The sequence below is a fragment of the Chelon labrosus genome (genome assembly GCF_963514085.1).
Source record: "Chelon labrosus genome assembly, chromosome: 3".
Taxonomy (NCBI): domain Eukaryota; kingdom Metazoa; phylum Chordata; class Actinopteri; order Mugiliformes; family Mugilidae; genus Chelon; species Chelon labrosus.
Window position 1 is genome coordinate 22511821 of NC_140339.1, and position 121466 is coordinate 22633286.

The window sequence follows — 121466 nt, forward strand, 5'->3', positions numbered from 1 at the left end:
CCAACTTAACATGAAACCTTGAGACGCATCAACGAGGATGTAACTTGTGATAGAGTGTTTCTGTTGTCTGAAATGTGGAGAAACTTTTGCAATTGCATTGCAAAGTTTGTTTGGGTTTAAAAAAACTACACTGACTTATTTCACATTTGATAGACCCTTCATTTGAACTGCAATGGCTAGTTTTAATAGTATATTACCATTATTTAATACGTTGACTTTACCGTATGTTTCACTGTTCTTGAAGACAAAAACAAAAGCACATCCAAAACCCCAAATAATAAAAAGGTTGACGTTTTAGGATGTGAGGATGATCCTGCGAACGTACTCCACAACTCGAAAACAATTCGCTCTGCTGCTGGCAGTGGTGCCACAGTTTTCTCATCAAGTTAAGCCCCAAACAGAGATGTGTTCGTGGTTTGTTTACTGCCCTTAAGACATCTGAATAGTCTCAGCGGGCACATTTCATGAATAAAATACAGAGTTCATGTAAATTATTGACCTAATAAGGGATTCTGCATCAGTATTCCCTTGTGTGTATGTGCAACAATGCAAACGCCTGCCTGATTGAGTTTTCCAAGAACAGCTCAGACGCACGCTTCACTATGAATATATCACTGTGGATTATCAGTGTGCACGGTAGTCATCCAGTTTGCGAGGTGCAAAGTGCATTTGGCAGATATTTGGCTTACAAAACAAATTTTGTAACTACCGATATGTTTAAATCAGCCAGAACCCAATGAAGAAACAAAATAAGTTTCCACCATCAAATTAAATATAACTGATGTAAAATTTGCTTAAATACTGTATAAGACTAATTAGAAACAACTAATTAAACATTAGGTTCCAGGCCCAGTCAAAATACATCTGATAGTATGTCAAAGAAAACAAAAGTCAGCAATTGGAGCGTTCAAGTTGTAGCTGTCATGCAGTTATTTAATGTGGTTTAATTTTACATTTTAATTATCTTTGTCTACCTATTTGATTTGGTCTGAAATGGGTCTTTCCCTGAAAAAAAAAAAATGCATATTCATATTTCACTGCATCATAAAAGACTCCAGTGGATTATGATGACCTCTTAATGCAGAACTGCTGCCTTGGGAATGGAAAGTGGGACTAACTGCAGATGAGTGCATGTAAGGCCTATAGCAGGGGTGCTGCAATGTGTTTGCATTAACAATGAGATGCTACAGATGCCTACTTTTAGAGTATGTCATAGTCACAGAAAAGCTGTTATTTATAACACAAGAAAGATAACTATGAGGGAAGATGCCTTTAAATCATTATTCCTTTCAGAGAACGGTATTAGGAGTTTTGCATCATGTCTATTGATCAAAACTTCAAAACCTCTCCTCCAAGAACTGTTCTTTTATACTCATGCCTGAGGTGTGTAAGTAGGTTTAAGGAAATACTGTTTGTCTTAAACTCAACAAGAACTGTGTTGTTGCTTGTTTTCCCGAATCATTTATCTCATTATTAAGAGGAGCACTTGTGTCTTAAGAACTGTAGTACATACAGTGGAACCTTTTTTTTTTTTGTTTGTTTTTTTGTGTATACCAGAAGTGAACACCTTTCCACATTCTCATGCTGGACAGCTGAGGAAACTTAGCGATATTAAATAAAAGGGATTTAGGGGATTTCTTGGTTCAAAAATATTTATTCTATAAAATGAAGTTCAAAGTGAGCAAAACATATTAAAAATCAATGTCTTTTTGTCTTCCTGACTGGTTTCCTCATTTCATTTTCATCTGCTTGATCTTGTTATATTTGATGTTCCTCAGAGACTGATCAAACAGAGAGGCAGAGAGAAAGCTGGAGACTTAAAGACGTATTTAGCCTACATGACTCAAATGAAATAAAGGATTTTACTAGAAGAAGCGGGTGAATCTTTGTCTCTTTTACTTTCTGCTGGTCAGTATTCCTAACGAGCAATATCAAAGGAAGACTCTATGCTTCAGGGGAAAGAGAAATGTAATGCCTGTTGTATGACACAACACAGAGATGACTGAGAATGCCCAAAGGAATACATTGACTATTGAAATATTACTGCTAATAATAATAATCAGCTTAATAAAATGTGCAGCCCATTGCTGTTACATTGGAACCAAGATGGTATGAAACTTTGACAACAAATTCCTTAATTATTAGCGCTCACAAGCATAGAGTAATGAATACGCATGTGCATTCACTGGCAGCAGTAGACCTTTTCCTCGGCTGACATTTTTACTTGTCACAGTATGGAGAGCACATGTGTATTAATGATGGCTGCATTCCACTTAGGGCAGGTCTTTTGTGCATGCTGTGTCCCTGTCATTGCTCACCGGGAAACTTAATGGTACTCAGCCCTCTGTAATTCCACCTCCTGCGTCGAGTCAAAATGTCTTGTGAAAAAAGTCTTTGCACTTAAAGCAGCTCGTCGGGAAGAAATTGTGCTCCAGCTCTGACTTAACAAGCTGTTCCAACTTCTAAGCTGTGTTGTCAGCTATTTTCCTAAGGTGAGTTCATATTTCCTGACAAATTTCAAAGTGAATTAAATACTGGATTTGTCTGAGCTCTTCAAGCCCTACAAGCCCTCACTGTGTACCTTTTCATTACAAATCACCTTAGTTGCCTGTTTAGTCCTGCACCTGCCATTTACTATTAAACTGAAAACCAAAGGCTAAAAGATAAATAATTTACATTTTAAATTTTTAGATGATTTTAAGTTTCTAGGTACGAAATGCATGTCATAGCTAAAATAAGGCAAGGCATACTGTAGGCTGACTTGTGTTATTCTCTTTTCCCTGGAGAGTCTAACTGACGTTGTTGCTGACTGACGCTTTGGTTTTGAACCTGTTCAGGTACTCACCCGCTGCTGAGCGTGTTGATTTACCTGACTTTACCTGGATCACAGCATCTCACATCCCTCTTGCCACACGTGTTGATGTAAGCTGATGTTTAAATATTTTACTTATTGTTATTCTTGCTTGAACATTACGGCAGACATCTGTCAACAAAGTTATTTTTTCTACTGTGAACTTGTGAAACGTCAGGCCAGGACTGAACAACAACCGTGTTCAAACCCAGTCTGCCACAGATGGCCTGCAGTAGACATCAACTCAAGCAAGAAAAAGTGGTGAGTAGTCTCTCTAGAGAGACTTGTGTTGTGGTTCCGTGAGACGTCAGCAAATTGTCGAGCAAGCATGATCTAGGTACTTATGCTTCCCGTGTAGAGCAAATCAGGACAAATGAAAGTGTCCATTGTGACACACATACAGAAAAAGTCTTCAGAAATTCATAGAGAGCTCAACACCCATCAGAGCAGCTATACGCACAGTGACGACTAAAGACATCATTACGACTCAGTTATGACAGGTACCAGTGCCAAAAAAAAAAAAAAAAAGTTGCTGTCACTTTGACTTAAGAGTCAAGTTTGCTTCACACATAGACACAGCATTTTCTATTTCTAACAGCTAAGTTGCAGTGAACCACATGACTCTGGCAAGCCAGATGGTTGTAATAATTGTGTGATTTATTTCCTTCTCATATGCAAAACTCTGTCTACATTTCTCCAGGATATTTGCAAAAAACAACAACAACAAAAAAAACATCCCAATTGAGGAACTCTATGGGACATGAACGCAAGATGAGCAATTTGACCAGCACTCTGCAGGATGTGGACCAGGCAATGGTTTTGCCGATAACCTGTCGTTTGCTGCTGCTGTGCTCTTCACTGGGTCATCTTTTGAGAGACTTTAATTATAAAGAATCTCTTCAACCTACTTATTCTTGAACAAACAAAAAATATATAAATTAAGGTAAAATCATCCAGGATTTTAATGGTATTTATTTGGTCTTTCTTTACTATAAGGAGGTTGCAGAAATTGGCAATTACTTTGCCTTACCAAATTTAAGAAATAGCTGCCATCAGAAAACCTAATTAAAATTGTGTCTAGATGTTTTAAACGCTTGCTTGACATTTTAACTGAAACCTGTTGTCATTATCCACGCAAAACCATGAGAAGAAAATGTGGTTGAAAAAGTAAAATCATTTAAATCATCTCTGACTTTCACACTTTTTTTATTAACTTAAACAAAACTATCCAGCCAGGTATGAAATAGTCTTATCTCTGTTGACACTCTGTATTACAGTGATAGTTGACATGTGATCCCCCACAAAAATTCTTTTGCATTCAATTTGTAATTATGTTCATGTTTTGAAAAGTGTCTCCTAATGTCAGTAAATCTGTAGTTCACCGTTTTTCCACTAGAGCTCAGCCTAAACCTGTGAAAACAAACGTCTTGCTCACTAAGCGAGGCCTGTTCTAATCTAAATGGCAAACTATCCAAGCCATAAGAAAAATGCCCTTCTCATTCACATAGAGAACGAACTGTGCATTCGCCGAGAGTACACTGTTAAATGAAATGTAAAATAACTGTATGATATAATTTAATACCGCAGCCTCCTTTACGAAGCTTATGATGTTTAAATTTTGATGTTTTGTTCACACAGCTTCAGATATTTTTGCTGGTGTTTATTGTGATGCTGTATCCACATACTGTACCTTACATGTATATTGAAGTGTATTACAGGAACGGTACACAAAAATACTGCAACCTTCTCTTCCTTCATCGGAGCAGACACTAAATATTTGGTTATGTATAGCTGTATAGACGATAGTATATTATATATACTATACAATACACCACATGTTGATGTTTTGACCAATATTACTAGACTGTAAATGTCCCTTTCCTCTCAAAACAATGTATGTTTGGAGTTTGATATAGAAAGCTGTTTTCATATTTATTTGCGGGAAGTCAAAAGTGTCTTTGCTACAATCTGATCATCCAATTAATTTAGAGACAGTTCTGGACCAATAAGCAGCTTACACACATGTGAAAGAAGTTCTGAATATTTTAATCAAAATAATGAATTCATTATCATAAGAGGCTAGCTAATTGCTGAATTAATGTGTGTAATAATTAGTAATACAGTATTACCAATTATTACACACATTCATTATTGTATTACTATCACCACTGCAGTGTTCTACAGCAAATACTTCCCAGAGTGGCTAAAAGCTGTTGCAGATGACCTTGTTAACTCATGATATCATCATAGATATTTTACATTAAAAGTTGGATCCATGTTGTAACACATGACTTTATGGATGTCTGGCGACATACAGGTTGCTGCGGGTTTTAATGGGAATGTCAAAACGGTTTAATCCCCTGTGGGAAACAGCCCCTTAATGTTGCAGTGTTGTGTTTGAGGCCATGCATTACACTGCTCAGCTTGTATCAACACTCCGTTTGATGCAGCTCTTGTATGAAGGCCTCATTTTAATTTAACAACATGCACAACACCTGTAAACTCTGGGTTTTGACGTCTTCTCTCCAAGGTGGAGCATAGATATAGTTAGAGCCTAATTTGGCAGCTGTAATTAAACGTGATCTAACGCTGAAGGTCCATTATCTTTAATAAAGACTGCTTAAGGTAATTATAATACAGCCTTCTGAGCAGACATCTGTACAGATATTGCATTATTGCCACAATGGTCTGTGCAAGGACAGGTCAAGAGAGAAAAACAGACTGGAAGTTAACTGAATGAACGCATCTTCTGTGACACTAAGAAGACATCATTTTGATACTCAGTTTGCACTTTCATCTTTCAAACTGTATTCAGACTAATATATTGCTAGATGCAAATGAGATTTGTGAAATGAAGCATAACTGTAGACTCTCTGGTAATACAATGTTGAATGAGTCAGAATGAGACAAATGATAAATCACTTCACTCTTCAATTATCAAATGACAATGAATCGCCAAATGATAACATTTTCTTCCTGTATCCATATCATTTGATACGGATTAAAATGACACATTGTTTTCCGCTGACTGAACTCTTCCCCAGTGGTGTAATTTTAATATGGTTGCTCAGTGGGTGGCGGATTGAAAGTCAGACTCAGAACCCGACTGACTGCGTCTCATTAACTGAGGAGCCTCTGAACTACACAATGCAATAAAACATAGAAATTATCTTAGTGCTTGTCGTACCTCTGGAACAGACGCTTTTATTTCGAATGAATCATGCCCGTGCAGTAAATAAAGCTGTGCAACTTTTTTTTTTCTGTGGCAGGTCAGTTGAGCTCTAAATAGACAAACCTTTAGGTATTTTTTTTTTTTTCTGTGTGCTTTCAGGCTGCCGTTTCATGTAATTCTATTGATTATTTCTCTGCCTACACCAGTCGGTACATCACAGCAAATTCCAGTGCACAAAAGTTGTTGAAAATGATCAGATCACTGTTTTAACCTGGTTACCGTCGGTATGAAAGTATGTGCAGAATCCTAGTGTTGGCATACTGTGTTCCCCTCTCAGTCCCTCTCTCCTCACACATTTGTTGCACTGGATGTTAAAAGGCAGTAAAGGCTGTCCAAGATATTCAACCGAGTAGATTCACCATCTAGACATCACTTTCAGCATCAGGTTCACCTTACTAGTGAAGAAAACACATTCGGCTGAAGTCTTTTTGCTAACAAGCCTGATAAGAGTATCTCACAAATACAAAGTAGGATATTTATGTTCTGCTCTGGTGAAGCTGTTGCTCATGCAACGTCAACTAATGTGATTTCTCTTCATGAGCTGCACCCCATCTGGCTTTTCTCATATCTCCAAAATGGCATCACATCTGAGTAAGAATCTTTGAACCAATTTTAATCCGCCACTATGTTAAATAAAGGAAGCGTATCATGGACGGTCTGTTCCTTGGGGTGATCAGGCGGCCTTTCTTTCACCACTGAAGGTGGCAGGGAAAGATCACATTCAACCACAGCTTGAGGTTTTCTGTCAGTGACTGTCACTGTTGTAGACATTCTGTCCTCATGCCTTTGAATAGAGTCAAATGAGCGTAAAGTCATGTTCTCACGAGTGCTGCTGGCCTGGCCTTTTGGTATATTAGATTCCAATATATATATATATATATATACTGTATATATAGATAGATAGCTGCTTTGAATGCAAATTCCCAAATCATGGACCCACATTAAGGCTGGACTCTGGCTTAGGTTACACTAACATGCACATACGTAACCTGTTTTTTGAAGTAGAAAAGTTGACTCTACATCCAAAGGTGCTAGACAGAAAATGGCAGCCATCTCCTGGTCAATGGTGCTATTGCTGCCTGAGTTGAACAATAAAAAACAATTATTCAGTGCAAAGTGAAAATGTGTAGCCCACTGTTAATTTACCCGTTGAACGGGTCACCTTCGCCATCACTGCAACAATTTCCCCCCCTAAGAGATTTGGCAGGAGCTGCCACTGCACCGTAGCATGTCATTTAAAAGACAGTCGGAAACAAAACCACCTACAGTAGCAGTCCGTCCTAGATTTTCTAATGAGCCCATCCTGTTTACAAAGGCTTGAAGTTGTAAGGTTTGTCCTTTCTTACTGAATAAAGGCTAAGTGAAGCTGATCAGTTTTTAATTATTATGCTCAGATGTTCCCACATACACACAGTGCTCTATCCTTCTGCCACTTCACAGCAGACTAAAGAGTGCTGACTCAGTCTTGTTCTTTCAAAACCCTTATGAAATAAAGAAACCAAATTTACAATTCTTCCTAATGCAAACTGCCCTCCCTGTCCACTCCCCTGTGCGGCCTCTGGGATGAGTGCCTCAAGTGTCTGATTTGGCTCAGTGGACAGTGAGACAGCTGTAGTGTATGGGCTCAGGTGTATAATAAAGCTCCTTCTGGTGAAGCTATTATGTCATGCTCATTTAATTCAGAAGCCTGCACCATTCTCTATCACATGACATCTGTATTAATGGCTTGTGCATTGCTATAATTTGTGCCTATAGGTGAGATTAGACACCAGTCTATAGGTCAGAGACCAGTGAATGTAAATTTCCCAATTGAATTCAGTGCTGAACAGTAGGCTGAGCTTCTCCTTTGCTTTGTAACTTGGCCATTAGATTACTTGGAATGGAAAGCATCTAGAAGGCTTTGGCTAAGGCAGGAGCAGAGAAATTGGCAAAGCTTATTTGGATTAATATCCACAGCACCTGTCTTTGGGGAAATTAGTGGGTGTTACTGTAAGCAGCTTTCTTTCTTCCTCAAACCTTTTCTGCTGATTTCTTACTTTCTTCACCCCTTTTTGCCAGCTCTTACTATATCTCTCTGTTGTCCTTCCCATATTTTCCCTCTGTAGATTAATTGCTCAGTGATAGCATATGTTAAAGACTACTGTGAGTTTCCCTGCCCAGCTGTTTGAAACAGGAGTAGTCAGCAGGTTTTGGCTGCTCGGTCCTCACTTGCCACTGCCTATACAGTCCCCCTTTCCTTATTCGCTCCTGCTTCAAGGCTCCTTCTCTTGTCCTTTACCCTTTTCACTCGTCTTGCTTCACACGCAATTTTCAGAATGTGGCCAGTTTTAGTTTGGTAATTACAATTCATGGTGCAGTTTTTAAAAGCTAACTGACATAAAAAGCCTTTACAAGATCACAGAAATAAAACAGACCATTTCTATAATTTCTTTACATAACAAAGTAACAAAGATCTTGTTATAAAAGTCGATTATGGTGTTGTTTGGTTCAAATTCAAATGGATTTTGGTGGGGTTATCCTTTGCAAGCAGTGCGTTTGAAGCTGTAAATCGATGCCTGCTTTATCTGAAGAGAACATTCTGGGTCACTTTTATCTGGTGTAAAAGCAAAGTAGACCAACAACAGAACGTCCAGATCATTCACGCCTGAATTCAAGAAGCTAAACTACTGAGTTATGTGTTTATAGGCAACTGATGTATTCCCATAACTCATTTGATGGCAGCTTGGATTTCCCCTTGATACATTAGAAACTAAAAATGACTTTCCCATTCCTGATATTCTCAGATTCTATCCTCTTTAAATGACAGGATTTACTGCTTCAGTATACTTTGTAGTACAGGCTGTCAGCCAAAACCAGACATGTAAAGACACCACATTCAAATTTGACACCTCACAGTCCTACAACAGACGTGTGCTGTGTTTGTGCTCTGTTTATTTTGGAAGTTCCACATTAAAATCACCACCACCATGTACTGTACGTACTATCCTTCGATTATGTTAATTGTGTGTTCGTCTGTTACTGCCTGTACATCATTACGACACGAGGGCAAGTTGACTAAGCTTGACTAATAATGTTCATAATGAGGTTTTACTTGAAGTCTTTGCAACTCCAGAGTGGATATCAGATTTAATAAAGGGCTGCGTGACTTTTATCAGTCACATGGATTTGATCTTCCTCAAGGGTGTTGCACCTGGTGATGCAGAAAACTATCCACAATGATGTACTGGCCTCACTAAACGTATGCGTATTTAGCTATCCAGCGCGTATAAACAGCCAGGTGAGGTGAACAAAGAAAAACGGATACTGCTTCATCCCGAGGTCTTTTTCTCCTCTCCTTTATTTTACACACAGCAGTGCAAAAAACAAGCTGTAAAACTGTAAACACAAACAAAAATAGCTTTTAGCTCATATCGTCTTTTTCAATAATTTCCAAATGCAACACATTCATTTCCTTCTTACACATCCCGATACTCTTAAGAAAACGTCTAATATAAAACATATTACACACAGCGTCACTCACCGGCATTGCCCCCGTGGGAAACACGACTGTGCGGAGTTTGAACGAAACTTGAAAGCAGACACGAAGCCCAGCTTGCTCTATAAAAGCCTTGAACTGACTGAACACAAATCTCGTTCCGCACGAGAATACAACGGGAAGTAGAAATCATATACCACACCTGCCGTTACCACAAGTGGCCAGTAGATGGCGTTAACGCACTGTAAATAACCAAAGAAACACAAAATGAATGAATGGTCATTAAGACCAACACACTCCCTGCCTGGTATCTTAAGGATACCACAAATATTACTTTTTAGATGCACACACTTAACTTAAACACAAGTAACATCCTGTTTAGGAGAGAAAAGTAAGACAAGTTCAGTTACTGGTCTTTTATACACTCTAGGAGTGCCTTGGCGAATCACTCTGATATCTACAGTCCTGACAATATTGTCTTTGCTGGGAAAAGTTTTGATGACCACTGCCATTGGCCAGTGGTTCCTTGGCACTGCATTGTCTTTCATCAAGATGATGTCTCCTTCCTGCAAGTTAGGCCTTTTGTCCTGCCACTTGGCCCGACTTTGCAGGGTGCTCAGGTATTCACGTTGCCATTTGTGCCAAAATGTCTCTGCGAGATGTTGTACCAGCTTCCACTGGTGACGGATGATCTCTGCCTTGCCAAAGTCAGGCGGAGGCGATGACGGGGCTCCTGTCTTTTGTGTCAGAAGCATGGAGGGGGTGAGTATGAGAGGGTTCTCGGGGTCAGTTGACACAGGCAGCAGGGGTCTCGCATTCATAATTGCACAAACCTCTGCCATGAGTGTGATGAGGACCTCGTGCGTCAATGAAGAGAAGCGTTGCTGCAGGAACATGGAGTCCAGAATGCGACGGGCCACCCCGATGAGTCGCTCCCAGGCCCCTCCCATATGGGAGGCGTGCGGGGGGTTGAAAATCCAGGTGCATTGCTGGTCTCGTAGGTAACATTGCATGTCTGTGTCGTCTTCCAGATTCAGTTCTTTTGAAGCACCAGTAAAGTTAGTGCCTCTGTCAGACCTAATCTGTGTAGCAGGGCCTCTGATGGAAAAGAATCTCCGTAGAGCATTTATGAAACTAGATGCACTCAGTGTCTCTATCACTTCAATGTGTACAGCACGCACACACAGACAGGTGAACATTACTGCCCACCTTTTGCTGTTTGCTTGTCCACCTCTCGTCCGACGGCTGATGACCTCCCATGGGCCAAACACGTCCAGGCCGACGTACGTGAACGGTGGGGCAGCCTGTAGCCGGTCTGCAGGCAGATCTGCCATCAGCTGATGCTCTTGCTTGCCACGCAGTCTCCTGCAGGTGACACACCGGGACAGGGTGCCTCTGATGCACCTCTTTCCGCCCACCAGCCACAGTCCGGCGTCCCTGATGGCCCCCTCTGTGAAGTGTCTGCCCTGGTGTTTTACCTGCTCATGGTGGTGGCGCACAAGGAGAGTCGTTAGGTGGTGCTGAGCTGGGATGATGAGGGGATTGGTGCGGTTTATCTCAAGGCCAGACTGTGTGATGCGTCCACCCACTCTGAGAAGTCCGGAGCTGTCAACCACTGGGCGCAGCTTTGCAATGTTGCTCTGTTTTGGAATGGCTGACTTTCTCTGAATGTTGCTGAATTCACTAGGATATCTTTCCTGTTGCATGTTCTTGATCAGTAGTTTCTTTGCTTTTTCCAGGTTCTCTGGTGTGATTGCTTTCTTACAGGTATGCCACCCTCTGCATATGTTGTCTTTGTCTGTTTGCCTGAAACACTGTGCTATGTGAATCAAGACCGCAAGTGCTCTTAACACAGATGTCCACTTTGAGAAGCGCTCGAAGCGCTCAGTTCCTAAGCTGGGCTGTGTGGTTTCAGTGACTAGTGCTGCGACCTGAGGTCTGATTTCAGAGTCTAACTCTGGGTCAACTAGATCAAACGGTGACTGATGATCAGCTGGAGGCTTACCAGACAGGAAGGCAGGTCCAGTCAGCCAGTTGGTGTCTCTCAATGATGCAGCAGCAACGGATCTGGAGCCATGGTCGGCCGGGTTGAGCTCTGAGGGGACATACTTCCACTGTTGGGGTGACGTTGCTTGTCTGATGCGTTGGACCCTATTGCTTACATAAACATAAAATCTTCTCTGCTCATTGTTAATATAACCTAACACAACTTTGCTGTCAGAATAGAAAGTGACAAAGTTCATGTGCAAGTCCATGCTACTCACAACAGTCTCAGCTATCTCAACAGCAAGGACTGCTGCACAGAGTTCGAGTCTGGGGATTGTGGTCTCTTTCACCGGTGCCAGCTTTGCTTTGCCAAGCACGAATCCGACTTTGGAGCGTCCATCTTCATCGGTCACCTTCAGGTAGGCAACCGCTGCAATTGCTTTGGTTGAAGCATCCGCAAACACACACAACTCTCTCACGCTTGCTGCAGAGGTGGAGAGAGATGTGTAGCAGCGGGGGATCTGTATGTCTTGAAGGCATTGTAGAGAGGACTTCCATCTCACCCACTCTGCTTGGAGGTGTCCAGGTAACGGCGAGTCCCACTCCCCGTTTTCCATGGTCAGCTCTCTCAGCAGCGATCTCCCCTGTATGGTGACAGGTGAGAGAAAGCCGAGTGGGTCGAAGATGCTGTTTATGGTTGAGAGCACGCCTCTGCGTGTGAAAGGCTTCTCGTCTCGCTGTACTTGAAAGGTGAATGTGTCTGTGACTATGTTCCAGCTGATACCCAGGCTACGCTGCATGGGGACGTTATCAGTGGCGAATTCCAGGTCTTTGATGCTGCTTGCACGATCTTCAGGGGGGAACTCAGCCATGACAGCTGCACTGTTTGACGTGATCTTGTGCAACCGGAGGCTGTTGTGGGAGAGCATCTCCTGTGCCCGCTTCACCACGCAGATGGCCTCAGACTCTGTTACAAACGACTTAAGAGCATCGTCAACGTAAAAGTCTCTTTCAATGAATGCTCTGACATCAGAGCCGAATTCAGATTCTGCTTCTTTCGCTGCTCTCCTGAGGCAGTAGATTGCTACAGCTGGAGAAGGTGTGTTGCCAAACACATGCACACGCATTCTGTAGTCCACAATGTCACTGTCCCAGTTGTTGTTGCGGAACCACAGAAACCTCAGGTAGTCTCTGTGCTCCTCCTTGACTACAAAGCAGTAAAACATGTGTTGAATATCTGCAGTCACAGCAAATTTCTCTTTTCTGAACCTGATGAGGACGCCTAACAGGTCATTGTTCAGATCTGGGCCTTTGAGCAGGACATTGTTCAGTGAAATCCCTTCATACTGTGCACTTGAATCGAACACTATTCGAATCTGTTCGGGTTTCTTGGGATGGTAGATGCCAAAGGATGGCAAATACCAGCTTTCTTGTCCTTCTTGGAGGACTGGGGCAATCTCTGCATGCTGACTGTCAATCATCTTTTGCATGAATTGCATGTAATGTTCTTTCATGGCAGGTTTCTTCTCTAGTGTGTGGCAGACTGACTTGAGTCTTTTCATGGCATAGTCTCTGTTGTTTGGCAGACGTTCTCTCGGAGTCCGAAAAGGTAGGGGTGCGACCCAGCTTTGAGTGCTATCTTGACATACCTCAGTATCCATGATCTTCAGGAAGTTGAGGTCATCGATGGACGGAGCAGGTTGGTGATCTTTGTCAGTGCAGAGGAAGACGGAGGACTCCAGGTCGTCCCCGTGCAGCAAAGGAGCAGTGTGGACAGCGGCTTGCTGAGATGGTGGATCATGAAGGACTGAGTGGCTGTGTGGAGGGTCTTTCACACGCAGGTGGCTGGAGCAGGGTGTGAGGTAGCTGGGGCGGCCATCTCCCAAGACACATGTTTTGAGGGAAGTGACTGAGGAGGGGCGGTGCGCTGTGCCGAGGCACACATCGCCGATCACCACCCAGCCTAGGTCTAGCTTTTGAGCGAATGGGGCATTGTCGGGGCCGTTGATCTGTTTTCTGATCTTGTGTATACTCAAAATGTCTCTCCCTAGCAAAAGCAGTATCTGGGCACTGGAATCTAAGGGGGGAATCTCACTGGCTATGCATCTCAGATGAGGGTGATGCAAAGCTGCACTGGGTGTTGGGATTTCAGACCTGTTGTCTGGGAGTTCATTGCATTCAATGAGAACGGGGAGAGGGACGCAGGTCTTCTCGTCCAGTGACTCCAGCATTTAGCCACAGGCTCTCCTTCCCAAAGTCTCTATGCTGCCCGCACACGTCTTGAGCGTGTACAAAGATGGAGTGCTATTGTCGCTGAATATCTCAAAGAATTCTGAACGTGCAAGGGACTTATTACTTTGCTCGTCAATGATAGCATATGCTCTGGTTGCTGCTTCTCTCTGACCTTGTGGGTAGACACTAACTAAGCATATTTTGGAGCAAGCTCTAGCACTCATCCCCTCACCGCATACCTCAGTGCACTTGGAGAAGACCGTCTCTGGAGGCTGCTGGTTCTCACTGCCCTCCCTGCCGTTCTCTGACGTAGGTGGGGGTGGCTTTGCTTTCCATGGTGATGGACCTGGGTGGAGGGCTTCGACGTGCTTGATGCTCTGACATTCTGCACATGTTATGGTTTTATCACAGTTCCTTGCAATGTGTGTGGTTGAAGCACAACAGCGGTAGCAGATGTAATTGTCTTTGAGATATTGCTTACGGTCAGCTAGCAGTTTGTCTCTAAAGCTCCTGCATGCTCCTAATGAATGAGGCTTTTTGTGGATTGGGCATTGCTTGGTGAGATCTAGAGAGTCAGCTTCAGGCTCACCTTTCTGACTGGACTCGGAGACTTGAGTCTTGTGGACTGCAACGGGCTGGTTGACTTTACTCTGGATGCTTTTGAGTTTGTCTCTGTTTGTGGCAGGCGGAGGTGGTATGGTGACTCTGAAACTGGGATCGTTTCTTGCTTTGGCTTGGTTCTGAATGAAATTCACGAACACGCTGAATGGGGGAAAGGGAATCTGTTGCTGTTGCTTTATCTGAGAGCCGTAGTACATCCACTTCTCCTGTAGATTATACGGGAGCTTTTCTACGATTGGGGCTACTCCCCTAGCAGTGTCCAGGTAAGTTAGTCCTGGAAGGAATCCATCCTGCTTTGCTGCGTACAGTTCCTGTAGCAGGTCGGCTAAGTCACGTAGCTTGGCTGGCTCTTTGTTGGAGATTTTCGGGAAGCTTTCCAGTCTGGCAAACAGCGCCCCTTCGATGGCTTCGGGGGTGCCATAGCACTCTTCAATGCGCTGCCAGATGGCTTGGAGGCCACCCTGGGGGTCTCTGATGAAGGCTGCTCTGAGCCTGCGTGCTTGCTCGGACGACTCTTTGCCGAGCCATTTAATCAGAAGGTCAGTCTCTTCTGCTACTGACAAGCCCATATTGTCTATGGCATTGCAGAATGAGGCTTTCCACGCCCAGTAATTCTCTGCCTTATCGTCGAACTTCATCAGCCCTGTAGAGACGATCTGGTTTCTAGCGATGAACTTCGCCAGGTCAGCTGTCGGGGAGCTGTGTCCATCTTGGGCAGGTGTGTGACGAGGCAAGGTAGGATGTGGGGCAGGACTGGGTAGCCCATAGTCTTTTCTTCCCTGCCATGCTTGGTTGCTGGCTTGGAGTGGTATGTAGGACGGACTTGTAGGCGACATGGATGGCTGCTGTGGCTGTAGTGCTACCTGTGACGGGGTTAGCAGCCGTCTTGGAGCTGGTGTCGGTCTCAGGGACTCTGCCGGTGGGTGTATCGGTAGCTGCGCAGGTGATATCACTGGATGCTGTGCTGGAGGACTTATGGCTGGCTGCGTTGGAGGACATGCTGGTGGAAGCAGGTGGCTGTGCAGGTTGGGCGAAGTGTTATAGCTTTCTTGCTTTATGTCTCTCTGCTGTGGCACGTTGCATGCAGTGAAATACCTTTGGTTCAGTTCTGACCCTGGTTCCCCGAGGCTGTTGTCGTCATCTAATTCTGCTTGAAGAACTGCTGCTTCAGCTATTGCAGCCTCCATTTCTTTTCTACACTGCAATGCCTCCAATTCAGCTTCTGCTTTGGCAGTTCGTAGTTCTGATTCAGCTTTCTGAAGTTTCAGTGCCATTTCCCTTTCAGAAAAGGCTGCTTTGGTTCTTGCTGCTTGAGCTTTGGCTTTAGCAGTCGCTAGCACGGTGCTCCTTCGAGAGCTGCATGATGATCCGTGTTGAGACAGCACTCGAACAGAGCCTGGTGCAAATAGCTCTGATCTCACCTCCCATTCACCGGCTTCAGCTTCAGTCACACCAGAGGGAAGTCGCATTTCGGTCGGAGAATCCATGTCTTATGGAGCAGGGGACAAGTCTTTGCAAGTTACGTGCAGGCTTGGTGAGCGCAGGTTAATGGCGTCGTCCTGACGAGCAACGTTGTTTTTTCTTGCTAGCAGTTGAAGTTCTGCCTTCTTCTTGACAGGTGAGGGTTTGCCGTTTTACTGTACTGGCCTCACTAAACGTATGCGTATTTAGCTATCCAGCGCGTATAAACAGCCAGGTGAGGTGAACAAAGAAAAACGGATACTGCTTCATCCCGAGGTCTTTTTCTCCTCTCCTTTATTTTACACACAGCAGTGCAAAAAACAAGCTGTAAAACTGTAAACACAAACAAAAATAGCTTTTAGCTCATATCGTCTTTTTCAATAATTTCCAAATGCAACACATTCATTTCCTTCTTACACATCCCGATACTCTTAAGAAAACGTCTAATATAAAACATATTACACACAGCGTCACTCACCGGCATTGCCCCCGTGGGAAACACGACTGTGCGGAGTTTGAACGAAACTTGAAAGCAGACACGAAGCCCAGCTTGCTCTATAAAAGCCTTGAACTGACTGAACACAAATCTCGTTCCGCACGAGAATACAACGGGAAGTAGAAATCATATACCACACCTGCCGTTACCACAAGTGGCCAGTAGATGGCGTTAACGCACTGTAAATAACCAAAGAAACACAAAATGAATGAATGGTCATTAAGACCAACACAAATGAATTAGCCTCGATTTAAATGGATTCATGATTTATAGCATTATAAATGTTTACAGTGTGTAACACTGAACAACACTTTAAGCAGCCCAAAGTAATCTGCTGCCTTAACTACTGATGAGGCAGCTTCTGTCTTTTAGTGTTTTCTATTTTGAGTCCTGCTAGTTGGTGACACTGCTGCTGTGCGGTCTTTTGATCGTTAGTTTTAAAGAACTTCCCGAAAGCTGGAGTTTTTTTACAGTGTGTTACTGGTACAAAGCAGCCAAAGCAAACTTCCATTACAGCAGGTTCATGTTGCAGTTGTACTCACACCTACCTAGGACATCTTGCTTGGTAAATTACACTTTCCATACTGTGACGTGTCGTAGTGCTGCTGTCAGGAATAAGGAAGTGAAATGAGGCAAAGGAGGGAATGAAAGCCAGAGAGCCTTATTGAATACATAAATCACTTCCTACATGGGGAGGGTATGTTTTTTCATTGCTAATGGATCTCTGCTGCTGCTCTCTAAATCACAGCACGTACAACCAGACATAGTACTACTCTGATTCAGGACTCTATAGGCAAAACGAGAAAGACGACATCATTCTGTAGCTTTCCATTTAGTTCCCCCTTTATTCCCTCCTTCCCCATCCCCTCTCACAGGGATTTTGGGTCCGCACAGAATTGCAAAACAAGCAGTATTTAGGCTGCTGCTCTCACTCATGCATCTCTCGGCTCTGTGTAAATGGGCACTTAGTCAGCTCAGTGGGGGTGGCATTAATCCCTGACACAGAGCAAAGTCACCAAAAGTTCATACCTGACCGACCGGGCAGTTATAATGCCTTGTGTATGATATCGTCAAGCTACTGGAAACAAGATTTAAATTCATGGTATTTTCAAAGAGAAACTTCATATATTCTTATCCCAAATAAATACTGTGTGTGTTTCTTTTCTGACTGAAGTCCAGATTGTTTCTTTTTTATGCTAATGTAATCAAACTCAAGATGTCACGTCGAAGTAACTGCACCTGGTTGCAAAGGGATGGTGGGGAGTATTGCAGTCTGTAGGCCAGTGCCAGTGGAGCTGAGGATCCAAGCACAACAAAAAAACAACGTGTAAGTTGGTCCTCTAAACTGAGCGCATATTTTGACAGACAACAGAACATTGCTACATGTTCCTCTGGGGAGCAGCTTTATATATGTTGAGCTTATTCAACACCATTTGTTGCGTAAGTGTGTGCAGGAAAGAATAATGTCATCATGAATTGGATTTAGCAAATCCAAGCTTTGAGCTTAGGGTTTTGGTCGGGTGATATGTTTAACTTTTCCATCCACTGTCAGTCCAACGACTGCCATGTGAAACATCACAGCCTGTAGGGTACTCTTCTTCGGTAAGTGTAATAAATCACCTTGAGATCTTTGATAAGCAATAAGCCGAGCTGCACAGGTGTTTGACACTATTCGAAAAAACCATGAGGAGGCATCAGCTGCACTACACTGTTCTTAGAGCCTTGAAATGAACAAACTGGATACCTCATGCTATTAAAAGCCAAGGGTGGTTTTAAGCACCAATCAGTCTGACATTAAAGATGGTTTAATTTTTTGTTAGTTCACAATTTGAATTGCAAGTTACAAGTTAATTATGTATCGAGTTAAAAAATATAAGTATTTATATATATATGCTTTACAACAAAATTGTCAAGATTTTCTCAGTGGGACATCGACAGATTGCTGCTAGTGCAAACCAAACATTTTTGACTGCGACAGCTTCACATTAAAAGCATCTAGCTGACAAACTTTTATTATGAAGAAGTCACAGAAAGTGCAGTGCATCTTGTCAGTTAGGTTACCACAAGAAGGAGTATTTGAAGAACAGCTGCAGCCTGTTGCCTACAGCTCTCCCAACTGATTAGTGAAGTAACCAACTCCCAATAATGAGTCAGATCCAATCAGACGTACACCTCCTTAAAGGCTGACAATGATACTGACCCAATCTGTCTACTCCACGTGTTCTTGCTTCACCAGCCTTACTGTGGCAATTGCACACCCTTCATTGGAAGGTAGACGTCAGTGCTGAACTCTGGCCCTGTGTCCACATCTGACATGTTTATTGCACTCCACACATTCACTGTAGAACCTTCTTTACCTTCAGACATCACTATTTCTTTCCTGTCTATAAACCCTAGCGACATGAGATGGTATGTCCTGAAATCAGTTTTCAAGGTCTTTCTTGGGTAGATAAAAAGGACAAAGTGACTGTTAATCTTGGCCTTTAGCTGCAAGACCATTAACGATGACTAAAGCTACCACCACAGTCTTCTGTGGAGAGTCATGTTTAATTTCCTTTAGAGAGCAGTTTCAGCTTTGGCAGAATTAGTCACGGGTTTTTGTCCATGACTATTTTCTAATCATATTAGTTTAGTGTAATCTTTTTTCTACAGGCCAAGGCAGGTAGCTGGGTTAAAATTCTTTCCCCTTAAATTACTCAATTCCTTCGTAATAATAGTTTGTGCGAAAATATTCACAAATTACTGGGGCTTTGTTGCTGAACTATTTGCTCTTCTTGTCACTGGAGATAGCTCTTTATGACTGGCAGAATCACTTTTGTCCAATTCCCCACATTAAAGTAAGCCAGTGATTTTACAAGGGAAAATGAGTTGTAAAAGCACAACCTTTTGCACCACTGAAGGGACATTGTCCACGGCCACAAATGAACAATTATGCTGCCAACTCTTGGAAAAACCTTTCTATTAAGCACCTCAATTTTGCAAAACCATTTTCTGCATTCTCTAACTTGAGGAGATGAACTAATGAATGGCGTTGGAGAGAGCAACACGGTGAGCCCTTCCTGTCCATCATGCCCCTTAATTAACAAGTGGATATTGTGAAAAAAAATGTAAAAATGTAAATGCAGTGGCTCTCAGCCCTTCTGACTAAAAAACATAGCTATGTACTATAAGCTGTCTGCCCATGGGGCTCTTAATCAATACATTTTAGCAACGCTGTTGCTCTTTCAAAACACGTTTGTATTTTTTGAAAGCCTGACATTCACTTTGCTCTTTAATTTATATAGACACAAAAGCATAAAAGAACTAATACCAGAGAACATCTGACATTTGAGGGTTGTCAGACTGTGAGTCTGATTAGTTCAGCCCTTTCAAGGATACAGCTCTTTTCAGGGTTCTCGTTTTGTTTTGAGTAGGTGGGTGCTCTTTAATGTTTGTGAAAGGCTGTTAAAGAGAAGAGGAGTTGCTCAAGAGAAAAATCTTATTTGCATTTTAATTAGCAGCGTTTTGTTTGCTCTTCTATTTTTTTTTTTTTTTTTTACAAGTGTACGAATTACAATGTTGTGTAGCATATGTATGATTATCATTTGTAACATGTCATATCAGTCTCATTTAGTTTAAGAAACAGTCATAAAACATGACTCTTTTTTTAATCAGGTTCATGAGTGAATATTCAATCATATGTCTACCCTTAAAAACTGATAATGATACTGTCTGTTCTTTGTACTCCTCCATTCCTGATTTCTGCTTTACCATCTTTACTGCAGCAATTGCACGAGTCCATCAGCCAGAAAAAGCTTCATTAGAAGGGAGAGATAGTTGGCGAACTCTGCCCCCATGTCCACATCTGACATGCTGCCTGCACTCCACACTTTCACTTCTTAGAACCCTCTTTACCTTTAGACATCACTATGTCTAAAGATCCCAGTCTTTCTGTAGACCATATCTAGGTATGAGATGGCACTCAATGAAATCAATTTCAAGGTCTTTTTTCAGGTAGAAAAAAGGAAAATGTGACAGTTAATCTTGGCCTTTAGCTGCAAGGCATGTGGCCATTAGGGATGTACGACTGAAGCTACCACCACATCCCTTTGCAGAGAGTCATTACAGTGTTTAATTTTCTTCAGTGAGCTGTTTCAGCTCTGGGGGAATAGGTGTAGTGTTTTGTGCATGGCTATTTTCTAACCACAATGAGTTGTATGAAGGTGCAGTATTGAGAGGTAGACACAATAAAACTACATTTAGTTAGGTTTGTGAAAAGATTATGGTTTCAGTCAAAAGCCACTGAAGTGAGACGTTTTCTTCCGGATATTAGGAAACAAATGTTCAACGCACAGATTTGTGATCGACTAATCCACCACGCCTCTCAGCATGTTTCACACATGTACACATTTCTGTTGGAGAGTAATAAACTAGAGTCTTTCCATTATATTTGCAACCACTTCAGTGATTTTAAAGTTTTAGTTGGAAGTCTACTGCCTGTAAAGCCACATATGTTTAGAGCTCAGTTTCTGAATTGGTCTGAATTAGTTTTAGTTAGTTAGAAAGTCAGCATTACAGCATGGTGTTGACTTGAAGAGAAACATGTGCTTAGTTATCCCTCATGTTGATGTCCTTGTGTTTTTTTGTGTGAAACAGGTGTATTAAAAAACAGTCTTCCTTGAAAAACAGTCAAACATCTGTGATCATTCTTATGTGTATAATTGTGTCACTTTTATTATTTTGTTTGTGAGGTGATTTGCCATCAAAGAGATGTGCTCCCATTGAAGTGGCAGTTCTACGCACGACTTCCAAATGCAACTTCCATCTTGCTAAAATGAAAAGACAGCTTTGATTCTTTACACACACTATTTGTCCTGCACTCTGATTCATTAATTTCTTTTTCTTCTCTTTGTGAAAAAAAAAGGTGCATTGTGTTCCTGTCTGAATACTTCCAAATTGTCCACCCTCTCTCGGAACAATTGCATTTCAGCTTGCCCGTGTTACACGAGGCAGTGATTTGTACAATAGGTGGCCTCTTTCCATAGGGGGAGGAATGATTTCTAATATCCAGAGAGCCTGCAGCTTGGAAATTGCAGTTCTATCACACCAACACACTCGCTGGAGAATCCTGACAAGCCTATATCTTACACTCAAACAAACTGACTTATAGCGGTATAGCGTAGAGAAGGAAGGATGTATGTGAGAGATTTGTTGTGCCCTGTTGTATCAAAGCAATGGGGGGACACTGCTGTGTCCTTGTGGTGCTCCTAAGAACTGCATATTAAATGTCATTGCCCCTTAATCACCCACTGTATCCTGGTGCAGGCTCTTTATGTGCTGTCACTTTCAATCCAGGGACAGTGGACTGTTTTAGAGTCTCCTTCAGCCGCTACACAAGCGTATGGTCCTAAACAACGAGACTTCAGACTGAACCAAAGCTGCTGCACATGGAGTCAGCACACAACACAGTAGTTGTTGATAAATGTACTTAAACATGCATGATTTCTTTCTCTAAATGTGCTTTCCCAGCAATGTAAAGCCTACATTTACTCTGTTAGAACAAATATGTAACGTATGTTGTCAGTGATCACTCAAACACATGCCCTGCATTGTTTGCATTGCAATAACAGCAAGCAGTTTGACCCATAGCCAGGTTTGTGTGTGTTTGTGCATGTGTGTGTTTTATATCAACAGCCAAAACCTAGCTGTATTTCTTTATGACATTTCTTGACCTATTTTACAAAAAAATCTTTATCTGTATCTGATTCAACAGTGTATCTTCTTCTAATAACGGCAATTTTGGCAGTAATAATGCAGCGATGTAATTGATCTGAAATATCTTCAGTACATTGTGATATTGTGTCCCTGTGGTAAGTATAAAATTGAATTCTGTGTGCTTTATATCAATTTTCCCCCAAACTTAGACTCTCATGGGATTTAGTACAGGAAAATCTGATCAAGTTGAGATTTGTGTTAATGAAATCTACAAGCTACTTGTCACTAACAACATCAAGCACCAATTGCACTGTCTGTATAGTGTTCCTGTTGGTCCGGATTGTACAAGATGAAGAAATGCTGATGCTTGTCATGTTTTAGAATAATTAAATACACCTAAAAAGAAAACTTTTTGTTTAAATATTTCTCCACTGTAGTGGATTGTCTTATAAATTACAGTGATACACTCTCTTTAGACTTAAATGTTGTTTAATCTATTAACAGTTAATGAAAATGTCCATTACAACTTCAAATCAAAAGTCCATAACCAAAGGATAATATATTCAGTTGACAGCAGTGACATGTGATACGGAAAAATAGCAAAACCCACTTGGAAATTTGGATAAAATCCTGTTTTTACACTTACACAAGTTGAGTGGTTGTGAAAATATTTGTCAATTACTTCTATCAGCTTTCCCTACTTGTTCTTATTAAACCTTGACAAGAATTACTTGGAATAGCTGGCATCACAGAGAAATCTTTCTTAAATTAAAAATTCTCTCTTGGCTTTATTCAAGGTCATTGCATGATTGGAATACACACCATGTTCTTTAAACAGGAAATCATACGTACAGGGTACCTGAGACATACAGTAAATAGATCCCTTGGTTAGTATGGAGCAGCTGGAGTCTTCGACTGCTTTGTCCTCTGAGCTAATTTACTCCTGAATCTAATTTAGTATTTCAGAATGGGAGGAAGCAAGTTGTAGATAACCTTCCATGGTTACTCTTTATTAGCTCTGGAATATATGTAAACAAGTGTAGTTTAACGTCTGTGGAGATACATTTTTTTCCTGGTAACAAGGATTCTCAGCAGTGACTGTTCCAACATTTTGCTCACAAGAAACTCATATAATACATTAGGTCATAGTTTTGACTTGGTCCAACTTGCGCCACTTTCTAACAAATGTTTACCCGAGAATAAAGGCCGGTGGTTTTGCTCCACCATGGTAGTTGAACCAAGCTCCTTCCCTACCTGTACATCGCTGTTTGGTTGCCATTAGTCACAGTCTACCTCTATAGAAGGAAATCTCTGTTGTGACTGACATGATTTGAAGATAGACTGCAGTACAATACTCTATTTGATAAACTTACCAGTGCCAGTTAAGTTGTGAACACAAACAAATAACAAGTTATAGCCAAAGTCAGAAGAAAAATCTTTTGATAGGGAACCTGCCAAACAAGTTCACATGATGCTGGTTAAGTCTATCAGCGGCAGTTAAATCTCTCTGTATTTCGCAGTAACATACTTTTAAATCTGGTGTCTGTGTTGAAATTCTTGCAGTGATTGGTTTTCCGGGGCTGAAGGGGGGAGCAGCTGTAGCAAAGGGAGACAGTGTCCAGATAAAAAAGAAACTATGCGTTCAGTCTAAGAAGAAACTGAATAATGGACAGAGTTGAAAAAAGAGAGGGGACTTGGGGACAATGTGACGTACACCATACGCCATCGTTGAAAATATTTCTCTAGCTATGCATCACATCCACTCTGTATAGGCACATGGAGATGTGCTTCATAGCCATGTGACAAACATTTAAAATGACTTTATATTATTATCAATTACAGATGGGGTAAATTAATCATTAGTGTTACTATATGGTGTAGATGTGCTTCAGACTCACTTTAGAGGTTACCAATGGAAGACGCAAGTAAAGACGCAAACTTTTGCCGTCAAGATGCTCTGTTAATTTTAATGTGGGTAATTTTCGAGAAACAAAAAATACAAAAATAAACTATTTTGCCAACTTCTTCACATGGTTTCGTGTAAACCAGATAGGACATTACATTTTGCTCCCTCCAGCTGCAGCCCACCTGATGTTTGAATGTGCTTTGCCAACTGCAAACCCAGCAGGAGCACCAAGCCCTGCATCAGAATGAGGCTCTGTAATGAGCACTTAGTACTCCGAAGCAACTTTGCAACTGCAGCAGCAAATAATTTAATAACAATTTTCCAAGTTCATGAAATTAATTTATGGATGCCCTGTTTTGTCCATTATGTTTAATGGCTAGTGTTTTAAGTTTGAAACATTACATAAATGTAAAACTATCAGATCTACCAGACGGCCATTAAGTAGCTGAATAGTCCAAACACCGTTGGTATTTGCTACCTACATTATCATGCAGTTCAGTTAGAGAAATAATAATAAGTGTCTGTTTTCATCCAAAATGACTTCACCAGGTGAAACTAGGTTTCTTTCCAGCCTCTGCATCCTTCCTTTGTCGGACAGACGTTGCACTTTTGGACCATATACATATGCATTTCCTCACCAGATGCATCCACAGCATAAATCGCATGAGAGTCCAGAACAGGGAACTGTGAGACAGCTTTTCATTGCTCTTGAATTCCTTGACTTTCTACTTTGCCTTTACACAGGTGTCATACTAGTAACTATTTTGTGCATGCTGCAGTCATATTCTGTTACATCTCCTTGTATGTTTTCTTTGTGGTTGCTGATAGTCAACTGGAGCACAGCGTCTATGCTATTTATACCCTATTTAGCAGTGGAGAACAATCTCTGTCTTCTAGCTGGAGATTGTTCTCCACTGCTAAATAGACCTCGTGTACTAGAAAACTTTGTATGCACTCTTAATAGCCCTGAGCACATTATCGTCACCCTTAATGAATAGATCCATTATTACTAAGTAGCACTGTGAACAATGTAAAGTATGTGCTGTCACAGGTCATGGTAAACTTAAAGCGCTCAATAATTCAGAAGCTGTTATTACTCTGAGGAATTATTCCACATGAATGCAGATAAGGGTAACTGGCTTGAAGGGTAGAGTAAGATAATGAAAGCAGGTCTACCCAGGCAGGTCAGAGTTTGTGCTCACGGCGGGAGTGCAGCGTCCAAAACAAAGGTACATTTAGAAAGAATGTCCAAGAAACTTTTGAAGTTGAGGGGAGTAGCCATTGTAGCTAATCCCCAAGCAGTTTTTGTCATTGAAGAAACACAACACTGTTTTTTTATACATAGTTTTCAAGTTCATACTTGTATTTGAAGCATTTGTCTTAAATGACAAGACATATATTAAGAATTATACAGAAAAAATTAACTTGTTTAGAAAATGTCTAAATAAATGTCTTAGCCCGTTACACTGTCAACGATTTCCTTGTATGTACCGAGGATGCACTGAATATGTTCCAGTGGATCTCATTAATGGATTGACCTCTATAACAAAGAGGTTATTGATCCCCTCAGTGTCAGTGTTCCTTCCACATGCTAGATTAAAGAGGGGGAAAGGTACCTTAAATGAAGCCCTGTAATTTATCTCATTACCACCTATCTCAAGTGTAAGGCAAGGGCCTTTGATGAAAGAGAGCGTTCAAATTAACTGGTTAAGGTGAGCCGAAGGACACAAACTTCCAGTAGGGAAATGAAGAAAAGGAATTTGGACATACTGGGGTGCCCCGTTTTCTTTCCCCCTGCTCTCAGTGATAATGAGCAAGATACTGACGAAAACTGGCAGCAATTTCCTAATTTATCTAACTTGTGCGATTATGTTTGGTCTTTAGTGTAGGTTTCTTTTTCTGTTTTCAAAAGTTATTTAATTATACTTATGATCCATAGCTTCACACGTGTCTTTTTGGTTCATGATTAATGCTCCATAAAACATTAATAACTAAAAAGCATTATTGCACTGAGGCATAATCTACAGGCTCATCCATTTTTAAATGTTGTTTTTTAACATTAAAATGGCAAAAACTAAGTATCATATTGCTGGAAAGACTGACTTGTATTCAGATACTATGTATGATACAGTGTGCCTTTGGCAGAGGGTCTGATTCTGTAACTTTTTGACTAATAATTTATGGGGTTTTTTGGGTTTTTTTTTGTTCAGTGTCATTTTTAATCACACCTGAATCTATACAAAAAGTTAGTAACGTCATATTTAAATATCATCAGACAGACTACTCAGGAATCTGTTGGTCACATCACCACAACAGAACTATATAGAACTATCAATAGGTCCCTATCTGTTTTTCATATGCTTTTCTTGCATTCAGTCTTGGTAGTGATCAGGATCAGTGAGAACTGTTTTTACAATGCAGTGGTAAAACAAAACAAAACAAAAAATCTTCAATGACTCCTTTTTTTTTTTCAGTATTTTGCCCTACAGACATCTGCCTCATTTCTGAGAAAATAGAGCATGCTGGAAATAATAAATGTGTATTTCAATGTTTCTGAGATGAAAGCATAAATATTGTTAATGGCTGGAGCTGCAGTGCAGATTGCTTGAAGGTACAAGGGAAATTATACCAGTTGACAACTGCAGAAGAAAGGCAACAACTCATTCCACACTGAATGAAATATTTCTTAAACTTCACGGAAGGGTCTAATGTCAATCAATTCAACCCCTTGGAGTACTGGCTATGCTTGAAATAAGACCAGAGGAGGAAAAACTTCAAATCTCATTGCATTCAGTCGGATGGCCAAAAGAGAGCACTGATGTCAAGCTGGGTTTCTTGCTCTTGATGGATGTCTTTGTAATGCATGCTCTGAAACGCATTAGTTCTCTTAAATGAGTTGCATGGTAACCCGGCTGAATTAGTTTAGAGTAATTAGCTTCACCTTAAATTATTCACCAGAGCCTTTCAGAAGGGAGAATTGTGAGCAGAGGCGAGTGTGTTCTGAGACTTCGTAATGCACCCTGCTTAAGTAGCACTTCGACGCTCAGGGTCTGGTTTTAGGGGCAGTGCACTGATGCACATAACACAGCAATGAGTGAGTTAATAAGGTGGTGCATGAAAAAGGTATTCTTTTAAATGTATGAAGTGTGAATTTAATGGTGAATTTCATTGTGGAAGTATTTATTTCTATTAGATGAATAGAGGCTTAAACATATATATAAAAAAGAAGGGATCAGTGTGAATATGTATTTATTTGTCTATTAATTTTTAATAGTACCATGTAAAAAGCAGTACACACAGGGTGCCCAGTCACATCTAATGCAGATTTGATTCTCTGTACTACACTGAATCCTGAATATTTAAATACAGAGTGACTCAAGCAACCTAGATTTACATGGCCTGTCTAATGGGATGAAAGTGTGTCAACACCGATATAAAAGTAAGAACAGCCTACAGAATGATCACTGAGTTTAACACCTGTTAAAAGCTACTAATTTACGGTTGCTAATTCAGTCAATATAGTGTGTACAAATTTAATAAGCTCTGAGCTGGTCCACATCTTTTTTTGTAGCAGAAAGTTGGTCTGGAGTCACTCCACTGGGAACTGATCATTCTTTGGCAAAGATCTGTTGGGCCAATTAAATCTTTTGGGTGAGCTATATGTGGTGATGGACAGAATGGTAATGGGGAGACACGTAACACCCGATTTGTTGTAGGATTATCCAGTTGCATCCAGAGGTATTTTTTTTCTCTGTATCGTTGAAACATGCCACATAATAAATAAAACCACACTTATTCACGAGTTTGACTATGCCAGGTACATGTCAGCGGCAACGCACGTGTCTGTATGTGTGTGTGCAGACCTGTACGTCCCAAACACACAGATGTGCACGTCTGAGTCTACCATGGCCGGCTTCTCAGCTGTTAACTCATAAAGTGACTGTTACACAATTTATTAAATGGAGCAATCACAGGTTAACATCTGAATTGGTTAAAACAGGTAAAATCCGAGTGGATTAAGCCAAAACAGCAGGTGTTGTTCCATAATACACTTGGTGTTATGCACCATCTGGGGGGCAGCTCACTGACTGACTGAGCACTGACTTTATTAGCTCCTGATTATAAAATTATATGGTAATACAGTTAAAGACTAAATGACTGTCTACAAAGTGCTCCGTGCTTTGAAGGTCTGAGCTGGACTTTGGTGCGTGCTCTGCTGAGGCAAATCTCTGCATGACCTCTGCAACTATTCCTATAGTACACTAAAAAAAAAAAAAAAAACGACCATTTTCATTATTTTTGATAGTGTTTTTTTGTTTTTTTAACAGTGCAATATACCGTGCAGTTTCATCACATTATGCAGTTGCATTGCCTATCCTTGTTATTAGTCATGGGATTATGTGTAATTATGTGTATTCTTTTTTTGAGTGAAATATTCATGTTAATCCAGGATACTCTTTTAACTGAATTTTGGAGAAGCTGGTCATGCAGTGCTCTCATAGGATGAGATATCGGTCATGATGTTTTCATGGTGAGGATTCCCTAATGATTGCAATTTGGCTACTTGTGTTTTAATAACTTTGCCAACAGCTCCTGGTAATTTACTATTTTGTCAAACTGCCAGTTGTTAGTTTATTCGTCCAGGTCTTTGCTAACAGCTCGTAGGTGTTCTTATTTTGACCCGTCTGTCTGTGCTTTCTAATTGCTGTTCACTATGCACATTTATGATGGAGGTTGCAACAAAAATGTAAATGGGATTTAAAAAAAAAAAAATCAACATTACATGTTGGTAAGCACAGAATGCAAATAACGGTGGATTAAACTTGCTGTAATGGAAAAAAATATATAAAATATTAAAATTATATATTTAGGGATAAAAGCCTATATTCTTGCATAAACATCTCAAGAATACTAACAATATACCAACCAGATCTTACAGCCATGACCTTTACTCTCTGTTCATTATCTCCATACTGTCTGACTAACAATAGAGATGGATGATTTTATTCATTACCTCCATGCTAAGCATACTTCACTACAGTGGAACTTTGCGTGGCACCTTGACACGTCGTTCTACACTATTCTGTTTCTCTAAGTTTGAAGGGGATAACAAGCCTTCAGCAGGGCAGAAAATTACATAATCCTTATCGAAGGACATGCTATTCTACCTGTGTTTGATGGGGAGTGATTTTGTCAGAGCTGATGAGCTACATTATTTGAAAGACGAGAGAGTGATGCAGCAGATTGGTGTAATTAAAATCACCTTTCCATTGGGATTTAATTTATCTTCCTTCTTTGTGGGTCGTTTATTGGGTAGACTGTGATGAAGCAGTTTTTTGTTATGAACGCAATTTAAATCTTGCAGAGTGTGCATGTAACTATCTTTGCTATCTTTGTGGTAGTTGCCAAAGTCAAATTCTTCTGGCTGGCTCTCACGTCTCTGAGGAACTGTTGTAGGGTAGGACTTAGATTCGTGTTAAACTTACGCGTATGGTGGGTGGCTGGGTTTGAACGTTGGAAACCTCATTCTCAAGATGATGAAAGTCTGTGTGCCTGCTAATATATATATGTGTTATATACCTTCTACTGCACTTAGTAGGGGAGTACTTTGAGGAAGCTGATCATTTTAATAATACCTTCTTGAAAAGGAGAGCTCATTTATCATGTGTAGCGGATAAGCGTCTGTCTCCTCACAGGGTGGTCTTACTGTGCAGCTCTTCCCTGCTGGGGTGTATCAGCTTCCACAGGTTTCGAATTGACCTTCTGTTCTGTGAAAGAAAGGTAATATTTTTAATTTAGTTTGAGTTGCTTTCTTTGTTTTGTAAGAAATTGCAGTATGTTGTGCAGACACTCGGCAATGCTACCTGGATTAATATTTAATAATATTTTTTATATGGATGAAGCACCTGCAAGAATCACAGGGGATGCTATGGGTGTATGGATTGCATACTAACTGGGAGAGACACTCTTGCAGAATTGTTATTAGGGATGCTTTACTTCTTCATGACTATTGTTACGTGCCAGGTATGGGATACTACCATACCATTAGTTACCAGTGTTTTGTATCCCCCTTAAAATTACACCAGCATCCGTAACTGCTCATGCATTCAAGACCATGCTGACTTCGCAGGACAACCTTAACAAATGTAATAACAACGCAGTTGCCGACAATTGATCTGTAGCATGACGTCTAAAACTGCATCGTAGTCCACCATCTCTTTTACTTCACAGAAATATAAAGGGTTGATGTTTAGATATGTGCAAAAATTCAAATGGAATATGGAATAAATAATTTACCATTCACAGGCTGAGCTTGACGTCCATAATATAGAAGATAATTATATATCCTGAGCTAATGGATCAAATGGATCAACATAAGTTGAAGTACTCGTATATCACAATAAATAGTTAAGTCTGTCATAAAGTCATGCAACTTTGAGAATCCAAGTATAGAACCTACAGTGCTACTACCAGCCCTATCTCTGGTGTACTTGTGCTTCTCAAGCCAAAATCTTGAAGGCTTATTTTCTCAGAAATTACTACTTTTTATAGAAGACAATATGGGCCTCTGTAAATATATATATATATTTGGTTCTGACTTTTTTCTCAGAATTCTGGCCCTAATCCTCTTCCATAACTTTTACATTAAGGTTTTGATACAAATGGAAAACTCCTTCAAGGACTGGAACGATTTTCAATTTGATGCCATGTCTTCGTAACGGCATTTTTAATATTAAGCTGATGCTTCCTTAAACTTTTCATACAGTTTGAATACCACAGTGTAAATATATGTTGCAAATATACCAGTTACTGTGGTGAGTCAATCCAAAAAACAAGCTGATGTGGGTACTGCAAGTAAATGCCGACAAAGTGGAGTTTTACAAAGATTGGTTTGGGGCTGTGTTTATAAATGAAAGCTGTAGAAGAGTGAGAAATTAAAGGGAAAAACCTAACGTTCCTTCACTGAGGGCATCCGGTGGCTCTGTTTTTTGTCAAATTGTCCCATTAGAAGGTCAGTGCAAATGACCACAAAATTGATCTAATTTTGAAACATTATCCTATAATGAAACGTTCCTGTGCACATGAAATTGGTCTCTTCCAGGATGACAATAAATGTGAAACTGAAACTAAAAGTAATAATAAAGAAAGGGGAATAATAATTATTCTAAAGGAAAAAGTAATGGTCCAACACAAAATAAGTGGATGGTAATACCGTCTGCAGCCATATGTCTTCTTGGGAGTCAATGGCAGTTGACCTACACTATATTACCAAAAGTATTCGCTCACCTGCCTTTACTCATTCTATGAACTGAAGTGCCATCCCATTCCTAACTCATAGAATTCAATATGATGTCGGTCCACCTTTTGCAGCTATTACAGCTTCAACTCTTCTGGGAAGACTGTCCACAAGGTTGAGGAGAGTGTTTATAGGAATTTTTGACCATTCTTCCAAAAGCGCATTGGTGAGGTCACACATGATGTTGGTCGAGAAGGCCTGGCTCTCAGTCTCCGCTCTAATTCATCCCAAAGGTGTTCTATCGGGTTCAGGTCAGGACTCTGTGCAGGCCAGTCAAGTTCATCCACACCAGACTCTGTCATCCACGTCTTTATGGACCTTGCTTTGTGCACTGGTGCACAGTCATGTTGGAAGAGGAAGGGGCCCGCTCCAAACTGTTCCCACAAGGTTGGGAGCATGGAATTGTCCAAAATGTTTTGGTATCCTGAAGCATTCAATGTTCCTTTCACTGGAACTAAGGGGCCAAGCCCAGCTCCTGAAAAACAACCCCATACCATAATTCCTCCTCCACCAAATTTCACAGTTGGCACAATGCAATCTGAAATGTACCGTTCTCCTGGCAACCTCCAAACCCAGACTCGTCCATCAGATTGCCAGATGGAAAAGCGTGATTCATCACTCCAGAGAACGCGTCTCCACTGCTCTAGAGGCCAGTGGCGGCGTGCTTTACACCATTGCATCCGACGCCTTGCATTGCACTTGGTGATGTGTGGCTTGGCTGCAGCTGCTCGGCCATGGAAACCCATTCCATGAAGCTCTCTGCGTACTGTACTTGGGCTAATCTGAAGGTCACATGAAGTTTGTAGCTCTGTAGCAATTGACTGTGCAGAAAGTCGGCGACCTCTTTGCACTATGCGCTTCAGCATCCGCTGACCCCTCTCCGTCACTTTACGTGGCCTACCACTTCGTGGCTGAGTTGCTGTTTTTCCCAAACGCTTCCATTTTGTTATAATAGAGCTGACAGTTGACTGTGGAATATTTAGGAGCGAGGAAATTTCACGACTGGATTTGTTGCACAAGTGGCATCCTATGACAGTTCCACGCTGGAATTCACTGAGCTCCTGAGAGCGGCCCATTCTTTCACAAATGTCTTGTTTCACAGTCTGCATGCCTGAGTGCTTGAATTTATACACCTGGGGCCAGGCCAAGTGATTAGAACACCTGATTCTGATCATTTGAATGGGTGAGCGAATACTTTTGGTAATATAGTGTATATTGTTGTTTATGCATGAGACGTGTTGGAGATTTTGGGCCAATGTGTTGGACAGCAATACCAACAACTGAGCATATTTTGGAGGACTAGTCTTCTTTCACTCCAGTGGAGTTCCAGACTGTGTAGAATCAATGTCATGAGGTGTTTTGGCAGCAAATGGTGTCCCAACACCTTTCTAAGACTCACTGACACACAGTCATTTTAATTTGTCACCTGTTTGTACTGTATTATTTATCATCCTTTAATTTGTTCAAATTAAAACTTGACAATAGGTCATATGGCATTGTAGTGGAAAATTGGGAACCCTTTGTGCAAACAACTGAAGACCGATGCCAGAATAGCATTGAAATTACCATTGTCTTTTATAACATACCATTTCACACAATCATCCATAGCCAATAAAAGCAGCATAACTCCTTCATTTAAAACCAAACTTTCAAGTCTTCCATTTACTCGCACATGACAACGACATTTTATGACATTTTAAATGTATTTTTCTTTTGTCTGACACTATTTCAGAAACAAAAGTATAACTATTAGTTGTACGGTTATGGGCAAACTCTTTCTCCTTATTGCCTTTTGTTCAAGCAGGAAACTACCATCACTAATCTTCCGAGATTTGATCTGCTCAATCAAACGTTGAGCATCAAACATACTCCAGGGTGCAGTGAGAGTGAGTGGGAGTCTGTGCGGCCAGCAGCTGACATCCACGTCAAAAGAACATGTTAAAAGAGATTCTACCATGTTTCTAAGCAACACACAGATGAACAAACGCGCATAGATATCACCAGGAGTGGGAGATATTTTTTTTGATAGCGTACTTCAGCCTCCTCTGATCCCTGATAGTTCTCCATTTTTCTGTTTCCAGTTACAAAACATCTCTTGTGCTCCCCACAGAGCCCTACGCCTCCAGTCTCGAGGGGATCAGCCAACCCTACACGCTTTCACTTCAAAATCCAGTACTTTTCAAATGCCCCTCTCTCTCTCTTATTTTTATTGCATCTCAAATAAAAAAAACATGAAGTCTAATTGCTTCTGGGGTAAGCAGAGGATCAAATGGTGTTCACTGAATTGCCAACTAATAAATAATTATGAAAATTAACACTAGGAGAAAGAGGGTTATGAATTACTGTATGAGCCAATCATAAAACTGCGTCACAATACAAGTAGGCCACAAACATGAACTACGAAATATTTCCAGATGATTATTTGCCATACAAACAATTACAATTAATTATCTTACACAAATCTTTACACCATTCCCTTAAATTATGTTTTTCAGTCATACCGAAGAGCTGCATTTCTTTGGTTATACTGTATCTCTTCACTATATTGGATGTTAAGATGTTAAATGTTGTGACTTGGTGGCATTAATTTTCCATTCCAGCTGCCACATAATCAATTACAACAAGTGGGTGCCATTATATGAGCACCAGTCGAACCTCAAAAGGTTAAAATGATGAGGAAATGTGACATTCCTGTTTCTTCCATCCATTTATTTATATGCAGGTGAATGGAAACAATTAACGATTATGTAAAATGGGCGCGGTCAGCTCAAATGATTGGAATCCGGTGATCGTGTAATAATGCTGAAATTCTCCACTTGCTACCCGCCACCGTTTCTCTCGCTGATCTTCTGCAGCCCAGTGTCAGACAGCCCTCTGCAAATCTCTATCCTAGACTAGACGAGTGCTTGACATTGTCTGCTCCATGCTGAAGTCAAAGTCAGGTTAAGATCACAAGCTCTTCATTAGTATTCAGGGGTAGGAGAGCACTCTGGAGCTGAGAGGGCCTCAACTTCGGCCAAAGCCCGGCTCAAACAATGAGCTATTTAGAACCGAGAAGCAACATGCATCTCAATTCATCTTTCACGTCAGTGCCTGTCTGCTTTTAGCTTTGAATCTTTGAAAATGGTGTTACTTTTAAAGTGCGTGGCGCTTTGACAGAATGCGCCATACTGTGTGTGCTGTAGCATTTAACTTTGGGCTCTAAAAACCATGACAGTTATGGGAATAAATGTGTGCTTATGGCATATTTGTTCACACTGACGTAGAGGGACATATTGTAGCACAGCAGAGCAAAGTATTTTTTGCCCAGTTTTTTTAAGCGTCAGATAATAATCGCTCATTGTCTCACCCCTAGCCATGTGGCCAGTTTTAGTCCAATATTTATCTTTTTTTTCTCCACTTGAAAGTATATCTTTCCACACTAGAAAAGCACACATGAACTTACATCCCTTTCTCAATATGTCTCTTGCCTTTATTGCTTTCTCTCTTTTCTCTCTATGATATAATCTGACTCTGACTGACATTTGGCCATGGAAACATGAATAACGAATGGCATTTATTTTCCTGTCATCCAGAATTACTCTTATGAATGACACACTGCAATTTCTGCTCTGACAAATTCCAGACATTGATGGCTGTTAATGTGATGGGAAGAATCTACTACAGCGTCTTATATTAGGATGAATGGAGTGACTTGTACCGTCTTTCTCATGTTGGTCATAAATGTAGCCCTCTCCCTCTCTCCCTTTGTATAACTGATGATCTAATCTTACATATCTTGGGGAACTCTTCTGAGTGTGATTGAAACATTACATCTTAGTTGGCAGTAATTTCTTTATGTATGCCTTTATGAACTTTCCCTTTACCAAACTGTCTGAACTATCATCAGTTTTTATTGTGTTTATGAAGTCAAGTGAAAAGCTACGAGGCTGCACACAGCTCAGAGCTGCTCAGAGCAACCATTCAATAGGCCATACAATCCCAATGCAGTTCACTGTCAGGGACAGACGCACACCGTGTGCATCTTTTGTCCATAGTCTACAGAAACACACCTCCCAACATGCTAAGGAAAATGAGCAATGCCTCAGGCAGAGAGTTCATTGGAAAAGAGAAAAAGGGGAAGAATGGTTTCATGTGAAGGCACTGCTATTCGGGGAAGTGGATGGTGTGATGGAGAGATAAAGCAGGATAATGCCCCGCTGTTGTGATGATCTGTGAGACTAAGAGCGATCCCCACGGATAATAGAACTTACAAGCTAGAGAGAAACACATCAGTTTATTGCCTGGAGGTTGGTGTGAAAGCCTGCGTGTTTGTTTGCGTGTGTGTGTGTGGGTTGACGGATGGGTGTGTGCTCATTCTCGGAGTGGAAAGCGGTTAGAACCCTGGAGCTTTTATGTTTATGACAATTTATATTGGAAATTGATTAGTGTGGGTGCTCTGTGGTGTGAAAAATGTTTGATTACGAGATGTAGTTAATGTTTACTATATATGAAGACAGACACGGAAGGAAGGTGGACCACGGGGACAAACTGGTTACATACAGTATATGGTATGGGCAGAAGCAGAAAGAGAAAGAGCCATGCAGAAAGAGAAAACATCAGGTGGAAATTGCTCGTACATTTAATGCTGTTAAGAGTTTTCAAAAGCCAATGCATTTATGCTGATTGAAAACATTTGGTTTCTAGAGTCACAGATTACACTAGCTGCAGGGTAGACTAGTTAATAGATGGTAGCACAGAAAGAGAAACTAGAGTCTGTAAACAGTTAAATCTCCATAACCCCACAACTTGGTTTACTTAACCATTGCTCTAGATGGAGGCAGGATGCTGATGTGGGCATACTGGTGGTTAGATGTTGACACCAGCATCAGAGGAAGTAGGCAACAGCACATCAGCTTTAATATAAATCGAGTGTGCTGCTGTGGGGTTGGCTCCAGTGTAATAAAAGAGTAGTTTTAGGCTCATTGGTTATAAAGAGCAAAGATGGATGGAGTTTTTCTTTCAAATTTTAAATATAAAGACGCAAGAAAACACCGAAAAATAAGGGAAGGCTTGTGATGAATGAGTAAAGGAGAAAGAGTTGAGTCATTTTCCACTGGTTTAATTAAATTCTCTTTCAGCAGAACTCCCTGTAAATCTTTGAGTCTTGATCTTATTAAAGATAACAAATGAGAATAAAATTGAAAACTAAAATTGAATCATACACATTAGTTTTGCGTTATGAGAAAACACTGTTTGCTATCACGTCACAGTCACATCAAGGAGAAGTATGATTTATCAGTCAGGTGCTTTAACTCACTGCAAATGAGTTTGCTCTTGTGCGCAATCTGGATTTAGTGAATCATTAATGACAGCCTTGTTTTTGCTGTATTTCAACTGATCCACTCGTATTTGAATTTCTTTTTACCTGCTCTTGTTCGCTTACACACAGTTTTTTTCTCTTGACTACTCAGTCTACTGAATGTGATGGAATGAGCATGTGTATCATAAATGGAAGTTTTCTTACCCCAGAGGAGAGAGGACAATTTCAAAGGCACTTCCCTTTGATACAAGCAATTATTTGGCTTTTAGTCCTCTTTCAAAACACTCTATTCCAAGAGTGAGATTTCAGAATCTGTTGAAATGGAAGAAAGACAGCAGGGGAATGTCATGCAGCAAAGGTCCAGCTGGCTCGGAGCTCAATCAGGGATTCAGCTGCTAAGGGCAGGATATGTCTGGTATATCCAGAGCAAATGTCTGCAAATATCCGCAAAGTACATAAATTTATTCCTTAAAATGTTAGCTAAACTGTTATTTCATCCATAGAAAAAAACAATTAGAACAATTTTTAATGAAATAAATCAAGTTACCACTTGAGAAAACATGTATTATTATCTCATTGGCTTTATACACTCTGGAGCCTGGGCTCTGCATAGTAAAAAAGTTATCTTCACAAATAGATAGACATGGTCCAAATGCATATGCTGAGGTGATGCATATAACATCTGCATACAATAAATAAATTGCACAATAAACTACAAATACACAACACAACTTTATTGTGCAATTGATGAATGCAGAGAAAATACCACCTCGTGAAACACAAATTGTCTGCAATTGTTCAGATAAGCACAAATCTTCTGCAGTTACTGTATGGTCAAATGGGATAGAGACAGTGTGACTGCAATTGTGAGTAAAATCCACAAAAACAGCCAAGAGCAGCAAGGATTGTTTCAGATATAAACAAGGATTACCAGATACAGTTCACAGACCATTCTGTGTGACCAAATAATATCAGTACCCATACATTTGGAGCGTCTAAATGATTAAAATAACATTCACAGAACAACAGAAGCCTTTGGAGATTAAAGCTATTTAGACATGATTCAACCACTGAAGTTTGTGTGGAGGAATCAAGGAAAAGAAATCTAACCAGACAGCCCCAAGGGTAAAGCATGGCGGTGGGAATGTGTGCGGCTGTTTTTCTCACAGTGGCGTTAGTGAACACGCATTCATGGGTGGATGCAATGGATGCAGACTTCAAGACATCATCAAAAATGATTTAAGTCTTAATATTGGATCTTTCGGCTGGATAATGATCCAAAACATTCCAGTATTTCAGCTACCTGCTGAGATAATGTTTTGCTCAGGCTTGTAAAGTTCAAATATCATTTCTGACTCTTTACAAATGATAGCAATGACACTCCTTGATGGCAGCAGCCATCCCCAGCAGGATGCAGCCTGACACAGGTACACACACAAAAACAGTTTAGGAACAACTAAAAAAAACATGAAGAGCAGCTCAAGGTGCTGACCTGGCCTCCAAATTCACTAGATCCCAAACTGATCAAGTATCTGTGGGATGATCCACAGAGACCCCTTCCCTCAACCCATAGGACCCAAAGGACCCTACTAGTATAAAGTACCAGTAATTATTAAGTAGTATTTAGTAGACTATAGTATATATAGACGGTAGCAAAAGAGATACTAAAACTAGTTTGAAGCTGGAAATGTTATTTGCATGCTAGATTTTTATTTGCATAGATGGATCTTCTAAAAATTATGTCCATCTTAACAGACCAAATATCGTCACTGGATCCAGTCCTTATTCATGAATAGCATTAACCTTGTGTACTGTCTCTTTTCTTTTCTTTTTTTTTTACCGTCAGGATGTTTGTATATCAGGTGGCCCATGATGCTGCATATCTTTTATTATTAATGTTGTTTAAACTGCAAAACTGCAGCTGCAAAAATGCAAATCAGAAGATTAAACATGTAATTCTGCTTGAATTATTTGAGTTACCTTTATATTTTCTTAATGCTTCTGAACATACAGCTTGCATTAATGTCTATTGAGATACAAGTTCATTTAGTACACTGAGCTGTCTGTATTTCTTTTGAATTGTTCTGATTTATTTTTAGGTCAAATCTGAACCTGCACCTCTTTTCTTATAATATAGGTTTGGGTTATTATAAACATATTCTATAACAGCTTTTTATGACCTTTTAAATTAGTTGGTTCTAATATAAGTGTCAACAGAGTGGGAAGTGTTTGGATAAGAGATACAGACCTGTAGTGCTTCCGGACATGACATTTGAGAAGAGAAAACATGAGCGTCTTCAGCTAACGTGCGTGGTTTCCTAGCCAAAGGTCAGATGCAAGTGGAGGGCTGAGATTGAGAAAAGGTCAAAGCCTCTTTGAAAATGCTGGTAACAAAATAGTCACAATCATAAACAAGTGGATGATGTTAGGTCCCTGAACTCATAATAATACAGACTGTATCATTGGTTTTATGAGAAAACATAATAGATTATGAATTGTGGTGATTCACTGACAGACTATTGTGCAGTGGGACAGAGATGTTGTGCCAGTGAGAGTCTGTTGCCCAGACCAACGTTGGAGAATGTCACAGCACTTATGGCGCAGACACCATGGATGTTAATGTGACATTTAAACCAGACCACACAGTTGGGTGTCTTGGCTTTCAACTTTATATCTATGCTGTGTCCTGCAGCCCCTCTGAAATATATGCACTGAATGTCTGCTGTCATATGCATGACCTCACAAGCCCGCCAAGTATTCACGTTCAGCTTTACATTTTGATTACTCTGTTTTAGAGGCATACGTCTATGAGTTTTATTGATTTATTATGATTGAATATACAAACTGGAAGACTGGAATGGTATAACAAAGTGCTCAAAGTCATCTGGAAAATGGTGAGTGATAAAATGGTGAAGGTATATAAGTTGGGGGACTAGAGAGGTCAAAGCAGACGATAAGAGGCTGGGAAGATACGAGCTGTCGAATAGTCAAAAAATTGCTCCCTAAGTCTTTTCCTGAACAGTTTCCTTGAGCTTGATGGAAAATGTCATGAGGTCAAGGAAAGATGATAAGGAGGATTCAAAAGAACTTAATAAAAGGTCATTGCGGCACTAAGAGAAACTAAATGCCCTTACTCTAGGCTGTGTCACAATAGGCTGATTTTACAGCTTTATCGTAACATTCATAATTCACCAATGTGCTGAAAATATTTTAAGCGGGTATGGCATGAGATGGAAAACATGACTCAGCCATGATGAGCATCAAGTTTTGCTGCCACAAGGAATTGTGAGACAGCATTAAGTTTTTTTCTTTCATTTCATGCATAGTGTATCCTATGCTACAGGAGACAAGTAAGCAAGCCTTAACCAAGCATTTAGAGAGTTTGACTAGCTCACTTAGATGTATACTCACTGCACAGATCATTTCACTCTGTTAGAGGTCTGCTGGAGCAAAAAAGACTACCTGACCCAAGAAATCATTCAACAGGAAAACAGTAGCTTGTGTTCCCCTTGCCACCCGTGATCGTTCACTGCTGCTGAACATGTAAAATGAACAAAAAAATACTTATTGAGTGAAAATAGGCTGTGTTTATCAGTGTGAGTTAGGAGCCCTGCATATAAGCATATGCAATTAAAAAAAAGTGTAAGTTGATTGTTTTGCGCTGGTGCTTGAGGCAGACAATGAACAATGGCAGTTCTTGGTGTGGTTAATTATTTATTGATTCGAAGCTATTGGAGGTAGATGAATTTAAAATGTTCTTCGCCCATTTGTGCGGTTATGCTTGCCAAATGGAGAACACACTGTTCACAGGTGGAGTGAGAGGATCATTCACATGAAAAGTCTGTATTTTCGTAGCTGTTGTCCTCGTCTGCTTTATAGCTTCTCCTTCAATTCATTAGAGCCATGCAGCCATCTGAAGACATGACAATACACACATTGATAAATCTGCCACATTTGATTTGAGATGTGCTGCACATAAGCACGGGGACCTATTTTCCAGTTTTCTTTGTCACCTTTTCAACATCTCATGTTATTTTGCATTATTTGCAATGTGACAGGTGTTGGAATTAAGACTGGAAAATCGATAAGATTGTCACAATGGGCTTTTTTTCTTATTTATTTATATCTCCACAGCACTAATATAATGTTAAAGTTTGGTCTTGCAAGGTCATATTATGTCACTCAACATTTTAATAAGATTTTAACATCAAGGTTGAGCGAGCACCCAAAGTCAAGGCTCAAGACTCTGAGGAGTAAATGCAAAAATTTAGCTTTACTTGAAAGAGCAGGTTCAAGGGTACAAAAAAAAAACAAGTTGGCAAAGAAATCTCAGGGAGCAGGCAGGAACTAATCGTCACAAATAGAAAGCTGGAAAAGTGAGGCACAAAGACACTCTCGCAGGTGGAGTAGTGCCAGGCTGGGAGGATATACACCGTCCAGCCACAACATTTAAATCACTTTCCTTCCTTCCACCGAATCAGAGAATGGACATGGGCCTTCTGAGGGTGTCCTGTGGTTTCTGGCAACAGAATGTTTGGGATTTAGGGAATTTGGACGCCAGGTCAACACCTTGTGCTGTTTTTCATGTTTTTTTGAGTTGTTCCTAAACACCCTGCTGGGGATGGCTGCTGCCATCAAGGAGTGTCATTGCTATTGGATGGCGGTGCCTGGTCTGGTCTGGTGGGTGGTACATGTCTAAGTAACATCCACATGAATGCCAGGTCCAAAAGTTTCCCAGCTGAATCGTCACAAGACGGTCAATGTTATTCACTTTTAATGTTGTGGCTGATTGGTTTATACTGCAGGCAAGACTGGCTGAGTGAAATCAGCTGAGCGGACAAGAAGGGCAGGTCAGGTGATAGTTAGATTAGTGGAAAAGGCCAGGCAGGTGGAAGTGGCAAGGTTTAAAATGAAAACCGAAAATAAATGACTGGCTGAATAAAAGAATGAAAGCCCCAAACCGTGACCATTCAGGTGATTGGTATGTGTTTGTGTCAATTCAGGTTTTATATATGTATATATACATATAAATAAAAGACGCACGTTAGGAGAGAATTGTCAGTCTCTGATCATTTATCATTTCTAACGGGTTATGCAGTCATGACGCGTTTGAGGTACACAAGACTCATGATGAGATGATCTTATCTTTGTGATGCTTTGGGGAAATAAAGCCCTGGTACTTCAGTGCGTCATTGCTGAGTGTTGGTTTTAGTCAGCATACTGATTCCACCAAATGTTGCTTTATTTTTTGTAGTGAAGTGCAGTGAGATAGCTCATAATAGCTGTTTGAATGAAGTCTGTGTCAGTGAATGTCTAATTGTTCGAATATGCCTCTATTTTTTTGTGGCAGTATTTTTCTGCTTGACGTACTAACTAAGGAACTGAATATACAGTAACTTGGAGATACATGTTATACCAGTTTTGGGATATTAGAATGCACACTTAATAGATTGTCTGGATATTATATTATGATGCGCAGATATTGCAGATTACTGTCCGCACACATACATGCAAAGACCTTTCCAGTCATATTGTGCCACTCAGCACAATATTTTACCTCCCATAAACTGGTGGAAAACTTTAGCTGGGGCCGTCTTGTTTCTGAGTCAGAAAGCTAATGGTTTCTGACAGGGTGTGTGATTTCCTCAAAGCCATTTGGATATGGCCTGGGTCTCCTTAGAGCTAAAGACAGGATTCAATAAGTAATGCCTCAGCAGGCCGCAGCACCTGGCGGTCCCCGTCACCCTCTGGCTGACTGTAATCATTTGTGATAGCCCCCGTACGCTTTCTGGCCTCCCAACAGCACATGTTTCACTCAGGTTTTTAGATGGACATCAAAATGCATTACCTCCGGAGCAGTGGATGGGGGACTGAACGCGTGAAGCCTGTGAGGAAATAAAGACATTAACTCTATCTGCAGACCAAGCCTGCTGAACTGTACTGACAGACTGTTGAAGGGCCATTAAAGTCAGACATTGTTACATGCAAGTTTCAGCCTGCCATTCTGAAATACTGTATATATGTCCGAAATGTAAAACCGACACAGTACTTCAATAAAATGAAAGGATTAAAACTTATCCTGACAGGAGTCAAATAAGTTTCCCCCTCTCCATTTTCTGTCAACGTCCTCTAACTGCTACGGGCTCTCCTTCAAATTAAGTGGAAACAACGTGGTGAATCTTCTCAGGCTTTCTTAACGTAGTGCTATTGCATGGTAAATATGGCCTTAATGACTCGGCAGCGGGGGGCTCGGCTATTTAATGAGCAGGCTCTCCTGCTCCACCGCGATCAAATGAGAGCCTAATTTGATTTTCCCTCTTGACCTCTATTCCTCTAAGAAATCAACAAAGCACGGGGGATTTTTCAAAGGTTTGTGCTGCAGTAGAGAAATTCCGAGATGTGTGGAGTAAGAGAGGATAATGATGGTGTTTTGCACATGATGATATAAGGTAGCCTATAGCATACTTGCGCAGCACTTAGATGCGGTATATAATGGGCACATATGGTAGGTTGTATCACATGCATGCACAAACAGGTGTCAAGTGCAAGGCAAACAATTATGCTTGAAGGAACAGAGTACTGTCATTTTGAAAAAATGGTTTGCTTTGGCAGCGAATGGCGTTGGTCCATTAAATACACTCTCTTTCCTTATGGCTTCTATATTTTCCCACGCTGTCAAAATCAGTCCGTCCAGTCTTCACCTGCTTGATCTCTCCTTATTGAAATGCTAGAACCCTTCCGTCCAATATATTTGGTCAATACAACAGAAGGACAGAGGAAGCAATAACTGCAAGTGGTGTGGCCTTGTGGCTATGTGTGATAGGGAGGGTGATGGGCCACAGGCGAGACCGACCGAAACTCAGTAGGGCTTGAGAAGCAACTGTCAGATTCTCTGTGTGTGCATTGCAAAGACAGTCTGGTGGTGTTTTACATTCATTAGAAGCACATTTACATTCAAAATTCAATTTTATTTAATTTTTTTCCCACAGATTTCACAAACAAGATAAAACATGCTAATTAGTACACATCTAGATGTGCATGGAGAATTTATTTTTTTATTACCTAAGTCACCGTGCTTAGTCTTCATCATTAGCTTAGCAAACCATCTGTGGTCTTATATTTCAAGTCGTTATCATTTCTCTCATGTAATCCTCAGCACATGAATAGGCATAGCATAGCTGTTTCCCAGATCTGGTTGACATTTTGTTGAAGCATAACAAGCACAGCACAAAAATGACTGTGTAAAAAAAATATAAAGAAAATTAGATAAACCAAAATGGAAAATTTAAACAGCATCTGAATCTCAGTTTTTCAGTGGTTCTGTCTTTCACGACTGCTGTTCAAAAACTGTCCTGTGATTGAGTCCCTTAGATGTGGCATTAGAAGAGACCACTTCAGAAGCAACCAAACGACCATGGCGTCACCATAGAGGAAAACACACAGTGGGTGTCTAGACCAACAGCGAAAACCTCGCGTGCTGATAGCGCCACATCCGCAGACCACATGTGTCCTGTCCAACAGAAGAATGATACTGTTTTTTTGGGGTTTTTTTTAACTCCAGACATGAATCCTTAGAGATCATGCTCCCTGAGGGTGTATTATTTACAACATTTCTTGTTTATCTGCTCATACTCCATCATTTCCTTTCTGCATAAATGTCAGTCTTTACCCATCTTACCCCTTGCCAACAAAATCATGAAGCCTGAAGCGGTTGGGTTTTACGTTTATGCTTCACGGTTGTATGAAATGCAGTGCTTTGTTCCCTTGAGGTGCAAAATCAATTGTGTTTTGTGGAAAATCTAGTGACTGAAGTCAAAAGTAGGGGCATTATGTCATTATAGAGTTCTCTCTTTCCAGCATACAAACCAGAACCCTGTGTAACCCTGTTTTTAAATTTTACTTTTATCATCTACCAGAACAGAAATGCCTTTGATAACTTTTATTTGTGCTGAGGGGTCAGCTAAAAGTGAGGGCTATTTTTAGCGTGGCTGAATTTGACACGCCTAGCTGCACACAAGCATACCAGTTAGTGATGAAGCACATTCACCCCTCTTCTACTGTTGCCTCTGAGCAGATCACCTGTGAGGCTAAGTGCCCCCCACCCCAACACCCCACACTCAAGGGCAACTCAAGAATAGTTGTTGAGGGAATGACAGCTCACAACTCATTCAGCTTCACATTTGACATGAGAAATCAAATCAGAAAATCCCTTCTCAAAAGCTACTTTTCTAACAATCGAACAAGGAAACTAAATAAATTGCCACCTCTTCAGGCTAATAAAATAAAATGAGTTTTAATTAATAATAGTGAATCCAGAGTCTTTTACACAGACTTTTTGCATTCATGAATGTTGCATTTGTAAATGCAAGTGGCACCTTATAGCGCTAGAAGTACGTTGAAGATTTTGCTCTAGAGTACATTTTATTTTGTTAAAGGCAAGGATGAACCTGGACACTGAAGGTGGTGAAGAGATTCAGCTCAGCAGGGCAGTGAGACAAAATGCTTTCATGACACCTGCTGGTGTAGCGTTCTGCTGTGCAGACTCTGTTCCTTTTCTCTCCCATCATCCATCCATCAGCCTAACGGTAGAAGCACAGAGCATAGCCACTCTCCATTTGTCAGTGCCCATCAGAGGTGGTTGCATTCCCATTACATGCCTGCTGACCCTTCTGAGAGCTAAAATAAGCTCTGGGGGTGTTGCAAGAAAATGTCACAAAGGATAAAATATAGGGTACCTGCTGAGCAAGATTGAAGAAGTAAAGCAACAGAGAGATTACATCAACACTTGTGTTGATGTCGTATAACGTGTCATGCTTTTATTCTAGTGGCTGCGGGCCCCGTGGTGAAACAACAGACAACTGTCAAAGCTTATGTGCTCTGGAAGAAAATAAGGATGTGAGAGAGAAAAGACGGAGAGGAAGGTGAGAAAAATAACAAGAGATGGAGGTGGCAAACCACGAGGAGAGAAAGAAAATTCTTGGCCCGTTAATGAGACACAGAAGGTTAAAATAAAGCGACACCATGGGATAAATTAAAATGGGATTAGATTCTTGTCAGCCAGTTTTTCTACCATGGTTTGGTATGTTGTCCAGAATAGTGGTAATTTCATGTATGTAAATGAAAATAACATCTCGACAGTGCATAAATGGCTTCACTGCATGAATCAAAAACACTCAAGCGTTCATCATCATTTAGTAAATTATATCGTAACTGGACACAAAGGGCACTTTCCCTGATGGAGAGCACTTGGTCACAGTCATGAGTGGTTGAACTCTATTGACATTTGGATTCTAATTAAAACAAAGTCTAAATGTGAGCAGACGAACATGTGTGCACATATGTTAAGAAGAAAGAGGCAAAGCAGCGAGGTAGAATAATGAGTTTCTCCAAGAATCACAGAAAACCAGTTCGAGCAGGCTTTTGTCGTTTAACATGTATGTACTACATCTACATGTGTGTTGGCTGTAAAAACCAGGGGATAGGTTTCACCAGGAAACACAGTTATGAACAAAATAGTGTAATCAAAGTCAGCAGGATGAGCACCAGGAAAGGTAGCAAATGTTGTTGTCAGAAAATTTAAATGCAAAAAGGTCAGTTTCCTAGTAGATCAACAGTCAGGGGATCCAGTCATGAAGGGTTTGTTCAGTAAGGAAGATCCGTTTCATCGTGCTCTGTGGAGAATATGGACTATTCTGCAATGAACTTGCGTATAAATAGCACGGCACTTCTGGCACACCTTGGATGTCACAACGACACACTGAAGCATTTTATGGCATGCAAGATGTTTAAGGACAGAGCTGTGGACAGGATTGGCCGACCCTTCATTAAGATTCCACAGTGCCATTCTGTGTACTGACTAGCCTGTACTGTATGTGCTCTTAGTAACTTCTGCATTCCTGTCAAAAGCTTTATTTCAGAGTCACAACTCTTGTCTAATGATTTATTTGAACACATTCTCCCAACCAATCAGACCCAAGTCTCCCATTTTTTGTAATGTTGTTGCACTGTCTATCTGACGTCTATCATGCAGCTACTCTCCTTTGCCCATTCCCCATCTTATCCTGCTTGTCCAGGAGGTCTCAACTCTGTGGGACCACCACCTGCGTCTAGACTCCAGGGATCCTGTCCCTATCTCCTCCTTTCCACTGCCACTCAGCTGTTTGAGGTCACTTCTAATCAGAGTCTAACCAAAATATTTTTTATTTTAATTGCTCTTGTAACTCCAAAAAACAACATGGCTTTTGGTAAGTGTCACTGAGTGGGATCAATGTTCTAAGAGGTCCTTAGAATACTGAAAAATATCCATCTCAATCTCGGTCCTCGTGTCGACTGCACAGCATTTTATTGTAATCCCAGGCATTTGAAAACACACACTGATATTGACATTGCATCCCTTAACTTTTGTGCACCAAGGAAATTGGGAGCAAAGCCATTGTTGGCAAGCCAATGTCACGAAAGACTTGTTTAATTAGTCACCCTGACAACTGTGTAGTGGGCTTTATTAATTCCTTTGTGTGTGTCTGTGTGTTGAGTCACTTGAGGGATGACACACAGGCACACACACACACATATTGTGAGTTCAGTCCCAGGCATCTGCGTACTCATTGATAACAGTGGTTGTCTGCGTTTTTCTGTTGGTTTAAATTTGTAAATAACTGTGGTCTTGGCTTGGCTATTACCCAGGACCCATGCTATCCTGTTCACTCTAACCAGCTGCACGCAGCTTGCTGTTCTTGTACAGCTCATCCCAGTCAGTCCTCCTCCTCCTCCTCCTCCTCTCTCTCATTCACACCAGGATGGATCTGCCCTCCTTGCACAGCAGAAGTCTACTTCAGCAGTTGGCAAGTTGGGTTCTCATCCAGGAGTGAACGGCCGCTGACACAAACGTACTTTCTCCATCCGACAAGATTTCTTTAATTCCCGCGCATTAACTTGATTGTGGGAAAGCTACATGATGACAGTAACCGGACTGCATCCACGCGTTATTCTCCTGCTCTGCTTCATCTCCACCGCGGCGTGCAATACGTTTGCATTTACCGAGGAGCCCTCTGACAGAGTCGGCAAGGGGGACGGGTATTGTAGTCGGATATTAAGGGCTCAGCGCAATCAGAAGGAGATCAACAGCGAATTTCGGCTCCGCGTTGAGGGAGACCCGGACAGCTATCAGCCAGGCAGCACATACAAAGGTTGGTGTCCGCGAGATACGCGCCGTACGTTGGTTGGCACAAATACTCGCATTGGCAATAAACACTAATCCTCAGCCAGAAAAATGTGGAAACTTGAAATGACTTCCCACAGTGTCTACTTTTAATGCGTTTCAAGCATCTGTACTCTAAAAAGTTAACTAAAATGAGTGAATAAAGAGATGATCCTGCATCACAATAAGGGAATTTACTGTGACATCTCGGCGCTTCAGCGTAATCTGACCCCCCATGAGAAAATTGTAGCAATTTATCCTTCACATTATCAGAATTGTAGAGGTTTTTATGAAGCCAGATCCCTTTGTGAACTATTGTTTGCTTTTGTTGTCATTTCTCCTTGTTAAAATTGATTTCCAGTTCCATTGTTTTTGTCTGAAGTGAAAGTTGCTGGGTGCAGTGAATATGCCATCTGCTCTGTGTGAACCTCAAGACTCATGCCCTTCTGGTCCTCACAGTGTGTTACACTGCAGTTGGATCGTTTTTGAAATTTTAAACAGATCTGTGCAATCAAGATAAAAACGTAATCTGCTGGAGTTGTGATGGACATGACATATATACGGTCAATTAGTAATTTTGAAGCCTAAAAGTGATACACGAAGAAGCTGCTTAGGTTGTCAAGTACACCAAATAAAATGATTCCCCAGAGTAAATGAACGTTGTTTGAGGTCTCACTGCAAAGTCCACAAAAAAATCCATCTTCAGGATCTTGTGGAGCTGCTGCCAGGCTGAGGCTGACAGCCTCTAGACCACAGTTACGAGCTGTGTTAGAATATCTGTCACTTACGGTGTTGCTGCTAAATGTAATACTACTCAGGTAGCTCTTTAACTCACTTTAGTCTTGTGTGCGGCAAGATAATTATAGTTCACCTTTTGACTTTGTCGTTTAACGTTTGCTGTCATTTGCTTCCATCCAGTGACTCTGACTGCAACCAGCCCCTCCTACTTCAGAGGGTTCACCCTTATCGCCCTGAAAGAGGGCACAGAGGGAGACAGGGACGAGGACTACGCTGGAAATTTCCAAGTAAGATAGCGGCTAAAGATATCATGTCAACATTTGTATGTCTTTTCCTTAGTACACAGAGCGCTCTGCTGTACACGATAAATAATTTTAAATTGATCTTCCCTTCCTGTCACGCCGTAGTTAAACCCTTGCATGTTATATTCATCCTTCATATAAGTTATATTGTTTTCATTTCAGAAGTCACAAATAGTCACTGCTATTTGCCTTAACTGTACTGTCATTCTCCCTCTGGAATCAAGCAGAGCGCATGACATGCGTGAGCAGAACAAGATTCTCATTGCACAGCATCCCTGTCTTCACATGTCAAAGTGTGATAATTCTCACCTCACCTTCCCTTGTAGGCTTGGTATGGCATATGAAGAGAGCCTGCTCTTGGCTCGGCTCCACATAGCTGGCTGCTACATGTGTGTGGAGTTTAAGAAGGATACAGTCCTTGCGCTATGTGTAGGAACTGTACAGTGGGAGTAGTTGAAAGGCTAATTAGCATTTTATACAGGCAGGTCCAGCTGGAGTACTGTAGGGAGGAGCGAGAGAACAGAGAGGGGCCAAGAGTGTGAAAGGAAAATAGAGAAGGCAAGGAAAACTGGTGCTGCTAAGCACATGTGATGATGGCCAAATATGTGAGCACTTAGTAATTATCATGCAGTGTTAAGACTTCGGTGGCAGAGAGAAGGTAGAGAGAAGAAGATTGGTTGGTGTGTTAAGTGTACGTGAGTTTAGAGAGCGGAAGGATAATAAACATAATAGAATGATGGATGATACATAATTTTATTTCTAGTGTATGTTTTATACATACAGTTTAATGCTAATATAGCATCATTTAGTGTCTGTAGAACACCAATACATTTGCAATGTGGAACCACACCGTAATCATAACCTCTTAAATCATAATTCTTTACTGGCTCTTACTTGTGGTGATTTTGGGTTTTCAGTGTTCTGTCAGTGTAAGTTCATTTCTCCTAAGTCAAGGCTGCAGTTCCAAGAAAGTACAGCTCATAAGATGGCTTCCTGTTTTTTCAAAGGATTAGTGAGGAATTGGTTTTGACTTTATCAATAGGAAAGTGTTAGAGAAATCCTGCAGTATAGTTAACAAGAGTAAAGAAAACAAAGTCTCTACCTAAGCCAAATCCCCGTCCCTGGTCAGAACTTAAAATCATGTGTTTCCTCGGAGTGCTTTTCTTGGAGCGGACCCTGTAAAAGAAGCAGTAGTGAAATGGGTTTAACGACATGATGTTCTCTTTTTCAGACTCTTGTGAACATGTCAGTTTCGGTTGCTCTCCGCAAAAACCTGTTATTTTACGGAGCCCTTAGTACAATTCACGGGGAGGTTAGCGTGGCACTCCTACTGCTCCTCTGATCACACTTACTACCACAATGAGGCACTCACTGTGAACCTGTGCCTTGAGCACGGCGGCACGTAAAAAGCATTTTACTGTTGTCCTGTGTGCACCTCACATCTCATTAGTCAGCGGTAACAGCAGCAAGGTTTGTTTTATGTTTCATTCGCTTTGAAATTGATTATATGCTATTGTTATTTAATGCCAGCCTTAAGCATGCCTCAGCCATATGGCAGTGTGGTTTGGTGTGACAGGGCGCTAAACATCAAGAGTAAAGAGGGGAAACACAGCATCACTGAATCACATTCAGCCACAGTGCTGAATGACAGATAAAATTAATAGATGTGTGACCATAGCCTTTCAGATGTTGGCATCAAAAGTAAAAAAATAATGAATATGTCATTACTAGGACCTGGCTTTGATTAGACTCCCGCCAGGTTTTTTAGAAGTTGAAGGTTTCTGTCACAGCTGCAGATGATCACCTGTCTCCATGAATGTACCTTGTGACAGAGCAGTATAAATAAACTGCTGTCCAAAGTAGTATCTGTCTGCCATCACCTGCTCAGTTAGTCTTTCATGTTTTACATCTCTTAGTATGTCAAAAAAAGCACACACACATACACACACACAGACACGCCATTCCTCCGTTCTGAAAGAGCCCTGGGTGGACCGGCCTCCAGGCACTGAAAGAAAAGAAAGGGAAAAAGGAGCTGCAACAGAAGACGTCAGGCTTTATTTAACATACAGCTCATTTGAAATCTGCTGGTGTGCCCCATCTCAGCCGTCTCAGGACAGCTCCCGACTTGATGAAAAGCACTTTTATTGAGCTCTCCTGGGAGGTCAGCTGCCACTGTGTGTGTGTGTGTTTTGGCATGAGTGTAAACCAGCAGGGAATTCTGCCGATATCTGATGAGACACTACTTCTCAGCAGGTTGAGATGATAGGGCAAGAGAAAGCGAGTTGTCATGTGGGTGTATGTGGGATGAAGACATCAGGGTGATGTGATTTTAGGGTAAAAAAAAAGAATGTTTTGACACTTCTGTGGAAATTGTACCATTTACAGTCATTTTTTTAAAGGCTCCATGCTATTTTAGATTGGCGCTGATTATCATTGTGTGGGACTAAACCCAGAGACACAACACAAGTTTTCCAGTAGTGTGCGTCATTTGTTTCTGTTTTCCTAACAGCCATTGTCGGTCCGTAGCAGAAGATTTGAAACTAGGTATTAGAAGGAGCAGGTCACAGGTCATTTTGCAGCAGATCGGTTGCTTGTGTTTTGCAGATGCTGTTCAATGCGTTCCCATGAGACTTCACTGGTTTTAACATGTGTTGCAGGCCAACCCAGGATGCCTGTTAGAAACCATGGGAACATAGAGGGGGGTATAATCCGCCAGACCGGTAGGCTGCATACACATGAACTGCATTCACACACAAACCGCTCCCAGGCTCCCCTTCTCACTCAACGTTGCTGACTGACTCTAACTAACACATACACTTTCAAAGGAAACTCATTCATAACGTGGCATGACAAAGGAAATTCTCTGCTGACAGCTTTATGGAGGGAGAAAGTTCCCTGTCTTTACTGCCCTGATGTCACTTCCTATCAAACAGATCCTTGGTCTCTGGGCAGGGAATATTACCTCGCTGGCTGTGCTCCCTCATGCAGCCAACTCGACTAATTTTCTTTCCAGTTAAAATCAATGAGATGCTTAGTATCTCCGGTGTGCAGCCGAGTAGGGAGGACAGCACGCATTTGGACTCTGTAGTTTGACCCAAGCAAAGTCGGGGCTGTCATGACCGATCATCCTGAAATTCACTTTCTGATCGGTCTCAATGTGTTCCCAGAAATTACATTGTGCAATAGGTCTTTCCATGTGTACGATGAGAGTGAAACTATATCAGCAGGTGCAAATGTTAGAGCTAATGTTAATTTTCTTTTCGTAATTTATATTCACTATCAGAATAAGACTATGCGGACACTATCTGTCACTTGTTCCAGCAGTGGAGGTAATTTCACTGCTAGCACACTCGCCCTGACAGAGTTACGCAAGCGCAAACTATCTTCATAACAAACAATAGGTGGCTGGGGGCTCACTCAATGAGGTCACTTTTCAGAGGCAACCGAACACTCCAGACTGAAGCCAGGAAGAGTATACGGCGACATGTTCCTTTGTGGGTTGCCTGTGAATTGTTAAACGTAAACAGCCTTTATGAACAGAGGGAGCTAGGAGTAGTTTAGAATGGGAAGAAAATGAAAACGATTGGGGAAGCACGGGTTGACAATGGTTCGACAAGTCTGTTTTATCTAGATAGATGGGGTGTCACACCGAGATGATTCCCACTGGGAAACGTCCCAATGTATTATCACAGACCAAGGCATTCATTGTAACCCAGCATATTTTAGGTCTGTAAGTAAGTGCACTCTCGCAAAAACTGTGTCCTCTGATTGATTTCCCCACGTTTCCAAGTGAATGACAGCTCAGTTCAAGGTAGACGACAACTTCTGTTCACCAGACAGTCATACAATATATCAAGTGGAAGACCAAGGCGATGTGTCACTCAGTCTCCAGACTGGATTAATCACTTTGCTGTTTGGTGTCAAATCTCTGATGATCTTTATTGAACTGTGCTGCGAAGACCTTTCTCTTTTCAACACAGTGACAATGACATGTCACAAAGGTTTGGACAATAAAAACATCAACTGCACTTTCACTCTGTTTCTGACAGTGTGTTCCCAACCTTTTCCCCTTGCGTGTCTTCTTATGTCTCTATCAAAGAACACATAGAGTGTATCTATGAGTTGGGAGCAGTTCTACCTCTTAACATTGTTTCATTTTAACCAAACTAGAAAAGGTGAACTATCCCATATATCCAAAACTGTACAGCTATGCTTTACGAAGCAGAGTGTTTTTTGTGTTCTTTTCTATCCCATAAATGTTACCAATCAGATTCATTTTGTGGCTTATATGAGGGGACCTGATCCCTAGAATGAGACCCACTCCTTTAGGACACAAAATTACACCCAGTCGCTGACGTTTGAACTGATTCAGGTAATCTATGAAACAATTTTCCAAGTCATGAGGTTTTGTTAAACCCACATATGGTACACATCGAACAGCAGATAACCACCAATGTTTCAAGCCTATCATGGTTCCATTGATGTGTGCTGAAATGTGTAATTAATCTCTGTTTCAACTGCTAATTATTTTTTATAAGCACTTGCGCTGACAGTGAGGGAGGAAGTGATCCATCACCCGAAGAACAAAGTCACATGTTTCAAGTACTTTTTAGGCTTTAAGTCTTGTCTGAGGGCTGTTTTGTGTTGTATCGCTGATCTTTTCATGTGTGTGTTTTACAGATAATTGATGAGGAGGAAACGCAGTATATGACCAACTGCCCCCCAGCGGTGACGGAGAGCACTCCACGCAGGCGAACCAGTATCCAAGTGTTCTGGACTGCCCCCCCTAGTGGCTCCGGCTGTGTTGCTCTCAAGTATGTATACAGCAACGGAGGCTGAGCCTGTCTAGCAGAGGCAAGTCCTCAGCTCAAGATACACAGATACACTACATCTGACTGCTGGAGGATTAACCGATAGGATGTGTATTTTATTTTGAATAAACTTAACTGTTTCACCCTGCATCAATGGCTTCAATGGCTGATACAAATTTCAGACATGTTGTGCAAGTATGTTGTATCTAGGTTGACTCATTCCAGCCATTTTCAAAGCATTCATATTTTTTTTTTTTAAATTGAGCCATCATCATGTCTTCTTGTCATTTTGGCGGTGAATGACTATCTAAATGAATGTACATTTGATAGCGGACACTATTTCGAGTTTGTTAAAGCGCTTGTTGCCGGTGATGCAGAAAACATACCTAGCATTTTACAAACCTGTGAAGGTCTGCATAAATACAGTGGTCCGAAATAGAGAAAGCCAGTCTTTTAGGTCATTCGGTTTTATACGGAGCTTCTCTGGCAGAACAAAAATTGCCATGTAGAAATTCAGCGAGTGATGTGTGTGACTGTCTGTGCTTATTGCGCTTTGTTTGTAACTTCAGTGCAGCTGCAGTAACTGTGTTCTGATACTCAGTAGATACAGTGTTCTGCTGCAGTCGCTGTCGTGTTATATCTGAATTTCAGGTTTCACAATAACGTTTCACAAATAATTTTAATGAAAACATAGCAAATTCAGCCACTAGTTAGTGAGCAGTTCATTGATATTCTGTTGGCAGATGGACATTTTAAAACACTGACTGTGTTTACATGCACCCTGCATCGTGGCTGTGGCGCTAATCTAGGCTTGGATAATATTAGGAAATGGCGTGTGGATGGAATACAGAAAAATCTAGTTATTCATACATATCCCTGTCTTCATGAAAAATACTGGTACTTAAAACTGTGCGATGTTTGAACTGACGGCTGATTTATAGGCTGGCTAACGTTGCCTGGATTTGATGTGTTACCGTGTGAAGGCTCAGCAACCACTGCACAAGAGAAGCCATTGTCAAAACCACAGTAATCCATAGAGTGATGCGATCCAAAATGTCCACTGCACTCCAAAACCAGTGTCCTGTAGCTTGATAAATACAGACTTGAATAGATCAGCATCTGAATTACTTTGTCATTAAAACAGTCAGGTATATTCACATTTTTCATTACTGAAAGACAATATTGTGTTTCTTGGTGCTCCATAAACTAGACACACTGTTACCTCACTTTATTTTTCTTATGTCACTTGGCATAAGAAACCATCAAACCATGCCAATCAGCACAAGATATATGTAGTTTGCCGGTTTCATTCCTAGTACTCCAGATAGCATAACTGATTTGTAAAATCCAGGAGAAGGGCTAATCCAGGCTCCTGAAATATGTTGAAATAGTTCTTGAACATGCACCTGCTCATTTCATATACTAATTTTATTTTTTTTTTGATTCATGCTAATATTTGAGAATGATTATCGGTGGTAATAGGTTTGATTAGGAAAACAGTTTGACATATCAGGATGATTTAAGCATTTAGTTTTCAACTTTTTAACGGCATCTGAAGAGCAGTTCATGGCCCAGTTTTAATCATTATAACTCTTAGGGATTGTGAGCGCTGCAATAACACTTTTTTTTTTTTTTTTTCCCATATACTTCCCCCCAGGCTAAGCGCACTGAAATTCAGAATGTTTTATGAAATTTCCATTAAACTATACATTAGTTATACAGCTGATCGACACCAATCACTTAGGCTGTTGGAAGTCTTCTGGGCTGGCTTCTGGATTCAGAAGGGTAGTCATGTTAGGTTGACGACAGATCATGACAGAAATCCATTTATTAATTCTGTACCGCACTGCAGGGAAATAATGAGCTTACACGAGGTGAAATGACACAGAGGGACAGTAGCTCACCAGCACATCTGATCAATTCACTATTTAACTGTGTGTGTACTCTGTTTCTCTGCTGCACGGTCTACAGCTCTGCACTTCTTATGTACAAAAGGATGATAAAAAGTTTGAATTTCTCAGTTGATGCTACAGTGTGATGAGATTCCTCTTTCAGCGTCTCTGTTGTTTCCGTTTCCCTTGTTCTTTTCTTCTTCATGGCCCGCCCTCTCATTAACCTCTGCGCTTTCCTGTACTCTGTCTGTCATTCTTGTTTTTTTGCCTCTCCTTGCTCTCCTCCTCTCCTTTTATCCATTTCCTCTTTGTTTTCATCTTCACTGCATAGTTTTATTATAGTTTTCTCGCAGCAGGTTGTGTTCTGTGGTACACACAATATCCTCGTGTAGAAGATGGCAGAACTGTATTCAAAGAACAACGATATGAGGGAAGGTTGAAAGTGTGGCAGAGCTCGCAACCCAGAACGAGATTCTTGAAAGTGCAGAGACGTGGCTGTAATACCAGCTCTCAGACGTTGGGGCACAGAGAGAGTGAGAAGCTTACAGTTCAAAAGAGATGCCTGTGAAAATTATGACTAGAGACTGGCAGTGGGTATTAGTCTCTGCTCTTCACCCTACCTGCAAGGCTGCGATGATGATGAGAAGATTTGTGTATGTCTGTGTGCTGCAACAAAAGTTCTAATAGAGTCTTTGTGATAGAAAAAGTACGACTCTTGCAACTAACTGAGAAGTGCGGGGCTTTTTATATGAAAAAAAAAGTGCCCGATAAACTCTTCTTCACCGGCTGTACTGTATCATCAGCCTACGAACAGGGAAACATTGATACAAAAATAGACATATAGTGTACAATCAAACAAATACGCACAGGAGGAGCCAACATGAAAATGTGAAACACTTGCTTATGGATTAGTTCAGAATAGACAATTTCATTGCTACCAAAGCAAGCAAAGGCAGGCAAATGTTTGTTTTTAATTTCACATAATATCCCAGGAGTGCTCTGTCAACGTCTGTCGGTATGCCCGCCTGTAAAATATCATGGTTATTGGAAGAAAAAAAAAAAGACGTGGTTTTGAAATTACAAGTGTGTGTGTGTGTGTGTGTTAGAAAGCTCCTGTGAGTCATACGTTGCCCCAGGAGTCTTGGTCCCTGTGAGTGGTTTGCAACAGTATAATTGACGGGCAATTGCTGTCTTTTAGATGGAAAGACTAGGCTCAGTGGTTTGGTTTTGTCAAAGGTTGGTCCATGATGACAGGGTCAGGCAAGGGTGCTCATTCAACCTCCTGGACTCGGAGCACTGACTTTAAAAGCCTTGCGATCTATTTTCAGCTTTCTTAAATGCTAGAATCAAATCACGCCAAGATTTTCCTCACAGTGTCTCTGTTGCTGGTATCTTGTGAAAAAATATGCTGTAGAACGAAGGTTTACTGGGTGTGGTGAGACTGACCCCTGACTACTAACATTTTGTTTCTGCTCACTCTCAGCAGTTTCAATTTTTCACCTTTCTGCATGTGAATACAGGTTGTTTTTCACAAGCTATTTTCTTCATATAGAAATATGCATGGTTTACACCTTGCTGGTTTTGTTGATCAAGAAACACACAGTACACACTATAATTGTCTTTTCACTTACAATGTTCAGTACCAGCTTGCAGAGAACACTTAGAGAACTGGTTGGTTTATTAGTTGCTGCTAATGACTAACAGTGACGTGGTCATTTCAACAGGTGAATGTGACATCAGCGCTAAAAATAAGAAGCTGCTACGCGACTGCTCTGCTCTCACAAAAGCAAGGGGAGATGAACAGTCAATAAGACATTTGTCTGTGTTTGCCTCTGAACTTAATTAGTATTATGGATATACAGTATATCTGGAAACTGATCTAAGATGGAAATGGCTATCGGGACCCAACCCTAATGAGACACAGTAATTATAAACATTTCCAGCCCGCCGAAATCAGTGATTTATCGAGTTATTTTTAATTATTACCCCCTTCTACACCTATGGCAAAGCCTACAGCTGGAGCCATTATGTTTTTGTGTTTTGTACGTACTGTATGTACATCCCATTGTAGGGAAGGGATTATGCCATGCATTTATTTGGCACAGACACTGTATTCACTTGGACTCAAAGAGGAACATGTTAGAAATTGGTGGTCAGTGGTCGCTAATTCTGACATGAGTCTTGTCACATGTCACGTCTAATGGGATCACGCGATGACATATTATATCCACAAGGTCAAAGGTCAGTTTTCTGTGACATAATAATCGTCTGCAACAAGACTTTAAATTCCACCAGATGCTTCACTATATCATACAAGTCTGGACAAAAATAGACAGTGGAAGCTGTCTATCCTCCTTGTGAGGAGGTCCTTCTTGTTATAAATCTTACCGTCTCTGATCTCATTTTTATCCATTCCACAAAGTTAGATCTAACTAAAACTCCCCACAAAGCAAGTTTTAGCAAAGGGGGACATTTGTATCTATCCTTGCTCTCGCTGGTGGCCTCTGATGAATCCCTCAGGTGGGACACTGCCATCATGGCTAAGATGACCAGTTCAGTGAAGACATTTTCAGCGGCTTAACTAGACATTGTCACAATTTTATTCCTAAACTATAAAAGTGTAGTGTTATGAGTTTTGCTCAGTGTTGGGCACGTTACTTTTAAAAAGTAATTAATTATAGTTATTAGTTACTTCTCCCAAAAATTAACCGAGTTAGTAACTGATTTACTCCACTATAAAAGTAACTAGTTACCAGGGAAAGTAACTATTGTTGTTTAAATACGTCTAAGAATTAGAAAAAAACACCTTTGCAGCTCCTGTGGCTGGCTGACAGCACAACGTAATGCACCACATTTCAGTGTCGGTAACGGTAACGGCGTTGTAACGGAGAAAATAATAATTAATTAGATTACTTGTTATTGAAAAAAATAAAGCCGTTAATAACGCGTTTATTTTAACGCTGTTATTCCCATCACTGGTTTTGCTGTATGATGAATAGACACAGTGATCATTAGGACCTTTTGGATAGAAAGGCAACGACTTTATTATTAATGAAAAATTAATTACATTACTCGCTTATATGAAAATTGTGTACGCCTGTCTTTCAAAGCAGTAAAATGATCAGTTACCCTGTCACTGAGGTTAAATTTGGTAGAAAAAAACTCCCTTTCTTTCCCTCTTCATCATGTTGCCAGATTACCCCAATGGAGAAACACCCAATCTTTAATTTAACATTGTTTTGAATCAGATGTTTAGCATTATATCTAATATCTATATATCTATATCCATATGTAAATATTGAAAACAGCTGGCTTCCATTCTGTTTATCAGGTGCAACTTAAATTAAACCTGACCTCCAGCAGCCCAAGGACAAAAAGCACAAGTGCAGTCAAGACATATTATCACAGCTCAGTCCTCATAGTTAATTGGATCCTTGTTCCACAGAGCCAGAGTAAATCAAATCGAAACCTAAGTTGCCACTGTCTTGTATTTTTCCATTTGTAGGTGGGAAACAATTTATTTGTCATTTCCCGTGCAATATGGAGGGTAGTGTGATGTCTTTTGATGGACTGTCTGAGTGTATCAGTGATCAGGTGAACCACATTCAGCCATCAGAGCCTGTTTATCTTCTACAGTCACAGCAATTAAATGAAAAGTTGCATTTGTGCTGTGGATTCGTGTTCCGCTTGTAGTTGAGCAAATGGAATAATATGTATTAATTTAATCTCCAGCTGTTGAGGGAGCAGATGGAGAAAAATGAAAATGATTTAATCTTTGAAGGTAGCAGGAGCAGATACGACTAAATGAAAATTTATTTTTTCTTTGGCACGTAGCCACAGAAAGAGGCGGATTTTTTGCCTTGCCCTTTTCCTTATTCCCTCGTTCTCGCTCTTCTCTCTGTTCGTGGAGTTCTCTCACACATGCGTGTGCTCATCGACGCACGCTCTCTCACACACACATTCAAAGCAGTGCACTTTTGGGGTGATTGGGATCGGCGGTGGTGTGGATCCAGCAAAGTGAGATAGAATTTAAATTGGATGTTAAATAAGCATTACTTCGCCTGATTGTCTGGCCAGCCCAGGAAAGTGGGCAAGCAGTGAAGCAGTGTGCTCCTCTCTCTGGGGGAGATATGCGAAATTGGGGTGAGATTGAATTAAAGCGTGAACAATTAGAGATGTGCCCGTGGTGTCACTTACTTTGAATCATTTCATCCATGTTATGAGAGGTCATATTGGCCATAAGTCATAGTCTTAGTGTATATATGCGGCAATATACATTCCATAGTAGTGGGCGTGAGACACGATTGTGGTGCGTATGAGGAAAAGAAAGTGTAGCGATGGTGAACTGTAAGTGAAAGTATGATTAAGTGTGAGTGAGAGTACAACGGCACGTGAGATGGAATGACACTGTATGTGGTGGAGATTACAAACATGACTTTAATTAAAATATATTTTGACTGAAATAGAAGGTCTTTGCGGTTAACAGCCTCTTCAAATCAAAGCCTGAGTCTGCTCAGATAATAATATGCTAAAAACAAAGCTAAATGGAGTAGCATTTAACTCAAGGGTAACTTTAAGTACTACAATTTTGTGAACATGAGAGGAAGATCACCATTTTTTAGCTTCTTTTTTTCTTGAAAATGAAACTGTAATATTGTGTTTTGCTTAATTCAAACTGACTTACACTCAAAACTTATTAATCACAGCTGTTAATCACATAAACTGTCACTCGCAGTGATATAATCTTTCTCTGATAAACACAGAGTTTGTCTAAAAAGTGCATTTAAACTGTGTGTGTTAAAACAGGATTCAGTTGTGTGGATGATTCCCAGGAGAACTGATGTTTGCTCAGAGGCAGACGTGCCGCCCTACACTCACATCCATCACGTTCTTCCAGCCACTGTGCAGGAAATGAGTACTGGGCTTAAGTTTTGCCGGGATTACTTCTTGCTTCTCCAGTTTTGTAAAAGAGGGATATTTTGCTTTGTGACGAGCCTGATTATTTCTTCTGTTCACGCACTCATGTTACATATCAAAGAGACTGAGCAAATCCCCAAATCAACTGTGCATCATAATAGTTGTTATTTCTTCAGGATCAGTCCCTGCGCCAAACACTGTAACGTCACATACTAGGCAACGTTGTCATGCTACCTGCACAACTCTCCTGATCTCCAACTACCTCATGTCTATGTTACCTAATATGATAGATATTGTTAAAAATGACTGCAGGCTGACTGCATTAAATGGAGATCTTTGGTGTGCATTTATTCTGGTTTAGTCTTTGGTTCCATTTTGTGAGCATCATGTTAATTTAATTAAACAAAATGCTCACAAAATGGTTAATTAGCATTGTGTTTTGCACATTATGTTAATAATCAATTTTCTGGGATAAGAATACAAAAACATTCTTGCATTGGCTGGTTAATGAAAACGTGTACCGATGCAAACTTAAAGTAATTAACTGATAGCATCCTCATTTACACTGTACTATCTTTAGAAAGGTAGCTTAAATAGGTGTTTAGGGTCCATTTGTTCGACTGTTGAAGTCAAATGAAGTGTGCTGGATGTGTGGGTTTAAAAACAAACACAAAAATCTACTTTCTCTAATCTTCTAGGTTAATGTGCGTTTTCTGCAAGGTTCTGCAATCAGCTCAAAAGAGTGTCTCAAATCTGACGCTCCAGAATAAATAGCATCCAAACTGTCCAGCTGGACAGGGCCCACCTGGATTAAACGTTACCCAAGCACCTCCATCCAGCACGTCACTGTTGGGGTTTATCGCCATGGAAACATTCCTTCAGCCACGGCCGATGTAAAAGGCTTGTGTTTGTGAGGAAGTTAGGTCTCTGGAGGCTTGTTTTCTGTTGTTGTTTTCTCAAGTCTGCTGGTTTCTGAAAAGGTTTGTTTGCGGCTGATTTACATGTCAAGGCCCCTCTCAGACCTATGTTCCCCCACCACCCATTGGAACAAGCCTTTAAGACAGCTCAATCTAAAAAAAATCTCCCCTCCGCCAGGCCTCACATTTAATCACTTCTTATCAACACAGTGCATAGCCCTTTATTCTATGTGCGTTTCTGTGAATCGCTTTAAGGACTTTCTTCAGTGAAAAAATCAAAACAAACTCTTTTACTTGCAGTCCTTCTTTTTCAGTTTCTCCCAATATCATACCTTAATGCTGATGCTGGCTTTCTCTTGATACCTTAATGCTGATGCTGGCTTTTTGTGGTCTTTGTCTGTATAAAAGAGTTTGATCCTGAAGCCTGATTCAGAATATTCTCTTTGGTTTCTCATAGCTGCTTTTAGGAGTACACTGCAAAACAGGAAGGTGGATATGAATAAATCTGCACTTGTTACATTTGCCACAATCCAAGTTCATAATCTTAACACAAAATTTCCACACTTGTCTTGTTTCTTCTCTTACTTTCTGTTTTGTTTTTTGTTTTTATTCCTGGTTTGGTTTCCATGCAATTCACACTCATTTCTGCCCTTTATGTTTTCTCTGCTGCCATCAACAAACTTTGCTCATCACTGCCTCCCTCTCTTCATGTCTCCCTTTGTAGGGCTAGCATTGTGCAGAAGAGGATAATCTTTTTCCAAGATGAAGGCTCACTCACCAAGCGAATGTGTGAGAAAGGTAGGCTTATTTTATTGACTTGGAATAAAGAATTTAGAATGAATTTCCTGTTCACTCGATCTCCCTGCCGGTACTCCATTCCACTCCCCACAGAGAGTCTGTCTCTCTTTCACTCTATTTTTCATTTTTGATTTTGATGCAGGGACATTCCTCTCTGCTGTTATGCTGTGGCATGTGAATGATTGTAAATGAGTGTGACTCCCTGACTGTGCATGACATCGGATGCCACATTGAGCAACAGATCAAAAGGGCCGTGCTGCACATCTCCCCCTTTTCTCAAGCCCATCTTCTCTTCCTCCCCTTGGCTCTCCACTCTCTTAACCACCCATCTCCCGTATGATAAGCACCACTCTCGTCTGCCCCTCATACTAATCACCAATCTCTCTGTATGTCATGGTCCTGCAAACTTTTCTCTCTGGCTTGTTTACATTTTTTACTCCTCTATCCTCATTTATTTACAGAATCGCTGTACGGGGATGCTACAGATAGACCTCTGCTCGAGTGCTGTGCCTGTGGAACAGCAAAATACAGAGTCACCTTCTATGGGAACTGGTCAGAGAAGATTCACCCAAAAGACTATCCTCGTAAGCACAGCTGCTCTGCTCATGTTTTCATATCACCTCAGCTGTGTCGTACATGCATTTATTTGATTTCTGTCAGAAATTAACATGAAAAGACCTAAATTAATAGTGAACTGATCTTGCTACCAAGTGCAACTTGTGTTGTCAAAGCTGTGGTAATTTCTAAGGAAAGGAAACACATCTGAGAGCAACACCTTTGTTCTGGCTGAAATGTTGCTTAATTATGATGAAAATGGTCATTGTGCTTGATTTTCAAGTGATTTTAGGTGAATCCACGTCCACTGTCCTGCTGTTCACTATATGCTCAGAATACTGGCAACGTTTGTCCTTAAATCTTGACTATAACCATATTACCATGACAAGCTAGGATGTGGTTTAATTTTGCCGGGCGCGTGGCTCTCAGCAGGGATGTGGGTGGCACGCTATTGTACAATTGCCGGTTGTGATGTGAATATAACCTTGAGCCACACTATAAGGATGTGAATGGACTTAAGGATTACACCGCCTCTCTTGCCTGAATCAGGCTCTCGCCAGTCAGATCAATATACTGATTAGAGTGGAATAAGATAAACCCTGAGATTGAAAGGAGCCCTAATTCACTGTCTTATGGAGGGAGTACCTGGGTTGTAACTCACTCTCACACACACTGTATAGGCAAACACTCAGACCTTGCAGACAGATCAACTTAAAAGAGGATAGGGCAAGCCGTGTGGCTTCAGTTTCATCCCCAGTGTCGGGATACTACAGATTGATTTCACCTTGCACAAAGTCATTTCCTCTGTAACTAGTTATTATAACACTGCACATATTGTGCAGGAGAAAAATATCCACCAACTACAATAAACAAACACACGAAAGTCTGTCCTTATTGCCTTTGTTCTCTTGCGCTTGCCTTTTTGTGCAAGCAGTACTAACACATTTTTTACTACCTGAGATTCCAAGTTTTGTCACATGCCGTCCTTCTATTTTTAACATGTGTCCTTTAGGTGCATGAGCCACTCTGGTGACACATATTCTCAGACCAAATTTCACTATAAAACAGGCCAAACTGACTTTTTTTTTTTTTTTTTTAAGCTGCTGACATGATAACCTTGACAGTTCTACTTTCTTTCTCCCCTTTGTCCCTGTTGTAAGTCATGCAACAGTGCGTAGCTTCTCAGTCCAAGCAATGGGAGCTCGCTTGGACACAGAAAAGATACTGGCCTGGTTGTCAACATGTATTTTTTATGGGATTAGAGAGAGAAGGAGAGAGAGAGCAAAAAAATTATTTTCCTTTACTAACCCAATAATACCTCATCAAACTTACATTTCCAGTATATTGAAGTCAAGTATACATTAAAACAACAGCTGACATTTATCTTTTGTCTGTGTAGCAAACACCATCTTTCTCCTGGACTAAATATAAACTGGGTTGTGTGCATTTATAACCTGACGCGCCAGATTGTTTATTATGCAGAACCATCTGAGAAGTCATCCTCGGAAATGATTTGGAAAAGGTCAGGAACCAAGAAGTAAAAGGAAAGAATAAAAATCTTGCCAGGTGATTGGATGAACCAACTACTGTGGAATAAATTAAAGGATTATCCCATTTTATCTTATCTTATGTCTATCGCCGTCTGTCACGAGGAACTATAACCAACCAGATCAATAAACTACATTATGTTGTAGCAGGAGAGCACCACGGAGGAATACTAACAGAACGATGTCTGAGCAGCTTTGAAAGCTAGCAATAGCTACATAGTTTTGTAGTTAGCATGTTAGTAGATGTTTTGTTTCCTTCTCTGTAAGGGGAAATTACACATAAAATGCATACACCAAAGTTGTTTTTGAAGTAACTGTATCAGTCATCACACGTCAAACATGCATATATTGTAGCTGCCACCAGTTCTTCACAGGACACTGAAGCAGTTTGACCATAGTACATAGCATGAAGCTCGGCAGGGTGGATTGCAGTATGATCTTGCAAGGATGCAGACACTTTGCAATGTAAGAGCATTCAGAACCACAAAGAAATTTGCCCTCACTTTGCAGCAAGCAAACTTTTACTATTACTATGGTCAAAAATAAGCACCTGCCAATCACTCAGCTAGTGTATCTGATGCCATTGGCTAATACTATGTTAACTAATGAAGAACAAAACAGTTCCCTTGAGTCACAAAATTCTTAACCAGATGCTGTATTTCAATATTATGGGACAGCTGATAAGACCTGCCTCTATTTTTGTCCAGACAAATAACAATTTTCTGTTCAGAACTGAACACCTGGAGTGCAGAAGCATTCAACCTCTGCTAGCAATAAGAAAATGGCACCTTTCATTGTTAAAACGCATTCAGCTTAGGTCAAGAGTTAATACAGACACTGTATTAAATTAAAGTAATTTAGGAAAATTATGGTCACAAATGGAAGAGTTAGACTGTTCCATTTCCAGTTCCAGTTCCGGACAGATTGAATCTAGTTTAATTAGTTTACTTGACTGGTTGGAGGTGTGTAATCACTCTAAGAATAAAAAAGGATATCTTCCAACATGGCTTCATCCGAGTATTTTAATGAAGAAGACTAACACAATAAGCACTGGGGCACTGCATCCAAGCAAGAGGTGTTAAGAGTCAAACTAATTTAAGGACAATAGACAGGTCCAGTGCAGTGTTGAAACTGATACTTGTTAGCAGAACATGACTCATGGTCTATGGTTTATTAAATGTCAGTCTGTAAAACCATCATTATGGTCACTGGTTGATGTAGCTGGATGACATTCCAGGCCATGTATGATAACATACTAAGGAGGGGTATAATATGACAGCATGTGGCATAATAAAAGAATCTGGGACAACCATCACCCTGGCTGTTGAGTCAGGCATGTTGGTAGAATTGAGGGCCCTCAGTGAGATGGTATACAACAAAATGACCTTTAAACACCAACAGGGAGCCTATCAGTCCTAGATGGACCGCTGTACTCCATGCCTTATTATGCCTTATCCGACAGTGGAGCATACAGCAGGGCTTGAGCTTCCACTGCCTCTAAAGTTAATTGTGTCACCTCAGTGACTGAATCATTATAGATACTTCTACAGCTTCACTCTCCATATGCTTGCAGGTATATAGGACAGATAGTGAGCTTCACTATGGGGCCCACACACTTTTGTCCTGGGCAAGAGAGATAGAGAGCGAAGGGATTACAAGAGAGCATAAAATTTGAGTAATATACTGTAGGTGGTTTACAGCAATAATGAACAATTTTTAGACTGAAACAAATCAGTGTTTTTCGATGAATTTGTTGCACCAAAAGAGGTCTGTCAATAAACAGTTCCATTACTGAGTCTCTAGAGTGACAAAAAAAAATAGTTTAGGAGAATATTTGAGATGTCCACCTTACAAGATGTTTAATTGTCTGACTTCGCAGGTCGCGCCAATCATTGGTCAGCCATCATTGGAGCATCCCACTCTAAAAATTATGTGCTGTGGGAATACGGTGGCTTTGCCAGTGAAGGAGTTAAACAGGTAGCTGAGCTGGGTTCCCCGGTCAAAATGGAGGAGGAGATCAGACAGAAGGTAAGTTTCTCCAATGCTTGGAGATATCTGATGTGCTTTACATGTGTACAAGTAGAATGGGGACAAAAAATGGGGATTAAAAAAAATGCACAAATTCCCAAAACAGGTTAATATATACATTTTTGCAATTAACAAACAGTTCATTAATACAAATATTTAGCTTTCTTCCTTACCGTTACGAAAACTGGTAAGAAATGAGTTGTATAACACCACAGGGGCCTCAGAGGATGTTCCAGGGTGTACACACCTGAATCCAGAGTGCGATGAATTGCTTTGACACTGTTGTCCAGATTGATTAGTGCTTTCAAGCATCTATGTTATTCTTAGCCTGCCTCCGCAGCTAGGTACGCTTAACAAATACAGAGGGTCTAGGGGAGGATTTCAGTTGGACCTGGTTTAGATGTTAAACGAAGACGTTAGAGGGAATTTTCTCAGGTCATGAAATTAGGCCAATTACACCTCTAAAAGGTGCTATAAAAACTCTTGCAGATCGGTTCATCTTTGATCACAACATGTGGTTTGACATGACTACAGAGGTGCTTTGAAGGTAAAAGGAGCTAGCTGTTATTTCCGTCATCAACTCAGTTAATTAGTAGTTGATTTAAAATAGGTTGAATTATTTCTCCCCTAGAGTGCCTAAAGGAAATTTCCTTTAGTTTCACCTTTGAACAGCTTTTTACAGCTTCCATCGTCCTTTTATACACAGAATTATAATTTTTATATAATCCTTGCACTTCTCATATTCTTCCACTCTCGTTTGCCTCTCCTCTCTTTATTATTTCCACAAATAGCATGGTATATCTTTCTTCTTTCCTTCTTCTCCATGGCTGTCTCTCTGAGTCTTAAAATAACTCGTGCTGGCAGAGCAGATGGTCCTGCAGAGTGCTTATTGTTGGCTAATATTGAAGACCTGGAGTCGCAGCAGATAATGAGAGCATAGTGTGAGCAATGGGGTCTCCATGTCATTGCTACCTTCCCACAGCTATTACAGCTCACTCTTTTATTTTGTATTATGCTTGTCTCTCAGCCCGGATCATTAGATGAGTTTCTTCTAAGCTTAGAGGCGAATGTGAAATAGAATTAGGTTTGATCGACTAGTGCAGGAAGAATGCTGATCAATTTGATCAGTTACTCATGAATAAATGTTATGTCCCAACCTGTACATTCAGTAGTGCCTTTTTTGTTCGTGATGTTTGAACTGCATGCAGTTTGCAGTTTGATGGTGCTTTACATGGGTGTCAGTTTGCCACCCAACACATTGGTTCTCGCTGCTTGACATTCTTTGATAACAAGAATCCAAAAAGAAATGTTTTGTTTCCTCAGACAACCACCTCACACGCTCACTGTTTCCACTTTTCTACAACTCAACAGAGAGTCTGTCGATGCCCTTGAGGTAATGAGGCTGGGTGAAGGAGGCTCCCTCCTTTGAGGCATGCAGCGCTTCTTGGTAAACGCTGACACAAACAGAAAGCTGATTCGCTTTTGTGTCAGGTGAAGCGTCAGGGGGAGCAGCGAGCGATGAATGCAAAATTGATATTCATAGCCAGGCTTTACTTCAGCCAAGGGGTGCACTGATCAGAGTGTTCATACAAAAGTTTCATTTGCAGAACCAAGCAGGCATGCAGAACACGCAAACATGCACACACACACACAAGCAGCATTTGGTTTTTATCCTGCTTATGTCAATTCGGTGTATGACAGCTTTATTTTGTTTTTTTTATTTTAGTAGTTTATCATCCTTTCGAGCTGGGACTAGGGTGTGCTGTGCAATCTGTCTTGCTATAATCAGATGTGTGGTGGGAAAAAAAGACTGCACTTGTCCTCTCCTCTGAGATCTGAGATCTTTAGAAGTGGTGTTGTATTAAACTGTAAAGCTGACTCAAGCACTAGTGTTTTGTATGTTATTTGTATCTTATTGGAGTTTCCCTAAGAAAAATAGCTATTGCATATCCCATTTGAGAATGCTTCTTGACTCTCTCACTTCAGTCCTTTTCTAGTGATTGTCTGGTAGTAAAAAGTTATTGTTGCACATCTGAGCTTATTAATCTCAGCATCTCGTGTGTGTCATGGCATCCTGCATGGGGGGTAAAGGGGAGCACTTTTTTTTGTTGCCTTCAGAGATTATAAACAGATGTGCAATACTTCCCCATTTGCCAAGCACAAATGGTCTTATCACAAGACTTGGCAGCAGAAGGATACAGCCTGGGTTTGTTTTTGTTGTCCCTTCTTTCATGATGTGATTTGTATATGCATTCAGTCATTACAGAAGCTCTGTGTGTCACTAATGAGAAGTTTAATGAGACTTCCTCCATGGACCAGCAACCAGGGCCAGGGCCTCAGACGGATTATGAAATCTCCTATTTCCTCTCGCAGCATGGGGTGTTTTTCCAATATTGCACAGTGCAGACGCGTACGGAATCCTGTATTATCGTGGCCTCCACAGCTGTGCCGCATAGCAAGGACAATACCAGCCATTATAGATTAATGAGAGGAAATACACATCTGTGTCACCGGATACCTCCTCAGATGCCTTTAAATATCATCTGAATGGAAGAAGTTAAGTGTTTCTGAAGGGAATTCTTCTAATAGTTAGTAAAGGCTTTGGGTTCTTACATTCCAATTGCCTGGCTGATGGAAGCAGAAAGCAGCATTAGAGCTTACGAGCAGAACAACAGGTATTATGATGGAATAAAATATGAGCTCGTGGTTAATTCTTTTCTCCTTCACCTCCTCTTTCTGTCCATCTAACAAGAATTCAAATGATGTTTTTGTTCAGTTCAGTTTTTTTGTGAGAACAGAAAGGTCTGCCATCTGTAAGTGGGAGGCCTGCAGTTAGGAGCGTGGGTAGAAAATAATAGATATGCAGGTTCCTTTGGGTCCTTGACTCTGACTGAATGAGCAGGTGTGTATGTGTGTTGTCAATTGTACACAGAGAATTACTTAACAATCACTTTTCACCGCTTCGAAAAGTTTATTCCCCATATGTCTTTTGGTGTACTTTAATTAGCCACTTTGGAAGTCATGACCCTTCAGAAACTGTATCCGGACAATTGATATTTAATATTTTTTTTAGATGCTCACCGACAACAACTGCTTGTTATGTTATCTATATTCTTATCATTTGAGATCAGCTGGTTCATAAGAAGGATAACATTGTTTTATGTTATTTAATCATACCAGTCAACTATCCGTGTTGTGCACCGATTATATTTGAGGAATGAGACCCAGGGTGCTTTGAGGAGGTTCAAAGCTGGATTTCCTTCTTGTCATTGTTGAACTGATGGCGCACTCAATGCAATGCATCCTTTCTGTTCATGTGGTAGGCACACACATTTCACTCCATTAATTCCAGTGAGTGCACAGTATAAAATGCGTGTCATGAGCATTATTCAAACAAGCATAACAAAAGCGTACTCTGACCTAAGTAAACACAGGTCGACATTTTGATTGACAGTTCGATAATGAGCGAGTGCACCGAGACCTACATGAGGCAGATTTAAAAAGACTAAATGACTTAGACTCAGTAATTTTCTTGCATCATTAACTTTTGTAATGTCTTTTTAAGATCCAGTCTCGCATCAAACATTGAGAGCTCGAGCTCTTCGTCACCATGATGTCATTCACAACTGGTGTTTCAACCAGTCATGACTCCCACATTTTAATTCATTCCCAATCATTTTGTGCCTTGGTTTCTAGGAGAATATTTGGTGGTGCCTGCTGAGTGCAAGCATGCATGATACAGCAATGGAACTGTGTACTTTACTATTACTCATATTACACATTTGCCTTTTGATGACAGTTCACCTGATTATAACTGTAGAAAGAGACACATACAGCAGGTATTGTGCTGTATTATCTATTGTATGAAGTCATTGACACAGAAAGACAAGTGCCTTGTTAAAAGGGGTCAAGTTGTGTAGGGGCTGGGGGTTTAAATGCTGTTTGGATTCACGGCAGTTGAGATTTTTACTCTTGAGTGCCTCTGGGCTAAAACCTTTCTCGGCCATGTTATAACATAATGAAGCACTGAGAGGGGGAACTAACCCATTAAATGCTCTTAAACCATTCACTAAATCTTTGCCAGAGGAGGCTATTTAATTTTTAACATGGATTAAAAGGTGTAATACATGTTGAAATGTGTATGTTGTTTACCATTTGGCATGGATATTCCAGAAAAAATTGAGATTTGTTTGATAAATGACACATCTAAGGGCCAAGTAAAACTGTCTCTTTTCTCAGAGTGCAATGGTGATTTTGCGAGGTAACTCTCTTCAGAATGCTACCAAGTCCTACCCTCTGGATATAACACAGCTGGATGCACTAGATGCTAACATGATGATTCCCACATTAACTGGAGGCTTCTTTTCTTTCTCTCACAGTTAATATCCTCCCTTTCTTCTCACTCAGAACACCGTTTATGATGTCCTGTCTAATTTTTCTGTAAATTGCTGTGTGCCTTATGCTGCATGTTGTCAGGTTTGCCACGCTGGGATAACAATTAGCTCTAAAGGGCCCTCCCAGAGGGTGAAGTCTTGACCCCAGAGCTTCATCCAAACTTGCCAAGCCACGGTGAACCATGCCAAAGCCCAGTGGGTGTAAGAGCATGCAGAAATTCCTAGCTCTACACCACCAAACCCCCTTGGCCACTTCTACATGGCTACACTACTATTGTGTTAGCTGAACGTTTTGTTTTCTGGGTATCTTCTTAGCTGTCTATTTCTTTTTCTTTTTTTTTCTTTTTTTTTAAGAAAACACTCTAGTTGAGGAAGGAATCATTCTTTAATTTCAGCTGGCAACTGCCTCTTGGTCTGTCAAGTCAGCTTTATGAGCCCAACTGAGATATTCCTGTTTGGAAAAACAAAGCTCTCAAAACCCTTAATGCCTGCCTTGGCTCCCAGGACTGTTATTATGATTGTCGAAATCGAACAGTACAGAGGGAGGAAAGCACATTTTGGGATGCAGTGGGGTAGATTAAGACACACACACACACACACACTTTTCATCCAAGTGTGTTGTATCCAGATGGTATGTACTTTGTGTATGTAGTTGAGTGTGCACATGCATGTACTTTCATGTGATGTGCTTCTGGTTACTGTGTATGATTTGACACAGATTCATTTATGTGTGTTGTGTGTGTGTGTGTGTCTAATGCTGACTTAACTGGTGAAGGGGCTACATTCACAATCACAGGGATAAAAACTAGATTATTCTGGAATCTCAGGCATCTTGACCAGAGGCCAATTTGATAAATCCCAGTGTCCAGAGAACTGAATGTGAGAAGACACTAAGCAGAGTAGCATGCAAAGGAGAGAGGACTGGATGCGCCTCTGGTGCCTCTTGTTAGTGCATCATGACATTCAAAGATGAGACATTTGTCTTGTTCTTCTAATTTGGATGTGCCGTAACTTTTCTGTGAATATTTCTGTGTTCCTGTGAGTGTAAGATGACACGGTTTAGGGAAATTAAAATTAAAATTTATGCTAAACATTGGAATGTTTTCACAGCACTGCATCTGTAGTCTCCAAGGGTCCTCCTTTTTATCAGTTTTTAAACAAGGCTATTAATACCTCTCTGGTGGTGTTTCGTCTGTTTATCTACTCATAGATTTAGTGATGTTGAGTTTATTTCTTAGTTTAATGTTATATTTCCTATTTGATGTGTCACTCTCTGTTTGCGTTGTTGTATTGTGATTGTTTTGTTGTTCAGTGCTGGGAGTATTGGATAGAGAAAACTAATTAAGAGAAAGTGTTTCAAATGAACACATATTGTGTAGCAATTGGATACATAGTTAAAAAGACATATGCCCGGCTCCATATGTCTTTCACATGCTGACTCACATGCTCACTAAACTGTAAATGGCCTTTTCAAGCCATCTGCCAGCAAAAAACTAGAGCCAGTCTAATTTTCCGTACATTAATATGGTTAACATTTGGTGTGGCTGATTGCAATTTGCATAATGAAATAATTTCCTTAAACCCCGTGGCAGAGGCAAATCAAGGTGATACAATGAGAGGTCACAGCACAGCCTATATAGTTATCACGTTGAAAAGGTGTATTGTCCTGAATGAACTTTTGGAACATGGAACTGAGGCGTCTATTATTTTTAGATCTTCATAGGACCTAGGCCAACTAAACGCAATAAACCATCAACCGTTACAAATCGGTGTGATCTTTTATTCATGAGGAGGCATCAACAAATCTGTTTTCAGTAATGGTTCTACCTGTTATGTTGTCCCTATGTAAATGAGACCAAGGCTCTGAGGCTCCCCCATTCACTGCAATCTCCATATCATTTGGTAGGTTGGGGACATAAAGTCTGTCTTCAGAACCGTGGGTCACACAGATGAAGGAGACAGATACTGATTGACAGTTAAGGACACCGTATACGATACATACACACTTTCCTGACACACAAATCGATACTTGAATACAGCAATACAGATCCATATTTGGTACTGTTTACCTTAGTAATGTAGTATTATATATGATACCTGAAGTGTGATATATGATGATTATATAAGCACAGTCTAATCCATGTTACGATTATCTATTATCTGTGGTATAGGGATTAAACAATACATACTGGGAAACCAACACCAGGGAAGATTCATCTGTTTCAATCAACAGATTTGAACCGGATGCTATGAAAAAATATTTTTAATCAGTATGAAGCAGTGTCTAATCATGTGCCATCAGAACGAGTCACAGAAGATGCCTCGTGTAACCACCTCAGTCAGAACTGACTGGCCTGACTGGAGGGAATCGGGCTGAAAGGGGGTGGAGAAACCCCTTGGATAAATACATAACATCTACCCATGTGGCGTAAACATCAGGTGATCAATGTGGGCAACCCCTCGGACATATTTTTCTATTGAATAACTTCTGTGCTGTCAGTGGAGTTAAAAAACAAATCCTTGTTCTTCTTCTTTTGTTATATTACTGGCAGATTTGACTACTGTATCTGCCAATGTACAGTATATACAATGTCGTATCATTTAACGTTCACGTAAAATTTCGAATCAGAATGATTTCAATCAGGTTGAAGAAATATTGGTGCAAAGACACAAAATACTACAATCGTTGCATTAATGGGTTCAGTCATGGTAGTGTTGCCTCATTTGGTAAAAGACTTTCAATTAAACGAAGACCTTTGAGATTGCCACGTTGAAAAATGCAAGACTCTTCTGCAACCGAGGTACCGATGTAGTGCCTGGTGGTATTCAGTAAGAAAAGAAAGCTCTAACAAATGAAGTGGTAAGTCACACTGTACAGGTTTATCTATAGACCATGTGTTGAGATACACACCCTTATCTGTTATCACTGCTGTTATTAGTCCAAAACAGCTATTTATAAAAGTTGTAGTGATTCATTATCCAGAGACGCTGTTTTGGTACCGCTACAGCTTGCTCCGATTCCAGGTTATTACTTATTCTGTTACTTTCTGTGCGGTGCATCTTTCATTTCTAATGAATTATTTTGCCTCAAATGCAATAAAAAGCTCATTAATTCTCAGCCTGTAGGGAGAACTAACAGATATGAAACACATACACAAATATCTGTTATCTGCTTTGGCAGGCTTCTTATTAGACGGAATAGTTAAATGGCAGTGAGACTGGCCCAAAATATCTTATTCCTACGTTTTTGCTTTGACACGGCCTCTGTTCAATTACTTTTCCACATTGCATACCTGTTAGAATTTCTTAAGATTGCTGAAATCCACTGTGTTTATTTTGGCTTTCTGACGTGGTTTATGTAAGTCTGTAATTCTGCTTATAAATAGACTACCGTATGTGTTCCCTTACAGATGGACGCACACATGATTATTGTGCATAGAGACCTAGCTCTGACAGTTGCTGTACATACTGTGTGTCTGCTGTATGTAAGTAATGTTTAGACTTCACCGTGTTTTTGTTTGTTGTTGTTTTCCCCCTTTGGTGGTAATGCACGGTTAATATCTCTTGTGAGTTTTGGCCTGAATCACGTATTCTGGTCCATAGCTGTTTGGGATACAAGGCTTCACTGAGGATGTGAAAGTATCTCTCTGTGTGGTGCAGGAATGGATGGATTATATCTGGTTTTAAATGTGCTTTTCTAGGAGTGGCGGACACACTACTGCAGTGCAGTACAACTTACCACAGCGGCCACTGACCTCTTTATGGTGCAAAAATTCTGAAAGTAAGAATGAAAGTTAGTAAAACGGAAGAAAAGCTTAGAGAGCGACAGACACACTGAACTGGGTCATCAAAGGCAGTTACCTCAATTCATCTCTAATAATATCCCCTAGCCCTGGGCCCAGGTCTGCTGGAGTTGCCTGCATGATGGCTCAGGCTGCTTGATGAATGAGTGTGCCAGGCAGCACTATAGCCTTCCAGACTGTGCTGCAAGGCTCAGAGATTGCCACCGAGGACAACCACGGTCAGCAAATCAATTCACAGCTCTCTGGAGAAGTAGTCAGCGCTTGCAAACTCATCTGCCTTTAGCATGGACGATTCTCTTGTTACCGCGTTTTTTTCCCCCCCAGCCTCTGGGATGTTCTCCTGTCCTGTTTTGAGCAAGATTGGTGTGACTGAAGTGACTTCACCTGTGCAATATCTGAACTGCAGCCTATTCTACAAGGCAGGATATGGGAATGTCAGTGGAGATTTAATTAACACCTGAAGGCTGTGTAAGCCTTTACGCTATGTGCTGATAACAGCCAGCTTGCATCCCATTGGGATTTCGAAGCAGTTTTTTTATGACTATTAATAGTTTGGAGAACGTGCTGGGACAGAGCAGATCAGAGATTCCTGAGCATAACTTTGATTACAACATCAGAGGAGCTCCTATCTCACCCAGGGAAATGAAGTGGGGCTTTGGCTTGCAGGCAGAAAACAGCTCTTAATTTCACATAATTGTGCTGTCCCAGGGAATAGTTTGACCAGTCTGAATACAGAATGAAGTATTCTGCCATCTTTAAGCTGAGTGGAGTCTTACAGATCACAACTGAATACAAACATGATGCAACAAGTTTCTTCTTATTATTCTTCCTCTTTTTTTCCTTGTTGTTGTTGTTAATATTATGCATTAATGTGCTTACACTGCATGTCTGCATAGTTCTGCACAAACAAGAAATAGGCTTTGCTGGTAATATTAATGAAGTGAAAATAATACCAGAAGTATTTGCATGATAATTAACACTAATGATCATTTTCCATTATGATTACACGTGTATGTGCTGTGGCTGATATTCCAGGGATCTGAACAAAGCTCCAGCTTCTACCGCTTCATTGGTATCTTCCCGCTTTTACAGTGAGAGAGGATGTCACCCCCGCCATGTTAGAAAAGCCACCAGGAACTGGCAGTAGCCATTAGTATAATTTTATTTTTTTTTTTGCAGAAACTGTGTGAATAATATGGGCAATTTTCATAGCAGTCTCCCCTCTGCTTTTGCTTCAGTGACTGACTGCCTGTGCTGGCGTGAAAGATGCTAATGGGGTTTTATTTGCATTGGGAACCTGGTCATCTGCACTGCCTCATCTGTTTTCTGGAGGAACTCTCAGGGAAATGGAAAGTCTATGTAATGAAAACTCAACCCTAAAGAGTCTGTTTAAAATAAATCTTTCATGAAAAGAAGACGCAAACCAGGGTATGTTGATTAATTCAAAATTTAAATGCACAGATGTTCCACCCACTAACAAACACTCGCAAAGTATCAGTCACAAATGTTCAGCTCTTGCTTTTGGTGCACAGCCACTGCATAATTTCAACATGCTGGGCTGTTTTTTATTTAGTCATAGCAGGTATGTAACCTGATTTTAAACAATGTGCAAATCAGTATAATTGAAAAGGTCTATTTTCAGTCGTGTGTAACCTGGTCTAATATATACACATATATTAATGTGCAAGTGAAAGACATGCGACGTAACAGCGAGGCAATAAACGTAGAATAACAATGACTTATAAGTGGTTATTCACAATTTAACAGGTGGATAGCTGTAAGAATAAGTGATGTGACAGCTCTTTCAGTTTTCCACGGTGAAAGCTAATAGTGGCACTGGATGGTGCATTCACTGTGGAAGGGGTGAGATGGATCCACAATGCTTTCCTTTCACCACGAAACCTGTGTGATACAGTTTATTGAGCACCTGTATTGTTCTGCTAAATTATAGAGATTAACCTTCACAGGATCTGAACTGTGGATTATAGATCGTCTGCAGTTTTTATTTGAATCTTTTGTCTTTCCAACCAGTGCTGCACATTCGAGCATTGAGTGTAGAAGTGAGTGTACTTCGCACAAGAATGACAGCATCACTTGCGTCAGAAGCTTACAACATGTTCAAGTGAGAAACACCTCTTACGGCTATAGCAGTTTTGACAGGAGGAACTAGGAAGTCAGGTTACTTTGTTTTAATATCTGTATCACGTAAGTGCCTGAGGAATGTTTGTACCGTTTAGGAAACTAGTCGCAGGTCCTGAGTCCATTCAGTCCATTGGGAGAATGGACATGAGTGCAGAGTCTGACTAATTCTTTAGCCAAAATAAGGGTAGATTCCTCAACTACCTCTCTTGAAAGCCCCGGCTAACTAATTTTCCAACACTTCCAGCAATGGCAGTTTAGGAGACAGGACGTTAATACCATTTCACATCATGAGTGCAGCTTGTAGTGTTTTGTGTTAGAGCAGAGAGGAGCACGGGGTGGACAGATGGGTCGAAAGACACTCGGACATCAATAATTGTTTCTTGATTTCAACCATCGGTCTGTTTTACAATATGTGTCTTATTACCATGCAGGTTGGATTGGAACCACTGCAAAAGAACATTAAAGCAGTGTTAGTAATTTGGATATGCCAATCAAACAAAATTAACGTCTATGATAGAAATGTTGCTTTCAGCACAAATACAGGGGAGATATAAAACAGCTGACTGACTGTAACAGGTTTTTGTTGGCAAGTGTGCAACGTGAAAGCTCATACTGAAGTGCTGCCTTCCCAGCCATCTTCATATTAAACCATTACAAATGTCAGTGGAGCAAGCAGGCAATATTAAACCATATTAACACTGTGACTCTGTTCCTAACCATTTCTTATTTGCAATGATGCCAGTTTAAATGCTGTTCCTTGCCTAACAGGGAATTACAAATGCTAAATCAAGCGTCACAAATGAAGGTTCACTGCGCTTGTCAGGACTAGATGGAAATTATTCATGCAATATGAATCTTTTCCCTCCAAGATGAGAGAGTATGTCATCCGCACTGCATGATGTGTCTTCTCTAATGGACACAAGCAGCTCTCTGTTCTGGAAATGACTCCACTGAGCTTTTGTTATGTTTTCTCATGACATAATCCAGTTTGTTGTGTGCGCAAATCATATTTTAAAAGCGAGATAGACAGCTACCTACTAATAATGACTTTTTACACTCACAGTTTATGTGTGTGTTTCCAATTTTCCCATTTTAGAGAAGAAAGCACAGGTATATATATATATATATATATATATATATATATGTAGTCTTTTGGATTCACAGAATTGGCTTTCTACCTTTTTAGACTTTGATTTGTGCTTTGTCTAGACACATACATTCTCATCAAATTGGGAATACAGAAAGCAGACAGCCACCCCTAGAAGTGACAAGCCACTGTGTTTTAATACATGTCAGGACTCTTTTTGTACATTTTAGAATGAACAAAACATGCTCCTCACACTGCTGCTTTTCATTTGTGTTCTGTTCTGCTAGACCTCTCTGCTTTATTTGATGAGTTGACTGGCCACCATTTTATTTAATGCGTGTTGGTCATCGATGTGCACTCTTACACGTTTGAAATGGTTTTTGAATTGATTTTATATCTGAAGAGTTATTAACACTTTCACTTTGCTGTGATATTATTCAGATCTGAAAATTTTCATCTCTGGTTTGTCCACAGTTCTGTAGTCAGTTTAATTCTCATTGTAACTTTTATGGTTGAGGTTTCTAGGGGTCATAAGTCAGATTAATGTATGACTGGGTTCAAGGCACAATTCTCCATGAGGCCTCGTTCTTATTTTGAACTTTTATTGCATTTTTTTTTTTTGTCTTGTACCTCATATGTTACTTTAATATTCATGCTCAGTCTGCTTTTCTAATTTCTGCCAACTGTTAAAGCACTAAAAAACTAAAAAAACATTCCAAGGCTTGCCTATGGACCAATATCTAGTATGAATGTTGGAGAGGAAGCAGAGCGAGCTTTAAAAAATGGGCTCACCTGTTGAATAATTTTGTGGAGCAAGTTAAAACGGCAGTTAATGACAAATAATGGTGTAACAGCACTTTTTATGTAGCTATGCACAGTAGATTTTTTGCAAATCTCATTTGGACGAATGTAAATCGAAAAAAAACACACACAAAATCAATGATGATCTTTTCCTCAATATTTCTCTCCTCTGCCTCCTCTTCACTGGCACTGCTCATCTAACATATACTGTATATAGGAAGAGGAAAAGGGGATTAATGCTGTGATTCATTATCACTCCTGAGATTTTTTTTTCCAGAGGGGGGAAAACTGCATTCACCAATACCAATTATCATCTCTGGTAATGACTTTCAAGTAAGAAAGCGTGAAAGTAAACTGTCATTTACTGATGCCTACGGTATTCATTTCTTTAATGATCCAGTCTTTTCTTGTCTCTGTCTCTGCTTTCTTATCTAAACGCCCATTGCACATCGCAATCAACTTCAGAGCCATAAGGAAAAGACATGTGGCTATTTGGCAGCTTTCAAAATGTATGTCTCTCATTTTTACCTCTAACTTGGAAATACACACGTATTTTATATCTTTAAGGTCTTGGATTGACAGCTCATTCTCCATAAATATCCATATTCTTCAATATAGTTCAACTACCAGCAACTCAAAACAACCATATAAAGCAAACTAAAATGTTCAAGTCTTCTCTTTCTCTCTCTCTTTCTCACTCTCTCTCTCTCTCTCTCTCTCTCTCTCTCTCTCTCTCTCTCTCTCACACACACACACACACACACACACACACACTTGGACTACTGACTGTATGACTGGTTGACATTAATGCATAAGCAGGCATGTAATCACACCAGATGTCAATAAAAGGCTCAGGCTGAGCACATATCGACATGCAGAGAGACACATAACGCACATATAGGAATGCACAAACAAGAATGTATTCTTCAGCTATATAGCTTTCTGTCCTCCAGTGACCACCTGAGAGACCGTATTAATGTCTCCTTCAGGGACTACTAACAAGCAGCTTCGTATTCACAAGCAGTCACTGTAATATCTCATATACTGTCAACAGTATCTTTTTTCAAATAACAGACTTCCAGTGGGTTTTCTTGCTTATCTTTACAACTGTTTTTAATCATATCTCTCTGAAATGGTTCAAACCTTTTTTTTTTTTTTCGCACACGGCTTTAAATCGAGTCCCCTGATGATTGATGAAAGTGTATCTCAAGGATCAATATTTCTTAACTCCATAAAAGTATGTATTTCACTCCCATTGTTCTTCCCAGTCCCGTCCACGTTGTAAGCGGAGAATCAATCAATACAGTACAGTATTATAAATACTTCTATTGTTGAATTCTTATACTGAACAGAGATTCTCCTGTCTACACTGGATCATTGAGATTGACAATGGGCTAACTATCCTATGCTATATCAGTGAATGGGCATACAGACACTACAAGTATGTCAAAGGGAACTTCACCACAGTTTCACTATCACATCCCAACGAGACTAGGTACCCATAAGTAAAATTAAACAACACAAAATACTGCAAGAGCCAGATCAGAGAGTCAAAGATAGACCATGCAAAAGGAGAAAAAGATATTGCACTTAAATATGTCCTGTAAGGATTCCAAATTGAGATGTTTCAATTCATAATGTTGAATAAAGATATAGTCTTAAATGTACAAATAGCCATCCCAGGCCCACTGGGATGTCCATCCTGCACATACCCTGGTAATGTAGGGAAAGGAAAAGACGTGAGGGTCGCTAAAGTCTTCTGGGCCAATGGGAGAACCACGTACCACTCTGGTACCTCACTGAGGCAATATTTAAAGACTATACCCTGAACTCGCTGTGAGCCAATTTCATGGCTGATCTCCTCAGTGTGAGAGAGTGCGACAGGTCAATTCCACCACAGTAGGAAATACTTGGCCTTGCGGGTTCAGAGGACCCAGACAATGGGCTCACTTCCAGGACATGGTGTTGTTCTTGAAGAGGAGCAAGATCAAAAATTAAAGAGGAAGTCTAATTATGAAGTAGTCTTTCAACATTATTGCATTGTTTGTATTGCTGGAATCATGATAGTTATATGTTATACTTTTTTTATTTTTATTTTTTATCAATACACAAAGGAGAATCGACGCCCAGAGACATTACTCTTGGTCACACAGAAGGGCATGATTGCATCTTTAGTCAGTTGACCACAATCTGCCACCATAAACTGTGATAATATCTGGCTGCTGCTTCATAGCATCTGCCCTTGGGCTAGGTCCTTGCCAGGTGTAACAGAAACACCATGCCATTTAGCAATTTCGGAGTTGCAAATGTGAACGTATTGTGGTCATTAGATTCAACATGGCCTACAAGAAAAGGACCCACAGGGTACGTCCTAAATTCTTAAATCGCATCAATGTTTTCCTCACTTGCGTCTTTTTACTTGCATCTCAGTCCCTCCCACTGAATGATAAGGCTTTATAGAAATAATTTAATGAGCTTAATATTTGAAAAAAACAAAACAAAAAAAAAACTCAGTTAATGTACAAAAAATGTCAGATTTACATGTGGCTAAGGAGAAATTATGGCAAGCACTTACATATGTTTATTGCTGATAGATAAAATCTAAGACTTGGGAGCCTACTGTATATTTGTTTCCTGATTCACTATCTGGTTAAATATATTCACATGTAGGTATCATTAACTAAAGAAATATTCAAGATCAAATAATTCCTGCAGTTGCTTCTGTGATTTTTGTAACCACTCTAGTAAAAATTGCAGTTTTGTCGTGTGTTTTCTGAACACTCAGATCAGTTTCGGCCTCCTAACAGTACCTGATTTCCAATAACAGGGTGTGCAAATACACAAAGGCAGCTCCCATGTATTCAAGTCTCCTGAGAGACTCTGCTTGATTCTTGCTCCACAGAGCAGAAATAAGAACATTGGAATGGCATTCATGAAGGAGGGCCAAACAATTTTCATTTTCAAGCGAGGGGAAATGAACGTTCAAGTAAAAAAACAGAGGTGTGCCCATACACAAAGTGTTGGTTGTGAGGCAGTGGATCTTTTGCTATAGCTCAAAATGCAAACAAATTGAAGCTGGATATATATGAAACACCTCTGAGCTTTTCAGGTATTCGGTATCTGTTAAAGTTTTAAGTCTCAGTCAAAAACAGGACAAACATTAACCAGTTTTAGAAAACATTGTTGACTGATGAATTTATTTGCAATGTATTTGCTGGAGACCACTAAACGGCATGATACAACATTCATCGGTGATATGCAATACTATTGCTTGCATTTTACTCTATAACTACTGGGTTATGAATTATAAGCTTGTAGTTCTTGGCCATGTGATAGGAAATTTGGTTTAAAAACAATTTTCATTCTTTTGAATATTTTTAGGGAAAGTGTTTGGGGCCATAAACACAGGAAGCAACTAGCAGTGATGTGGTGACAAGAGACCATTGGTCAATGACATTCAGTGATAATAGGTGAAAAAACACCATACAGGCAACACCCAATGGAAGCAACTGATATGGTTGCCTGACATACCATGCAAATACCAAGTTTCCCAAATGTTTACTGCAAAGAGCCACTTTGGTTCCACCACCAAATTCAACATGCTAAAAAGTAGGTCAGGTGAACAGTATATGGATTAATTTATAGCTGATGGCTTTCCGTACTAAAGCTTATACACTGAGTCCATTCTTACGAGTTCCTGAGAAGCTTCCCCTTGCTGCAATCCTTCAGAATGTGAGAGTTTGCTTTTGCTCAATATTAAATTAGCAGAAGAAAATGACAGATTCTTTGAAAGCCTAACTACTATATGTATTTGCAGGGGAAGGAAGAGACCGGTTACATTGCTAAGGGGGTTCAGCTTTAGATATCCCCGTCATTAGCGGGAAATATATAACCAATTTGAGCAGGAGAAGGTCCACTTACATGTAGCCTTGGAAATTCTATCCCTCTATAGCTACATTTGGCATATATGAGGAGAAGCAGGGAGTGGATTTCGAAGTAATTCTGCCAGGGATGACTTTAATTAGCGGTATAAGTTGACCAATTAACAACTAACCAGTAGATCCTTCAGCTACCATTCTAAAAACTCAAAAGTACGATGGCCTTATATGCAAAAACCTCAAAGTTCAAATAATAGAAAAGCAACATAGAACAGACTCATAAAATCAAATGATAAAACTGAAATTACCATAAAACAAGATGACAACTAAAAACAGCCTTTAGCCTCTATGAAGCTGAAATGAAATTGTGCTTCTAGTCTTGCTTTTATCGCAGCATATGTTCTCATAATAGATGCCATGGATGGTTGAACAGGAGAAAGCAAGATGGACAATAAATAAATAAGTAAATAATAAAAATCCACATGCGATCACCGTTGTACTTGGTAACTGAGAAATTAATTCAAAGTCTGGGGATTTTGCACCAAGGTAATGATCTGTTGCCCGATTTGTCATTAAGCCAATACATCTCTGTGGTACCAGTCATTAAGCCTAACAGCAAAGTTGTGTGAAGCAGTAAAAGTGAGTTTCATTTATTTATTTATTTTATGGCACCTAATATATATAAAAAATATTTCTCTCCAATAAATGAGCAAAACGAAAGAGTACTGCTCACTCTCTGAAGTCCAAAAAAGTGAGCTTTACAGTTGCTTACATGTGCGAGAAGAAAGAATAGCACCAACTTAAACCTCCATGTAAGTCAAACTGCATCGTAGTAACGCTTAGACTTTAGGCTCATGCATTGGTTTTGTTTTCTAGATGTCTTTTTTTTTTTTCAATAGAACAAGAATGGAAGAATATCAGAAGATTTGTATCATACTAAGAGCAATTCATACCAATGTCAAAATCAGTCCAAAAGGGTTTAAGGGTCCCTGACTTGGCACATTAATATTCTAGTTGGGGCTTGCAAGTTGTGCTTTTGATTTTGAAGGAGGCTATTTGCTTGTATAATGTTCTTGACTTTCTCTGTGACTAAGATGAAAACTCAGGGGTGCTCAACTCAAGCATCATAGGTGTAAAACAACTAGAAGGAAATTTAATGCAAATTAAAATAGTTCTGGGTTCGGGGAAAGATGTGCCTGGGGCTACTGCATAGCTTGCTGACTCATGTAATTGATCATGACACTTTCCATCAAAGTGTCTAGGGAGTTACTAAGTGATGGTTTCTGGTAATTAGCAAGTAATTCTCTGTATTGTTGCTACAAAGACTTTCTTCAGGCACCTACGGACGCAAGGCTGCAGAGACTGACATTCACCATTCAGATGAGCAAGTGAGCAAAAAAAAAAAAAAAGTTGGCGCCATATAGATCATACACAGATACATCATCAAGGTTTCTACATTTCTAGGTGCTTACTTGGAAGCCAGACGAACTTCCCTGCACACATGTTTTTGTTTTGTTGTGGAAAGTTGGTCCGGAACCCCTCTGTTGGGAAATGATTAAGCTCCAGCAAAGACCTGCAAGGCCATTTAAATCATTTGGGCAGTTTTATGCAGTGATGGACAGAAGAGTAACAGCATCTTAGTCTTCCACGAGATTCAGTCAAATTTGTTTACAACAATATATCCTCTTGTATCCTCTTGAATTTTCATAGTCTTGATAAACAAATATTGGCTTGTGAATGAGCAGAATTTGTAGGCAGGCAGCAAGGTTTTGGTACCGGAAGACTGACTGAGTGGGCTTTGATTCCATGAGGTGTTCAACAGTGGTGGTATACCCTGTTGTAGCCTACAGACAAGCAATGTAACAAGTTCTGTTTGTCATGAAAAAATATCTTAATAAATCTGTAGTGGTTCTAAAAATGTAAAGTGTCTGACTGTAGACTAATCCAACTCCATTCTTGCGTCTTGGCCAGGATATGCCCTGTTATTTGGATGGCTTAACAGTATGCACCGAAACACTGGTGATTGGTATTTTCAAGGGCTGTCAGTCGAAAATATTTAATTGCAATTAACATATGTTTGTCCGTAGTTAATGCGCAATTAATCACACTTTTGAACATTTTGATTCTAAAAGGTTCATGGGCATGGACAAATATTCCTACATGTATTTTATCATTATTGCAACAATCCGCGACAATGAGAAATGGTCAGAGGACATGCTGCGTCTGTGTTGTCCGCCGTGGTCTGCCTGTGGCGATGAGGAGGGGGGCTCTGTCAGTCATGTGCTAGCGGGTGGTGTTTAGGACTCAACATGCTCCAGTGGTGGCTTGGTTCACTTCAACAGTAAACGTAGGTGGCTTTGTTTCTGTCAGCAGAGCCGTCTGGTGGGGCTTTGGAGCTGAGCTCGCCATTTGGAGGACCCTTTTCTTTGTCTTTCTCTGCTTTCTCTGCTTGCCATTTTTTTCTGATTTCACAAACTACGGGTTGTGACAAATCCCAGAACGTATGTGCATTAGTCACACATGAATTCATGAATTTTTTTTTTTTTACAGTATATATTTTTTTGCAGCACATATATATGACCGTTTAAGCATAGTTATTTTAGGACAGATAGCAATAGACTGTTGAAAGATACACTGACAAAACTGTTATGATGTTCCTCGGGTTGCAGGTTCAGGACATGAAATATGCCCTTTCCAGCAGTTATGAGTCACAGTGACAGTTCAATTTGTTCTGCAGAAGGCTGCTAAAAGACCAAATTGTGGGCAAAGGTCTTTTTTGGCCCGTTCAATAGAGATCCTTGTCACCGTCTTGGTCTTGGTTGTGAGATATCAGTTTCACTAAAGGTCTTATTTATTTGCTTTCTCTGTTCAAAACGAGCCTGGTATTTTCAGACTCCTTTCTTTTCATCTTCTGCCAGAGGAAAAACCTGTCCTCGATCGCATATCAGATGGCGATGGCTTGATGAAAACAAAATAAGCGAGACAACATTTTTTTTTTCTCTATGCATATTCACCTCTATCAACTTAAGACGATACTGCCACAGCTCAAACAACACTGGTGTATCACCAAAGATGTCGTCCTTGTGAATTCTTTCACTGCATGAATTCACCTGAGAACCTGAACCAAAAGTGGCACCTTGACTTTTTACATTTTTCGCACTTGTCAACTGCTATTCAATTTGAGTTTGCAAGTGTCTCACTGGATATGATTTTGAACTGACTAAAGCGTTTACTGTAAATCTTCCTACATACAATACTGTGTCAGACTGTGGAAACATGAGTATATAATATGTGAACCCTTAGCACGGACACAGCCGATCAGTAAAATCCTTGAGACTGCAATAGGATTAGCCGGCTCTGCTTATTATCAGCCTGTCAGATTTGTCGCAATGGAATTCAGAAGCACAAAGAAAAAGACGGGGATGCTGGCATTTTGGTTGATGGAACAAAAATTATTTTCTGAACATATAGTGCCACACGAATCAGCATTACTCCCATCGTTGCAACATGTAAGAAATTTCTGCACACATTTACATACATTATTTAATCAGAAGTAATCCTTTGGGTCTCAAGTAATCACTTTTCATCTGTTTCACATTGTCTGATCAGAGCATTTGTAACAGTGTCTTCTAAAGGCTTCTGGGGGAGGCAACGAGCTTTTGATTGTGAGAATAAAACTTGGATCATACTTGCACTGGTGGTAATAAATTTTACCGTCACAGATTCTCATTCATCCAGGTCTCTCAAGTCTAAACATGCATGTACATACTTATGCATACCTATATACAGTACATATAGGTTTTGGTTTAGGGAAACCTTATTTTTTTTGCAGTCTGATCTTTCACAGCACTGGTCAAAAAGTGTGCAAGACTAGAAACTGTATAGTCGGCAAGAGGAAAAGAGACTGTTACATATAAACAGCTGAAACCAGTCAAAATTAATTACAAAAAAAAGGATTGTATGTGCATATTTTTTATATCTTTTCTATGTACAAAGTTGTGCTTTTAGCTGATTTAACATCACAGTGGGCTGACACAGAATTTAAATGCCTTTTTATCCGTCTCTTTTCTGTAGGGTGATGAGGTCCTGACAGTCATCAAAATGAAGGCACAGTGGCCAGCCTGGCAGCCACTAAATGTGTAAGTAATATATATAAGTATTATAATGCCTACCACACCTCTGATAATGAATATACTGGATATATATATATATATATACATATATATACTGTATATATAGGGTCTTCCTATACTATTGTGACATTATAGAATAAACAGTCAGACATGTCAGTACTGGTTGTGTATATAACTTTAAAGTCCCCATGAAATTGCTAGGAGTGAAATTGAGTGAGATGCGGGGTACACTCTGGACAGGTCTTCAGTCTGTCACAGGGCTAATACACCGATTGGCACACATTCACACTCACATGCACATCTACAGCCAATTTAGAATCACCAATTAACCTAACCAGCATGTCTTTGGACAGTGGGAGGAAGCTGACGTAAATAGCTAGAATTTGGGGTTACAATGGTATGCGATTTTTGGAAGTTAGGAAATTTCTAGTGTTTGTCTCAATCCTGCAGTCAGTTTGTGGTCAGTTTATGGACTTTCTGTGAAAGGATCCACAGTTTGAAGCTGTTTAAGGCTGAAGTTAGCGCTCTAATGTTGGACTTAGAGCTTGCTGATTTGTGAAAACCAACTCAGCGAAGCCCTAAAACTGCCACATACACCATCTTACAAGTGTGCACATTTATTTACTCCTAACTTCATTTAATTTCTTATTCATGAGAAAAACAAGAACCTCCTTGGCTCAGCTTGTAGGGAAGAACGTCGGTGGTAAAAGCTGTGCTGTGTTTTTGTAGGGCCTCAGCAAGGGCCATGCGATTAGTCTCCAAAGGGAAGAACACAGCCAGGAATAGAAGCAGTGATATCCACCAGGGCTAATTAGCTCACTCTTTGCTGTATGTGCAACCAATTAATTGTTTCACACAGTGATTGTGTACAGCACACGCAAGAGTGTGTCAGATCAATTACATCCATAAAAAGACGTTTTGTATTAACAACTACATGGAATTACCTGCATCGAAGTAATCGAAAGAAAGTTACAGTAAATATACATTTTACTAAACCAGTGAAAAATGCTGTGTTATGTGTACAGTGTGAGAGAGTTAATTAGCTTTACATATATGCCTCATGAAAAATGCATATATGCATATTAATGTCAGCAAGTTCCATAATGTGATGTGTGTTTTAGTGTGTGATAAAACATGATTGTTGCGTTTCCATGTTTGTGATTCCTCAGGTGCATGTATATACTGTATCCTCAGGTGTCATATATTAATTTTATTTATTTGACATAACAGAAGCATTAGAACTGCAACTTACTATCATGTGCAAGCACCATATGCACTGTATTTAGTGTCTATAGTGAAACACTGATATTAACGTATTAAAAGTTTGCCTTTCTGAAGATTCACGATCAGCCAAGACATTAAAGCCACTGACAAGAGAAGTACATAACATTGAACATCTTGTGACAATACAATGTTCTGCTGGGGAACCTTAGGACCTGGCATTTATGTGGATGTTACTTAGGCGTGTACCAACCACCTAGACCAGACCTGGTACCCCCACCCCATAACAAAGACACTCCTTGATGGCAACAGCCATCCCCAGCAGGATGCAGCCTGACACAGACACACACACACACAAATGGTTTAGGAACAACTCAAAAAAACATGAAAAACAAGGTGTTGACCTGGCCTCCAAATTCACCAGATCCTAAACTGATCAAGTATCTGTGGGATGATCCACAGAGGCCCCTCCCCTCAACTCACAGGATCCAAAGGCCCCCACTAACAACATTCTGTTGCCACCACACAGACACCACAGGACACCCTCAGAAGGCCCATGCCCATTCTCTGATGACTCACAACTGTTTTGGAGGCACAAGGGAGACATACACAATATTAGGAAGGTGGTCATAATGTTATGCCTGATCATCAGTGTATTCAGGCAATATTACTTTATATTTTAAAACTGTTGCAGATGTAAACTTCATTAACACTCATCAGAGCCTTAGCCAGCCTCAAGTTTCCATTTGAGGAAATGCAGTTATTGGCACATCAGTGCTGACTTTTTTCAGCCCCCGTGGTTGGTGCTTGCTTTGGCTCCATTCTCCAAAGTTATGCTTGTAGAGAAACGAGCAGAAATATATTTTTTTTACGAACTGATACAAAGATGTACAGATACAGACAAGAACTGAATCCACTAAATATCAAATCTGGATGCAAATGTCATGCAATCAGCCAGCAGGGCCAAAAACTGAGAAGAGACTGGCTTCTGTGTGATTGAAACTACAGTGAGCATCACAAAGAAATGCCGGAGCATTTGGAACGGCCCTCTCAATCCCCTGATGTGATGGTTTCTGAAAATCTGGGGTTAGACCTTAACCACGCTCTGTGTGCCAGACAAAAAAAATAAAAATATCTCAGAATTTGAAGTGATCTGCAAGGAAGAGTGGGCGAAAATTCCCAAACCAAGAATAGAAAGAGTTTTAGCTTGCTACAAAAAATGTTTTCAAGCTGTGGTGACTGTCAATGAGAAATTATTATGAACTCACTTAGTTGGGTGCCCAAACTGTCAAAAACATGCCACAGTTACCGTGCCTTTTTTCTGTTTATAGAAGTTTGCAAAATAAACATTATTTCATAACATACACTACTCGTGTATTCTATAAAATCGCACGCCTTCACTTAAACTGTGCACTCGTTCATATTGACGATAAAGAGTAAGATGACTGCATAGTGGTTAGAGAAGCAGCTTTGTGGTAGCTTTGTAGCAGCTTTGTAGCCGTAAAGTTGTAGGTTCACCTAAACTTTGCCAAGGACCTAACCCCCAAACTGCTCCTAGTCAAACGGGTGGCAGGGAAAATAGTTTCCAGAAAAATAGTGCATAAAGCAGACCGCGGAAATTTATCAATGTTAATTGGAATTTGGCAAATAGAGCACAAGAGAGTAGAATTCAGTGTTTATGTAATTACATAATGAGAACATAATACTACAAGAACATAATGCTGCAATAAACAATGATACATAATAACAGCTATTTCTATGGCTGACCAAACTGGCAATATTCACTGCAACCACTTTGGTACAACACACATATTGACAAGGAAATCACCATTCTTCTGTTAAGCAAGCATGTCCCATACTGTGTTTAGGTCTCATGTGTTGACTTGGTAGCATTCTGTTGTCAATATACGTGAGCAGTTTCTTAAAAAATTTAAAAGTTTCCCATCTGCTCTCTGTCAACCCATATACATGAGACAGTTTGTGTCACTGATCCTAAAATACTGTTGGTGAGTCAAAAAGCAAATGTCATAATCTGTCACAGCCTCCGGGCCACCCAGGTGTCTGAGGCAGTTATTGTTCCCATCTATCTGAAAATATTGCAAAATGATGATGGTAACATCTGTGGGAACCGCTACGATCGAAGATGAAACTCTTGAAATTCTTCACTTCAGCCCTGCCTGGTGTCTTGTAATAGCCCATCACCCAGATAATGTCAGTACGCTTTCTGTGGTTTTGGTGTGTTATTTCACTCTGTGTAATCTTGATGGACAACCGCCTACTCCTGTCCTTAGCCCTAAACCCATGGTTATTTAAAATGACATGAAAAGCTTAAAGCGTGACCATGAAATGTGCCAGACTTAACTTGTATTTATATGCAATTCCACGATACCACACAGAAACACCTGTCACTTTTCCAGCACTTAGTAAAGCTTTTATACTGATGTCCCGCAGTCGCTTTAATAAACATACCAAATGTGAAACTGTGATAATGAATACCACAATGAAGTGTTATATGGCCTCTCTCGATAGGTCCGTACCACTGGAGATTAGGCAGAGATTGATTTATTTTTCCATCCGATAAACACAGAAGGGGTGGGAGAATTAAAGTAGCACAACTGGACCTGGTTTTGATGAAACATGTAATTTAAATAGTTAGTTCTGTTGCTGACTGAAAAACACAGAAAAAGCTTGAGTCTGTCAGTTGGCAGACATTCAGGTAGAAGGTACATACAGATAATGCCAGCGCAGCTGCTTCAGAATGGGATCTGGCTGTATTCTGTCACTACTTGCAGATACTTTGCATGTCTGCCCAATGCTATATTTTAAGCAAATGTTCCCAAGTCACAACTTTGACTTCAGTTGAATTATGTGAACATCTCCACACCAGTTATCCTGTTATATTTTCTCTTAGACCTAAAAGTAATAGATTATTTGGAAGCCCGGACTCTGATGAAAAAAATAAAATAAAAAATAAATCTACGTCTGACTCTCTTTGTTACACTGTATCCTCCCACATGACACAAGTTCCTCACTAAACTTCTTTTCATTAGTCCACCCCCTCTCTCTGCCACTTTCCCCCTTTTATACTGGATTAAAATGGTTGCCTGACAACTTCAGTACCTCCGTGACACTCTGGCTTGTTGTTGTCTCCCCACTCCCACTCTCTTGTCAGGCGTCTTCCTAACAACCAGAGGACTGCTTTGGTGTTAAGGGGGATATATTTGATTAGCAGCTAAAGGAGAAGCTAGTTGTGTCACTTTGGGAGGTTTTGAAGACAAGAATGTAGCTGTTAATGAGCTGCCTTCTACATTTTGGCCTTTACGATTGTATAGCAATGGTTTATGTGTTAAAAGACTAGAATATTGGCGTGTCAAGCCTTGACACACTTCCGGGATAGTTTCTGTTCTATTATCTGCTGTGCAGCCACGTAAATCTGCACACAAATAATAATAATAATCATTATTGGAGAGCCACACCAGTTGCATCAAAAGAAGAAGCATCAAAATAATTTCTTGGATGCTTCCTAGGTTCTATTTCATCCTTCTTGGCTGATAAAAAAGAATCTGAGTGGCATTTGTTAAACTCATTTCTCTGCTATAGGCTCCTCCTCTGAAGGCTACTCCGTCCCCATTTCCACAGACGGCTCCCTCTTCAGCTCTGGCTAACCACTCTTTGCTGGCTGCCATAAAAAAGTGCAGGAATGACAACAGATTGAAAGCTCCAGTATAGTACAATATACTACAGCTAATTTCTAATTTTGTAGTTTTGGACCCCTTTCTGGCCATTTCTTTCACTGGCTGTCGTAGATGTTTTGTGACAGGGATAATAATGTATTTAAACCAGTCAGAATCTGGTGGCCTTAAACTATTCTATGTGAATGTTTGCTTAGCTTGAAGGCAGTGTGTCTTTGAGCTTCTCCAAGTAGTTTATGTCTTCTGTGCCGTCATAAAACAGAAGTCCACACAAGTCATTTTTGGAACCGTCTAACGCAAGGAAAGGAGAGGACTCATTAATACCAAATATCCATGTAGCAACAGCATGACACCTACTAACATTCATAACAACACCTCTCCAAAAAATACGCCTGCTCACATTTATAAACTAGAAACATTTTGGAATTAGTGAAGCCTTTCACTGGGGTTATCTTGGGTGATTAAACCCTTGCTCATTTGCTACCAGCCTTGCTCTGTCTCTCCTTTTCTGTCAATTACACTTTGGCTTTCTCTAGAGCCCAGGTGGCTGACTGAGATAAACCTCCGACTTGCAGTACTCACTGAGCAGAGGCCCAGGAGAGTTGAGTCAAGTTGTGTGTTCCCAAGGGATAAGGACATTTCACACCCTCGGAGGCCATCATTAGCAGAGTGTGCAAGGGCAGGACTGAGTTGGCTGAAGTCAAATGGATTTATATGGGCATGATGACAAGTGAAGAGGAATCACTGGGTAATTGTCTATGTTACAACAAGAAGCTTCCCTCTCCTAATTAATCTTGTATTGGCTGGGAAAATTCTTGTAATTAGTTTAGCTGTCAATCACTGGTCGAGATGGTCAGTGTGTGTGCTTGTGCGCGTGTGGTGTAGAGACAGATGTGGTATGGCAATGTGAGTCAACAATATGTTGGTTAACTCGATTTGTAAGCCTTGTATGCGTCTTCCCTTCCCCTCCCTCTAAAGAAGAGTCAAAGTTCCCCAGTTTGCTTTCTGATTTTCAAATTCATTGATCACGCTAAAAGTATGAAAACTTGAAATGCGAAGCTGTAGCTCCCGCGAGTCATTGACATACAGTAGGCTTAGGAGGTCTAAGCCCCATGAATCTGTTGAATCCTGACAGGGATGATAAGGATGATAAACGATAAGGTGTTGTAAGCCGACTCTAGGGAGTTCTGACACCTAGAAACGCTTGAATTGAACTCTGGCACTAATGGATGTGTTTCAGCTATTTCAGTACTTTCATTCTCCTCCTCCATCGTTGATTTGATGCCAGTAACTAAAAGCTTATGGAGTTAACAGTTTTGATGAAGGACCTGCAGTATTAAGTAATAGTAAGTTGTGCTAAATTTATTAGCAAAAAAATAAAAATAAAAATGCTGCTGAATACTAAGATTTGAAAAGATTCCATTCAGGTTGGAGTGAGTTTTACCTTATCTTATTATTGAGTTGTAGCTTGAATGTGCACAGCAAGCAGTAAGTATTGGATTGGATTGGGTGTCAGCCCAATATTAAAACACCTTGGGATTGCATCCAAAAAATGTTTTATCAGGAAATCCCCTGTGTTTACTCTGATGGAATTTGAGACTGGCCATTTATTTAGGCTCTGAATGGGACACTTGTTCATTTTGCATGCTCTTTTTTAGTATCCTAACGCCAGTCCCTCTCTCCCTTACCCAAGACTTACTAAGTGCTTTAATTCAGTCAGCGCTCATGTTAACTCTCTTCCTCAGACGGGCCGCCCCCTCAGCTGAATTCTCAGTGGACCGGTCCCGTCACCTCATGTCCTTCCTGACCATGTTGGGGCCCAGTCCAGACTGGAATGTGGGTCTGTCTGCAGAGGACCTGTGTACCAAGGAGTGTGGTTGGGCCCAGAAGGTGTACCAAGACCTGATTCCATGGGATGCAGGTACTGATAGTGGAGTGTCATACGAGGTCAGTACAATCGCATTCTGGTGTAAATTACAAAAATAAAGCATTGTGTCACCCATATATTGGCCCAGACATTCACACGGAAACACAAAATTTAGGACCGTTTCATTTGTCTCCTCCACCGTGTGTTTAGGAATACTTTTTTACAGTGTTTATCATGCTATTGAGAAAACTAAAGTAGAGTTAGAGGACAATAGGTTTTATTTATTAAAATTCACATTTTACACATTACTTGTCAGTCATAAAATATTTTGTGGATTTTAAAATGTAAAAACTAAATAATTTTGAAATTAAACTAGGGTAAAAGGAAATTCTTCTTCTTTAGTATCATAATGCAGTGAAAACAGCCATGTTCCACATATAGACACTCAATTCAAATTGTTATTCCCTATACCTTTTACCCCCTAGATAACCTTCCTCCTCGCTCTCATCACCAGCTGAGGCTTTCCTTCACACACGCACACACACACACACACCCGCACACACACACACACACACACACACACACACACACACTTTGACCTTGTCATTATACCGACCTCTTCATCTGCCTGCCTGCCCACATTCACAATCATTCCCTCTCTCACTTCTTCACATGCTGCCAGGCTTCAACAATTCAAGTGTCATCACCCATCCAATCCTCCTTTAACAGCCTTGAACAAAGGTCCCTCCCCCCAGCCCTCACTCTGAGACGTTGTCTGATGCGTGCTCAGTGTCTCCACTCAGCAATAACAGATTAGACTTTATGTTTGACCAAATTCTGCGGACACATGTGAAACCTGTGGCTGATCCCTGGGAGTTCACAGATGAACCCACTGAACTGTACTTTTCTTTTTTTCTTTTTTCTTTTTTGTCCAGGCGCACTTATGAAATTATAACTGTCCAGACATAATTTCACTCTTCTGCCTCTCTGTCTCTGTCTCTCTCTTTCTCTTTCACACACACACACACAAAGTAAAAAAAGAAAAAAAGAAAGAAAGAAAAGTTAAACCCATTTGGCTATCAACACAATCAGCAGTTGTAGCCACAGCAGTGGCCATGGCAGGCAGCTCATATAGGCCCTCACACCGTGACTTCCTGAGTGCCTCAATTCCCTGAGTCTTTACTCAACCAGATCTGAACACACATACACGATGCACATGTTTTTAGATTCAGATACCAGTTTCCAATGATTTGATCCCATATCATGTCCGCCGCGAATAAAAGTGCAGCTTGTCAACAGGCAAGACAAGGAATGGCTAAGGGCCCAAGGCCAGTAGGGGGCCCCACGTGGAGAAACTGTTGAACTACAGCAGGAACAGTGTGCTTAGTTTTCAGTGATAGTAGGAGATGTCCCTAAGGGGACCCGACCTGACTCTGCTACATGTCATGTTCATGACTCTTTAAAGTTGTTAGGTATGACCAAGGAAAAGGAGAAAAGAAAGCAAGACAGTGGTAAGTAAATTAGATAATGACAATTAATAGTAATACTAAATAGCTAACTGAATGCTGCTAGTCTAATTATAACCAGTTACTACTGCATCACATTATTTCGTTTGCTCTTTCATTGGTAGTTAACATTAGCTAACTAAGCTAGCAGAGCAGTGTGTCCAGCTCTGTTGTCCGTGACTAAGTCTAGTGTGGAAACTTTTGATCCTATACGCCAATATACTCATAGGATCACCTCTGAAATGAGCCTAGTAATTATAAATAAAACATCCTTGCTTTGACTTAACAATCTGCATAGAAGAATTCCAGAATACAACCATGTGAAATTCAACAAAATGAAGAGACTCCCATGAGGTCTATTCTGCTAAAATCCCAAGGATATTAAGTGCCAACAAAATAAATACGGCCATATCTTCCCTATCTATCAAACTGTGCTATCTTTGTAGCAGAAAACAGAGGAAAAATACACTGTGCAGCAGAGGTTAGTGAAACTGTGGCCACTCTGAAGTGGGGTGTGATGAAGTTGTTAAAGGCACAACCCTGTAGTAGATTAATGAGATTCATCCTTTGTGCCATTACTTTCACTGTATCTTTTAATTAGTGGCTACTCATTACCCTTCTTCCTATTTCCCTTTCTCTCACAAACACAAAGTCTACTGCTCTTTGTCTGTTTTTTCCTGGGTGGCCTCAGTGGGGGGGTGAAGGATGAGCTGGTCTTCTGCCTCCAGACTGCCTCTGGCAGTAGTACTTCTATCAGCCCCATGCTGGCAGACCTTTACTGTTGACTAATAAGAGCATCTCCCATATAAACTACTGTGCTCCTCCACAGCTGCTCTCCGACTTTGAAACTTGTCCTTTGTTTGACTCTTGCGTTGGGTAACTTTGAGTGACTTTGGGCTCATTGTGCTTGTGCAAATGTATTTTTCAAAGAAATCCTGACAGTGTGTTATTTTTGAAATCCCAAAGATCCACAGCTTTTTTTTTCTTCTTCTGTCTTTGTCTGTGGTTCTTTTAGTCTCCCAACAAGCCCACAACGCCACCGGACAAGATCCGTCCTCTAACCAGCCTGGATCATCCACAAAGCCCTTTTTATGATCCTGAGGGGGGAGCCATCACTCCGGTAGCCAGGATGGTGGTGGAGCGCATTGCCAGAAAGGTCTGACTGTTTTCCCACCTGAAAGGTCTTGGTGAAATACAAATAATTTGTTTTTCTGGTGGGACTGTGAGATAAAAGGTTTGTAGGCCATTACATTACCACATAGAGTGGAGGAAGCCTTTCATTCCTCTTTATCACTGCTCACCTCACAATGCTGTGGTCAGCCCTGTCTACTGATCATTGTTGGATGCACCTTGTGTGTGCATGGTAGGATTGTTGTTTCAAAGGATTAAAATATCTTCACATTCGGGATGTCAACAAGTTATCTGATATCCAAATCATATTATATTTATTATTGTATGCAATATAATGTATTTAATATCATTGAATATTGTTTAGCACTATGACAAATCATCCACTGTGTCAGAGATAACATACAGTATTCTCCAAAAATATGTTTGAAATATGACCATTGGACATTAATACACAAATGAGATATAAACTTAAACACATGTCTACTTTTATCTCAAATTCAAATGCTTAACGTAGCAATAATATCCATTTCCTTCTGTTGATATACTATTGGAGGACACTGTACATCAAGAATAGTAAATTACATAACAACTACAATGCATTGCAACTCCTGAAGGGACACATGGCTATGAAATACGTTCCCTGGAAACTTTAGCTGCAAACCAGAGAGCAGTCCTTCAGTGGCATCTAGAGGCAGCTGTGGGAATTTTAAATATTCCGTGACTCTGATCCAACGTACGCTCAGCTTACATATGTAGAAGGCAAACTTATGCTATGTATTCTTAGCGTTCTCTGTATTGTGTACCCGCAATCCAGGGAGAGCTTTTTAAGCCTATGTGGTCAGCATTCGACTGACTCTTTTAGAGTGATGGATGATTACAGTAATATCACTGTCTTCTTTGTCCACAGGGCGAACAGTGCAATATTGTGCCGGACAATGTTGATGACATTGTAGCAGATATTGCCCAGGAGGAGAAAGAGGAAGGTTTGAACCATTTCTCTCTGCCACACACACAAGAAGATGAAAGCCATACTTAACAGTGGCGGGCTATTACAGCATGTCAGTTCCAATTTCCATCTTGCAGATGATACTCCTGAGACATGTATCTACTCCAACTGGTCTCCATGGTCCGCCTGCAGCTCGGCCACGTGTGAAAAGGGCAAGCGAATGAGGCAGAGGATGCTGAAGGCCCAGCTGGACCTTAGCGTTCCCTGCCCACACACTCAGGATTTTGAGCCTTGCATGGGGCCTGGATGCAGTGATGAAGGTGTGTATATAGCTAAAGACTGAAGGTCACAAAAAAACAACAACATACAAATGGTAGATGATGGAAAAACATCAATTGAATCAATTAGAGTTTTCTGAAGACTCAGCATACACTAAGTGCCTTTATGAGCATTTCTAATCTCTGTGATAATTATCAGATCCATTAATGTTTGACAGTCTAAAAGGTGAGGGCATGTTTTGAAAACCCATTTTTGCTAGAGCTGATCCTTCAACAATACCCAAGGTGCTATTCTACAGCAGCAATTAAGAGCAGAACGAATTGAGAACAGAAAGAAAGGTGAGGAAGATCGTTTTGTTTATATGGCAGGCTTTTACATTTTATAGCAACATCATGAACCAGAAGAGCCCATTCAAATATTAAGTTTGGCGTGCAGAGTAATTCACTCAAGAAATGATGTCTGCTGGTTGTTCATGGTTAATCTATGTGTCTTCACGGCAGCCATGACTGGAGGCATGGTGTTTTGGGGTTGTTTGTCCTTCTGTCCTACTATTGTGAATGCAGTTTCTCAGGAATGCCCGAAAGGAATTTCTTCAAATTTAGCACGAACTGGACTCAAGGAAAAACGGATTTTGATGGTTAAAGGCCACTATGAAGCTCACAAAACACAATTTTGTCTGTAACTCAAAAATTCCTACGTTAATTACGACAAAATTTCAGTGTCTAATATGAGTTCACCCTCTTCACTTCCCTTCCAAACCTTGGACAAAGGGCTTCCTGTTGCACTTGTAGTCCATCACAACATGCTTATTAGGTGATTGTCCTCTCTAGTGGGGCATACAAGCTTTAGGCTTTCATTTTTACTATTATGATCCATCATCATGATCGTCATCATAATATCATCCATTATTTAGAACGGCTGCACTGGACAGTCCTCCGGTCTATCACAGGGCTAACAAAGAGACAAACAACCATTCACACTCATGCGCACACATTTAGATCACAGGTTAACCTAACATTCACGGCTTTGGACTGTGGGAGGAAGCTGGAGCACCTGGAAAAACCCATCCAGGCAGAGGGAGAGCAGAGAACATGCAAACTCAGCACGGAAAAGCCTCGGCTGGCTGGCTGGCAAGTCCGGACCCAGGGGTTTCTGGCTGTGAGGCAGCCGCTCTAACCACTACGCCCCCATGCACCGCGCCATCTATCATCATCTCCTCTCTTTATGGATGATTTTGTTTTCCGACTTACAATCTGGTCTAATGGAACGCCTAACAAAATATAATGACTTTGATGAGCACCATAACATCAGAGTTCTTTGACCAGCATGTTGATGAAAAACATTTGTATTATCATGTAAAGTAGATCATTAAATAATGTTATTAAGAATTCAGAATTGCCCGCCAAAGCTGACAAATACATTGGATTTTCTGATCAGATCACAGAGAGATGCCATTTATTGACGGCTAAATGGCTTTTGATTGTGCCATACTTGACACCTTGAATGGGGAATAAGCAAAAAATATTAAGACACATACTTTATTATAATGCTAATCTGTATTCATAAGCCACTATATAAATAACTAAGTTACAAAGTGTTTTAAAGGGGAAGAAAATAAAAAGACTATGAATAGAATTTGGCAAATACAAGAATGAATGAAAATGAAGTAATAATAAATGACACCACAATACAGCAGAGAAAAAATGACATGAGGGAAATTAGTTTTTAACTAGCAATAGATTCAGCTTCATATAGTCAGACAATGAATGTGTTTTTCCCTGTGCCCCTGACCCTAATGCATTGCCTGTTTATTTAACACTTAAATATGCTGTGTAAGTAACCGTCCATTTCTCCTGGTGATGTCAATAACACATTCAGAATGTGACCTTCTGCAGCGTGACCTGCCTACATCAAGTGACACAAAAGCAACATCTTGACATAACTACATAACATTGATTTAAAATGTAATTACTACATGGTATATCGGATCTGATCTGTGAACTCCCTCGAACTTCCAGTGTGGTGAAGCCAAAACAAACATTAGAACTGACCTAATATTGAGTTATTGTTACCAGTTGTCCACGTAATCATGTATTTTTTAGTTAGTTAACAGCAGAGTTATAGGTGAATCAGGAGATAGTGGTAGACAGTGGATGACACGTATTCTTTGTTTCCCATCATAATCTGATCTGTCAACCCAGCGCCGGTATCCAGACCAAGGCGTATTTTTACTTCCAGTTCCATGTCATCGTAATTGTCCATTCTGTCCATGTGTAGTGACAGGTTTATTTCTGCACAGAGACAGACAGCATGTGGGTGTAGTGTGCACAACATTGTCTAGATTATTTATGGAGGAAATGTGTTGATAGTAAATTAGTGGCAACTGCCGCTGTTGGATGTACAAGTGCACAGTTGTCAGTTATAACATAGATGTAAAATATGCTAGTAAGCCATCTGCGGCGCACCACCGCCGACATCGTTTGTTTATCAAAACCGTGTTGGTTATGACAAGCAAAAGATGTAAAATGTAAAAAGCAATGTCGGATTTTGTATGCAGCCTGTTCTACTTCATCCCAACTGAATTAAACATGAGATATTACATAATCCTGGATTTAACGAGGTTAAATTGCACAGCAGTAGATAACTGCATGACATAGCCATTTTACCTTTTTATTCTTTAGTCTGTAGACTCGTCATTACTTGATGTTTTATGGATGGATGATTCCCTCAGGCTACTGCAGATATATTTATCACTAACTTCTCTTACTCTAACAGTCTTTACAGCCAGAAGAAAATGGTATCCTGCATTTGTTCATCTACTGGCATGAAAGGAGATACATCTGATGGTCTCCTGCCCAAAAGCTGGTCAGATTAGACCGATATTTTTTAGTACTTAAACCACTTTGCTTACGTGAACGTGAAACCACCCGATCTGACATCACGTCTAAGAACCTAGATGTTTTGTAATGAACCTGCACTGAAACCGTCCCTACCTCCAAGACGCTATGTGGGTTGTGTCTATTATGGTCAAATATACTGTATAATGATAAGAAGATTGTAAAAACAATATTTACAAAGCATCGTCTATATCTTACGTCTTCAGCAGACATTGCTTTACACTGACAGAAAATAACAATTGGAGAGAGGATTCTTGAGCAGACTATGATCCATACACCTGCAGTGTGAAACTTTCATCTTACTTTTAATCTGCAAAAGTTATTTCTGATGAAGAGAGCACTGTTGTTTTTCTAATATTTTCTGGAGCCAGAAGCTTCCCAAAGGCAACTTCACTGTAGGTCTCTGTCTTACTTTTAGGTACAATAAACTGTAAAGGGAAAAATCTGAGAGCTCCTCAGCGGTGTAGTCAGGGGGCGAGTCTGTGAAGCATTCACAAGCATCTCTGTTTCAGGCAGTAGTGGTTATTCTCTGTTTATGAATGACTGAAAAGCATTTTAGTGCTCCTTGTGTGCAAATGGAAAGTTAGTTGAGAAGTGACACATACTGTAGGACAGCACTTAAACTTTCTTATTTGCCTCTAATTTCTTTCTTCTTTTATTAATTTCTAATTTGCTGAGACAGTGTAGGTAATTGTAATGCTTATTCTATTCTTTTCTATCCTTTTACACCTAATCTACACATTGTGTTTTCAGTTTAATTGCTAATTTATTTAGCATTTTCCTCTGTCTAAGCTGAATGTATTGTTTTGTGCAGTAATGGATTACCCATCACGAATAATTAAACAACAAGTCTCTTTTCATTTACGCATGCAACATTTGCATACTGTAAATAATGCGCTTAATCTCTTGCTTGCTCAAACATTTGTTCATGGAGGTCTCAGTTCAAATGCTGTCGTGTGTTTTGACTGAGACTTGCATAATTATATTAGAACCATAAAAAGGAAAGCAAGTTGCAGTAAATGACATAGAAAAAGAACTATAAAAATGATAAAAACTGAACAGTTTTTATCATTCATTCATTCATCTTCTGTAACCACGTGTCCTCTGGAGGGTCGCGAGAGGCGGGGTACACCATGGACAGGTCGCCAGTCTATCGCAGGGCTAACACTCACATGTGAAGAGTTTATATCTTTGGTTTAAATTAGTTAAATACCGTGTAGTTGATGATAATGTCTTTGGTAAACAAAACCATCAGTTATCAGGGCTTACTGACATCTCTGTATTTGTTCTTTTACAATTTAGATGCCTCCACCTGTATGATGTCAGAGTGGATCACCTGGTCCCCGTGCAGTGTGTCCTGTGGGACAGGCACCCGTTCCCGAGAGCGTTATGTTAAACAGTTTCCTGATGATGGCTCTGTCTGCACTCTGCCCACTGAGGAGACTGACATATGTGTGGTTAATGAAGAATGCTGTGAGTTTTCTGCTCCATCTGTCAAACTTCTCTATCAGTACATACTGTAGTCCATACTATAGATCTAGTGTAAGTAACACGGGTGTTTGCTGTATCTTGGCCTCAGCTCCCAGCAGTTGCCTGGTTACAGAGTGGGGTGAATGGGATGTCTGCAGTGCTACTTGTGGTCTTGGCATGAAGAGGAGAGAGCGCATGGTGAAGATGCCTCCTGCAGATGGCTCCATTTGTGGGGCAGAGGTTCTGGAAGTGGAGAAGTGTATGATGCCAGAATGTCGTAAGTAGCAACATTTTCAGGACCCGACACCTCCTACACGTCAAATCTGGTCGACATTGTCCCAGCTAGCAGTAGCAGCTAGCTTCACCAAATGGTTTTCCTGTAGTAACTGTCAACTCAAATCAAAAACATAAAGTCAGAAGAAATACCAAAAAATGTGATCGCTTTTTGTTCCTTCCAGACAAAATTCCTAGATTGCATTTAAAAAAAAAAAAAAAATAATTCTATTGTTTTTAAAAGGCTGCATTTTCGTTAAAATATGTTGCATGTGTTGCAGAATATATTTGATGTATGTCTTACTGTGCCATTCCTGTCATGTATAGATACAATCCCCTGCATGCTGACTCCATGGTCAGACTGGAGTGACTGCAGTGTGACTTGTGGGAAGGGTCTGAGGACACGACAGCGCATGCTCAAGTCGCCCGTGGAACTTGGAGAGTGTACAGAAGAGTTAGAACAGGTGGAGAAGTGCATGCTACCTGAGTGTCGTAAGTAATAAACGCCCTTGTCTTCACGACCACATGCTGAACATTTACATTTACACGCCTTACTTAATGGAGGTGTCTCAATGCAGTACACCAAAAAGGCAGTGGTTTAGGACAAAAACCTTCGAGCTCCAAGAAACAGGTTGGCTCCATCGTACATTTAAGAACTCATGGCACAGCAGCAAACCTTCCTGGGTGTGGAAGAAAAAGCAAAGTTTTTTCAAGGGGACTCAGACACATTCTATTTGTGTGAATGATTCAATATAGTTAACCGTGGTTCCTTCTTCTCATCAATTACACATATCTTCCCTATCTCTTTCTGTCCATGTCTGTCTCCACAGCCATAGACTGTGCCATGTCAGAGTGGACAGAGTGGTCAGAGTGCAATAAGTCCTGTGGGAAGGGTCATATGATCCGGACACGCAAGGTGATGCTGGAGCCCCAGTTTGGCGGAGACCCCTGTCTCGAAACCATCCAGAGGAAGAAGTGTAAGATCAGGAAGTGCAACCGGGGACAAGGCAACAGTGATGAGAAGAAACGACGCAAGGAACAGCGTGAAAAGCGGAGGAGCAAAGGCAGAGTTGAGGGCGCCACTGAACATCCAGGTTTGTATCAACCGTCTTCTGTTAATTCAGAACCACACACATAATAAAGCATAAGAAAAAAGTGTAGCATGTATCCTTCTGACAGTTCCACATTTTGTTTTGTTTTTTTGCGATTCCTATTTTTAAGGGTGTAGAATGAAACCATGGTCGAACTGGACGGAATGTACCAAGCTCTGCGGTGGAGGTATTCAAGAACGACACATGACAGTGAAGCAGAGGTTTAAGACGGTCCAGCTGTCCAGCTGCAAGGACAGGAAGGAGATCAGGGCTTGTAATGTGCAGCCCTGCTAGGGAGGAGTAAGGGAACAGGGGTGGAGTGGACGGGCGAAGGGGTGGAGTGGGATGACAGTGGTGCTGGGAAAAGGACAGGGCACACTGTCGCACAATGATCCGATGCACTCTGTTTAGGGCTGAAATTACACATTTTTGAATCCGTATTGGTTAAATCCAGAGCTCAGGTCAGTTAGCGTTGAGAGAAGATGAACTTAAATGTCTCTCTGCAGCACTCTGGATTTAAACTTGGCTGATTCTTCTGTGCTTTCAAACTAGCTCTGATACACATATGATTCTTTTGCAACGTTACTGTAAACCTGTTGTGGTATAATATATCTTGAAAATATAATTATGAACTATGAATTGATTTAATAATAAGATAAAGAACTGTTATATCTTGTGGTTTCCTTAAGTAGTACAGTATATTCCACACTTCAAAGCACAGGTGCCCAGCCATTCCAGTGTTTTATATGCCTTCAACTGTTCAGTTGTTTCTAGGACGCAAAATGCCCAGTTGACTTTTTACCCAGCTATATTGTCGTACATGTAGATGCGCCACAACTGACATCTATATGATTTGAAACATTATTAGAAAATGTTGTTATTTTTTTGCAGTGGAAATTTTTTGATAAGAATGTGTCCCAAGATTCTTACCAAAGTCTTGTGTAGATGTTTTCTAGGTGTGTGTTCCCTCTGTTTCTTTATCTCTGTTCCTCTAACATATTAATATTTTGGAATAATATCACCTTTACAATAAAAGTGAATGTGACAGCTTGTCACATGGATCCGTCTTTTTATTCACGGGATTCAGATTTAATGTGGGTGGTTATTGGTTTACACGTGTGCTGCCACTAGATGGCGACGTCGAGCTTAAACTCGTGCCTTTTCAACATCACCACTGCACCAACCCACTTATTCCTCTCATGATGGATTAACCACAAGGGGGCAGTGCAATGAATGGAGGATAAATTCGTGCACAGATATTGCATTCATTATTATTTTATTTATTTTTTGGTGATTTGGTTTGCAAATGATACTTGAAAACTGCCTGAAACTGATTAGGATAATTTGCAGCACATTATCAACTTAGGCAATCCAGCTAGAAAATTATTTTACAGGACTGGCCTGCTAGACACAAACTGAATTGCTCTTTAGTCTACACAGCGATCCACTCTCACTTTAAAGGCTCATGGAATGGATGTTGGAAAGCACTGAGGGTTTTTTTTTTTTTTTAATGTACATGAGCTTGCTGGGATCTTGAAAGAATAGCCCCCCTCCTCCCTTCCCTTGTGTAATAGGTGGGGGGAGGGGATGGCGTCAGGCTTTCCTCACTGTGGAACTCCGGGGACAGGGGTGAAAAATTCAATACACACATTGCAATGCCATTCCTGTTTCCATGCCAACACAACCACACAAGGGGGAAGCCTACACACTTTCCCGATGGCGGCGATGGAAACGCGAAGGGGGGATTATTTAAAGACGTGACTGAAATGTTACAACAGAAACTGCTGTGTGATGCATGGGTTAAAATGAAAATGCTCGTGCTTAATCTGGTTGGAAACCCTTCTAGACCTTATCCGGTGTAGGGCACAGCTGAGATCAGAAATCAACTCCGAGATGTCGTTAGACCTTCCATGTCTCTGTGATATTATAATGAGTTTCCTCTGTCTGTGGACACATTGATGAATATTTATATTCTGGGGGCTGGCCACACTGCTGACATAAAAACTGAACTTGCCATCCTCTTCCTCATTTAGACTGTTTCTCCCCGAGCTTCAAAGGTTTCACCAGAAATTCAGGTCCAGGGCCTCACTGGCTTGATTTTTGGAAGGCGACATTTGTGTAGGTTACTGTAACACCTGTCCTTATTTCAAAATAGCCTCAGGCGCAACACTGTGGTGGAAGCACTGTAAAGTAGGTGTTTGCATCAGAGGTTTTACAGTATGTATAAAACTGAACAAGAGAACATGGTACATCAGTCTACATTTGAAAACTTTTGAACAGTGTATAGACATTTTAAATGTTGTATCTTGATCAAATCATGGCCTGTGGGTCACAAGTTATTTCTCATAAACCAAAGTATTGGAAAAAAACATCATATAAATATGCATAAAAGTCTTTGTTTCAGAAACAACGTGGATGCGCCACCTGCAATAAAAATCAGAGTACTGTGCTGGAGGAGGCTCCAGTCTCAGATACTAATGTGCATCAAATACACCGTCAGGCAGATGTTATCCCTCGAGTCAGATGAGGATAGAAACAGTATGCGCATGGATTAATATTGAGCACACAGCCTATCTTCAAAATTGGATTGTAAAACATTGTTAATCTTATGTCTCATGACTTTAGAATATTGTCTTTTAGGCTAAGATTATTATTTTTGCGTGGAGAAACTTACAGTGATTGATGTCAGCCCTTTTATTTGCAGTCTCTCTGTCTGGTGTCCTCTCAGTGCCCAAGGCCCGATAAAATGCACTCACGGTTACAGGTGTCTATTGAAATTCCTGATCAGTTTAGGAGGTTGTAGAGTGGTGTGGTCGTGCAGAGTGTTATATTGAACCTTCTCCACTGTTGAAGTTTCAAGCTTTCTTCTCCACCACACACACTTGCGGATGTCATCCGTTATTTTACTCATGCCTCTAATGCACCCAGATGCAGGGAAAAAGGTCTCATTTCGGTTTCATTTCCTACTATCTAGTTATTTGTGTATCTAGTTAATATTTAAGAATTTAAGCTCTTTACTTTAAAAGATACTATAACTACTGAAAATCACATACTGTACATGCAAAACATTTTCATAAAGTATAGCCATTTTTTATTGGGCTCTCCGGTAGTTCCTCAGCTTGAATAGAGAGAGATGGAGGAAATATAGGATTTCATAAACTAATAAACCACAGAGGCAAAATCAATAAGGCTCCAAGCTGCGCAAATGCTCTTTTCACCAAACGTATATACAACTGCAACAATCAACGTCCAGCAGTTTCTAATCTACTTTGACTCGGAACAGGAGGAACCGATTAAATGTCAGTTGGCATTACGGCACATTTAGAATATTTAGTTGAATAAACAATTATGGTCAATGAGGCAAGGCCAAGGTCTTTCTGTGAAAGGTTTGCAGCCCCAGGTTGTACAAAGTCTCCCTAAGGGTATGGCTCATTATCTGGCTTCAGTGTTATGCATGTTTAATTTCATAACTGAAATAGCTATTCTGCTTATCGTCCTGCTCATTTTTTTCTTTCATTTGCCCCCCACCCCCACCCCCACCCCTTTGTAATGCTAACAGAGGCTAGAAAAACCTTTTTACAGTGATAGCACAAGATGATTTCACTGTCATGTTATCTTCCTGTTGCTGGGGAAACTAATTTTGCAGGGATCCACAGAGCGGCAATCTGAAATTGACTGGCATTCCACAGCAAGGCTATGGTAGAGGCTCACGACGAGACTTCTGTAGCGTCTGATTGTCATTTTAAATTAAAGCTTGAGAAGGTGACAACACACATGAAATCCAGAACACTGAATAATACATGCTGATTGTCGGTCATGCTAAGTAGTTTAGGTATTGTAATCCAAAATGATTACTTGGATTTACGTTAATACTTATCTTACAAATAAAGATCTGGGATGAACTCTATTTTCAGCTACCTTTAATGTCCCATCAGGCATGCTGAAAATAGGTAGGTGGATAGTTTTTCACTTTTTTCATGCCAGAATTTCTAATAGCATGAGGGCGTAGTGTGGTGAATTGTCAGACTTCTTTCACACTGATGGGAATCTTGTACTTTGTCCAAATATGGCTTCTTATGATTCACCATGCAGAAGGTCTGACATGACTAATATACCAATAATGAAATTATGAAGTGTTGACTAATTCTTTTTTAATTCTCCTCTGAAAACCAATTAATCACATAACAAGAAGACAGACTTACAACCGCGTATTCAGTACAGAGCGTATTTGCACTCCTGCACGGCCCCATGTGTCAATATTTAGCACACATAACGTTAAACTTCTGCTTTAGTTTCTAACTGTAACCATGACGACCAAATCAAACTCTAATACAAATCTTAAATTACCATATGATCTTTAAAAAGACAAGGCACACATTACTCAGTGATTAAAGTTGCATTTCATCAGCAGAACAGAACGCTGCTGGTGGATGACTTAAAATCTCATTGGGGCTGAATGCTAGGTTTGTTGTTAGTCAGTGCTGTTTAACATTTCAACGACTACTGAATAATATACGACAGTCGACACCAAAACTATGTCGGTAACTACAACTGTAAATTTCACTTCCAAGTGTTTGCACGTTGCCCCAAACCACATTCAACTTGTGAAGAAAGTTGTGGACATATTCACTCATATGAGCCTCAGCTCATTGTGTAATATTAGGTTTATTAACTATGATACCAACATGTATCATTACATCACTAATTAAGTCTTTGTTTAATTAGACATTGCTGTGGATTATAGAATTGTCTGTTCAGACGTTGCTCTCACAGCAGCTTCTGAATGAAGAAAACTGCTGTTTGTTGTTGGGTCCATATGTAGCTGTTTATAAAGTATGTTTCTTTGGCTACATCCTAAGGGAACATGAGCCTCCCTCCCTCAGCAGAGCTGTTGATTCCTTCACTCCATCCAGACTGATCTGGGTCACAATGAATCAGAGGGAGACACAGAGAAAACCAGCATCACACATCCATCTGTTCTCATCTCTTTTCTTATTGTTGTTATTAGAAAACAAAATTGCGTAATTTATAAAAATACGTGCGGCAGAGTGGTGCGGTGGTCAGCACTGACGCCTCACAGCAAGAAGGCTCCGGGTTCGAATCCAGGCTGACTGGGGCCTCTCTGCGAGTTTGCATGTTCTCCCTGTGTCTCCGGGTGCTCCCGCTTCCTCCCACTGTCCAAAGACATGCTCGTTAGGTTAACTGGTGGTGCCCTGTCCACGGTGTACCCCGCCTCTCACCCAGTGACAGCTGGGATAGGTCCTAGCCCCCCTGCGACCCTCCAGAGGACAAGTGGTTACAGAAAATGAATGAATTTAAAAAATACATGAGTGCATACAGAGCTGCCGGTGCGAGACAATTCTCTAACTTCAGCCTGCACCAACAGGCAGCGTTCCTATTTTTGAAATATTGGGTTCAACACGCTTCTCACCCTGGAAGCATACCACGAGGACGTGGATTCATCTCTTTTCCTCTGTTAGTTTGATAGTCATGGCTTTATAAGGTAATTGTCTCTCGATAGGAAATCCAGATCGCCACCAAAAATGGAATCAATTATTTCATCGCCTGGAGACAATCTGTCTAAAAATTTCATGGAAGTCTGTACACACATTCTTAAGATGTGCTGCAGACCATCAGACACAAAATGTAACCCCTTCTGCAGTGTTAATAATTTTTGCGGGTGATTATGATGGCTATAGAAGGATCTAGTGAAGCCATGAGGTTGACTGCAGGGAAGTTTATTCTACTGTCACAATGGCAGTTCTCACTCCATTCAGTTCTGCCAAGACTCTTGACGACTTGTTTCCCCGCTTTAAGATTATGGAACATGTTATGTCATGTCCAGTTCTCATGCTACTTGTGACTATGCAGTATATTCACAGTGTGTTCATGTTCCCAGAATAGATAGGACCGTACGTTACTGTAAAAGATGGCAAACAAAGGGAAGAGATGTTTTGTTGTAGTGACCAAACTTTTTTCTTCAAACCATCCGCATTTTACTTTCAAGCCACTTGCATTTTTATTTTTGGATTTTCAGTTCTGGCAACCAATTAACTCTCAGAAAAACATTTGCTTTCAGAAAATGTTGCATCTACCTTGTTTAATTGCAATTTGTCAGTCACATTAAGTAACCCAAGTCAAACATTCAAGACGACCTACAACAATTTTAAAACACTCGAGATGCACCCTCAAGCTGTTCCACTCCAAAAACTTCTAGTTAAGAACTTCTATCTTAAGTTCATATTCTTCTGAGTTGCATGCCTCAGGGTGTATTCCCCCCAGGTTGGTTGGTTGGGACTGGTGTGAACACAACAATGGCATTCTTTTCTGGAATAAATCAACTGAGTGGAGACCAGCTAGAGAGGGTGGTCTCAGCGTCCTTGCAATTGATCCCCAGAGCAATTGCAACCCACAGGCCAATGCGACTGCTATTTATAAGCCTATAATTATATAACCAAGCAGTTTATCTAATACGGAATAGGTCGCTGTATGGCTCCAGAGCTTCAGAAGTGTCTGACAGCAGCAGTGCACCTTCTCGGCATATAGATGCTTGATCGAGCTGAGCATATAAAGAACAATGGTCCATGAACCACAGCACAACAATAAATTCCAGTATCCACACTTGCAGCTGCTTTTTGGACGCGATTTAGTGAGGCTAAATGCAATCATTTAACAATACTGTATCAATTACTCCCAGAATTCACCCTCAGATAAGTACCGTTCTCCTGGCAAACGCCAAACCCAGATTCATCCATCAGATTGCCAGGTGGAGAAGCGTGATTCGTCACTCCAGAGAACACGTCTCCACCGCTCTAGATTCCAGTGGTGGCGTGCTTTACACCACTGCATCCAACGATTTGCATTGCATTGCACTTGGTGATGTGTGGCTTGGATGCAGCTGCTCGGCCATGGAAACCCATTCCATGAAGCTCTCTGCACACTGTTCTTGAGCTAATCTGAAGGCCACATGAAGTTTGGAGGTCTGTGGTGATTGACTCTGCAGCGACCTCTGCGCACTATGTGCCTCAGCATCCGCTGACCCCGCTCTGTCATTTTACATTGCCTGCCACGTTGTGGCTGAGTTGCTGTCATTCCCAATCGCTTCCACTTTGTTATAATACCACTGGCAGTTGACTGTGGAATATTTAGTAGCGAGGAAATTTCACAACTGGACTTGTTGCACAGGTGGCATCCTATCACAGTACCACGCTGAAATTCACTGAGCTCCTGAGAGCAACCCATTCTTTCACAAATGTTTGTAGGAGCAGTCTGCATGCCTAGGTACTTGATTTTATACACCTGTGGCCATGGAAGTGATTGGAATTCAATTATATGGATGGGTGAGTGAATACTTTTGGTAATATAGTGTATGTAGGTATGAAGGCACCTGTAAGGATGCTTGAATCGGCTTAATATAGCTTTATAATGTTGTCTCTGGTTTTGTTATCTTTTCTGGTGAATTCATGTAGGGGAGGTATATGATATATGGTGTGTATAGTCGTTATCGTTTGTATAAAGGATCTGAACTTATCACCATGTATAATTTAGCTGAGGGCTTTACTCAGCTTTCAGACACCTCAATGCTTTTGCTCTGATGCAGATTTTTTAGAGTAAATTTCTGATGAGGGTGGTTGGTCAAGAAAGTTTTTTTTACACTTTTTTCATGCTGCTTTGATGCAGGTTCTAGGACTAAAGCTAGATTTATGCCACCCCAGAAATGTAACTACACCATATGGCAGTGCAACAGTGATAGGCCTGAGACACATTTCCTCATCTAAATCTCGCAGCGGCCACACAACAACCAAAAACCTTCAAGAAATTATTGGTGGTGGAGTCTGGACTCCCCACCAGTCATTTGGAACAACGCAGAGATGGACATCACACCTTAACCAGTACATACGTTTTTCGAATAGGCAGGTCTGTCTGCAAACAACCCCGTGTCTTGCATTACATTACTCCACAATATAAACTCGTTTTACAATGTATTTTTGCCTTGAGCTTGTGAAGGGACAAGGCCTTAGATTAAATGTCTCAGAGTCAACATCGAGCCTCCAACAAGCTTCTATTAACTGTCCCTTTGGTTCTTTGGCTGATTTGTAAGAGATGGACAGATAAAAGCATGGCTTCTGGCGGATTACACCACTGTCAACGTGATTGGTTGCACAGAGGCATTGCACTAATAGCTGGTGTATATGGAATAGTATGGATGATGGTGCAGGATAGTACATCAAAGATACATTAAGGACACATTTATTATGAAGAGTGGGATGCATATTACCATTAAAGATTTTCTGCACTACATGCAGCATTCATAAATGCAAACACACAATGAAATTGATCCCGTGTCCCTGACAAAAAAAATAAAAAAATAAATAAAATAAAAAGAAATGAAAGTACAGAATCATTTCATAGCCCTTAGAGCAAAGTCACAACATTTTTGACAGCAGTAGCATTAACGGTATTGCAGAACAGAATGGACTCAGTTAGTGCAAGTAGGAGGAGCAAAGACAGATTATCTGTGAATCAATGACTAGAGCTCAGTAGAGGAATGACCTGTTTACACAAGCTAATGGCTCCCAGAGCAGCACCAGAGCATGTAATGGCTCCTACCAAGGTTTTCCCACATCATTTAAACCTTCTCTCTCTCGCTCTTTTTTTTTTACTCTCCATCACCCTCTCTCCAACTCCCCCAAAGGATATTTTCTTTATCACAGGCAATATAAACCTTGCTTCTTCAAATCCCATTTATTTATCTAGAAATGGCTCTTGTGTTATTCCCTTTGACCAAAAGACTTCGAGCTACTTCTACTTTTTGTGGCTTGGTTATCAGTAGATATTGTAGATTAGCAAAGCAAATGTGAAGCGTCAGCATACAGAATGTGTAGGCATAAGACAAAGGCGGAAAGCCACCTTCCACCTTCTTCTTGCGGCTGAGAAATAAATATTGTGTAATCAATGAAAATTATATATAATGAGTTCGGTTTCTAAAAAATTGCTTTTGCAGCACGTAAGGAGCAAACAAAAGGCTCAATCCACAGGCATACACACAGTCTGAGTAAAACTGAAAACTTGATTAGAGTCTGCTGCCACTCTTAAAATGATTGACTGTCAAAGACAAAGCAGCTGTGTGATCAACAAACAAATTTCTATAAATTGGGCACATCCACCCACCCTTAGTATTCAGTAAAATGGAACAGTACATCAGCTGTCAATAGAATAATGCAAGTCTTTCAATCGAAAGCTTTGTTTGTGGCCACAGTGTTACAGCGGTAGACACATGAATGTTTAGTTGATACCCAATGGCAAAAAGGAACAAAGTTATCCATCTATAGTCTCCTTTTTTTTGTTCTTCAAGCTTCCAGCAGTCTGAAAATATTTCATGATGATAATAAGAGTGTGCAGATGTAAATGAAGCATGAGGGGAACTTAATGGAATTGCATACCATGGTGTCAGATCCAGAAGGTTTCAGTGGAGTTGGTGGAATAAATTATTTAGACACAGAGCGTCTTCTGAGCGCGCTGGAAGTACAAGCCTCAACTCAAACAACAGATTGCTCCGTCTTATTTTGGTGCGGTTGAAAAGACGTCTTTTCAAGTGTAAACAACACAACCAGCAAGTGGTCTCTGAATATAATCACCACAAAAGATGAGCTACCGTAACATTCAAGCGGTACACTTCCATGTTTGTTTGCAGTCGCTGAAGGTGGAGAACTGAGTGAAATAAAGAAAATACAGTAAGGACAGACATGATGTTATTACATCGTGTTATTAATACAGCTCAGTGAAGCTGACATCCTGAAAAGCCACTTGCCAAAATGATATACTGTCGCAGCCTTTTCTTTCCCCATTAAGACACACAGTTGTGTCGATTGTCATGGTTATTTGCATCTTAACAGGATACACCGCCCTTGTGACTAACACTGTTATCATGTGATAATATTGTGCTTCACAGCCATACCCCAAACACATCATTTCTTAATTAGCTTACTTCAGTGTTGCTAAGCAATCGCAACTGTACCAGCCTATACAAGAGCTAGAAAAGAGTCACTTCAATCACACACAGTTTTGGCTATAAAAATATTTGTGCAGTATCAACAAGTATGGTTAGTAAGGCATGTGGTCTAGAGGTGCACTTATTCTGTACTTGTAAATTTAAATCTAAAACGTATTGTCATATTCAGGCTGAAAATGGAACAAGAATTTATAACTTTGCAGTGATAACTGTCGATAAGAGACCGGTTAGCTGTGTCCTTCAGTGATGGAAGGAACACATTTGCTTGCTGACAGTGGTTTCATCAGGGTTTCCCCTCTCACATGGTTTGCAATGTAAGAACAGATAGTCAGCCTCCGCTCAGGCCATTCCCAGCTGTTCTGCGCCAGTGCCAGTCCTGATTTGACACTTGGCAAGCAGAATAGTGATCAATCCCTCCACCTAAGAATGGAAACGGACAGCCATAACCACAGATATAAGAGCTATAGAGGTACTTGCTGCACTGTTACCATGGCAACAGGCCATGCGGGGGGGCACCATCATCGGCTCTCTGAGATTGGCTGCTGGTGGTTTGGTGCAATGGTTCAGAGCAGTTGGTTGCTCTGCCCTCTGAGAGGCACAGAAAGTGGTTCACAATCTACCTTGATGTGTTGTAAACTGGGGGGATTGATGATGCAAAAACGAGAAAGACTGTAAATGTGACACATGAAAGCATGGATAATAAAAAGAAACGATTATGATTCACTTACATAATAGCCATGTTAGAATTAACTATTACAGAAACATCCTGTTCGTTTTCTGTATCATGAACCTCACACTTTTAAACCTTTATCAAATTAAGTGGAAGGATATATTGAATAAAACCACACAATGTTACTGCTGTTACATAATGATTAAATTAAATATTAATTAGTCTGTTGTATATTGTTCTGTGCTCCCTAATTGCACTACTGTCTGGAGCATTCAGTCAGTACTATTGCATATCCCTCAACATACTAAACCCCGGGGATACATGTCCAATATGCACATCCGTGCTCACAGATCCTGTGATAAATTATTACTGACATGGTAACACTCTCACAAACACAAGATAGCTGTCCCTGAGAACGTGAGTCCAGAGAACATGCAATCTATAGCATATGTAAGTACACACATTAACCAACACGCAGGAATGCTTATGCACACAGACACACAACACTGCTAACCCAAGCCCTGCCCTGTTCCCCTGAGTCTACTTACAGAGCTCTCTTGCAAAGATGCCATGAAGCTGCTGATGTTTTAGAAATGTGTCAGACGACCAGCGAGGAAAGGTACTTACTACATTGTTCAGACCCCCTTCGCGAAATCACTCGAACATAATCAGTTGAAGGCAATATACTGTGTGTCTTTGACAATTGTGGTTCAGTGCTCACTATTGTCTCAAGGTGCAGACATATTCTATCAGATGTAGCTGGATATAGAACCTCTGTTTATGGTGTTATCAAAGTTTTATATTTTAATATTATGACAGTTTAGTGATGCTGTTTAGCTTCTTTTTTTTTTTTTTTTTGCTTGAGAGACGAAATAACTCAGAGGAAGCTTTTAATCATCCCCCGATATTTCTCAACAGACAGTCTCCACCGTTTCCTGCTGTTAATGCTAATGATTTCCTTTTTAATTACTACAATGACCAGCTATGGAAGATCAGGGAGACTCCTAAAGACCATGTGGCTACCAGGAATTTTGTGTATATACCGAGTGATTCAAATTGCAATAATGATTTGCAGAGCTGCAATGTTTCCCCAGCGCCTCGTGGCTAAATGAAACAGAGAGCAACTAAGCATTGAAAAATGGCCCCATCCCTTTCAAATGTAAATTCAATTTTCTCATCTAGAAATGAAGGAATTTTATTTCGCAGCTCAGGGGCTCTTCAGAAACATCAATATAACTAATTTGCTAAACTATGTCTCACTATACAGATTTTTTTATATAATTATGCAGTTTGTGCTGTATAATCAACAGGCACTGACGCACAGATCTGATACCGTATTGTGTACCGCAGACAGAGCTGGTGATCGAAGTAAGAAATTGTAGACTTAGATGAGATATATTTGGAAAGCCTGGCATCAATTCTTGGCTTATTTTTTGATTCTGAGGCTCGCGGTTGACGTATGAGCTGGACGTGAGAAAAAAAAAAAAAAAAACATGTGCACGGAGAGGTCAGAAACTAAACTACAGTGTGTGTGCTGGTTTCACACTAATGCCTATCTAATTTGTCTTTGGCTGGTGCAGTAGACATGTCAGCTGGAGCTGTGTGTGTGTGTGTGTGTGTGTGTGTGTGCGTCTCCTCTGTTTATCTTTCTCTTTCCCAACTAAATCCTTTTTATAGGAGCGTCCTCCCACGGGCCTCAGCAGGTTTAGCAGGTGTTAACCTCTCTCAGGGAGGCTCCCTCCCGAGGTAACACACAGTCTAGCAGAGCAACACATCTCATTCCCGGAGCCGCTTGCAGTCTGCCAATCACGCAGGTGGAGATGATGGACAGGCAGATGAGTCTCCCTCAGTCCCTAAGTAATATTACTCTCTGTTCCTGTTCAGGAAATAACAGATTCACTCTCCAGTAAGTTCACAAGATGGCTTGTTCATTAGATAACTCACGTTTACTTTCATATGTAGCAAAGTTTTTTGATGGAACCTTTGCCATCTGTACTACCATGACAAGCTTTAAGTTTTGACTCAGCACATAAACTCTGATTGGTGCTCAGAAAATGTTTTGTACTAATTTAACAATGAACCACCATGTTTTGGATATGATTTGCACACTGGTACATTTCTGACTACTAACCTTCAAATATCAGCTTCTCCAAAGTATTGGATTGGATCATCAGGCAATTTTAAGGAGTTCCTAAAAACACACCTTTATAGGCGAGCCTTTCTTATGTTTCTAGAGACACACTACGTGACTCCTGGAGCTACATTGTACTGAGATTTCTGTTATTGTCCCCTATGCTGACATAGTACATACCTCTATAAATCCTGGCATCGTGAGTCAATTGTGTGTCAAGAGATTTGATTAACAATGAAATTTCAACAAGTCTATATGGACATGGTAACAAACGGTGGGTTTCACAGTTCACACAGTGTGTCACCTATTTGTGTGGTCATTGCTTGACTTCTGTGCTAATGATGTTTTATAGTTGGGGGAAGAGATCCTCACATGTAGCCACTGCTTTGGGAGTCTTGGAAAGTTTTTTTTCCCACTTTTCAGAAACTTCTTTACATAAAGTAAGACAAATGACTGTTGTAGGAGACAAAACCCAAATCATTCCTTATAGTTAATGAGGTAATCTCATTTTATCATACAGGGGGAAATATTTTCTGTTATGCTCAGAAAAAATAAAACAAAAGAATCATCAACATGGACAGTGTTGGGATATTTGCTCTGGGACCTGGAGCGAATGAGGTTCAGCGAAAAAGCGTGTCTCATTCCAAACCCAGTGTCTCATGCCACAGCCATGTTACCTGAGCGCAATAAAACAAACACCACAATGCAGCTGTAGGGACTTGATAAGGTCTGTAAATAATGTTACACTGGATGCTGTCCCTGGGATCACATTTTTCATTTGCTTGTGTTTCTGTGTGTCTTCTGTCCTGACACAGATTTATTGGTTGATGTCCATGCAGAAGAAACAAAGAATAAAGACAGTAGTGTAGTCACCTTTTGTTTGTCAAAAGATCCACCCCGCACAAGCAGATAAACAGAGGGATGCAATTTTATGAAACTAAACAAATAATATAAAATAAATACAATAACTGTCTGCCAATAACCTACATGGATTAGAGCTATCACAACCAACTTGATGCTACATCAATGCCTAAGAAGGCTGCAAGATAAAAATCTAGGAGTACAATTTTTTTTTTTCATCGGTAGCATATAATGGAATTCAAATTGCAAGATGAAGAGAGAATACACTATCTAATTCTATCTAATCTAGTTCTCTTTGGCAACAGAGAATAGAGTGTGCCTCTGTGGCTATTTTTAGCACCGTTCACCAATCATTTCACATTTAGGCATGCAGAGATGTTCATGGCCAGGCTCACATTCGTCTCACACCGAACTTTTTAAAGTTGATGCTTTCATGGCTGAATAAATAAATAATAACAGGAAATTGGTTGCACCCCTTCGCAGGGCAGATAGTTGTGCACATAATGACACAGAGCTGCGAAAGTGGTACAAGGTGATTCATTTGTGTGGTGCTGCTGCTTTGACAATTCTGTACTATTAGGGAACTATTGGCTGACACAGTGTAGTAGCTGCATCATTACTGCGCACCCATAATTCTTATGGGGGGAAAAAAGGTCATTGAACTTAAAACTCCCCCAAAAGAACTTTGTGTTTTTGTGAGTTTGAATGCACAAGTACGTTGAAGGAAGCTTAATGTTTCTTTTTTCTCTCTCTCTCTTGCTGCAGGAGCACAAACTATGACAGTCAATCAATAAAGAAACAGAGACATTAAGTGTTAGTTCAGCAACAAAGCCAGGAGAGTAAGCTGATGCTTGAGGCTTAATGCGGGAGTGATAATATCACATAATAGTGGAAGGTAAAAGGTTCTTTTGTTAAGGATAAAGTGTAACAAGCTTTATTATTATTATTACACCATATCTTTGCAAAGCAACCTTGCTTGCAGCCCCTATTTCCGAGATTATTATCCTGTATCCCTGAAAGACATCTCAAAGCCGAAGCTAGCACGTCAGTTTGATGGTGGTAAGATACTGTAGTTTAATATAACAGTTTAACTCTTGACTCGCTTTACCAAGCATGTTGGATTACTGGATAAAACAACATCCCACATGTACATCATTGGCTTAACACATGAGTTTTCAGTGATGAGAATCCTAGGGTCTTCTCTTCTCTGTTTTTAATGAATACATCTCTGGTTGCAGTAATTGAAGAGGGGAAATCTGTGATTTCATCAGTAAAATGGAGTGGATTATTCACTAAGAAAGAGAAATGGCTCGAGGCATTAAAAGCAGCTTGCGCTAAAGTCAAATTAAAAAGGGGAGAGTTATGAAGCCTAACACCACAAACTGGGAAGAAAATCACTAGGGATGTCGATCCTGACTCTGTACAATATAATTTAAGCAATAACGCTGTATTCTGTTTAAGTCTGACCTGTGTTCCTATCTCAGCTGAATTATGGATTGTTGTCCTCTTCCCTCTAGACAGTTGTCATGGTCATGAAACATGCTATCATTCTCTGATATGATCTGCTTTGTGTTTTTTTTTTTTACTTGTCACTTCAAGTCATTTTCTAATCAGATTGATATTTCATTTCTTTCTTTTTTCTTTTTTTACAAAACAAAGACTAACTGTGCCAAATTGTCATTCATCAACATTTCAACAGAATCAATCAAAATTACATTTTAAGCAATAAGTGATAACAATTCATGTGAGCATGTTGCATCTCTGGCAATAGTCCAGTATTAAAAAGTGCAGCCGATGATGTCGCAGGAGGCGGGGGTTAATAGACGTGCTTGAGTGAGCGGATGTTTGCGGTAGGTTGACTGTGGTTGCTGTGAACACAGTGTGTTCATAAGTCTAACCACCTGGGGGAACAGGCCGCTTATAAACCTGGCAATTCTTCCTTTGATGCCCCTGTACCTTCGTCCAGACTGGAAGCGGTGTGGTGGGAGGAATCTCTGGTAATGCTGGAGGCTCTGTGACTGCAGCACTGGTGTTAGATAAATCTCCAGCAAAGATGGAAGAGGGGCTACAATAATCTTTCCAGTGCTCGCTCTACTGTTTAGTTGCTCTGTAGAAGGCGGAGGTCCATTAACATTACAGGCGTACTACGATATGTACAAGACATTAAAAATGTACTATGATATGTCTGTGGATGGCAAACACATCTGTATTTCACTAAGGACAAGAGCAGACATTCAGGTTTAAAGCATCACATTATGATGGTAATATGTTTTCTTTCTTTATGTCCCGGTCATGTGTTCATTTGTGATTGAACGTGACCTGCCCATCACCTCCCCTTTGAAAGGGTTTTCCACTCCTGTACACCTGCTTCCCATCAGCTGATTACCCTAGTGACCTGCTATACCTGCTGCACCGCTGTCCCTCACTTGTTCATTATGTTACCTGTACCTATATACACGTATCTCTTTCCAGAGGGACTTGTCATGCCATCTAACAACCTTACCGTTCACAGCCTTCTAATTAGCTTGCGTGTTATCGTGCTACATAATTGCATGTTGTTCATGCTCTGCTTTCCTACTCATACAGCTGAGCTTTGTTTGCCTGATACTGCCCATCCACCAACCACAAGCCTAACAAATCCTCAGGTTAAGAGCTGCTTTTGGGTACAATTCCCATATTGTCAACCTATTACATAATTTGGGTGTAGGTGAGAAGATGTGTAATGAAACTCGTGTATGGAAGAAATGTATGGATTTGTTGGACAGCAGTGAAATACAACTCACATCAGGACAATATGTTCTTCATGTCGCCTCATATCTATTTGCCGCATTTTCCGATATATGGGGCTGTGGAGAGGCTGGCGTTTGACGTAATTTAACCACTAAGACAGGAGGGGATGTATAATGTAGTGTCACCACAGATGTGATGCATTCAGTAGTGCCATGATGATCCTCCTCTCTGAACTATATTTCATCATATTTTATTCATTTATAGTCGGGGAGGAATTGTGTTGCACTCACCATTAGAAGACGTATTGCTCATGCAAAACAGTTTGTATTATTCTTACCTTTCATTTTTCGAAATCTTTTCATCTCCCAGACTTAAATCAGCTGCATGACCGTTTAAATGTTGTGTTCTCCATAGTGGCTGTACTGGCTTTATGGTGCATATGTCTCCCTGAATTGCCTCAGTGTGTTTTTTTTCTCTTTCTTACAGTTTTTCCTTCTTATCCCCTCCCCCCACACACTCACACCCTACATTATCCTGTTCTTCATGTACACAGCATGATCTTTCTAACGTTCTCTCACACGCCGTCTCTTTCACACACACATACCAAAATATCTTGAATTGGCGTTGCTTTTGTGCCTTTGTTTTGTTTTTTTGTTTTTTTGAGACCCATTGCTCAAACCCTCAAGGCCTCTCTTTCTGCCGTACAGAAGAAAAGAGACGGAGAAAGAGCAATTGAGAGGAGAGAAAGATACCATCCCATCTTCCTCCTCCTCCTGCTCCTCTCTGCGCAGCTCTTCTAAGAAACGCACATTGTTTGATTCAAAGAATGCTGAGAGGTTTGGGCAGCAGATGTGAGATTTTGTGGAAAATAGCTTGTAATGAATCTCTTAAAGTCACATAGATGATGTTCTCTCTGTGGCTGGTGGATCAGTGTGTCAAAGCGATGCTTCCTGTTCTCCCTCTTATGTCTGCACATAAAAGAACATTTAGAAAATTACATCAATGCTTCCCACTACTGTGTCTCAAAATGAACACACTCTGATTAATATGGGATAAGTCGGGAGACTTTTTTACACGACTATGATCTCTTTATGTGGAGCATACCAATCTAATGGAAACATGTCTGAAAATGATGACCAGCATCAAAATCTAGAAAAGAATGAAGAAGAGCTCTACAAAATTGTAAGACATCTCTGATACAACCCAATAACATTTTACAGCAACATATTACACCTAAAATCATAGAATCTGGGGTTATAATACATGATCAACATTAGTTGTGGAATTAGGAGATGGTAGGTGCTAACATATACTGGCTGTTTACAAGGGTCTTTTGGCTCAGAAAAGGATTCCTGATGCGATGGGAGTTGGACATAAAATAGCCAGACATTTTAAACATGCTGACCTAGCCTACTCCTACTTGAAAAAACAGGAAAAACAAAAACAAAAAAACATTCAGCAATATATTTAGGTCTGGTTATAACCTCCCGAAAAGTCTCAGTGCTCATCAGTGGATAATTCTGCAAAAGGCACTGTTTGTTCTAGTTCTGCTTCACGAGTTGTTCAGAAAAGTAAGCTCATCTGTCAAAAGACACAAAAGTTGCCAAACCACGAAGTTGCAAATACTCTAATCGTTAGTTGCTTATGACAAGGGATAAGGAAAGATACATGGTGCAGGCTCGTCAATGGTATCCCGCAAGTTTCAGTACTGGGGACCCTCCTTTTGTCCCCCACACACAAATTTTCTTGGTTTGTCTTACCACCCATATACTGAAAACACTCAATCAGTGAAACTCAGGTGGCATTTCAAGTATGTGCATGGCTGGCAGATGTTGATTACTGGATGATGGCTCACCACTTGTAGGCCATTCAAACCATGACTAAATGGCATCATGCAGAGAGGGGGCTGCTTTTTTACTGATGTCTCATTTTTAGTGAAGGAAATCATGGTTTTGTCCTGCAGCATGGAATAGATGCATTTACTGGTTAATTAAGTGACTGGTCGATTCAAATAATGAATAAGACTGGAAATACATTATTTCTATTTGCACATCATGAATTAATCATTCAGTCCCTAATGGCTATTCACAAAGGATATTTCTTAGTTGGCTCATCATCCTGTTCTCACAGAACCAGAGTTACAAGTTGTGACACTAGGGATATAGTTTGTGCACGGTCAAGAATCAAGGACGTTTCT

The 121466-nt window shown here is 40.5% G+C and overlaps 1 protein-coding gene across 1 annotated transcript; it reads left to right on the top strand.

Annotated features, from left to right (window-relative positions):
- Positions 1-46901: 46901 nt before the first annotated feature.
- Positions 46902-103850, top strand: spon1a (spondin 1a). Its single transcript, XM_084540957.1, has 16 exons — positions 46902-47739; positions 48669-48775; positions 53471-53604; positions 62052-62125; positions 62587-62709; positions 66107-66255; positions 86435-86499; positions 93152-93353; positions 95794-95934; positions 96817-96892; positions 96993-97175; positions 101334-101504; positions 101611-101778; positions 102102-102266; positions 102605-102868; positions 102996-103850. Exons 1-16 carry the CDS (start codon positions 47505-47507, stop codon positions 103157-103159), a joined length of 2421 nt encoding a protein of 806 aa, XP_084397083.1. The 5' UTR covers positions 46902-47504; the 3' UTR covers positions 103160-103850.
- The last annotated feature ends 17616 nt before the right edge of the window (positions 103851-121466 follow it).

What these genes read in the sequence shown, in the direction of transcription:
- spon1a (XM_084540957.1), top strand. Translation starts at nt 47,505, where the DNA reads ATGATGACAGTAACCGGACTGCATCCACGCGTTATTCTCCTGCTCTGC. An exon ending in CCAGGAGGAGAAAGAGGAAG is followed by an intron (nt 96,893 to 96,992) that starts GTTTGAACCATT and finishes TCCATCTTGCAG; the next exon opens with ATGATACTCCTGAGACATGT. An exon ending in GTGCATGCTACCTGAGTGTC is followed by an intron (nt 102,267 to 102,604) that starts GTAAGTAATAAA and finishes CTGTCTCCACAG; the next exon opens with CCATAGACTGTGCCATGTCA.